Source organism: Mytilus californianus, unplaced genomic scaffold, assembly GCF_021869535.1.
Source record: "Mytilus californianus isolate M0D057914Y unplaced genomic scaffold, xbMytCali1.0.p SCAF_1, whole genome shotgun sequence".
Taxonomy (NCBI): Eukaryota; Metazoa; Mollusca; class Bivalvia; order Mytilida; family Mytilidae; genus Mytilus; species Mytilus californianus.
Genome location: NW_026262581.1, coordinates 6,876,141 through 6,991,053, shown reverse-complemented (window position 1 = coordinate 6,991,053; position 114,913 = coordinate 6,876,141). Strand labels below are relative to the sequence as shown.

The 114,913-nt window shown below is 32.2% G+C and overlaps 2 protein-coding genes and 1 long non-coding RNA gene across 8 annotated transcripts; 2 read left to right on the top strand and 1 right to left on the bottom strand.

Annotated features, from left to right (window-relative positions):
- Positions 1–10,523: 10,523 nt before the first annotated feature.
- On the top strand, positions 10,524–29,648 carry LOC127698850 (egalitarian protein homolog). Of its 6 annotated transcripts, none has more exons than XM_052202563.1 (5): positions 10,524–10,597; positions 10,984–11,268; positions 11,509–11,589; positions 12,749–13,014; positions 18,318–18,527. In XM_052202563.1, exons 1-5 carry the CDS (start codon positions 10,583–10,585, stop codon positions 18,361–18,363), a joined length of 693 nt encoding a protein of 230 aa, XP_052058523.1. In that variant the 5' UTR covers positions 10,524–10,582; the 3' UTR covers positions 18,364–18,527. The 6 variants fall into 6 exon arrangements, with proteins under 6 accessions (XP_052058523.1, XP_052058531.1, XP_052058506.1 ...); XM_052202571.1 differs by lacking the exon at positions 18,318–18,527 and adding an exon at positions 13,266–13,887; XM_052202546.1 differs by lacking the exon at positions 18,318–18,527 and adding an exon at positions 13,211–13,887.
- Positions 29,649–66,007: 36,359 nt separating this feature from the next.
- On the bottom strand, positions 66,008–102,558 carry LOC127698944 (QRFP-like peptide receptor). The gene is made up of 4 exons (XM_052202721.1): positions 102,233–102,558; positions 80,031–80,126; positions 67,119–67,843; positions 66,008–66,414 (listed from the first exon to the last, which is right to left on the bottom strand). Exons 1-4 carry the CDS (start codon positions 102,441–102,443, stop codon positions 66,289–66,291), a joined length of 1,158 nt encoding a protein of 385 aa, XP_052058681.1. The 5' UTR covers positions 102,444–102,558; the 3' UTR covers positions 66,008–66,288.
- Positions 102,559–108,971: 6,413 nt separating this feature from the next.
- On the top strand, positions 108,972–113,534 carry LOC127699098 (uncharacterized). Its single transcript, XR_007981069.1, has 2 exons — positions 108,972–109,161; positions 113,036–113,534. It is a non-coding gene; the product is annotated as an uncharacterized LOC127699098 (long non-coding RNA).
- The last annotated feature ends 1,379 nt before the right edge of the window (positions 113,535–114,913 follow it).

Here is a 114,913-nt window from a genome sequence, read left to right as displayed (position 1 = left end):
GAACAAATGTTCCCTATGATATGATCTTTCTAATTTTAATGCCAAATTAGAGTTTTGACCCCAATTTCACAGTCCACTAAACATAGAAAATGATAGTGCGAGCACTTCAGGTTAAAGTTTTTGGTCAAGGTAGTTTTTGATGAAGTTGAAGTCCAATCAACTTGAAACTTAGTATACATGATTTGCACAGCAACAGATAGTTGAGGTAAGATAGGTCTTTGAAAATAAAGTAGCATGAGTGACTTTATACTTTTTTTTAAATTATGATTTGTTTCAACGACCTCACAACCTTAACCCATTTAGGAAAAAGTATCTACTTCTTCTTTATCACAGATTCAACTCACGGTATTTTCATCCTTTGGCTATCACATTTTGCACAACTGTCTACAATCTATCTTCATTTATAAATACCGGCATTGTGTTATTGCGCTATGGTCATTTTTTGTGCTCTTATCTTTCATTTTTACTTCTGTGCTTTGTGTATAGTGTCTATATGCCAATTTGTTTTTTCTTTGTTGACATAGTTTTTTTTTATTATAGTGATTTAGATTATAACACAATGTTGACTGCTGAACCTCAATTTTTGACATTTTTACCTATTAAATCTGTTTGATTTGCTCACACATTCTTGTCAATATAAAAATCTGGCAAGAATTGTACCCGTGAGAGCGCTAACGAGACCATTTTCCATAGATTTAATATTTCCAAGGGGCATAACTCTTTTTAAAAAAGTCGATCGGCCACCATTATAGAACTTGTCCGAGATATTGCTGATATTACTAGTAACCTACAGTATAAATTTTATAAAAATCTTGCAAGAATTGTACCTGTAAAAGTGCTAACATGATCGGACGGACGGACACACGGACGTACGGACGGACGGATGCCAGGTATTTCTATTACCCCCGCAACGCGTCATGCGGGGGACAAAAAGTTAAATCCAGATTCCATTTTCAACTCATGGCTTGCATATATCAGATTACGTGTTTGAATTTACAGGTTATGCAAACAAAATGTGTATGGAGCAATAACACCTTTAAAACAACCAATAGAAAAATCTCCTTAGTGCGCGTCATCCTGTTGATAGCTGCAATTTGCAGGTTTTTCATTGTATTTTTTATACCTTGGCAACATATGGTCCAGATAAGCAAAGGTGAAGGTTTGTACGCACGTAAAATTGTTTAATTCCACAACATTCAAGTTTTCATCCAGAGAATAATCAGCTTATAGCAAAAAATGCAATAGGTTACAACATGGCTGGAAATATATATTCGATTTATATATATAATACTGAAATAACTCCTGAAAAATCTATGCTTGAGGTATTATTTGGATTACAGATAGACTTTCATAAATGGAAAATAATAGTTTTAGTGGCACAATACGTAATGTTGTATTAACTCCCCACGGGAAAGGCATAAATAAAGGCAACAGTAGTATACCGCTGTTCAAAAGTCATAAATCGATTGAGTTCCGGGTTACAAACTTAAACCGAGGGAAACACATCAGATATAAGAGGAAAACAACGGAACAACAGAAACACTGAAGTGCAACAAAAACAAACGCCAACATACATAGAAACAAACTATTTGATAACAACTGCCATATTTCTGACTTGGTACAGGACATTTTAAGAAAAAATGGTGGGTTGAACCTGAATTTACGGCTAGCCAAACCTCCCGCTTATATGGTAATGTTACACTGAAATGCAGTCAAGTTTAGCGATTGATAATTCATTGACAACATTCTAGCGTATCACAAACAAACAACTTGTAACGTCTCACTTCATTGGCCGAAAGATTTAAATACAACAACAATTGTTGTGTGCACGTGAATTGACACAGGTGACCGACAATGGAATGTACTACGTTACTACGAACGTAAAAAACAATGATTTTTGGTCGAAATAATTAAATAAGTATTTTGTGAATTTCAAATAGTGGGGTCGAAATATTATACTAATAATTTGTGTTAAGTAATATTCTTTATGCATGCAGCACTTGTACCGCACTATGAAAAATATAAGGATAAAATAAAATACATGTGCCGCTTTTATACGGATGAATGTATGAAACACTTTAATTTCTTTCATATTGACGCTATGTTATTATCCTGACAATGTCGTAGTTACTTATAATAAGGATCTCATAATACTGATCCATTTCAAATTTATGATGGGTTGCACATTCCTCTTTTATTGTTTTCATGCTATAAAACGAAAATAAAGAAGCTAAGCGTTTGGTCATTCAGAAATGACGTGTCATAAACGAGCAAATTGTCCCCGAAAGATCGTACCATGTGTGCACGTGAATATAGATGTACTATGCAATGTACTATCATGGTCACGACGAAATTCAAATGAATTCAGTGAAGGCATGTTGGTGTAAAAAGGTTTGAAATGTTTCATCGGCGAAGATTTTATTTTTGCATGTGTGGAACTAAAAAATAAATAAATACTTGTGAGAAATGTCGTAGTTTATAAGGAACTATATAAATGTACTGTTTTCGATTTTGATTGGTTGAAAATTTATCCTTTAATTTCATACCGTAAGAATAGAGCTTTGCATAACATTGTTGAACAATCCGCCAAAGTAACGTGTGGCGTGCGTGCGTATTAAAATGAAATACAAAATCATACATGTATGATAAACTTATAAACGAAATATTAAGAAATTAAGGATGACTACTGTAAAAGTATGTACAAAAATGGAGTCACCTTTTATCAATACATTTAGTGAATAACCACACTTTTTAAAACTGATTGTTTTCTATGCAACTATTTAAATATTTACAATATATAATTTTCAACCGAGGATAGCAAAACAGTTAATTATAAATTAAGAAAGTATATCGCTAGAGTTTATAAAGTACATTTCCTTCCACTGTGCCATGGTTTGCCATCTCCATTTTTTCTCTAAACAAAGCATGGCTGGTTACATGTTCTGAATTTACTTAGAATTTAGGGATTTTTTTTTCAAAATCAAGTAAACTAAATCAGAAAAAAAATCACACTATCCTAAAACTTATGAAAGAATATGAATAATGAACATGACAGTTAATAACACAAACCCATTTACTATAAAAATCGAGCAATATCTTTAGTATGTAATTTGGTTATTTTTGTAGTTAAGTACGGTTTCATTTCAAGTACAACGTTAATTCATCAAGTCCATTGAATAAAAGATAAGGCAGGGTGAGCAACTTGACAAAAAAAGGCAGGATGACGATTTATGTAAAAAATCAGGATAAACGAATAAATATAGTCAGGACCTAACAGACTGAAAAATAGAAAGACAGGACAGAGATAACAACTAAAAAAAATGCAGGACAAAATGTTTCATCCAAGTCCTTCACCCCCAATCAAAATAAAATGGTAGCTCCCTTAATCCAGGACCAATTGAGAGGAGACAGTTGAATTAAATATTTCGACGTGACTGTTAAGATTAAAGTTTAAAATTTTACATGCACATGTATAAAAGCTAGAATTGCCATGCGATAATCAAGAACACAATCATGTTCGGGAATACGACGATGGAAGTTTTTAACGACCTTGACCGGCTACGTGAATACTGATCAGTTCATTCAGCTTTATAGTACGCGTGTTCTATTTTCGCAGGTGTGAGGTCGAAGGTTTGAATTGACCAATGAAAACGATCGTTCCTTAACGAGTTAATCTAATAAAGTTTGTTTGACTGATTATGTTGCACGACCTTTCGCTAAGCTTGACCGCAGTTCAGTGTAACATATATCTCTAAAATGACAATGCTACGTGACAGAAACACAGCACAAACAAACGCAAGAACATTCAGCACAGAGAAACGCACAAATAAATAATATAATAGTCGTTACAACATTTAAACCGTAGAATAACAACGAATATATTCCACTAACAACAGCACAGGACATCACAAACAGTGACATATTTTTGTAACGAATATATAAGATTGAAATTCATACAATTATTTTCACAATACTAGTCCAAACAATTATCATGACTATGACGGTATTGAAAGGCTATTTTAAAAAAAATGCTGTGACGACGTCATATCATAATTATTTGGACTAATACAATACTTTATCCATGGAAAATGGAAATTAACTCGACTATACTGACAAATAAGACATATGTGAAATGTACAGAAAATACAGCATTCAAACCACAAACGATAAGACATAACACAATATCCAACCGAAACTACAACAGAAACAACATAAATAAATACATGAATGTTGATGTATAAATACCGAGACAAGTCGTATAGCAATGCAAATTCACACTCGGCAAAATAGTCATATTCGGAAATAGGTCACGTTCAGTACTTAGAAGGTATAGATGTTAAACCACAATCTAAGACGTGGTAAATAAAGGCAACAGTAGTATACCACTGTTCAAAAGTCATAAATCGTTTGAGAGAAAACAAATCCGGGTTACAAACTAAAACCGAGGAAAACACATCAACTATAAGAGGAAACCAACGAAATAACAGAACACAGAAGTGCAAAAAAAACAAACAACAATGCAACATTCATAGAAACGAACTATTTAATAACAACTGCCATATTCCTGACTTGATACAGGACATTTAAAGAAAAAATGGTGGGTTGAATCTGGTTTTGTGGCTAGCCAAACCTCCGCGCTTTATGGCAATGTTAAATATACCGCTAAAATGACAACATTACACGACGGGACCAGAGTACAAATAAATGCAAAAACACCAAAGACATTTCGACATGTTAACCACAGAATAACAACGAATAACTAAAAATAATTTAGGACAGTACACAAAAACAGCTTAATAGAATTACGAAGTGTGTGTCTGTAACACGAATGGATCAACGTCACAAAAAGTAATGTCAGGTAAATTTCAAAAAATTGGATATAAATCAAGATTAGGTCTCTAATTATGTTATTTGATGTATTTTATAACAATTACAAGAATACTAATAAATAATTGTGTTAGTAATAGTGCAACTAACTATGTCGGCCTTTCTTCCAAATCAAACTGTGTAAAACAAATAAATCCTGTGCACATAGTTGCTTTAAACTATAATCATACAAATGAACTGGGTGATTATCTATACTTTTACATACGAATAGAAAATAAAAGATAGAATCACAACTACAAACGATAAGACACAAAAAAATATCCAATCAAAAATTACAAATAAAACTTCGTAACTAAGTACATGAACGCTGGATAAACAAATACCGAGACACGTCTTATAGCAATGTGAATTAACACCCAGTAAAACAGTCATATTTGGGAATAGGTCACGTTCGGTACTTAAAAGACCAGACGACGTAAATGGTAAATCATAATCTAAGACGTGGAAAACATGTCCTTAGTTAGTTTAGACACAGACACATCGTATGGATCAACCAATTCGTGATGGTGTCCATAAAATTTACGGAGTGTCATTTTTAATCTTTCCTCCTCAAAACTTTGTTGGAGCAGTTTCTGCGTAAGGAGCACACTCCTGTATATGAAGTCCGTATAGTGTGAACATGCACGAGCATAACGTATCAATTGAGATATGTAAACACCATACGACGGAGTAGAGGGTATGTTACTGCTGAGAAATGGGAAATTGATAATTGGGAAGTTGAAATCATCCCGTTTGTTAGATTTTAGTGTGAAGTCGTCCATCTGTTTCAATAGTGAGGAAAAAATTTTGCAAGATGCTTTTTCTTTTTGTCTTTTAGAAGGTTCTGAATGAATTTTGCTTCATGCGAGTACAAAAACAAGTCGGCCAGAAGGGGTGGACAATAAGTACTCATTGGAATACCGACTGTCTGTTGAAATATCAATCCTCCAAACTCAACAAATATATTGTCGATTAAAAAGTCCAGCATTTTGATAATATCATCTTCAGTGTATTTTCTGATAGAATCAGTGTGGTTCTTCACAAAATTAGAATTATAATAACCCAAAACAAGAAATTTATATCTACGATTCCCATTTTTATAGAAAAAGCTCTGTTTAATGAGATGGCGAAGTCGATCTTTCAATTGAGCATGGGGAATAGTAGCGTAAAGCGTAGAAAAATCAAAGGTCTTAATATGTTGCTCCAAAATTGCAGATTGTAATTTAAGATTTAGCAGTAGATCTTTTGAATTTTTGAGAATCCACATCTGATTGACACCACTGGTTGAATATATCTCATCACAATATTTTCGAAGGCCATCTTTTATTGTAGAGAGAATAATAGTCAGCACTTTAGAAATATGTTTAGTCGAACATCTTGACGATCCAGCTATGTATCGTTCTTTATACGGAGTTTTGTGAAGTTTTGGTATCCAGTATAATGACGGTAGATTTTTCTCGTTTTCTTTGATACCAAAAGAACGTTAATGCCAAAAGAAAGGACAGATTTGTGATTTTGTAAAATTTCATCCTTTGTAAATGATGTTAAATAATATGTAGGATTACCAGTTGTGGTGTTTATTCCAAGCTCTTTTGTGAGACATTGCAAATAATGGTTTTTACATACGAAGACAATATTATTGGAGGTTTTATCTCCTGGAACAACGACATATTTGTCATGCAAAGAGGATAAATCATCCACAACCTCCGGGTTCTTGAAACCATTGTGCTCATAATACATCGTAGTTTCTGAATGCGCTTCTGAATGCATGATCGAATATCTTTGATTCATTCAGACAAAGTGTCCAGTTCTGGTTCGTCTGGTTCGCGCTTTACCTATTTTCTAGCATAGTCCCCAACTGCATCCATCAGTAACCTGAAGTTCTTTTTCCAGTTGATGGGCTTGGGAATTCTATATTTTGGTCCCTTGGCTAACAACTCTCTTAGTTGTTCATCAGTAACGATGCCAAGGTCGCCAGTAATAACATGACCAGCTGGACTATAATTGTATTTTGACGATGCACATGAGCAATCCGGAGGTTTGGATTTCACATCTTTGAGGTTAAAGGCCTCTATAACCCTCTTGTGGTTGAAAATCTTGGATGCAATAGACTTTGTGTAATTATATGAAATTACAGGTTATTTTTGAAGTAATCATGCAGGTATAGTTTTTTGTACAGATTTCTGGTGGAAAATATTGCTAATATTGATAGCATCTAAACCTTTATTGGCGAATTCTACTTTAAAAAATTACGTTTTTCCTCATTTTTGAAAGTAATTGATACGGGTTTGAATAGTCTATGGTTAGCAATGTCCATGACTATTGCAACTAATCTATACTAAACAGAATTAGAATCAATAACGGAAGTATTTTTGACCTCTTGAAATGGTAAATAAAGTTTGGATAATGGAATGGAGTATAATTTAGTTCTGATATGGTGAATTCCTAAAGGTTTTTGAACAGACGATAACAGACTATCAATTGTCACGGTTTGAACAGCAGGTGGTGTATAATTTCTGTGACCGTGACTTCTATTTCGTCGAGCAGAAGTGTTAAATTATTGTAATTTATTGACAGTACTACACCTGGGACTAGACAAAATACCTACACCATCAATTTTGTCATTGCATCAATAGGGAATGGATGTTCCCAACTCTCTTATCCAAAAGTTTTCTCTTTGTAGACGATATGGTGTACTCATTATGGGGTCATTTGTTGAATGATATATTTTCTCTATAATCCGGACTTTCATTGAAACAATAGAATGGTCAGGCTGATTAAAATGTTTATAGAGAAATTTGTTATTAGGATCATTAACATTAGACCAATGGTCTTTCATTCTAAAATTGAGTCATTGTCGAGTTTCCCCGACGTAGATCAGTCCACAAAGAGCACATTCAATACCGTACACAATATTGGAAGCAGTACAATTCAAATCCTCATGACTGTGTGTATTGTAACTTTTGGTGGTCAAGTTACTTCGAAAGTGGGTATCAGATATTAGTATATCACAGGTTTTACAATTTTTACGGTTACATTTGGAAATAGAGCAATATTGTAAGCGGTTATTGAAATCTAAAATATCTGAAAGTTGAACAGTACAGGGCCGAATATAAACAACATTGTCTGAATTTTAATAGAACAACGAGGAATCAGAAGACTGCACATGTGTCGTTTTCATTACATCCTTTAAGATTATCCTGGGGACACCTGATAAAATCGGTGTTGTTGTGTCCTTGACAACATGCGATTGACACCTTTTTATCCTGGGCGACGTGTCATCCAGTATAATATTATTTATTCTACTTGTATTCATGCTGTTAGGCTACCGGACTGGTAGAATCATCGGGGACAGACTGTCCACCAGCAGAGATTCCAATCCGGTGGTGATAAATAAAGGCAACAGTAGTATACCGCTGTTCAAAAGTCATAAATTGATTGAGAGAAAACAAATCCGGGTTACAAACTAAAACCGAGGGAAACACATCAACTATACGAAGAAAACAACGGAACAACAGAAACACTGAAGTGCAACAAAAACAAACTCCAACTTACATAGAAACGAACTATTTGATAACAACTGCCATATTCCTGACTTGGTACAGGACATTTTAAGAACAAATGGTTGGGTTGAACCTGGTTTTATGGCTAGCCAAACCTCCCGCTTATATGGTAATGTTAAAAATATCGCTAAATTGACAACACTACGTGACAGAAACACAGCACAAACAAACGCAAGAACACTCAGCACAGGGAAACGCACAAATAAATAATATAATAGTCGTTACAACATTTAAACCGCAGAATAACAACGAACATCTTCCATTAACGACAGCACAGGACATCACAAACAGTGACGTATTTTTGTAACGAATATATAATCTTTAAATTCATACAATTATTTTCACAATACTAGTCCAAACAATTATCATGACTATGACGTTATTGAAAGGCTATTTTAAATAAATGCTGTGACGACGTCATAATTATTTGGACTAACACAATACTTTATCCATGGAAAATGGAAATTAACTCGACTATACTGACAAATAAGACAGATGTGAAAGGTACAGAAAATACAGAATTCAAACCACAAACGATAAGACATAACACAATTTATGTGTATAAAACACGTGAGTGGGGTTATCTTGAAAGGAAAGGGTAAAAAGTAAAATCACAAAATTACTGAACTCCGAGAAAAATTCAAGAAGGAAAGTACCTAATCATATGGCAAAATCAAAAGCTCAAACACATCAAACGAATGGATAGCAACTGTCATATTCCTGACTTGGTACAGGCATTTTCTTATGTAGAAAATGGTGGATTGAACCTGGTTTTATAGCTAGCTAAACCTCTCACTTGTATGACAGTCGCATCAAGTTCCATTATATTGACAACGATGCGTGAACAAAAAAACAGACACAATAGGTAAAAATGTCAAAAATAGGGTAGAAGAAGCACAAAAAGGCATACATCAATTTTAACATCTTCATTTTGCTTTTTTATTATACGATTTTATTTATCTATGTAAAATCCACCCATAAAGGATGGAAGGTTTTAAGTACTGGCGTAAAATCGCGCGTTTGAAATTCGCATAGGTAGACATAAAATAATTTTGTCGTTCAAAGTATGACGGGATACATAAGTACAGAGTCACGTAAAATGGATATCACAAAAAAAAACTTAACAGTAAAAGTAATATTAATAAATAGAATAGTTTTGTGGTTCAAAGTATGACGGGATACATATAAGTACAGAGTCACTTCAAATTTATATCACAAAAAACAGACTTAACAGTTAAAGTAATATTAATAAATAAAATAATTTTATCGTTCAAAGTATGACGGGATACATAAGTACAGAGTCACGTCAAATGGATACCTAAAAAAAACAGACTTAACAGTAAAAGTAATATTAATAAAGACAAATAAATGAATACTATAACACGTTATTAAGATGATAAACAACGTCAGTACGCAAAATCTATACTTCAAGACCATCGTGTATTATTTGTGAAGTTGATACGGAATATTTAAAACCTCTATGAACGACTAACAAACCACATTCAAAGAATACACACTCATGTTTATACTAGTATACTTTTTACTTCCTGTAAACCGCTTCGTCGTTTGTTGTTCAGAGATCATGCATGCAATGTACAATAATTAAAACGAACTTTGATTTACAACTAACAAAATTGGGTATTCCCAGTCTAAAATTAGAATTCTGAAAGGTTTTTTTTTCGTTCTGAAAATAATCATACAAATCTTCAACCGCGTTTTGGCCGGAGATCGTGTCATTAAAAAATTTGCAATGAAAAGGCATTTTTCTTGTTTCTAATACACAAGACACGGAGTTAACGCTAATGAAGCTGACAACACAGGTTACTATGCAATAAACGATAGACAATATGTATTAGCACAAACACATTTACAATGAATGGTTAAGGTATGATTAAGTACAAACAATAAAACAGACAAACACAAATGTTATGCAAACTAATGACGCATTGTTGGTTATTCAAGTCTAAAATTAAAATACCGATAAAACAATATATATAACTTCGGTTATTCCACTCTAAAAATAAATACATATACCAGGAATAAAAATAGATAAGGGTTTTTCAAACAAACAATTAGTATTTGAATAAAATATTTTGAATAAATGAGCTTTTCAAATTCCTTTCTGTTAATCACTATATTAAATACAAAGTGTCATGGCTGCCAAAATTGTAAGTAATTTTATTTAATAACATTGTTTATAAATTTAGTTATCAATAAAAAATCTTTTGCTAATTTTGAATAATTCATATGAATAAGGTCTTGTTCTAAAATATAGTTACTGTAAACCTATTAACCAACTTATTTTCGACAGCGATTTATTTTCGCGACTTTCGCGAGTAGAAAAATAACGCAAATATAAATCGTCGCGAAATTCAATATGTAAAACTTGGATCTTTCTTCTTTAACTACATCAAGTATATTTGAAATTCGCGAAGTGGGCTAGAAAGGGCAAAACGCGAAATAAAGTATCCTCGAAAATAAGTTGGTTTACAGTATTTGGAAGAATGTCTAGTCATGTCTTTTATGTTAAAAATCAAATTTATCAACATTCCAGAGTGAACATGGAGAACAAACCGACCACTCTTTGAAATACACATTGATATCAACTACCGAGGAGGCAAGGGCATTATTCCAAAGAATAGAAAAGAGCAAGCAAACTGTTGCAATTGGTTTCGATATGGAGGCAGATAATATCGGAGATATTAAGAATGGAAAAATTTCAATTATACAAATAAAATTAATTGACGAACCACCATACATAATAGATATACATGGAAGCCAGATAGATCTTAAAACTACTATGTTCAATGAAATAATGAAATCGACAAACATTGAAACGGTTGGTTTTATATTTAGCTTAAAAGAATAAGTTTTTCTCTATGACCTTTACGGTTACAAAACTTGAAATAACTGATGTTTCCGGACTTTTCATTTTCACTTACAATGTTAATATTTTCAGAAACCGTATTTTAAAGAAAAGAAAACGATTAAAGTACAATTTATTTTTTTGGTAATTCATGGTACATGGTAAAAATTGAAACATAAATATTTTTAAAGTGTTACTTTCATTCTTTTGCAGATCATACAAGACCCGAGAAATGACAGTAAAATGCTATACGAAAAGTACAGAACAGAGTTGAAGAATGTGTTTGATCCACAGGTTTGTCTTTCTTTGTCCATAATTATCCCGATAAAATATTTTTTATCCTGATTTTATTTCTAAATAGATTTACGAGATTTGAACATCGGATTACTACTGTTGCCTTAATAGTTTTGCACACCAACTGGAAGTGTTGTTTGCCATTTGCTATTTCGGTAACAAACGATTTATAAAGTGTTATTTTCACTGCTTACCCTTCCGGAGCACCTGAGATCACCCCCAGTTTTTGGTGGGGTTCGTGTTGCTTAGTCTTTAGTTTTCTATGCTGTGTCATCTGTACTATTATTTGTCTGTTTGTCTTTTTATTTTTGGCCATGGCGTTGTCAGTTTGTTTTCGATCTATGAGTTTGACTGTCCCTCTGGTATCTTTCGTCCCTCTTTTACATTTGCAACCACAGTACGAATAGTGCAGTCTAAAAGCGTATTAACATCCGTGCACAGAAATTTTGTTTCTAGAATAAACTTTATCTGGTACGCTCGATATATACCAATAATTTTTTCAAAAAATATTTAAACTTTACTGTATTTTTTTAATCTAGCATTATATATATGTGTAATGGTCGTTGTTGCTTTCTTTTGTGCGTCCATTTAATATACGGGGGGATGTTTTTTTGCAGATTGACTAATTATTTTCATATGTTGCTTCGCAGCGGCTTTATGCCGGAGATCGTGTCACTAAACAATTTGCTGACTCTTGGAACTCTTTTGAGTCAGTGCATGCATCGATTTTTTTACCCAGTGCCAAAGTAATCAACGTAAATTTATCATTACCCTATGCACAACGGGATCATTATAGTTTGGTGCATGCAAATAGGCCTTTTATTTTTAAATCAACTTTCAGAATGCAGATGCAATAGTAAATAATGTGGCATTATCAATAATTCAACCTTATAATAACCCTTTCTTTTTGTTTTTACTAATAAACCATGTTATATAAGAAAACAAAATTAACATTGAAAATAGTATTTGAGAAAATGGGATTTCATGCAAAAACACCATTTAAATGTACAACTCGTTGTTAGATTTAAGACCATTTTTTCTCTTCATTAACAGTAAATAATTAAACCTCAGAGTGATGGAAAACTGTCTGACTGTTTGATAGTAAAACATAATTTTTCGTTTATGTTTGCTTTTCATGACTTGTTTATTTTTGTTTAAGTCCTTCCAAATGACAGTTGAAAATAAATCTGATCCGACCTTAGCAACAAGAAGATTACAAGGCAAAAGAAAGTCTCTGGACTTTATCTATGAGACTTACGTTGGTCCGTTTCCAAATAAAAACCTTAAGGAAGATATGAAAAAGGAGATGAAGTCAAAAGAGCAACGTCCGAAACTATGGATGAAACGACCATTGACCAGGGAGATGGCTTTGTATGCAGCAACAGATGTTGAGACACTTCTGCCAATACGTTCAGAAATGGAGAAGTAAGTACCTTATTCACAACTCATAGACGATAGTTTATCAAATTTGAAAAAAAAACAAGAAATAATTGTACTTGTTTGAAATTAGACTACGGATTAAAACCTTTTGTTGAAAGAATTTCTCAGTTTCAAATGAAAATGATCAGTAACGAGGGAATAAAATAAATAATTCGTTTCCTTACTAATACATTATTTCCAGATACCTTAGTCAAATGGAAGAAACAGAAAGATATGGTTTTGTAAAAACATTTCAGGAACTGTGCATAGAAAGTATTTATACGACAGACCATGCAACAAAACGAAAAATCATGATGCGTAAAAAGGAGCGTGAATTTGAAGAAGCAACATATTTACAGGAATCTGACATTTCCTTGTCTAAAGCAGAGCGTGAAATAATTCAAAGTTTGAAGACACAGCGTTCTTCTAATATTTCTTCACCAACAAGACGCCGGAAACAATCCCCTTATAGGCCAAGAGCGGCAAGAGGTAAGCAAAGGAAAACCATTGAACGAAAATGTCCAGATGTTAAAACGGGTCAATTTCAAGCTGAAGAAATCTCATGCAAAAAAACCTCAGAGGACAAAATGAATGAAGTATCCACTATGCAAGCAGAATCAACAAAACAAGAAACACAAAACAATGAAACATTATCAAGCAGTCCTCCGCCTTCACCTGCACGAGTAATCACAAGAAATTTATACAAAATGAATCTTGCAGATGGAAGTGGCGTTAAAACTAGTGAAACATTGTCGAAAATGGAATAAGTCGCAACCCGTTTTATATAAAAATGTATACAAAATGTTTGTATTTGTCTCAGGAATCACAGGTTACTATATGTCAATAATATTTATGAAATAAAAAGTATCTTGACAATTGTTTTTGGTTATTTATCGAATTATTTAATAAAAGTAATCGATTACACACAGAATAAACATCAGAAGAGTTGTAGAAAAAAAAAGTAAAATCACAAAAATACTGAACTCCGAGGAAAATTCAATCGAAAAGTCCATAAAAACAATGTAATATCAATATTTTCTTTACAGAGAAAATTTCAAATCACATTAATCTTTACTCTATCACTTGTAGCTATATCATTATCTTCAGTATGAAAATAAGGATATTCGGTTTGATTGCCAAAGAGACAACTATCCATCAAAGGAAATGATATAAACGACTACAGGTCACGGTACGGTCTCTAACAATGTGAGCAAAACACATACCGTATAGTAATCTACAAAGGCCAAATGATACTTAAAGTGAAACAATTAGAAGTAGAAAACTAACCACCTGAATTAAGCTTAAATCAATACTCGAAACACAATTATGGCAAACGGAAAACAATTGCTACAATTGTAATACACATTCCTGGCTCGTGAGTGGCATACAATGAACATGACCGGATGAAAAATTATTGCTAACCCTCCCCTCTGACTGAGAAAAGTGGTGCAACATCAAAATATTAGAAAAAACTGTGACATAAAAGTTGACAAGGACTTGACTCCTCAAAGTGGTACTTAACACAACTAAAAATGACAAAGTACAAAAATCTTCCTATCTATGAGTATTAAGTTAATAAAATTAGTTCATCGATCAAATTCAACTTATAAATAGACAATGTTTTCCCATACTTAAATATAGTCTGAGAAAGCATGAACTTGTGTAGTACCAAAATATAAGAAAAGACCGGATGCTGGAAAGTGTGTTAAAACCTTGATTTGCAATATAAGTTTAGTAATAAATAAAAGCAATGTAAGTACCAATAAAGGTTATATTCAAAGGTCTTGTAAGAATTGTGTATAGACGAATAATTTGTTGTTGTTGAAACCATGCGTTACATTTTAAATCAGTAGATATAATATTAAAGACAAACATATCGTTCATTTTTTAAAAGTGGATTTTTCGGGAAAAATGGGTTACCCACTACTCTAGTCTTTCCGTGCACAACTTTTCATTTCTAATCACTCTTACGGATTTGTACACGTTAAATATTTTCTGTGTTATAAGTGCCATTTTCATATGCTAGTTTTTAGATACAATCTTATCTTTAATTTCCTTGTGTTGTTGGCATCCAATATAATTATATTCTCCCAAAACAATAAAAATTGTTTAAAAAAACAAGGAAAACCAACTAGTTAGAATTCTTATATATATAGACTTTAAAAGCATCTGCCTGCTTTTAAAGCATTAGCTCGTTCCAATCTTGAAAATGATAAAAGCCCATGGAACCCGTATAGATAAAAGGATATCGAGTCTATAGAAAACTTCCAATGTGAAGCAACAAAAATGTTACCCACAATCAAAGACTTGTCGTACGAAAAACGACTGAATAATGAACATTTCAACATTAAAATTCATAACCTTAAAAAACGATATGATAGAGACATACAAGATAGTAACAGAAATATACGTTGAAAGAGTAACAGACGATTTATATGTGCGGAACATTAGTTGGACAAAAAGAGGACTTTCGTTGAAACTGGTAAAACAGGAGAGGAATCGATATCAGGAAAGTAGAGGAAATGAGGAAAAGCCTTCCAGATAGCGTCGTAGCAGCAAACAAATACAGACTTTTGAGCGACGAATAGACAAACCCTGAGCAGAGCAATCCACGATATATGAGTTTACCATTGACTATACATATACCAGCAACAACGGAAGCAGAAAAAATGTAACCAGTGATGATGAAATATAGCCAAATAAAGAGGTGTAAACTGACCTCCTGCGCTTTGAAAAAAATAGGTAGACAATCGATTCGTTGAATCAATACTTGCAAGTTTTTACAGTTGTAAAACATTGTTGGTTTCTCCAGATAACAGAACCTTAACTTTTTGCATCATTTCATATTATAAGGACTATTCAAAATGTGATCATATTATTTCTAATCTTTATTTGTAGAATATGGTCGAGCGAGTGGTATATATACTAGTAGCATGTGCTTTTCAAATTTGACTTTCTATGGCCCTTTAAAACATATTTTGATACTTCAAGTGGTATTCAAATGTATTTGTGAACACACACCTTCTTCACAACCCTTTTCCTTTCCTGAAAATGTTCACCTTAAAAAAAGTAATGACAAGAATAGTAGACGTAGACTGAGATAAAAGTCTAGATAAACCCCGCCACATTTTGTACCTGCATCAAGTCAGGCTATTTAGGCTACAGGTTGTACGTTGTTGTCTTATTTATTTGTCTATTTTGTAGAGGAGCCAGTTGTATGGGATGGTGTTGTTGTGTTGAACTGTCCAATAATTTTAAAATTCCTTTTACCCTTTTATGTTGAGTAGCATATTCGTAACTCAGAAGGAACACTTTTACTTTTTCCTCCGGTATAGCAACTCGTATACCAACTTTTTTACTATTGAAACTTTCAGAATGAATCTATAAATGAAGTACCTGATTTTATAGAATCCCTTTTACTTTTAAATACACCTGAACACCTGAATACGAAAGGACCAATATTTATCACAGTTATTTCCACTAGGTTTATTTTTAACACAACAATTTACGGATTTTCCCTTTATAAAAATACACGTCTCTGGTTCACGTTTTAATCATTCGATTTATAAATTTTATTTCAACGCAATAACGCGAGAAAGTTAAAGGATTTGCTAGTTTTGTTTTCGATACGTCAGCGAATATTTAGCAAAGTATCAAGTGAAGACAAAGTTCGATTCCTAACTGTTCAAGGCAGATTTGTATCGTCTACTACAGAAAGCAACATGTTAAACAATCTTTTCTAGAAAATAAACATTGTTATATTTTCAAAATTAATAAGGAAAATTGTGAAAAGCATGCATTTAAGTTGATTCTACATTTGGGTTTTCCAGGTACTAAATTAGATAATATTAAAGTTAGGTCAATAAGTTTATACTGAACTATAAATAGAAAGGAATTTCCAAACAAATAGTCATTCAACACTTTCGGTTTAATTATTGAATTCAGTTGCAGAATTAATTGATGGCAGCAAAATATGTAAGTTTAAATTTTATTGTTTTTGTTTCGGAAAAAGGCTTCGTAGTGTTAAAAGTGTTCCATGGATTTTTCTCAATTTGTTTTACCTGTCATTATGTTTCGTTTTGGCAATGATCTTATGCTTTCAATTTCTGTATATATATGTATGAGATTCAAATACATAATTATATAAAAGATTTTCAGTTGCAAATGTTTTGATCGGTTGCGTGGGGTTTATATCACTAGGATAGAAATCTTTTGACACAAATAGATATCTTGAGCTAGGTCATCACACTTTACGGCCTTCAATAAAAAGACAAGGGTCTATACAATATGTCTAACTTTTGAAAGCCTCAATTCCGGAATCGTTTTGAACTCTCAAAGATCTGCCCTCAATACAAACTTCCCTAAATGACAAAAGCATCAAGATATAGCCAGCAATTCTTGCAACCACTGACAAGGTTCCTTGAACATGTGGCAGGCTTAAAGCTTAAAATTGTTAAGATCTATGGGCCACAGATTCCCCCGCTTGTAGATATGCATGAGTCAATTTCCACATACAGATGCAGGATTCACGTAATTAAGACCGTTTTGAGATTATAAGCATTGTGTATAAGTTTCATAAAATTTGGTTGAGGCAAACTAAAGTTAGAGAACGGAAACGACAGATTTAGCAATGTTTCCATTTAAAAAGGGGCATAACTCAAGAACGGTAAAAGTGACGCCACCAAATTTCGAACTTGATCTGTGTTTTGTAGTAATAAGCATTGTGTATAATTTTCATAACAATTGGTTAAGGGAAACTAAAATGAGAGAACGGACACGAAAAATTCAGCAATTTTTATGTTTACAAAGGGTCATAACTCATGAAAGGTAAAAGTGACACCATCCAATTTAGAACTTGATATGTGTTTTGTGGTAATAAGCATTGTGTATAAGTTTTATAACATTTGGTTGAGGCAAACTAAAGTTAGAGAACGGAAACCAATTTAAGGGACGTACGGGACGGATGGACGGACAAGGGTAACACTTAATGTCCCCTCCGCTACGCCGGGGTATAAAATTACAAAGAATGCCCACAAGCACAAAGTACTTACTTTGCTCATATGAAATCTATTTACATCGAAGATGCACACCTCATTTTTTATACCCATTTGGATAATATTTTTTTATTTATTCAAAATTTTTCAACATAAATTGGTGTTTATGTACACTCTGACACATCAAACTTTATGCTTTAAAAAATCTGTGCAATGTGTTTGATCATGGAAGCGGTTTGATAAAACGACGATCGTCAATATTTGAATTAATTTCCGTAGTATAAATTAAATGAAAACTAGATGACATTATTTCAGGATGGAGCAGGAGAACAAAACAAGCAAACCAAAAATTACATTTTGATATCAAGCAATGAGGAGGCAAAGGAATTATTTAAAAGAATAGATACGAACAAACACAATATTGCGACACTTGGTTTGGATGTGGAAGCTGTTGAATTAGGAAGTTCCTGGAAGGGAGTTGTCTCCATTGTGCAAATAAAAATACAAGACAAACCTCCATACCTTATAGACATATATGGGAGCAAGATAGATTTGAAGGCGACCTTGTTCAACGACATAATGAAATCAGAAGAGATTGAAAAGGTTTGTTAATAAAAGCCTCAATATTAAATAGAATAAAGTTTTGGGTCAAGTCACTCTTTCAATTTTTCAAAACGAAATTTATTATCCCAGTGTTAACAAATAATAAGTCAGTCTGGTTTAAATTACACTTAAACTTATATTGATTTCTACATTTTGTTTTGAGATTTTATTATTTTGATTTATTCATCAATGAATTTTAATTTTGTTCCAGGTAATTCATGATCCGAGAAATGATAGCAGCATGTTGTATGAAACATACAAGACAGAGATGCGAAATGTGTTTGATACCCAGGTTAGTGTTTCTGTTAATTATTTGATGGAAAATCAGATGGATTTTTACGTAGCAGCTCTGAAGTTGCATTGAATTATTATTGATGATTGTTCTTACCTTTCCTCTAAACAAATAAATTTTTTGAAGTTCATAATAATTGATACATTATGAAAATATTTTCAGATCTAATAATCTATATTGCACATACCTTTTTAGCTCACCTCGCCAGATGGGTCCGTCGTCTGTCGTCGTCGTCATCTCCTTTGAAACTACTGGGCCAAGTTTAACCAAACTTAGCTACAATCATCATTGGGTATCTAGTTTTCAAAAAATGTGTCTGTTGACCCCGCCTGCCGACAAACATGGCCAAAATGGCTAAAAGTAGAACATAGGAGTAAAATGCAATTTTTGTCTATTATCTTAAAAAATACTAAAGATAGAAAAATCTGACCGAAGCATATATGTTCAGAATGATGGGATGATTTTCTTCTGTCTATCGACATCAAAACTGTTAGACGACTTCTTATTGCATTTATAGCCCTTAGTGACGATTTTTTTCCTATTTTTTCAGTTTTGCCAATTATCTTGAAATTTATAATAGATATGCAGAAACTTTAAATGGCAAAAATGATCAGAAAGACAAGATCTACAAATAAGTCAAATGAATTGAATCGTCCGTTTACTCCTTGTTGCAGTTATTGTCTTATAATTACGATTTTTCTAACATTTTTTCTCATTTTTGCCTATTATCTTGAAATTTGTAAAAGATAGCTAGAATCTTTAAAACGCAAAATTGACCCGCAAGACAAGATCTACAAATAAGCCAGCCTGACAGAAACTGTCAGTCGACTCCTTATTGCAGTTTTTGCCCTTTAATGACGATATTTCCCATTTTTTTTCATTTTTGCCTATTATTTTGAAATTTATAATATATAGATAGAAACTTTAAAAAGCAAAATTGGTTAGCAAAAGCAAAACCAGATATCTTGACTTACATCTAGAAATTGACAATGAGGGTCGGTTGAAAACGAAACTTTACGACAAAAGAGATGATTTCAACTTCCCAATTGTGAACTTTCCATTTCTATGTAGCAACATTCCTGCAGCGCCTGCATACGGAGTATATATCTCCCAATTGATACGATATTCCCGGGCATGTATTTCCTATCATGATTTCCTTGATACAGGATTGCTGCTCACAAGGAAGCTATTAAACCAAGAGTTCCAAATGGTGAAGTTGAAATCATCCCTTCGTAAATTTTACGGACGCCTTCACGAGTTGTTTGACCGTTATGGAATAACCGTTTCACAGATGATATCGGGTATGTTCCTTATGTCGTAACTACATTGCCCTTCCCTTTTCACGAATGTGACGTACCGAATTAGACTATTTACCGGATTTGTAATAACATGAGCAACACGACGGGTGCCACATGTAGAGCAGGATCTGCTTACCCTTCTGGAGCACCTGAGATCACCGCCAGTTTTTGGTGGGGTTCGTGTTGCTTAGTCTTTAGTTTTCTATGTTGTGTCATCTGTACTATTATTTGTCTGTTTGTCTTTTTGTTTTTGGCCATGGCGTTGTGAGATTGTTTTCGATCTATGAGTTTGACTGTCCCTCTGGTATCTTTCGTCCCTCTTTTACAAATACGTTAACATGACTGAAATTGTCAGTCTACTCCTTAATGAATTTATTGCCTTTAATGACGATTTTTCGCAATATTTTGCATTTTTGCCTATTATCTTGAAACTATAATTTACAGATAAAAACTTTAAATAACAAAAGTAATCAGCAAGACAAGATCTACAATTAAGCCAACATGGCCGAAATCTTCATTTGACTCTTTGAGTTCTTGCACTTCACAGGTAGACAGAAACTTTTAAAGGAAAAATGACCAGCAGGACAAGATCTACTGACACGTCAAACATGACCGAAATCGTCAGTTAACTGTTTTTAGAGTTATAGCTCTTTAATGATGATTTTTACAAAAAAGTGGCCTTTACTGTTCTCGTACTATGAACAACAAATTAATTTACTTTGTAAAAATATCTTCGTACTCCTAACAACAAAATTATCATATTCAAATTTACCTTTGTGTAAGTTATTTTATTAAACGCCATTTTGTCCCAGGTTATAGTTTTCTTTTTGACATTGTTATACATCCCCCCTTTTTTATTTAGTATTGTATTCATATTGTGCCATAGGTCAAATTTATTCGTTCAGTGTATGTTTACTTGTTTTTGTTAATATGTCTTTTTGATTGAGTTAAGCCATTTCAATTGATATTTTATAGTGTGTCTTTCTATGTTGTTATGTTTCATTACTATTTCAGGTTAGGATGAAGGTTGGCACCTGTTAAAACGTTTAAACCCGCTGCATTTGTTTGCACCTGTCCTAAGTCAGGAGCCTGTTTCAGTGGTTTTCGTTTGTTGATGTGGTTCTTAAGTGTTTCTCGTTTCTCTTTTTTTATATAGATTAGACTGTTGGTTTTCCTGTTTGAATTGTTTTACACTAGTCATTTTGGGACCCTTCATAGCTTGCTGTTCGGTGTGAGCCAAGGCTCTGTATTGGAGGTCGTACTTCGACCTATAATTGTTTACTTTTTACACATTGTGACTAGGATGGATAGTTGTCTCATTGGCACTCATACCACATCTTCTTATTTCTATTTAGTGCATATGCAGGTGAGCGACATAAGCACTTCAGACCGTCTAGTTACTAATATAAAAATCGTACGGCGGTAGATGCATACATAGCAAGAAATGCATAACTTGTCGACGCACCCGATCTCACTCCTTTTGGAGTTCCAGCGATTCTCTCAGATTTTGTTTGTTACCTTGATTTGAAATTTTTAATCTATTTTTGCTATTTGAACATCGGTAAACTACTGTTGCCTTAATGTTTTATATTCTAGTCTCGAAGACGTCATTACATGTCCACATTTTTATATCTATCCCTTCGGTTTTGATTCAAATGCACGTTTTTATTGGTTTTCTGATTAAAATATTAATGCCGGTTGATTTTATGTTTATTTTTTACGCAAAGCAATATATTTGATAGAAGCGAATTTTTAAGTTTTCTGTTTCGGACTTACAGCCTTTGATTATCTATGAAACTGATAGTAAACCTAAGCCCATATACATGTATCTGTTTATTCAAATTCAATGAACTTGTCTAAATTAACCTCAAAATCAACGTCTACAATAGGCTTACGTTTCACTTAAAAGAGAATAATGCGATCATTGTCTATCAGACCGTGTCAAAAATTAAAAAAGGTCGGTTGCCACGTTGTTTTTTTTTTCATTTCAAGCTAAAGAAAATTAAATAGAATATCACTACACCAACTTACCCACGACGTCTGGTAATGGATGTATACTTACTTTAGATTTAGATTTACATTAAAATTTATTTTAGTCCTTCCAAATGACAGTTGAAAATAAATGTAGTCCGATATTAACTACAAGAAGATTGCAAAGCCAAAGGAAATCGTTGGACTTTATTTATGAAAAGTACGTAGGACGTTTTCCAAATAAAACATTGAAGGATGATATGAAAAAGCAAATGTCAGAAGATCAGAATCTTTGGTTGAAACGACCATTGACAGGAGAAATGGCTATGTATGCAGCATTAGATGTTGATACACTTCTACCAATACGGTTTTCAATGTTAAAGTAAGTATGCTAATTAGGGCCCCGGCGACTAATCGACAAGTCCGTCCTTGCGTTCATCTGTCCGTCACAAATCGTTTGCGCCTTATAACTTCAAATCCCTTTTAGTTGGGTAATGAAGCCTCTTGTGATTATTCACCAATTGGTGAGTGTGTCTGATGAAAAACTGCACATTAACAGTTATGGTCAAAAGATTAGTTCAACTTGGTCATCCCTGTTCAAATGAACTAAACATTATTTCCGCTTTTTAACTTTCAAACTCTGGAACTGGGTAATGAAACTTGGCATAATTATTCACTGTTACTAGAAGGTTTGTGGCATATAAGGAAAAAAAACCAAATATTGAAAGTCGTGGTCAAAAACTAAGTGGATAAGAACTAAAAAATCGATTCCGCTCTATAACTTCACAACCCTTAGAGTTCGGAGACGAAACGGAGGTACATCAGTAAAATATCTGCCTTCCATTGGTAAAAGCTATGTTTTCCCCAGATTCCTACTAAGTTGCGTCAAAGTATTTTTTTTCACTTTCATTAAGTTAAATTGAGAAACATGTAATGACTTAGGCAATAGAAGTTTGCCTATGTTCAAATAGAATTTTCATTTTCCATTGAGCATTGCATATTTAGGTTGAAAGATTAATGCCTACTCTCATAACTAACAATGTTTTCTTTTAAATAGTGTTGGTACAGTTTCAATTCTATTGTCATTTTTATGATTTTGATATACAATGTATGATGTAGATCGAGATGGAATTTCTGAAAAACTATAAAATAAAACATATATTATACTTCTCAATTTCGCTTAGAATTTCTAAAAAAAAAAATTTCTGTATAGTAGCCCAATTGGGTTTATTAAAAGGCTATGGTCAACTTAGATCAGCAAAACATACACGTACAGGTCAGCATTATTCAGTTGTTGCATTTTTTAAAACTTGATTACTTGCCAAAATAAGTTAAATTTGCTGACCTTTATTGAGCAGTTTTCCAAGGTTTTTGTCATGCCATTTTTGTGATACTTACTAGGATGACACTAGTGGAGCATATCTGCGTACCCTACCGGAACATTTGATAACACCCTAAGGTTTTGGTGGGTATCGTGTTGCTTCGATTTTTTGTTTTCTATATAGTGTTTTGTATACTTGTTTGTCTTTTCCTCGTCTTTCGTTTTTTTGACATGGCGTTGTCAGTTTCTCTTTAACTTATGAGTTTTGAATGTCCCTTGGTATAAACAGCCTATTCTTAAACAAATGATATGAAAATAAGGAGATGTGGTATGATTGCCAATGAAACAACTTTCTACCAGAGTTCAAATGACGAAGGTAAAAGCAATTATAGGTCACCGTATGGCCTTCAACAATGAGTAAAACCCATACCGTATAGTTAGCTATAACGGCCCTGACATAAAAATGTGAAACGATGAAAACGAAAAAACAAACGGCCTAATTTATACAACACAACTTACGAAAAACAAATATGACAGACATGAACAAACGACGACTTCTGAATTACAGTCTCCTGACTTGGGACAGGCTCATAAAGAATGTGGCGGGTTAATAGATATAGGAAGATGTGGTATGAGTGCCAATGAGACAACTCTCCATCCAAGTTACAATATATATAAGTAAATTATAGGTCAAGGTACGGCCTTCAAAACGGAGCATTGGCTCACACCGAACAGCAAGCTATAAAGGGTCCCAAAAAAATACTAGTGTAAAACCATTCAAACGGAAAAACTAACAGTCTAATCTATATAAAAACGAGAAACGAGAAACACGTATGAACTACATAAACAGACGACAACTACTGTAATCAGATTCCTGACTTAGGACAGGTGCAAACATTTGCAGCGGGATTAAACGTTTTAATGATACCAAACCTTCTCCCTTTTCTGAAACAATAGTATAACATCACAACATAGAAAACACACTATAAAATATCAATTGGAAGGCTTAACTCAATCAAAAAACGTAAATTAACACACAATGAACGAATAAATTTGACCTGTGACACGTGGATGCAAATACACAGTTAATAAAAAATTACAAGGGATAAATAATTAAAGTCAAAAGTAAATAAACAGGTTTAAACAAAGTTAAAGTATTATATCACTGTGAAATGTCAAACATTTTTTTAGAAAATCATCACTTTTGAAGAAACCTGCGTCATATTATACACAGGTAAATGAAAATAATTTTGTTGTTAAGTTTACTTCTTCTAAACATGTTTGTGAACGCTCAACCCTCCCCTAATCTGGGACAGTGGTGTTACAGCACAACATAAGAACAAAATGTAAAATCAGTTGCAAATGACTTAAATCAATAGATCGATACAAAGCACACAAAAAAAAAAAAACAATAGACATAAAGTACCATTATAAGAGTTCTCGTAGTTACTGAAAGCAAGTTCAAATTCAATTACAACTAAAATTAAATCATGTTTTCTCAGACTAAAGTCTCAATCAGTTCACATCAAAAGAATTTAGTAAAAAGACGTCATTCACAGTCTGAGAAACGCATGGCCTTATGCAATGCAAAATATAGGTAAACAGTATCGACAGGATGTAGGATAATTCTTACCCATAACTGTACATATTTAGTTCTACTAAACTTTTGTTTACATAGCTATATATATTTTTTAGTTATGTAATATATAAAAAACAAAATCAATGTTAGTATCGGTAAAATCAACATTTTAAGATTTTACTACAATTATTAATTTATAACCTTTAACAAGTTTAAAAGGGTATTAGCAGCGATGTAAACAAAACATTCGACTACGATTTTTATGCCCCCGCAACTAAAAGTTGGGGGGCATATTGTTTTACCCCTGTCCGTCCGTCCTTCCTTCAGTTCGTCCGTCCGTCCAATTATGGGCATTATAGTTATTCCACATAACTCCTGCTACTATTTGAATGCTAGGAAGTTTTCACTTTGCTGGCTGTTTGTACATATATTTAAGGTGTGCATGTGGTCAGGGTTTTGATTTTTATTAATATTTGCTCTTTGGGAGATAGTTGAACTTTGTCATTCTGGAGTATATACTCGCATAAGAGGTGCATAGAGTTTTCGGATAACTCCTCCTACAGTGAACCATAGACCTATGTGCTCCCATGCTCAACTTTGTGTATTTTAAAATAACACTTTGCATCTGCGGGGGCATCATTTGTGTCTCCCAGACACAATAATATCTCAAAGAAAGTCCTACATTGACTTTGTTATAATACAGATACTTCAGAGTGGAGTGCGGGGACATCACTTTGTCAAGTTTTTTTTTTGTTTTAAACATTTTTGAAAGCGGAATACTGAAATAGTATTTCGCTATTAACAGTTAGCCTGTCCTAAGTCAGGAATCTGATTACAGTAGTTGTCGTCTGTTTATGTAGTTCATACGTTTTTATATAGATTAGACCGTTGGTTTTTCCGTTTGAATGGTTTAACACTAGTAATTTTTTGGGGCCCTTTATAGCTTGCTGTTCGGTGTGAGCCAAGGCTCCGTGTTGAAGGCCGTACCTTGACATATAATGGTTTACTTTTATAAATTGTAACTTGGATGGAGAGTTGTCTCATTGGCACTCGTACCACATCTTCCTATATCTAGTTTGTATTAATTTGGTCAAAATAAGGTCGAAAACATCACAAATGTATTATTGACCTGCAAGTCATTAATTAAACCTCTGTTGAACCCGTGTTCATGTAACCCTTATTTCATCTTTGGCTGAAGATGCGTTACGCATGCCCTAAGCGTGTCCGATTTTTAAAAAGAAAAAAAATGCCATCATTGAGAAGTGATCTAGGGAGCCATCATAATAAAAAAAAAACATTTCTGTGACCGATTCGGCCAACAAAAACATCATTCATATCAAGGTAAAACGATGATTGACATTTTTTAAATCTATGACATGAAATCAAACTGACCTGGAAAAATCGTAATTACAAAACTCCTCGCGCTTTTCGGTCTATTTATATTTATATATTTATTTATATCGGGTCGAACGACTATCGGCAGTCTTCGGAGGTAATCTCGATGGTTTATTAGATGGTGTTCAATCTAAAATAGGCACGTTATGCTGATACATTATAACGAGTTCATGCGTTGTTAATTGTTTCTTTTGGACTTTGTGTAATTTAGATTTTTGCTTTAGTATTTTATGAATCAAATGTGAGAATTTCAGTCCAATCGGTGATCATGAGTTTGACAGCTAATGCCTCTTTAAAAACAAGTTTATTCAAAGGATAAATGAGTTTACATGATTCGTATCTAAATTTACAGGCTTTATAAGTGATATCACTTTCAAAATTAGGATGTGCTATATAGTTTTTTAATCAAAACTCTACAAGTACAGCCAAACTTTCTGACCAAATCTCTGGATCTACGAATTAGTAAAAATTTTAATTAATTTGTGGTAACGAAATTCCTAACTTAATAATTTACCAGTTATACATAAATTACGTTCATTGAAATCTAATACGCAAATACAAACACGGGCTAAGCGAACAAGTTGTAAAGTATGCACATCGTAATAATGACCCAAAGGAACATCACCCCCCCCCCCCCCCCCAAAAAAAAAGAGAAAATTAACAATAGGGAACGAATAATTGTCTCTTTTGTAGTACATTCTTGTATCGAGCTCTCCGTGTGAAACTGAATTATCCAAATCAAGAAAAGGACATTCATTGCTGTCTGTTTTAGATTTATTTTAAGTAATTTCCCTCGCGTAAATTACCGCAATGAAATAGGAATATTATTGATTATTTAAAGCAAACATAGCGTGAAGGTTACGGCAAGTGTTTTTAAATTTATCAATAAAAATGTAGTTTATACAGATATTTACTGAGTATGGCCATAAACGGTGATTTATAACAATACAGGAACAAGACTTCTGTTAAAGGACGCAATTGGTTCCCGTAGGAATGCCTTCAACCTGCCGAAAAACTCTATTGCCAAAACGTGCACAGAGGTTGTCAAGGAGAAATGATTTGGCTTTCATTGTGAATTTTTAATTAGCTACGTAAAAGTGTTATCCTGCTAATCTTAGAGATATTTCAATTGTACTTAAAAATGAACTTACCAAATCCTTATCTCATATTTTGCTGGAAAATCACTTTCCAAATTTTGGAGAAGTCTTACGCCTTTTGACGCCAAAAATCCATTGCATCGAAATGAATACAACAATTCTTACAAAAAACAAATATTTGTCTACATTTTCCTGAAAAAAAAAGAACCCCGAAAAAAAGATTTCGCTGGTAGCTCATTCAATAAGTAATAATGCGTAATGATTTTTTAGCCTTATGAAAAGATTTTGTTATTACATCATAATCATATACAAAACTAGTTACAACGGGACATTAAAAGCTCATCCTTTCTCTAACAATTATATCCACTGAAAGTGTATCGACTCCCTAATATTGTTATTGTATTAAATATCAACGATTTTACTTTATAAATTTGTTCTTTCAGACACCTAAGTGATATGGGCGATGTTCAGAGGATAGCTTTTCTGAAAACATATAATGAATTATGCGCAGAAAGCATATACACGCCATTACCTATAGCTAATGCTGAAATTAATATACGTAAAAAGTTACGAGAACGCGATGAAGCAAAAGGTTTACAAATGCTTGGTATTGAATTATCAAAAAAAGAAAAAAAAATCATTCGGTCTTTTTGAAGGATGTTAAAATAAAAAAAGACAAAAGATACCACAGGACATTCAAATTCATAAGTCGAAAACAAACTGACAATGCCATGGCAAAAACGACATGATTTGACGATATTTTGTATATTGAAATGTTAATTTATATCTAATAGCGTGCACGTTTTACTAGAACTAAGATGTCAATAATCTTAGTTGAATGTGACCTTCGGCGTTGTTCAACTGTTCATTTACAGAAATCGAAAAACGACCAAAAGACTACAATATACAAAACACAACACAGAAAGCTAAAGACTGAGCAATATATAAACCACACCAAAAACCAGGGGTGATCTCAGGTGCTCCGTAAAAATATAGCAATATAGATTCTACCACTGCATCAAGTGTGTTACGATATTTCTCCACTCAAGACAGTTACATTTTAATATTTAAAGCACGAGGCTTGCCGAGCTTTTTAAATAATTAGAATTTAACTGTTGAGAGTGGAGAAATATCATAATACACGAGTTATAGTGGTGGAATCTGTTTCTCTAATGATTTTTAGACGATATCTAAACAAAGTTTATCCTTCCTTTTCAAAGATTTGCAGAAAGTTATATTTTTTTATGTGACGTCATCAGGCATGGTCGCCTTTTTTCATGACGTCACAATAGAAAGTTCAGAAGAAACCAAGAAAATTTGACGTCATAATTGTATTTCGACCAGTCATTGCCGAGAACAAAGTTTTCTCTAGAGATGAGTAATATTTTTCTCACACCGATCGAAAAATGTGAAAAAAACATGAAAGTTAGAGAAATTACCATTTCAAACACCATGAAGAGGTAGAAAATCTCAGAAATCTAAGACTAGTCAAGGAACAAACAAAGGAAGACCATTTAAGGAAGGTTAAAAATAACGGAAGGAAAAAATAAAAGTGGTGATGACGTAGAAAAAGAAACGAAATTAACACTGTCGTTGAAGAGGAATTGAGATTGTCAACTACAATATAAAGAAAGCTTATTCCAGAGTATGCGTTTATATTGATCAGTAATAATTCATAACAGTATTAATTTTTTCAATAAATGCCCAAAATCTAGCTTCTCTTCTTTGATCAATTACCGTCATTTTATTTTTTTCCATTCAACACATAATTTAGATTTTTGATGTATTGTTCTTCAAATAAATGATAAAGAAGACATTGCAAACAATAAATGTAAAAACACAAATCATTACATATTACTAATTTTAGAGAGGTGTTAAATATTGACAAATTTGATGCCTGTAGTGTCGTTCAAAATAAAACTGAGGTTGCAATTGTAGCATGAATCACGTGTACTCCATGTTTTATTTCAATTAGAACATGAATTCGTTTAAAAAGCAAAGGAAGAGCTTCTTTATATAATGTACATGTAAATTACCTTTTCTGTTATGGTAACAAAAGGTATGCTTTAAAATAAATGTATGAAGTCATAGTTTGAAAACGTTATTATTAAAAATAAATGTATTTGCATCAATTATGATATGCTTTCCGATATAAAAAAAGATTATGTTATGATAATAGTAAAAACATTTATCCAGGAATATTGGCTCTTGTGTATCATTAACACGCAACATACTTATGTGGCTTGCAGTTTTGAAAAATAAAACCAGACATATGAAGTGGCATCGGTAAGCCAGGTTGAAGATCTACAAGATTTTGATCGCATCGTTAGAAGATCACATCTCGACTCCATTAGATATTTCTAGCTGAAACAATTTATTCTAGAAAAATTGAAGTCATTTTTTCGTAGGTTTTATGGACGCCATCGTGACTTGGTTTGACCTTTACGACTATTTCTGTCACCTTTTGTCAAGGATATGTTCCATGTTGTTATAACCATAATTCCAGTCTGTGTTCTACGTCTATGACTTATCATTGGCATTTTACATGTCATGATCAACACGATGGATGTCACTAGTGAAACAAGAAAGTATACCCTTGCGAAACACATGAGTCGTTCACCAGTTCTTTGATTTTGATGTGGTTCTGGCTTTTCAGTCTTTATTCTCCTATGTATTGTTTTGTTGATTGGTTGTCTTTTTTTTTGCCATGGTGTTGTCTGTCCTTCGACTTATGGTGTTTGCAGAAATACAATCTATCTGTAAAGGATTATAAAGTATGTAACAAATGACCTTGTTATTTAAGAATTTTGCGGTAAACAAAATGTATTACATGAAATATGCAAAAAGCTTTTGAAGTGAGCAAATTCTTATAATTTAAAGATCGGCCACAATCAAAAGCTAGCTTACTCAGTTCTCAACCGATACTGACTTTAATATTATGTCCTTGTTACTTGCCAGACATCAATTATTTATTAATTCTATTCCAAGACAGAAATCTCGGAAATAAAACCAAATTCCCTTCCCAATCTCTGTCATCATTTATTTATTGCAGCTAAGATTAATCCTTTTCATTCCATTAAACTCCTTTGTAAAGTTTTTTTTTTTTATATTTTAAAGCAATCCATCTTCTCTTTTAGGCAAGTGCCTGCCTGCAAAATCAATATGTCAGAACCTAATTTATATTCACTTATGTTTTGATGAAAAATGTCAGGTCATAAATCATTGATACTGGACAAGCATTCACTTTTAATTTAATTATCTATTAAACTAAATTGGTAAGAAAAAGTTTCTGATTTCCCAAATTTTCTTTGAATGTACTTAGCGAAAATCTTCAGTCGTGGTTTTTTGTCGAGCCTGCGACTTTTGTCGCAGAAAGCTCGACATAGGGATAGTGATCCGGCGGCGGCGGCGTTAGCTAACTTCTTAAAAGCTTTATATTTTAGAAGGTGGAAGGTCTGGATGATTCATACTTTGTATATGGATGCTTCATGTTACGAAGTTTCCGTCAGTCACATGTCCAATGTCCTTGACCTCATTTTCATGGTTCAGTGACTACTTGAAAAAAAAAGTTAAGATTTTTTGTAATGTTAAATTCTCTCTTATTATAAGTAATAGGATAATTATATTTGGTATGTGCGTACCTTGCAAGGTCCTCATGCCCGTCAGACAGTTTTCACTTGACCTCGACCTCATTTCATGGATCAGTGAACAAGGTTAAGTTTTTGTTGTCAAGTCCATATCTCAGATACTATAAGCAATAGGTCTAGTATATTCGGTGTATGGAAGGACTGTAAGGTGTACATGTCCAACTGGCAGGTGTCATCTGACCTTGACCTCATATTCATGGTTCAGTGGTTATAGTTAAGTTTTTGTGTTTTGGTCTGTTTTTCTTATACTGCATGCAATAGGTCTACTATATTTGGTGTATGGAATGATTGTAAGGTGTACATGTCTAGCGGGCCGGTATCATCTGACCTTGACCTCATTTTCATTGTTCAGTGGTCAAATTGAAGTTTTTGAGTTTTGGTCTTTTTTTCTAATACTATATGCAATAGTTCCACTATATTTGGTGTATGGAAATATTTTATGATCTATTTGTCAGTCACGCAGGTTTTATTTGACCTTGACCTCATTTTCAAGGTTCATTGCTCAGTGTTAAGTTTTTGTGTTTTGGTCTGTTTTTCTTAAACTATAAGCAATAGGTCAACTATATTTGTTGTATGGAAGAATTGTTAGCTGTACATGCCTGCCTAGCATGGTTCATCTGACCTTGACCTCATTTTCATTGTTCATTGGTCAATGTTTAGTTTTCTTGGTTAATGTTAAGTTTATGTGACAGTTGTTATAAAGCTTTATATTTAGGACTATCAACATAATATCAATGATTAGTAAAGAAGGCGAGACATTTCAGCGTGTGCACTCTTGTATTAATATTTCTTATATCAGTTTGGAAATCACTTTTTTTTTTTAATATCTGTACAATTTAGATGTTATTTAGATGTTTAGGCAAATAACTTTGTGTTAAATGAAGTGACTGAAACATGATTATTTAAAAAGCTTTTTGAAATTTGAATAATTCATTTAATTCATTAAATTGTCGATCAGCATCAAGCTAAATCATTTTTGAAAAACCATACATTGTTTCTATAAAACATGAACATTTTTATCCACGATACGAGATTTTCTGTAATGATGAATGCATAAAAATAATTCACTGTTATCTGTTAATCTTTTGCTTATTAGATTCTTTACTTGAATGAACGAATCTAAACGATTTTGACTTTACTGTTAAAGGGGAATTAGCTAAATTTAAAATACGATTATTTTTTTCAAGTATTAATAAAAACGGGAATTTTGAAGGAATATTTCGTAAGCAGTGAGTTTGGCCCAAATTTGTCAAAATAAGCTAAAAACATCGCTGATGTATTATTGACTTGCAAGTCAATAACTCAACCTCATGTGAATCCATATTCATGTGAACTTCAATTTAACCCCTTAGCGAGAGATGGGTTACGCATGCACTAGGCGTGTTCAGCTATTGAAAGGAACGAATGTCAACATTGAAAGTGAAACAAGGGTGAACCATTTCGTTTACTGATTCGATCCACAAAAAAAAAAATCTTATACAGGAAAAAACGATGATTAACATATTGTTTAACCTATAACATGAAATAAAACAGAACTAGAAAAATCAAATTGCACGTGCTCGTATCTATTTTTATTTATGTTTATATTCGGGTTAAATGACCGTCGTCAGTCTTCGGAGGTCATCTCGATGGTTAATTAGATGGCGTCTAGACAAAAATACACACGAAATGAGGACACATATTATCGAGTCCATGCATTGTTCATTGTTTATTTTAGACCTTTTGTGATTTAGATATGCGTTTTGTTATGTTATAAATCAAATATGAGATTTTGAATCACATCGGTGAACATGAATTTGACAGATAATGCTCCTTTAAATGTTTGATGCATACGTCTTCCATAAAATTTAAAAAAAATCGGTTTACTACTTAAATCCATTGTTAACACAAGTCAAGCACGGGTACCTGATATTTGTTTTGTTTTGTATATTTGAAAACATAAGGAAATAATTACATGATTTATAAGCACCACCCAAAAACTATTAAACACATGTATATGAATACTTTGATCAATATTATCTGGAATGTGTGCTTTTAAAAGGTTAGCGTTTCACACTTTTAATAAACTTTTTAGTTTAAATAACAATTTTAGTAGTTTTTTTAGAATGCAAAACAGAAAAAACCTATCAAATGTTTTAGCTAATTTCGATAAATGATCTTCTGATCGAGTGTGAATTTGCATGGCCGGTGATGCATACATAGCATTTTGTTTATTACCTTGATTTGTTTTAATCTTAATAGATTTACGAGATTTGAACATCGGTAGACAACTGTTGCTTTCAGATATCTTTGTTAAAAACGAATAAAATACCGATAGAGAATAACTACGTGGGAAACCTTTGGTGAATTCGACTTGATATTAGACGTAATAATTCAGGTAAAAAAATATATGTAAATGATAGACGGTTTGCTACTTAAATAAGTCCCAGTACAATTTTTTATTGAACATTGCAAGATCAATTCTAATATTTTGTGGTTTTTTTTTTTTTTGCATCGTTAAATAGGTAGTAATTGATGTTAGTTAAAATATCTAAAATCATGCGGGCGTTTGATGCGGTCATACCCCTTTGAATGCGATTCTATCAGTTTTTGTGTGTTACCTTGATTTGTCTTAATCCATTCATGAGATTGGAACATCGATTAAATACTGTTGCATTGACTTATCGAATTATGTGTGAACATGTAGTTTTTCTTTTAATAATTTTCAGCTCCTATCAAACGTGACTTATCGAATTCACAATAGGAGTCATTATAGAAAGACTTAAAAGTTTCTCGATAAAAAAACTCACTTTTTTCTCTTCTAGAACCCATCTTAAAAATTGCTTGACAACAACTCAAGTTATGTTTTAGGTTTTAATAGTCCTTAATATCAAGGCAAGATATATAAATCAGTATCTCTTATATAAACTTTTTTCAAAGACATATATTGTGGAAATTTATGGTTTATTTTACAATGTCACATGCATATGGCCTGCAAGTCACAAAGCGTATCACTAGCATGGAAGTCATTGCTTTAAAACTGGAAATATATATCTTTGATGTTTTATACTTTTACATTTTCAGTTGACAAATGTAAGGCTAACTTCAACAATGCAAAGACTCTCTTGGCTGGTTTGGGCTGCTTAGCTGATATATTATGGTATTATTCCTCTTTGGCCTTTTATTTATTTAGATTTGACATATTTGTTGTCGAGAGACTTTTTTCGAGATACACATAAGGTGCATTAATTTACTTTGCTGAATTGTATTTTTTTTTTTATTTCTTATACATTCGTAATTGAATGTTATGGACATGTATATCTAGTTCATTCATTTAAAACGTGCTTGGTTAATTTCAGTTTAATTGAATATGCCAACATATAAATATATATAGATTAAAAAGTGACAATTCAAGGTAACAAACAAAAACTGATAAAATCGCATGAACTTCAAAAAGGAGCAAGACAGGTTGCGTCGACATGGTAAGCGTCTCCTGCTATGCATGAATCGCTCGTCATGCAATTTCAGATTCAGTCAAAATGTCACAATCGGAAATAGGACACAATCCACTAAATTACAGGTCAGAAGACTTAACATTTCGCTAGTAAATTAAGAAACCGATAGATCGTATCGGTCAACCAATTCGTGATGGTGATGGTAATCGTAAAACTTATATAGTTTCTATTTCAGTCGTTCTTTCTCATAGCTATGTTTTTTTTGTAAGTCTGCATAGTGTGAACATGCACGAGTGTAAAATATTAACCAAGATATATCATACCCATGCGACGGAGCAGATTGTATGTTACTGCCGAGAATTAAGAAGTTACTATTTGAAACTTGAAATCATCACGTTTGTCATAAATTCTATTTTGAAGTCGTCCATCTGTGACAATATCAAAAAAATTATATATATTTTCACGAATCAAACAACCATCAGAAATGTTTATCAAAAACATTTTCCCACCCGGCTATAATAGTTGTAAACCGGGTTAAATACAAAGGGAGGACAACACTTGTAATAAAAGTAAGCAAAAAAAAAAAAAAAAAACAGAAATCGATATAATGACGAATGAGACATCTTGAAACCATTGTTTCCCGAACTATTCATCAACTAACCCACCATGAATAATTATTAGGGAGGATAAACAACTACAGTTCGCATACTACATTTTCGGTAGAAAGCTACATTGATTGATTTAATCTGAAAGACGGAGAAACGACACAGAAAAACATTTCTTCTCATTCAGTACTATAGATGAGGCAGGTGCTACACGATGAGCACCAGAAGGTTATACATTTGATTACGAATTCTATTTTTATTGTCACAATGTATCATACTTTTCCGTAATCAGATATACAAATTTACAGAAAAATCGTACGGTCTCTTTTGGTGTAATTATAATATACACATTTGCGGAAAAGTGTACGCTCCTATATGATGTTTTACTAAAAATACCGAAAATAAACTCGGAAAGAAGTTTTATCGCACCATGTTTTTTAGTGCCATAGTATTTAGACCGACGCTTCTGATAGTAATTCTCCCTTCGGAAGGATATTTCATTTTCATGAAACGATGGCCAGCTGTAGGTTCGTCGACGGGGTAAGCATCTCATGCTATGGTGAGATAAAACAGACAGCTATTTCTTTTCTGTGAAGTAAAATAGTTTTTGTCCGTTTCTTTAACTAAATTGAAGTACACAGGGATAAGCAAACACTTTGCATTGCTGATGCATAACAGTTGATTTGACATTAATTATATTAAAACTGGTATATTTGTAATCCAAACAAATTCTCATAAATGATAAAATTATATGTATTATTCATCTTCTAACACATTTCACTGTATCGTTCTTCAAAGTTGAGATGTGAAATAAATAAATAGTGTATATTCATTTTGTCAAAGAAAAACAAATTGACATTTTGAGCTTTCATTCTGTTGTAATTTAAAAAAATGTTAAAACAACCGTTTGTTCAAGGAAACATAACGAGAATTAATAGGTACAGTGATATTACATTCTCTACATAGTGACTTTATAATTAAATTTAGTTAAACGTTTTAAAGTATTTATCAATAGACATCGACAAAGTCAGACAGCAGATAATTGGTCTCAAGTTACATCTTACGGAAGACACTAGAAATAAAACGTAGTCGGATATCTGTATTTTTTTCTTTCGATATCGCATATGTCTGTTTTATTCTTCTAAAGATTAACCTCGTAATCTGTTGAACAGCGCCGAAGTTCACATTCAACTAAGACTATTGAAAACTTGTTTCTAGTACATTTCAATATACAAGATGTCGTGAAATCATGTCGTTTTTGTCATGGCTTTCTTTTTCGAAATGATTTATCAAATAGAATGTAGTATGCTAATGTCATGTACAGAATTTAAGAAACAAACAATTATCGAAGTGTAAAAACCATCGGAATTGCATAAACTACAAGCGTTGCAAACGATGTGCGTCGACAAGGTATGTAAAAAAGACGAACAAACAAACATCAGCCGTTAATGATTATGTACCCTTTTTGTCTCAATGATAACATTTGGAAATTTTATAGAAAATCAACAGCCTTTCGTCTTGTATTTGACATTTGGGTACTTAATAGATAGGGGATAACTGCATGCAGTGCTTGCAATGATTTCCCTGAAACAAGTTTTTGAATAGATAGATTACAAGTACAAATATCGACCTATTCAAGCACACCTTCTATGATGCGCTCGACTTTAGAGACTCAGTACGAGATTTATTGGATTGTAAAGGTTGTTCTCTCACTAAATAATTCAAAATTTGGTGACTATGTTGAACGCAACTATCCCATCGAACTGGAGATAAAGGATACAACAGATACATTTAAGTCTGCCTCATACCTTGACTTACATCTAGAAATTGACAATGATGGTCGGCTGAAAACAAAACTTTACGACGAAAGAGATGATTTCAGCTTCCCAATTGTGAACTTTCCATTTCTATGTAGCAACATTCCAGCAGCGTCTGCATACGGAGTATATATCTCCCTGTTGATACGATATTTCAGGGCTTGCATTCCCTGTCTTGATTACCTTATTAGAGGGTTGCTGCTCATGAGGAAGCTATTAAAATAAGAGTTCCAAGTGGTGAAGTTGAAATCATCCCTTCGAAAATTTTATGGACGCCATCACGAGTTGGTTGACCGTTACGCAATATCTGATTCATAGATGACGACGAAAATGTTCCAATCGTCGTAACCACAATCCCGCCCTTCTTTACTTTACAGAATTAGACTTATCACCGGGTTTGTACTTACATGAGCAACACGATGGGTGGCACATGTTGAGCAGGATCTGCTTACCCTTCAAAAGCACCTGATATCACCCCCGGTTGTTTTATGGGTTCGTGTTGCTCAGTCTATAGATTTATTTTTTGTGTTTTGTATACTGTTGCTCGTCTTTTGGTCTTGTTCGTTTATTGCCATGGCGTTGTCAGTCTATTTTTGACTTACGAGTTTGAATGTCCCTTTTGGTATCTTTTGCCTGTCTTTTAATGCAATCAAATATATAATCATTGAATCATACCATGATTTCATACAGGAAGTATCAAAAATGGTTCTTGAAATGTAATTTATATGATAAAACGTCGTAAAATATCACGGCAATAAAAGTACAATTAACCGGTAGGAAAATCTGTCAATAGTAATATTCTTTAGAGGTATAGATAATTGTTCAATTACGTGTCTGACATAACGCAGACGAGGAGAAATGAATTTAATCTAGGGAATTTTACGTAATTTCCTGACATGCAAATGCAGAATTCTGTCGTAACATATAAATAATTGCTTTGCATATATGTTTCCTAATTCTACTTAATGTGCTTATCTGTTTGCTAGAGATTGAACTTTTTGATTGGCATATCATGTATTAGAATAATGGATCAAATTCGAAAATAAATACATGTTATTTTTTTACACTGAAACCAATGGGGAATACCTCATACAAAATGTAAATGTGGAATATACGTCAAACACAACATGTTTTTATATAGCAGATGCAATGCAATTTTTCGTATCATTGTAACATAAAATGTCACGAATGTTTTGCTATGAAAGCCTACAGAAAACTCCTTAACATCATTGCTATCAAAATCTTATAGAAGTAAAAAGCTATCGTATTGAATAATGTTAATGTTGATTCATCACATTTCCACAGGAGAATAATTTGGAGTTACCAAAATCCTAGAAAGTAAAACATCCGATCTCTACTCTTAATTAATTTTGACATAATAATACGGTTTTCCGTGCTTGAGGTTTGAAATTACATAATAAAATCTTCCAATAAAAGCCCTTGCTGACGGAATTGCACGCGAACAAAAAACCCATAGGCCCTATAATTGACTCTTATCTTTTTTCGACCAACCAATATTTCATGCTATGGTTCTTACTCCCGAACTGGCGAAATACGAAGTCATAAATCTATGATACAGCAAATTTGTTCCTTAGAAAAGAGAGATGTCTGAAAATTTATATACTGACGGACGATAAAAATAGCACCTGGCTGACATGAAATCATTATAAGAATTAAATAGCGTTTTGGCGAAGTGCAACTATTCCAAGAAGACACCGTGAATCTTCACTGACAAAAATTTCATTGAATATAACTTTATTTATTATGAACTGTTCATTTCCTGATGTAGTCTAGTAGTATGAGGTTGATAAGAAAACTGAGTTTGAAATATAATATCCAGTGAATGCCCCAAGTACTTTAAAAGCAAATGAATAAACAAATGACCTAATAAAAATGAAAGGAAATGGAAGAAAAGTACTCAAGTTATTAAATAGAATTGTTATCTGGGTTAAGACAAAAATTATCTTCAGAAATCAAAATTAAGATGTCTGTAATTTGATCTTAGGAAAACAATGTTCTATTTATGTAATCCAAGTAGACATCTGAATGAAGATGAGTAGTCTAACGTCATTAAATATCGCTATAATAATGGATCAAATAAGCTGACATTTGCTTTTACAATTTTAGCTAAGTAAACGTTCTAAATGCCAGTTTTTACGACAACTTTCCTTCCAAAAGGTCACATGATAAAAGAGCCACATGGATGAAAATAAAAGACCTTATTAGTATATAGACCGTTACATCATTTTTTCGTATGAGGACATTTAGATATCATTTAGAAATAAGTTCTAATATAGTTGTTCTATCATTAAGTATAATAGTGTACATCTTATTTCATGACAATAATGTGAGAGCTTCCCAAACAGAAAAATAAATGAACAAATTGCTTTCAAATCGTATTCAAATCTCTTTCAAATCGTGATTCTGCGATTTGTTAGTACCATTTGCTTGTGATTTATTAAACAAATTATAAACAAATCAGAATTTGCCAAATTCCCTAAAACTGATTTCTTTGTGATTTCTTTCAATTGTATGATTTGTTAGCAATTTGTTTCTGTTTTTGCGTGATTTCTTTATGATTTGTTTACTTAGAATATTGTATGAAGTGATTTGAAAGTGATTTGTTAACTTTGTTAGCTAAAATGATGTGATTTCGTTATGACTTGTTTACTTAGAATATCATATGAAATGATTTGAAAATGATTTCTTAACTTTGTTAGCTATCATGATGTGATTCATTGATGATTTGCTACAATGAATAAAATGTTAATGCATTCGAATTTTCTTTGTTTATCTATCTCTCTGACTTCCGGTTGAGATCAAATTCAAATTTCAAATACTGTTCTATATTAACTGAACAAAGAAGGTTGCAAGATGAGGAGTTGTACTATCAATGATGAGAGTGGTAAGGAATCTCAGTTATTTATTTATAATTTCACACATTCAATTAATACTATTTAACATGTAAAAGGTGTGAAATTTTTAAATTCAGAAACTGTGCATTTAAGTATCTTGATTTAATTTTGTACTGCCAGGATTAATTTTCAAAATAAAAATGTGTAAAAGATGTGTAAACAGATCGAGACATGCAATTAAAGACTAGCTTCCCGAGCCAGCAGACAAAATTCACTGGCAAGTTTCATGTTTTAATTTTTCATGTTTACTGGCCAGATCCCGGGCAGTAGGGGCAAAGCTACATTAGCAAATTTGGACCAAGACTAAGACTCATCACCTATATATATTCGACATGCATCCTTTTAGTATACGTGGTTGCCCAAGTTTTGTCAAATCTCGTTAGAGTCAAATTCGGAAGAGAAGTAAGAGAAACCTAAACAGAGGGAACGATTCGTCCTTCATCGCAACCAAAGATAGTATTCCTTTTTACAATTAGAGGAGTAGCTAAGGTAAAATGAAGACAAATGCACCTCAAAATTTGAGGGTAGTCGGGGGCAGAACATATTTTTGAATTGGATGTAAATGATTTAATCTGTGAATTGATGATTGATGCAAATTTATTGACGATTTGCTTGTGATTTGCTTGAGGTAGAAATATATGATTTACTTGTGATTTGTTAAAGATCTGATAACAATTTGTTTATAATTTCTTCATAATTTGAAAACAATTTGTTTGTGATTTGCTTGAGGTAGGAGTATGATTTACTTCTGATTTGTTAAAGATTTGATAACAATTTCTTTACAATTTGAAAACAATTTGCTTGTGATTTGCTTGAAGTAGGAAAGCAATGATCTCTGATTTGTTAATGATTTCAAAACAATTTCTTGACAATTTGTTTGTGATTTGCTTATGAATTGGAAGCAATTTGTTCGTGATTTGTTGTTGTGATTTGTTAGCTCATTTGCATGTGAAATTTTATCACTTTCAAATCATAAAGAAATCATACGATTTGGTTATCATTTGTTACCATGATTTGTTCCTCAATTTTTTTTGTTTGGGTTGTGTAGAAATTTTCCAATAGAGATAATATCCACTATGTATTATATATGGAAAACAAACAAGTCATTGAATAGTAATGCGCTAATCGACATTTCAAACCCTTCAAAAGTTATAGCTCAAGCATTTACATACTTCAAGTATTATTTTTGGTAAATTTATTTAACGTTATTTTTATTTTTCTAGCACTGGGTTTATATGGTGGACTGCAAGTCCCCTAGGGTACCATTAGCTTAGCAGTCATTAACAAAATATATTACACTACACTTACTCTTAGTTCTATCAAACATAATTATTCAATTTAATTAAATGGTCTTTCGAGAAATAAATTGCACTTGTATTTTGGTATTAGTCCCTTTATTGTTAGAAATCATAGGATAAACTTGCTAGAAAATTGCCAATTGCAAAGAGATGAATTAAAATCCTGGACAACATTTATATTTGTATCGGTAGGAAAGTTTATCTGCATATTTTAAGAATTCCTTTGGGTACAAATTGTTACTTTTATATCAGATTATACTTCGGAAAACTCATTTAAAGATCCCTCTGAATTTTCTTTATTAGAAAAAAATAATAAAACTTATGACCGTTTTTCCTAAAATAATCCAGACTTCTTTAATTAGATTTAAGGAACTGAATTAAGATACGGAAAATACGAATAGGAACAGTTTTCCTGATCAGGGTTAAGACATTTCTGTTTTGCCATAAAAAAAAAATACATTAAAGATAGTGATCGTTTCGGATTGAGTATTTTTTTTTTATTATCGGCGATTCTCCTTTGTCTCATTCTATATTGCGCTCGAGTCGTATGTGTGTATTTTAGATCTCATCTCTTTCTCTTTCCACGTTTCTACAGTGACTTTTTTCATTGTACGTAATTTGTGTATAACTGGGACATATTCATTCAATCACTTCATTCATACAAACTACTTAAAAAACCTCGTTGATGTATTTTCTTTCAACAAGAAAAAGTCAAAACTAAAATTTATGGCACGAGAAATTATTTCCGGATTCAGACTGAATGCGGATCAATATTTTGGCGTGCATAGAGGTATTCCCGTAACAGTGTGGACACCCGTAGTACTTTTGTGGCTAATAGTACTGAATCATTTACCTTTACATCCCAGCTCCTTTGTTCTATCAGGGGTGATCTGAGCCCTATCAGACCACCCAAGCTTGAGTTTCTTTGTTTTGCATGCTTTCCTTTGTTCTGTAACATTTTGGCGGGAATGTCAAATCCACAGGAATATTTATACGGAAAAGACTAACTATCAAAATTTGTATAGAAAAAAATCCAGTGTCTATGCTGGGAATCAACTCAAGACCTTTAGCATAGCATACCCCTACACCAGGACGACTGGATACTAACTCTCTGTTAATTTAACATATTTAAACATTGTGTTCGGGGCTCATAAAGGGTATATACTATATGTAAAATAGTTATCCCATTCGGACTTGGTGTGTCAGTGTAAGACCACCCTCTGGCCTCCGGCCATCGGGATGATCTTACACTGACACACCGCGTCCTCATTGGATAACTATTACTAGTACTTAACTAATTTGTCATCGGCTATCGATAAAAATGGTTTTATGCTCACTCAGTCAATCATAGGCCCTCCAGTGGGGATTTAAATAAACACTTGTTACACATTTCGATACATATGGTCTCGTCCACACTGTTATGAAAACGATACTATTTCTCTCCGTTCACTGTACATTGACTGCAGTCAAATTATTTTTCAATGTACGTAGTTCGTAAAGCTGAAGAAAATTTAAAAGTCTTAAAGATCTCTTTGAAAACAGACCACTAAAAATTATAAAATAATAAATCAATAAGTTCTGAAGTCTGGTGGTACTTAGAGAAACTACATACAAACGCGATATAACTTCATATTTTGATGGAAATGTTTAGAATAGTCGCAAAATTCAGTAATGAAAAATATTAAGAAAGGCTAATCATTTGAAGCTTTATCTATCAATGTTGTTTTCGTTGGTGCAAACATTACTTTTTTTTATACATAATTAAGCGTATTATGCCATCCGTTTTTTTTTTACATTTTTTGATCTGCATCATATCGAGAATTCATATTACTCAGGGTTGTAGGTATTCTGCTTTTTCGGAAGTATAGGCGTGATAACATGACACAACATCTGTGTATCATAAACAGCGGCCATTGTGTTTCTTGTTCCGCGATGCCTTTGTGTGGTTTGCTTATAAGTGCAATATCGTTTACAAATACGTTCGAACATATTAAAATCTTAAAGCGTATGCTATGTAGTAAGCGTTACGCTGGCATATTTTTCTATCAATTCAGAATAAGGCTATTTCTCGTATCATAGATACAAGAAGATGTGGTATGAGTGCCAATGAGACAACTCTCCATCCAAGTCAAAGTTTATAAAAGTAAACCATTATAGGTCAAAGTACGGTCTTCAACACGGAGCCTTGGCTCACACCGAACAGAAAGCTATAAAGGGCCCCAAAAATTACTAGTGTAAAACCATTCAAACGGGAAAATCAACGGTCTAATCTATATAAAAAAACGGGAAACGAGAAACACTTATGAACCACATCAACAAACGACAACTACTGAACATCAGATTCCTGACTTAGGACAGGTGCAAACAAATGCAGCGGGTTTAAACGTTTTAATGGTACCAAACCTTCACCCTTTTTCTGAAACAATAGTGTAACATCACAACATAGAAAGACACACTATAAAATATCAACTGAAATAGTTTAACTCAATCAAAGGACATATTAACACCAGTGAACATACACTGAACAAATAAATTTGACCTATGATACAATGTAAATATAAAATAAATAAACTAAGGGACGAATAATAAAAGTAACATGTTATACCGCTATGAAATGTTAAACAATTTAAGAAAAACAATATGCTCGAACAAAAATATCAGCCATTTGCAATTACTTTAAACACAGGTAAATGAAAACAATTTTGTTGTTAGGTATATACGTGTACAGTTCAAATAGAGAACGGAAATATTTTTACAAAATAAATAATTTTGATGTTCATAGTACGAAGTGAAAATTTATAGTAATACCAAACACTTATTAAAGCTGGTATATAGACCAGATATAACCCTGAATAACATTAAATAACAAAAAAGCATTACAATTAGTATCAACAGGTCAAATAAACAAGAAAGTACGATTTGAGAGTACTCGCAGTTACTGACAGCTATTTTTTTAAAAGCATGTCTTTCACCGGAAAATATTGTCAATTACGCACACCTTTGTGACGTCATTTACCATATATAATGGGCGCCTGTATCCCTGTTGTATTAAAGGCTCTCTATGTATCTTTATAATTCTGCAATGATTAAATCAGTAAAAGCATTCAAATGCAGCATATATTGCAAAAGTATATTTCGGCATATGTGGTTGATATTGTTCAAACAAGAATTTTGAAAAAATGTTTCATAACAATTCAATTTTATTCAAGCCGAAAAGAATTACAAAGTTCTATATCGGGATTGAATGGAAAAGATACGTCATTTATTGGCAAGAACTGTAACGTTGATTAGTTTGTTAGCTGCCGTTTAGATTTCAGCACTTTCTAAGCACCATGTAAACAACCAATATATCTAACGACGTTAAAATCACATATAAGTATCGCTAGGCGTAGACATATAGGACATTATCGTTGTAATGAACGAAATCAATAACGGTCAGACACCATCTGACCATTTGAGCTGATTTCGTTTTCCATAAATTGATCAAGTTCTATCTATCTAAATTTGATTTAAATTTATAAAAAGTTTCATAACAGTTCGCAAAGCACAATTTATAAAACTATAAATAAGAAGATGTGGTATACGTGCCAATGAGACAACTCTCCATCCAAGTCACAATGTATAAAAAGTTAACAATTATAGGTCAAAGTACGGCCTTCAACACGGAGCCTTGGCTCACACCGAACAGCAAGCTATAAAGGGCCCTAAATTAATAGTGTAAAACAATTCAAACAGGAAAACCAACGATCTAATCTATAAAAAAAAACGAGAAACGAGAAACACTTATGAACCACACCAACAAACGACGACCACTTAACAACAGACTCCTGACTTAGGACACGTGCATAAAAATGCAGCGGGTTTAAACGTTTTAACAGGCGCCAACCGTCACCCTAATCCGAGACAGTAGTGTAACATGACAACATAACAAGACACAATATAAAATATCAATTGAAATGGTTTAACTCGATCACAAAGACATTTTAACAAAAACAGGTTAACATACACTGAACGAATAAGTTTGATCTATGACACAATATAAAATGGCGTTAAATAAAACAACGTACACAGGTGATAATTTTGTTGTTAGGAGTACGGAAGTAAACATTGTTTTACAAAATTGATAGATTTGTTGTTCAGAGTACGAGTACAGTATACATTTTTGTTAAGGGGTCAGCTAAAGCCAGCCTCCGGGTACGGGATTTTCTCGCTGTGTTGAAGACCCATTGTTGGCCTTGGGCTGTTTTCTGCTCTTTGGTCGGGTTGTGGTCTCTTTGGCACATTTCCCGTTTCCATTCTTTTTGTACATTACTACGAGGCGGAAAAAGAAAAAAAGTTTATAATTGCTATCATAAATAGTAATCATAAATAAATCAAATTTAAATATAATAAAACGATCTCTATAATGTATAGAATTAAAATGAAACTTAAGATGAACGTTGTCGGCAAAGTTCGATGTATTCTTTAATTTCGAATAGCCGTCTATTTGAAAACAATTAACTTTTTCTTGAACAAAAATTTGATAGCAATAAAATTGTATAGAATATTAACATGATTCTACTTAAGGTACAGAGATAGCCATATACGATCAGCTAGTCGATACTTCTTTCATAGTTGTCCAAAATTACTCGTTTTTATCAGAAACGGTACTAATTTCATCTTAATTTAACTATTCAGCAATGTTTGGCGCTGCATAACATTTTGATTTGACGAATTTATGTAAAAATGTAAGTATATAGTAAGAATCTGTTATATTCATATTCCGGTATGTTTCAATGTCTTTCTGTTTTGAAATGAGAGTGAAACACATAGAAGGTAAATTGGTTGAAATATATATAAGTTTAAGTTTGATGCCATCTCTTGGCATTCATCATTTATTTTCATTAAAAATACAATGGAAATTGCACTTATCTTTTTGTATTTAACTGAATGGAGAAACATTACAAAATGTAGAAAAATGTTTTTTTTGAAAATTAAAAGGTAGGACTTGTAGCATAAGAATGAGACTGATAATCTTCCTTGCTTTTCAGAATTATTTTTCATAATCACATTTATTTATTTAGTATGAGCATAGATTTATAAACCTTATACATCTATGGTATGAGTCATGAAGTCGCACACTGTCCCTCAAGAATTCGTTTTAATTGTTTTAAATGAAGAAGGAATCAGTGAGCGCTAACACATTAATCTAATTGATGCAGTTTTATGTTGTGTTATTTTTTTCGAACATTTTCGACATTTCCGAAGAATATAATAACGTTTGCTCTCGTTATATTGTACTTACAACCATAAACGATTTGAATATCCGTCGACGTCTTCTATATCTCTCAGGAATGAACTATGTATTGTATTAAAATAATAAAAACGTCCAACGTTGTTATTAGTAGCCTTGGAATACTCTGATGAGATTACCGTCATTTGTATATATAAAGTTCTCAGGTCAAGAAACTAAGAAAAGCTGTTTGAAAACGAATCAATAAGCTACACAATGTCAAGAAATGATTTGTTTTCAAAAACCATCCGGAAATATACATCAAATTCGTAATAAGATACAAATCTCTTTTTTCAAAGAAGCAAACAATACAATTCCTTACTGATAGCAGTGCTGTCAAACAGAAATACTATATTTGCATATACTGGTTGTAAGATATAGATGGCCTATAAAATTAATGCATTTTTCACGTTTTGGTTATTTATTTTTATTTACTGATAGATCATCTGTGCTTATCGCGACATTTATTTGCAAATCAAGATTTTAATGGCAACTTGATTCGCGTTACTCACTCTTAAGTTATTTTTGTATAGTTTTCTATGTTGTGTTTTGTGTACTGTTGTTTGTATTTTGTCGTTTTTCGCTTTTTGTCATAACATTGTCAGTTTGTTTTCGACTTTTGACTTTTAATATCCCTGTGGTATCTTTCGCCTCTCCTTGAAGAATAGTTAAACAGCACCGCATTGTGTGTCTGTACCAAATCGCATGCCGTTCTTAACCGTTTATTTTCGTCCCAGTATTTTCTTCTTAAGTAACTTTCTTTTTGTTCATTGAACATATTTATTTTACTGGTTTCACTCCACAATATTACATTATAAAAATACGTGTTTGGTTTATGTTTAAGATAATAAACCAAGATTATAACTACATGTACATGATGTATGCATAAGACTTTGTTTTATTTGAAAATGCATGATTATTTATTTTTAACAGAAATTTAAAGGATTTATACGTGATAATGTTCAATTTTTAACTATTGAAGTAATGTATTGTATTCCTGGATTTTCTGTTCTTTTCTTGGATGTTGTTACCTGCACTTTTTACAGAAATGATCGTTGATAATTGTTCAATTAATGTTAGCATCAATATTCAATTAATGATGTTTTACTTGTGACGGTGAATTACCGAGACCATAGTCTGATATCCAAATGACTTTTCTTTGGTTAATAAACCTTGCATTCGACCGGACTATAATAGCCTTTGTGTACGATTATTCTCTTTTGACGAGTAAAATCTTTGGTGTTATCCCATATAAGTATTATTTAAGTACTCGCTAGGTTTTTCTATATTAATTAGATTATGAATAAGGTAGCGTTTGTTCATCTGAAGAAAATGTGGAAAATTGATATCCACCGCGCAATTACGTCACCTGCAATCTCAAGAAAATGCTAAAAACTTATAATTATCGCACTAACGTCACGTGCAACCACAAAAAGATTAACAATTGATATTCTCCGCGCTTTACGACATTGGCCTTTACGCGTATAGTGATATAACAATTTTTGATGTGCAATTGGTTTTGGTATACATGTGTCTTTAAAATACATTATTGTTCTCGAGTAGAGGATGGAAGAAAAACAATAAATTTCTTTAATTGGTATGCCTAAGCGAATATCATTTTTTTTTTCAAAAGTCAATAAAACCACACATTAACATCATCAGAAGACAGTAATTGTATATTATTGTTTTTAAATAAAACTGAAATCACTGAGCCCAAAGCACGAAGTAAATAACACAACCCTTTTATTGGATCAAAAGATATCACTTTTTTTTTTAAGAAGGAACAATTATCAATATATAGTTTTCTTATTTCATCCCTTATCTTTTGTTTTATTTTCTGCAGTTTCCTGTTTCGTTCCTACGATATTTTATTTCTTTAAAACAAGACCGGATCTGATCCTAGCTTCCATTGTATTAGACGAGACCTTTTCTTTTAAAACTTGTTCTTTCTTTTCATAATCTATACTTGTAAACGGTTTTCTTTATAGTCGCACCACCTGCGTCAACTTAAGCCATATTTGTTTTTGTGAATTTGAAAACGTTACAGATATTTCTCGCGAGAAAAAACATCAATGATTGAACGATTTATATAGAGGAATTTCCTTATTCCGAAAACAAGCTACATGTACTTACAAATGATTCATATTAATGAATTATATATTTCTATTCCGTTTGAAAGCTTTGACTAAGCTATGTCCACGTCCTTGTCCTTTGGTTTAGTCATGTGTCTTTTTATTGGATCTTTATATTCATCACGCATGAGGTTATATTACAAAATGGAATGAATTGTGATGAGATTGATTTGAAAAATTGTATATCAAATAGTATTATATCGTGGAAAGCCATGAATATAGCGAGGTTAAACAAATTCTCTTTGATTGATAAACGTTTTATAGATCAAATTCGCCGTTATGATTTTTGTATTGTATGGCACATATTTTCTTTTTTATGTTTTCCATTAACGCTTTAATATAGCTTAGCAAAAGATTTTTTTTATTGATTTCACGATGTACTCGGTGCTGTGTATAATAAAGTTAACTAAAAAGTTAATTTACTCAACATAAAGAGAGTTTGTTTCCGGGTGTATTTCGATTGAAAATGTTTTCTTTTTTTATAACGAATCAGTTTGGTTTTGAGCATTGTATGGAAAACATTGGGCAATAACCACACATCGGCTTCAATGGCTGTTTTGTGAAGGGCCAATTTCCCCTGAATTTATTTCAAACTAGGGTCATTTTCAAAAAGTCTTTCAACCTTTACAGATATCACAATGTGTATATGCGCCGCTTAAAGTTAATGTTTTCAAAATGTTACGTCTAATGTATCAAATCGTTAGTGCTTTTTAAAATCATTCTAAACTGTAGTGTTGATTTTCAAAATATTGAAAAAAAACTCATCTCATGTGTGGCTTTATTATATTACGATGATCGTACTTAATCATATCACGCTTTTCCATATACAGTGGACCCTTTTGGTTCATTATCATATTTGCTGCAACCAAAGTAAATAAGAAGATATGATGTCTCTTATCAGTTCTACATATTACCAAAGAGAGACGCGGGTGTTCTTTCCTCTTGAATAGACTTATTATGAGGATATAGGGGGACACAAGCAAAAAAATCTATAAGAGTTATAAATTATGTTTTAATAGTTTTTTTTGTTGTTTTATATGAGAATTTCTTTTTGATTTGAAACGATGCAACTTTTATGTTTTTGTTTTAGTTATCTAAAATTATATCACTGTCAATGTTGAAAACTTAAAGAGAGAAGAATGAAGAAAAAACACAAAAAAAAACCATTTATTATTGTAATTTCGAAATGACAGTTTTTTTATTAAACTTTTTAATATGAGCTTGCTGCCAGCATTCTTTGGTACGGTGTGATTTAGTTTGTATTCTTTGTTTTTTTCTTATATGTGTATGTTTGTTACTTATTATATCGTCATTTACGTGTTAAATACTTTTTCTATGGAACGCCACGGCTGTCTTATGTAGTACTCTGACATTATGTGATGTGGTTTTATTGTTACTTGAGGATATTTAGTCTTTTCATGAATATGGTTTTGACATTACTTAATGATGTTTTGATATTACTTAATGGTGTTTTGATATAACTTGATGATGTTTAGATATTACTCAATATGGTTAAGTCATTACACATTACTTAATGATATTTCGATATTACATTATATGGTTTCTTATTGACTAGATATGGTTGTGTCATTACTTATTATGATTTCAACATCATTTAATGTGATTGTGTCATTAGGCAATGTGGTTTTAACATTACTTGATGTGTGTGTGGGTCAACGTAATGTAATAGTTTCATAGAATCATGTGCATAACAGTGTAGCCGAGACCATTGATTGGCGCGCTAAAATATCCCATTGACTGGGTCAGATTAGGTGAACGTTCGTCTGTAACGCCCAAAACTCACGACGTATTTATTATAGACATTTAAACTGTGAGGTCACCAAAGGGTCTCAACGCCTAAATAAAATAATTCGAAAAACTAATCAGGAATAACCTTTGTGTTTTGATTTATATTGAATACTTACACTGAACTGCGGCCAAGCTTAGCGAAAGGTCGTGCAACATAATCAGTCAAACAAACTTTATTAGATTAACTCGTTAAGGAACGATCGTTTTCATTGGTCAATTCAAACCTTCGACCTCACACCTGCGAAAATAGAACATTCGTACTAAAATGCTGAATGGACTGATCAGTATTCACGTAGCCGGTCAAGGTCGTTAAAAACTTCCATCTTCGTATTCCTGAACATGATTGTGTTCTTGATTATCCCATGGCAATTCTAGCTTTTGCACATGTGCATGTAAAATTTTAAACTTTAATCTTAACAGTCACGTCGAAATATTTAATTCAACTGTCTCCTCTCAATTGGTCCTGGATTAAGGGAGCTACCATTTTATTTTGATTGGGGGTGAAGGACTTGGATGAAACATTTTGTCCTGCATTTTTTTTAGTTGTTATCTCTGTCCTGTCTTTCTATTTTTTCAGTCTGTTAGGTCCTGACTATATTTATTCGTTTATCCTGATTTTTTACATAAATCGTCATCCTGCCTTTTTTTGTCAAGTTGCTCACCCTGCCTTATCTTTTATTCAATGGACTTGATGAATTAACGTTGTACTTGAAATGAAACCGTACTTAACTACAAAAATAACCAAATTACATACTAAAGATATTGCTCGATTTTTATAGTAAATGGGTTTGTGTTATAAACTGTCATGTTCATTATTCATATTCTTTCATAAGTTTTAGGATAGTGTGATTTTTTTTCTGATTTAGTTTACTTGATTTTGAAAAAAAAATCCCGAAATTCTAAGTAAATTCAGAACATGTAACCAGCCATGCTTTGTTTAGAGAAAAAATGGAGATGGCAAACCATGGCACAGTGGAAGGAAATGTACTTCATAAACTCCAGCGATATACTTTCTTAATTTATAATTAACTGTTTTGCTATCCTCGGTTGAAAATTATATATTGTAAATATTTAAATAGTTGCATAGAAAACAATCAGTTTTAAACAGTGTGGTTATTCACTAAATGTATTGATAAAAGGTGACTCCATTTTTGTACATACTTTTACAGTAGTCATCCTTAATTTCTTAATATTTCGTTTATAGTTTATCATACATGTATGATTTTGTATTTCATTTTAATACGCACGCATGCCACACGTTACTTTGGCGGATAGTTCAACAATGTTATGCAAAGCTCTATTCTTACGGCATGAAATTAAAGGATAAATTTTCAACCAATTAAAATCGAAAACAGTACATTTATATAGTTCCTTATAAACTACGACATTTCTCACAAGTATTTATTTATTTTTTAGTTCCACACATGCAAAAATAAAATCTTCGCCGATGAAACATTTCAAACCTTTTTACACCAACATGCCTTCACTGAATTCATTTGAATTTCGTGGTGACCATGATAGTACATTGCATAGTACATCTATATTCACGTGCACACATGGTACGATCTTTCGGGGACAATTTGCTCGTTTATGACACGTCATTTCTGAATGACCAAACGCTTAGCTACTTTTATAGCATGAAAACAATAAAAGAGGAATGTGCAACCCATCATAAATTTGAAATGGATCAGTATTATGAGATCCTTATTATAAGTAACTACGACATAGTCAGGATAATAACCTAGCGTCAATATGAAAGAAATTAAAGTGGTTCATACATTCATCCGTATAAAAGCGGCACATGTATTTTATTTTATCCTTATATTTTTCAAAGTGCGGTACAAGTGCTGCATGCATAAAGAATATTACTTAACACAAATTATTAGTATAATATTTCGACCCCACTATTTGAAATTCACAAAATACTTATTTAATTATTTCGACCAAAAATCATTGTTTTTTACGTTCGTAGTAACGTAGTACATTCCATTGTCGGTCACCTGTGTCAATTCACGTGCACACAACAATTGTTGTTGTATTTAAATCTTTCGGCCAATGAAATGAGACGTTACAAGTTGTTTGTTTGTGATACGCCAGAATGTTATCAATGAATTATCAATCGCTAAACTTGACTGCATTTCAGTGTAAACGTTCTTTACTTGTGTTTTCGTTATGTTTTGATAATCAATTTTTATGATATCGCACGTTCTTTCAGCAAAAAAAAAAGGATTTAACTGGCTTTAAAAGTTACAATGCATGTGTTGATTATTATCTTTTTTTTCGGACGTCAAAGCGATTTAACAATTGCGGTTGCATGTCCAATTATGTCATCTTTTAACTTTTTTCTGGTCAAAATTTTATTTTAGAACGAATGCATGATCAACTTTAAAAAGTGTGCGTACACAAAACATATAGACAAAATATACAGAAACATTTTCAGCTTTTTTTTTAATCGACCAAATTTACATAGTAATGGACGACTTCGTACATTTTATGATCGCAAATAAAATATGTATATAATATACTGTGCACTGTAGTTCGTATATATACTGAAACCCTTTGGCAACCCCACAGTTTAAATGTTTATAATAAATACGTCGTGAGTTGTGGGCGTTACAGACGAACGTTCACCTAATCTGACCCAGTCAATGGGATATTTTAGCGCGCCATTCAATGGTCTCGCATACACTGTTTTGCACATGATTCTATGTGGTTTTGTTATCTGGTAAATAATAAATGATGATTTGTCAATTCTTTATATGGCTGTTCGTTCCAGTATTTGATGTGGTTTTGTCATTATAAGTTGTGGTTTTGTCATTCTTTGAAGTAGTTATCACATTACATGATGAGGCAAAACCACGTGATCATTGGGAAAAATTAGTTCTATCTTTAAACCGATATCCATGTCGTTTGTTTTATGTGCATTGGATGAGTGTAGCTATCCATCGAGTATGAGTTCAAATTAAAGTTCGAGTCACTGTTCAGAGTTCTCTAATATGAAAAGGGGTTGAGGGGCGTGCGTACATTATGAAAGACCGGCAGCCAAAAATGAGAAAATAAGTATATAGAATAACAATATTTTGGTCCGCTCGTTTTTCCACATAGCTCTCAAATGGAGGCAGTATTATAGTAAAACAAATCAAAAGAAACCATGTGTCTCACGTGTTGTTCCTGTTGTAAGTGTAAAAGTGTAATTTTCACTGCTAAAAGTGGGTCCATTTATCAGTAAAAAAAGCTTTCTCTCTAGATGCATTTTCGTTATTTTTGCATCTCTCCAAGTTTTATAACAACAGCCCTTGGATGGTGTAAACTTCCCAAAAATGGTGTAATGGTGTATGGCATATGGTGCAATGGTAGAAGGTGTGTGGTGCTATGGTGTAAGGGGAAAGGTGTAATGGTGTAACGTGCGATCGGGAATGGTGTGAATGAATGGTGTAAGACATTTAAAACTATGCAAAATATTGATAAGAACTGATTTTTAATTTTATACATTAATTTACAATATTGTGATCAAAATTCGTTTTTTAAAATAAATAAATAATTTTGTAGTCGCACGCTTTCTTTGAAATTAAATTGCATTATGGTGTAATGTGTAAGGTGTATGGTGCAAAGGTGTAATGTATATGGTGTAATGGCACAGGGTGTATGGTGTAATGGTGAATGGTGTAATGGTGTATGATGTTAGTGGGAAGTTTACACCATCCAAGGACTGCAACCCATGAAAGTTTACAAATTTATCATGTCATCGGACTAAAGGGACATAGCATCAATTCTACATAATACAAATTCTCCGATTTTTTTTAGAGTGTATGATCATTTGAATATATACGAATATCAATCTTTTATTTCTGATAAATTGCATTATCTGATATATATCGCACTATCTTGAAAAATGCAACTATTTGGAATATCCGTTTCACAGATGACGATGAATATGTTCCAATTGTCGTAACCACAATCCCGTCCCCTTTTCCTTGAATGTGACCTATCGAATTAGACTTATCACAGGGTTTGTACTCACATCAGCAACACGACGGGTGCTACGTGTGAAACAGGATCTACTTACCTTCCGGAGCAGCCGTGATCGCCTCCGGTTTTTGGCGGGGTTTGTGTTCTCAGCCTTTATATATTTCTATGTTGTGCCTTGTAAATATTAGAGTATCACATATGACAGCTGTGGCGTTCCATATTTGTCTTAATGATTTATATTGCCTTATGCATGTACCTTTTATGTACCTTAACCCAGGAATAGATTACCTTAGCTGTATTTGGCAAAAACGTTCGGAATTTGGGTCCTCAATGCTCTTCAACTTCGTACTTGATTTGGCTTTATAGTTATACCTTTATGATGCGAGCGTAACTGATGAATCCAAAGAAGACGAAACGCGCGTCTGGCGTACAAAATTATAAGCCTGGTATATAAGGGTTTTTTTTATTAGACCACTGATCGAGATTAAAAAGGGGAGGGTTAAGATTTATAAAAAACAAGTTAAACCCCACACATATTAGTGTGTCTGTATCTAGTCTGGAATGTTGTCAGTCGCTGTCTTATCTTAATGTTGTTTTTTTGTCATTTTGATAATTCAGTTTTGATGACAGATCATAAATAGGTTTTGTTTACTATATGAACTCCGTATGAGTTTGACATGTTATATAGACACTTGTCTATTGTTGAAGATGGTTGATTCCCATCTATATACCCAATCACCAATGCCCAATATATCGCTTGATTCATATTTTAAAATCTCCAATGATTTTCTATGATATGAATGTATCATAGTGGAAAATTAAAACAATCTATATCTATAGAAAAGTCAATATTCGACTTCAGAATTTAATAGAACTGAAAACATAAGTGACATACAGGCTTGATAAACATCAACATGATTTATTATGAGACAGTTTAATAACGATACTAACATGTCTGAGTGACATATTCGTTAAAATGCATCACTGATACTAATAAAATCTGATCCAGCCGCGTAAATTAAATTAAGTTGTTGAAGAATTACATAACATAGGAATTCATATAACTTGGTGGATTATTTGAGAACCTTTTTTGATTCCTATATTCTCTGTACTCTATATGGTTCATAATACTACTTATTAGTTTCTGTTTGCCAGTCACGCGTACTGCATGGTCATAAACTATTCTTCATTCAACAAATGAATTTAGGAAGGCAGCAATAGGTTATCGAGGTTTAAATCTCCTAAATGAATTAAGAAGGTCAAAATAATGGTTATAATGAAAATCCGAGGAAATCGCCTGATTTCCAAAATGGAGTGAGACCGGTGCATCGACAGGGTAAATGTTTCTGGCTATGCATGTTTCACCCTATGTGGTCTTTTTCTTTTTTTAAAATGGCCGCGGTTGTCAGTTTGTTTTCGACTTTTTGGTGTTTGGATGTCCCTTTGGTATCTTTCTCCTCTCTACAATGACCAAATACCAATTTTCAAAAATACACATCCTTTGGATGCAAGTGGAAAAACGCGGTCTTGTAATACACTTCATACAAATAGTCAAACTTGTCGTTTTGACATCCTATGCAGTATATACTTTTGATTCAATCGTTTTTGTAGCATTCTACTGAATAAATATAAGAACAACTTTAGAACAACTTTTATTTGATCACTCAGACACAAGGAAATTCCTTCTTTGTCCTTATGTTTGAATTTATTTGAGGTTTGACCTTTGACCTCAATTTCACAAAAATGTGACTACACTGGGTTTTTACGACCAAATTTTTCTTATTGTACACATTTTTCTCTTTCCATCGACATGCAATACAGGTGCATGTTATTCCGATACATTAAAGTTTTAAAAAATAAACTCTGGTTGCAGGACTATTAAGCTTATGTAGAGTCAATTTCAGTCGTTCTTCCTCATAAGTTTGTTTTGAGCAGTTTATGTGTAAGGAGCACACCCATGTTAACTCCGCATAGTGTGCAGATGCATGAGCGTAACGTATTAACTGATACATGTTAACACCATAGAATAATGAAGAGGATATATTATTGCTAAGAAAAAGAAAGTTGACAATTGGAAAGTTGAAGAGTACTAGCAACCCAATAGCCAATACTTCGTATATTGTGATATTAAAATTTAATGTTACTTCATTTTAATGCAAAGCTCGGTTACATTGGCCAGCTTTGGCTATACTTTTTGTCTTTTTTTTGGGGGGGTTTATAAGCTTTTCATGGGAATGCTGCAACCCTTAGTTTTAGTTCAATCCCCAATTTTATCAAATAAAACTTTGAAAAAGGCAAGTGAAAAATACATTAAACTTAAAAAAGCTTAAAACCAAAATAAAAAAAATATATTTTGCATAAATTTATTGATTAGTTTTAAAAACGAAAAAAACATGACGTGATATGACTGGACATTGTACACAAAATATAATGGAAATGAACGTTAGAAAATTTGGTCCTTTGTTTAAGAAAAACATATTTTATGCTAATTTAAAAATTGAACTCGTAAGTTACCATTCTTTAGACATATTAAACATTTTGTTCTTATCTGACATATATGTAATTTTGAATATGGAACTGTTTGTTGCTGTCTATTATACCGGCATTTTAGAGGTTAGTCCCTTTTTCTTTTGTGATTTTTGTTGTATGTGTATCTTCGTATTAATCACGTATAACACTACCGTACTAGTCCCAGCAAGGAGCATCACCAGTCGTTGGTTTTTTGGTTATATCTTGATATCATTACACTTTAAGGATGTACTAAGGCGAAATTAAAAAAATCTAGAATTTAAAATTGATACTATAAGTCAGAAGAGCATTAGTTAAGGAATAAAATAAGCTAACAATATTGATAGGTTATGGAGCTCCTTTTCGAGATATTTAATTTTCAAAAAATGGCAGGAAAAGGCTGACTCGGACTTTAACCTTACATTTGTATTGTTATTATTTGGGTCTCAAATCAAAAGAAAAGAAATCTAGAATCTGCTTAAATTTTGTTAAATGACCTTTTATGAGCTATTTAAGTCTTATATGAAAAGAAAAATGGGTGTTATGGGGCAAAATATTTCGTTTCTATGAATGTTGCATTGTTGTTTGTTTTTTGTTTCACTTCTGTGTTCTGTTATTTCGTTGTCTTCCTCTTATAGTTGATGTGTTTCCCTCGGTTTTAGTTTGTAAACCGGATTTTTTTCTCTCAATCGATTTATGACTTTTGAACAGCGGTATACTAATGTTGCCTTTATTTACCCTGTATCGTAGGAAAAAAAACCAAGGAGTATGAACATCTGACACAAATTCCTAAACCTGACCGAAGTACAAATATATCTTTACTGTTTGTAATATTTATCATAATGATATTATGAAAACCTTTATCTATTTCCATATTGTCGTGTTTTTTTTTATAGTATTCTAGAAAAAAAAAATAGAAATGTAATAAAATAACTTCGATTTCCAACCCAAAAATAAAAAAAAAATCACTGAATATTCGCAAGGTCTGCCACGTGTACTCAAATTAAAAGATTAGTCCTGAGGATGTTGGATTTCCCCGAATGTACGAGATGTCCAATTAATCAATTAACGAGGATAACGTGCATGTGCTTGTAGGTAATGTGTTAACGTTTCGTTACGTATCGTTTATAGTAACGTCATTCAAATATGTATGGCAACGTAACAATGTGAAAAAACAACGTCTCGGCGCTTAAAGGGTTAAATAATTTGCTTGATGGCAGATTTTGACAATATGTATTTCTCTTATGGTTGTGTCCTGTTATCTATTTCTTGCATGAAGATATTTCTCGTATCACATTCCACTCCAAGGAGTGTGACACGAATAAGTGATACGAAAACTGCGTTAATTTGATTGATTTATCCAGCATCATGAGACGATATTACGACATTTCCATTGGTTATTCGTCATTGATGACTTTCAAAGGTTAAGACGATGTACATTTCGTCCATGGCAACGGACATATGTGATTTCTTCGATGATATACAAAACACTCACACTTTTCACCTGAAAATCTTTTTATTGTCAAATTCTATTACATTCTGAAGCGTAAAAAGGTTTTAATATGTCGCATGTAAAAAGTTTGACTCCGGAACAGCACATATGACGTCATACAGGTATGCACAAAAGACTAGACCAACGATTCGCGGAATTTTTAATTTAACACAATGAGAATATTTGACCATAAGAGAAATAGATTTAACAACTCTTGAGAATTGGATATCGCTTGATATAAACTGTCGTTATTTAATTTGAATAGTAATAATAAACTTGCCGAGGCTCGTTTGTTATTACATTAAAATTAAATAATTCGAGTTGATATCAAGCGATATCCAATTCTCACTCGTAATGAAACCTATAATTACAACTTCTCTTCATCCAGAGCGATAAAGCTGGTCATACTTTATAGTCACTTGACTAGTGTTGAAGATAGTGCTATGTATGTGGAATATTCTTGATACTATTTGGTTTTTGTACTGTTTGATTTCTGTCTATGATGACAATACCAAATATATTTTTTTGTTTATTTGGCAGAAGTTTTTTCTTCATATAATGACATTAGTCGATACAGTTCAAGGAGAGATTACTGTCACGTGATTACTGCTACCATGATGCTAAAGGTTTACTGTCAAGTTTTTACCAGTTTTGTTTATTATGAAGGTTCAATAACGGAATCTAATCGTAGAAATTAAATTTTGAATGATGGCACAAAATTTAGCATTAGTAACAAGAGAAATGTGTTGATATTTTCAAACTAGACAGAAGAAAATTATCTATCTGCCATTGTTTGGCTCAACCAGGTAGCTGAAAACACATTAACCACAATGCGACTAAATGGTATTAAAATGGCATTAAATCAGTTATTTTAGGTGTTAAAACTAGTCAATTGATGTTTGCTTAATGATAATGATACTACCTCACGGGCAGCTTCTTAAGTAACATCATCATTGTTACCCTTGCGTTTTTCCACTTTCAAAAGTAGTATCTTGGATTTTAAGGCCCACGCATTGAAAATATAGAAATTAACTGATACGATATTCCAGAGCTTGTAATTCCTATCATGGTTTCCTTGATAGAGGGTTGCTGCTTACAAGGAAACTATTGGATCAGGAGTTCCATGTTGTAAGGTTGAAATCATCCCTTTTGAACATTTTACGGACGCCATCACGAGTTGGTTGTTCGTTATGGAATATCTGTTTCACAGATGACGACGGATATGTTCCAATAGTAGTTAACACAATCCCGTCCTCTTTTCCTCGAATGTGACCTACCGAATTAGACTTATCATCGGGGTTATACTTATTTTGCAATGCGACGGATGCCACACGTGGAGCAGAATCTGCTAACCTCCCAGAGCATCTACGATCACCCCAGTTTTTTGTGGGGTTCGTGTTGATCAGTCTTTAGTTTTCTATGTTGTGTTTTGTTTTTATGTTGTTTGTATTTTCGTCGTTTTTCGTTTTTAGTCATGGTATTGTCAGTTTGTTTTCGAATTATGAGTTTCAATATCCTTTTGGTATCTTTCGCCTCTCTTTAATTTAATATACAATTTACTTAAATTTAAATGTAGTAACTATTTGATGCCTATTGAAGTTTTTTTTATAGTATGTGGCCGATCCGAAAGAATTGGCTACTTACGTAATAATAAAAAAGTTAACTGGTGTTAAACTGATCGTGGTAACTGCAGGACTGCGGAATAGAATTATGGTCACTCTTTTGTCTTCCTCATCAAGGCAGTAAAACCCTTGCCAAAGTGGGGCGTCCGTGCGGTATGTATAAATACGCAGCCACTCGCGGTCTGAATTTAGGACGTTAAAACCGATGCTTCATGTAGAGAGAGTGTCAAGCACTCTGCATGTTAAGAACCCTTGCAACAACTCTTTGTTGGGTCTGTAGGTGACCTGTTGCAAGGAAAAAATTGTCCCTTCCTAACATATCCTCATTTTCCAGTGGCAGTCCAAATTTTGTTTACCTTCATCCCGGACGGCCCCTATTACAGTATCTACCTATTGTATTTATTGTTAATTCGTCATGAACATGCATGAAATATTTGCCACTGGACTTTAAGAAGCCAACAATCAATCAACCAATCTTAAATCTGCTGTCATCAAGGGCATCCATTTTTCGCGATCAGTATTAGTAGTCGAAAGCGCATCTGGTACTTTATGTCCTTTATGGTTTTATCAGCTCTGCAAAGTTTGTATTAGGTTTTGGATTTTCAAGATATTTGGCCTCACGCATCATCTCCCTCGTCTAAGGCTACGATTCTTTGTTCGAAAATTGGATTTCCTTCATGTCCTTCCCGGTTTTATCAGCTCTTTAACGTTTGTATTAGACTTTGATTTTCAAATATTTTGGTCTAGACCATCTCTGAAGAGACATTAGAATCATGTGCATAACAGTGTAGCCGAGACCATTGATTGGCGCGCAAAAATATCCCATTGACTGGGTCAGATTAGGTGAACGTTCGTCTGTAACGCCCAAAACTCACGACGTATTTATTATAGACATTTAAACTGTGAGGTCACCAAAGGGTCTCAACGCCTAAATAAAATAATTCGAAAAACTAATCAGGAATAACCTTTGTGTTTTGATTTATATTGAATACTTACACTGAACTGCGGTCAAGCTTAGCGAAAGGTCGTGCAACATAATCAGTCAAACATACTTTATTAGATTAACTCGTTAAGGAACGATCGTTTTCATTGGTCAATTCAAACCTTCGACCTCACACCTACGAAAATAGAACACGCGTACTATAAAGCTGAATGGACTGATCAGTATTCACGTAGCCGGTCAAGATCGTTAAAAACTTCCATCGTCGTATTCCCGAACATGATTGTGTTCTTGATTATCGCATGGCAATTCTAGCTTTTATACATGTGCATGTAAAATTTTAAACTTTAATCTTAACAGTCACGTCGAAATATTTAATTCAACTGTATCCTCTCAATTGGTCCTGGATTAAGGGAGCTACCATTTTATTTTGATTGGGGGTGAAGGACTTGGATGAAACATTTTGTCCTGCATTTTTTTTAGTTGTTATCTCTGTCCTGTCTTTCTATTTTTCAGTCTGTTAGGTCCTGACTATATTTATTCGTTTATCCTGATTTTTTACATAAATCGTCATCCTGCCTTTTTTTGTCAATTAAGTTGCTCACCCTGCCTTATCTTTTATTCAATGGACTTGATGAATTAACGTTGTACTTGAAATGAAACCGTACTTAACTACAAAAATAACCAAATTACATACTAAAGATATTGCTCGATTTTTATAGTAAATGGGTTTGTGTTATAAACTGTCATGTTCATTATTCATATTCTTTCATAAGTTTTAGGATAGTGTGATTTTTTTTCTGATTTAGTTTACTTGATTTTGAAAAAAAAATCCCGAAATTCTAAGTAAATTCTGAACATGTAACCAGCCATGCTTTGTTTAGAGAAAAAATGGAGATGGCAAACCATGGCACAGTGGAAGGAAATGTACTTTATAAACTCCAGCGATATACTTTCTTAATTTATAATTAACTGTTTTGCTATCCTAGGTTGAAAATTATATATTGTAAATATTTAAATAGTTGCAAAGAAAACAATCAGTTTTAAACAGTGTGGTTATTCACTAAATGTATTGATAAAAGGTGACTCCATTTTTGTACATACTTTTACAGTAGTCATCCTTATAATTTCTTAATATTTCGTTTATAAGTTTATCATACATGTATGATTTTGTATTTCATTTTAATACGCACGCATGCCACACGTTACTTTGGCGGATTGTTCAACAATGTTATGCAAAGCTCTATTCTTACGGTATGAAATTAAAGGATAAATTTTCAACCAATCAAAATCGAAAACAGTACATTTATATAGTTCCTTATAAACTACGACATTTCTCACAAGTATTTATTTATTTTTTAGTTCCACAAATGAAAAAATAAAATCTTCGCCGATGAAACATTTCAAACCTTTTTACACCAACATGCCTTCACTGAATTCATTTGAATTTCGTGGTGACCATGATAGTACATTGCATAGTACATCTATATTCACGTGCACACATGGTACGATCTTTCGGGGACAATTTGCTCGTTTATGACACGTCATTTCTGAATGACCAAACGCTTAGCTTCTTTATTTTCGTTTTATAGCATGAAAACAATAAAAGAGGAATGTGCAACCCATCATAAATTTGAAATGGATCAGTATTATGAGATCCGTATTATAAGTAACTACGACATTGTCAGGATAATAACCTAGCGTCAATATGAAAGAAATTAAAGTGGTTCATACATTCATCCGTATAAAAGCGGCACATGTATTTTATTTTATCCTTATATTTTTCATAGTGCGGTACAAGTGCTGCATGCATAAAGAATATTACTTAACACAAATTATTAGTATAATATTTCGACCCCACTATTTGAAATTCACAAAATACTTATTTAATTATTTCGACCAAAAATCATTGTTTTTTACGTTCGTAGTAACGTAGTACATTCCATTGTCGGTCACCTGTGTCAATTCACGTGCACACAACAATTGTTGTTGTATTTAAATCTTTCGGCCAATGAAGTGAGACGTTACAAGTTGTTTGTTTGTGATACGCCAGAATGTTATCAATGAATTATCAATCGCTAAACTTGACTGCATTTCAGTGTAAACGTTCTTTACTTGTGTTTTCGTTATGTTTTGATAATCAATTTTTATGACATCGCACGTTCTTTCAACAAAAAAAAAAAAGGATTTAACTGGCTTTAAAAGTTACAATGCATGTGTTGATTATTATCTTTTTTTTCAGACGTCAAAGCGATTTAACAATTGCGGTTGCATGTCCAATTATGTCATCTTTTAACTTTTATCTGGTCAAAATTTTATTTTAGAACGAATGCATGATCAACTTTAAAAAGTGTGCGTACACAAAACATATAGACAAAATATACTTCTGTCCTGTCTTTTTCGTACTTGCAAGTTATTAGACAATAAAAAGGCTATTTGGATCAAGCCTTGTGGAATTTGCATTTACGTTTTTGAATAGGTAAAATGTATAGTTTGGTGAACTTTTCTGCTAACTACTATACTTGTGAAAAACCCTTGGCAACAGAAACATTTTCAGCTTTTTTTTTAATCGACCCAATTTACATAGTAATGGACGACTTCGTACATTTTATGATCGCAAATAAAATATGTATATAATATACTGTGCACTGTAGTTCGTATATATACTGAAACCCTTTGGCAACCCCACAGTTTAAATGTTTATAATAAATACGTCGTGAGTTGTGGGCGTTACAGACGAACGTTCACCTAATCTGACCCAGTCAATGGGATATTTTAGCGCGCCAATCAATGGTCTCGCCTACACTGTTTTGCACATGATTCTAATTATTTCCTTGCAATTGCATACACTTTGCAAACATTTGTATCTATGTTTGTTCATGCATTAATGGTTTAATATGTTTATATTTGTAATATCATGCCTAATGTTAGGCCTTTAGTGAAATATATAATTTCAAACTTTTCAGGTTATATTTAAATATCCACTAAATGTTTGCCATGAGCCTTGTTATACCTACGCCTTTGTCAAATTAAAGCGGAATGACTGTAACAATATGTCTATTCCTCGCCGATAGTTTAATAACAATAATGTGCATTAACGCTCCCTATGAAATCTGTTTATTTCTAATAAAATGCTCTACGCATCTTAGAAAAAAAACCATCAAAGAATTGATGCAATTTTGAGACGTCGATGCAACATCATGCGTTCAATGCCTTCTGGGTGAGATTCTTATCGAAAAACATAATCGCTCAAAAGGCAATGTGTCCAATCATTAACGGATGATATGAAACGCTATTAACATTTCAATTTAATGTTTTTATTTCTTTTTACATGTCTAACAGCAGAAGCATTTTTTTTAGAGCATTTCGTTTTAGTGTACTGTATTTCATTATTTTTTATGTTACTTTTTATAAATTAATTGTTTTTTAGCCACGTTATTGTTCAAAACGATCTTTTTCGGTACGGTCTCGTCTTGAATTTTAACTTAAAATTATCATTACAGATAACCTAATGAAAGAAATATAGGAAAATATGATTCTTAAATACATCGGCAAAATATCAAACATTTCCAAATTATTATGCTATAAACGTTGTAGCCTAACATGAAGAAACCCTTGACGAGGATCTTAAGTTTTGAATTGAGTAATATTAAGGAGATCAAAACCATTAAAATGTTATTTGATTCAAAAGAGTTTTCAACTTGATTTCATTTTCGAATATTTTGAACAGTTTGAAGTATTGAAAATATGATAATAACACATACACACTGCTATTGCTACAGCGATTTTCATATTTGATATTTCAGTTATTTGCTTGTAACATCTGTTTGGAATTTCAAATTCACGATGGGTCTCTCATTGTTGTTGTCCCTCGTGCGATGCTTTGCGGGGGACATGGAAATACAGGGCGTCCGTCCGCTTTTATTAGCGCTCTCACGTGTACAATTTTTGCTACAATTTTCCGAAATTTATATCAGCAATGGATGGGATAAGCTCGAAAATCAGTGCCAATCAAGTATTTTTCAAAGAGTTATACTCCTCGAAAAAATTTATCATATAGAAAATTGCATTGCAAGCGACCTCAACCCATTTCTCATAGAAATTTATAAAAATATTAACAGAACAACAGTTTATTCTATTTTAGTTATTGCACTTGGACTGATAAAATATGTGCATTGTGGGGGACATTTCGAACTCTGTTCTTGTATTTGGTAAAATATACACACAGACACGTATACATACATTATATCATTATATTTTATACAATTATAGCCATTTGATGAGGTCATTACATTGTTTTATCAACACATGAAAGTCCATACTTTCATGATAGATAAAATCACGTGTTGGTTGATCTGTAAAACTAAACTTGTTTTAATACAACATCAGACTATCAAATCGTCTGACTTAATTTTTTAATTGATTTTGAACGCATCTACTTAGTAACCAAAGTTAAATGAAAGCTCGTTTTTGATTGGCCTTGGCTTAAACTCATAATCAACCTTCATTCAAATGCTAGCAATTAAAACTGGATTTTATAATATTTTATTTCAATTTATCAGGTTATTGCGACTTTTTTAGCATATGCTTTTAATATACCCATGCACTACGTGTTTTATAATACAAACACGAGACATGAATGGAGAAATCACAGCTTTAGAAAAATATGACATTAAAGTAATAATTAATATATTAATATATTTTGATTAAATTCCCATTGATGGAAATAAACTACAACAATATTTAGTCGAGTTAAAAAGGAGTAATTAAGACTTTCTTTATACTTTAGGAGCCAAATCATAAACCTCCGTTGCTACAATGTAACATAAAGTTGGATTTTGCTATAATGTTGGTCCTTTCTTGTTTTATCTATCAGCTCTTCAATGTGTATATTAAGGTTTGGATTTTTAAATGTTTTGAATCGAGCATCACTGAAGAGACATTAAATGTCGAAATGCACATCTGGTGCTGAAAAAAGTGTACCGTTCATGTTATGGCTTTACTTATGCCACATGTTAGATCATTAGACATTAAAACTTGTCTGAACATCTTTATGCTGAAACTCAATCGTTTTTTTAAAGCATAATGCACCTCATTTGGGTTCTCTGCAAAGATAGATTATTTACATAATAATTTATTTCAGGAAATGGACACAAGTAAACTAGTTGTACAATTGGCATAGTTAAGTGAAGTATGTTTTATTTATTAATGCTTTTTTCATGTAATATACATGTATGACCACTGCTTCAACGCTGTTTAATAATCGTGGCTTAAACAGCTTTTCCAGGATCCGACAATGTTACGACTAATCTCTTCCTTTCATCATTCGTGCCATCATTCATTTTTGAAATTCTAAGTGATTGTGTTCTGTCAGAAGAATTGAATGAATTTTTCATCTGCAAATGAAAGAAAAAAACAATTGATGTATATATTCAGGCAAGAAGAAGTATATCATCACTACATTGCTTTTGAACAAAAGTTTACATCCGATTTTTACTGGGGTTCGTGTTCCTCAATCATAGATTTTCTGTATTATGTTTTTTTCATATAAAGTGGTAGTTGTCGATTCGCCTGTTTTAATAAGGCATTGGTGTTGTATATAAAAACAACTCTTCTTCGACCTATTGATTTTTGTTTCCCTTTAAGTATCTTCGTCTTGTATTAACAAAACTCCAATATAATTTGATTTATTCAAACAATGTTTAAATAAATGATAAATTTTTAGTATCGGCATTTAGACACAGTAAAAATTATTATCATATACTTAGAGTAAATAACTTATAGTTTTTACAGTATGATAATAGCATTAAATTTACGTGAATTCCATATTTTCCGTAACGGTGCTTAGCGGGGTGATATGAAAAAATTATCAACTGCTTCCGGCTATTATCGCATGGCATTCCGCCGTTACTCGGCAAATTCCGAAAAATACACCTCAATGGTACGTTTTTAGTGAAAAAACATAACAAAGTAGGGTACAAAACAAATATTAGGCAACAGGAAAATATATTATAACCTTGGGCTGATGATACATTGATATGAAAAATGCCATGTAATAATCTGATAATATATAATTAAAAATATTATCAAAATTACCTACCTGTCGCCTATTAGTTATACTCGAAAATTGACATCGGGCTAGCTTTGTCAGAAACTCTAAAAATCCTCTGTGCATAAAACAGTATAATATAGGATTTTGTGCACTATGAGAATGTGCTAATAGCAAGGCAAATGGGTATAACTTGGCAAGAGTATGTCGAAACTCCTCATAGAAATCAGTCCCTATAATGATAATAAAATATGGTAGCCAACACAATGCAAACAGTATAGAAATTATTATCATCATTCTGGCAAGTTTTCTTCTACTTGCCATTACTTTAACATCGTTACTTATAACAGAATTAGCACGATTCAGTGCGTGATTTTGTCTGCAAAGGCTGCAGCCAATCAAAGAATATAGAGCAACAACAATAAATCCAGGAATTATATAAACTATAAACAACAAAAATACATCATAAGCAGTTTTATCCGAATGAGATGGCCATGTTTCCTGGCAGGTTTCACTATGAAATGATGTCATTTCCTGAGTTCCATTGAACAAATAATCTGTATTATTAAAAACAAATACGTGTTGATCTACGACTAATCGCTTATAAATGACCAAAGGACACATTGTGATTATTGCTAATATCCATGTTACTGCTATAGCAACTTTAACGTTGAATTCATTACATATTCTGCGTACTTTCATGGGGTGTCGAATTGCAAAATATCGTTCTGTACCCATACAAACAATGGTTAAAACACTTCCTTCTACCGATACCCCTGAAAAAGAAAAAAAAATGAAACATCCTTCTTAGTTTTATCGTAATATAAACAAACATGAAGCTTTTCTAGAAAGACTTGGAATTCAGTCATATTCGTACTTTATTTGGCCTTTTAATTTTTTTTTCTACTCGAACATCACTGATGAGTTCTATGTACACGAAATGCGCATCTGGCGTACACAATTATAAGCCTGGTATCTTGAATGAGTTTTTGTTTAAAAATCCAGAGTGTTAAAATGAGCAAAGATTATCCCTGATCACCACTGATATAATTGCAGAGTCTTGTTAAGATAAGTTGAATTTTTAATTACTGAATTAAGTGAAGACCATAAAGACTTTTTCAATATATTCTTTATACAGTTTTTCGTCAGAAAGTTTAACATTATTTATACGAGTTTTAGGAGCAGGAAGCAAAATGAGGCTCACAAAACTTTTGTCATATTTCGTGGTGTGAAAAAAATGGTTTTTTTTTATATTTGCCTCCCGTGTTCTCGTATTGTTTTACCTTCACCTAATATTTCCGATGAAACAACATGTGTTTGATATTATAATTCCTAGGAGTTGTCTCTGTAGTTTATGGAAATCTACATCACTTTTACATGGACTGCAAAGAGGACACCTATAGCTGAGATGTGCACAATAGTTTGATTATTACTTTTCGCTCATAACATAAGCAAGACACCAAATTTCTATTTGTATTACCTGAATTCTTTAAGACACCTTTATGTCTATAGTGAAATGCCAGATATCAGTTCTGAATGAAAACGAATCAAATAATGAAAAAGAAAGTGAATATAACGTATCCTTCAAAATTTCAACACTTAACATTAATGAAGCATGTACATATACAGGAAGATGCCATTGTGAATTATATTTTGTGTGAAAAAAGCAAAACAATGCATTTCTCTCTATATATGTCTTCTTTCTGTGTGTAATATGGCAATACTTATATAAAATTTTAGGGTGAAAAAAAAAACTGTATAGCAAGCATAAATGTTAAGCTAGTTTTATTTGAAGCAATATCAAAAGAAGTAGAAGTAAATACAATGTGTGATATATCTATTTTTGTTGATAGATTGAAATTTTGCAGTAAAATATTTCAATTGAATTGGTAATATTTCTGTATGATATTGAAGAGATACGGGATTGTACGAGGTCATTGTTTCGTGTATGTGCGTCAAATGGAAACAGGTGACCTAGGTACCTGATGCATTGATTTAATTCATATGATAACTTTTATAAACTAATAAACCTCTTAAAGATTAAATATACTTTAAATGAGATAAATATAATGTATTATACAAAGAAAAATACTTGTAGTGATCAGTTTTATTTAAAACATAGATTTTTAGATAAAATTTTATGTCTGGGTCCTAAGTAGGGAGATATTTTGCTTTTATTGAACATTTAATATTATAACTATTATAATTATAACGGCTTTTTAGATCATAAAGCTCCTTAAGTATTCAAGACTATTTATACATTCTTTCTTTAAATTAAAGCTTTGAGCTTTCCTGATTTAGGCCTATGATAACATCAGAAAGTCGCTTCGTACGCACCAAATGTATATAGTGTTGTTTTCGTTTTGCATGATAATATACAATTGTCAGGAAATTCTTTAATCATTTTAAAGGCATTTTCGAATTTACTATTTTTGCTCTTAATGGTTAGAAACAATTATGTAAAAACTAAAATATCAGTAAAAAGCTTAAGGTGGTACCCAACACCTTGACTAATATTAATTTTGCTCGTTTAATTTTCATAAAATTTTGACAAAATGTTTACTTTGACCCTTTGACAAAAATATAAAAATTTCAAAAAATTTGAACCAACCACTTTATCAGAAAAATTTCATTGGTTATATAGCAGTTTGATAAACACCAATTTTGATCATTGAGAAGCTTAATATTTCCTTAACAAAACAACGTAATTAAAACGTTTAGCTGATTTTTACAGAGTTATCTCCCTGTAGTGTTAGGTACCACCTTAAAGAAAAAAAACTGTACTGAAATTTTTCCCCAATGGTTAAATGGGGTATAAATTGCCCTTGAACAAACTACATCAAATATTTTTTTCACTCTGGTAATTCCGTTTGAATTTTTTTTTATATTTGACATTGTACAAACAATGATGTCTCTTGTCTGGTAAGACAATGTATGTTTATGGTGTATGATGGCCTCGAACTATAAAAAATAAATCACGTTTTTGAAGGAAAAAGATTATACTACTTTACTGAAGATTTCAGTCATAAAACATAATTAAACATAATAATCTATGATGTACTTTCTTGTAGACGAGCTCGTTCAATAATTACCTCGAGGAACTTAACATTGTTATCCGATAGGTCGTGATAAAACAAAGAAACCAAACATCTTAATGCTTTTAGTACCTTTATTGATGGGATAATTGTACAGTATTGACTTTCACCAGTCTTTTTATTCATGCTCATAGGAATCATCAAGTTCGTAATTATTCGATGAAAGATCATTTAAAAGTCAACGACTGGGTCTTCGCGTACAAAAGCTTTGGTCAATACTTATATCATTCACTAGAAACTTATGTTTGCAAGAAACAAACAATGAATTTATAGAGGACTGCAAAACTAATTTATAACCATTATTTACTGACAAGGGCAAACGATACAGAAGAGAGATATGACGTTGAGATTTCCTTGAAATATTGACAAAAATTCAATTTGGTATACAATCTCGAAATATACAAAGAAAACTATACCTTCATGATTTACTTTTTGAGATATTAATGTTTGATTTTTGCATGTTTCATGTAAATTCACACAATTTTATGTTCCAATACTTTTCCGTAGAAAAACAGAACGTTCATACGAAAACAAATTATTTTCGCTCGGGCTTTTTAACTGTCATTAGCATTTCAGTTAAAAGAGCTATAACTACTGTGAAGGCAATTTTGTGCTACAACAAATACTTTCAGAAGAAAAACTATCGTTGATTTTTTTCTTTCTTCTAATTTTGAGATAACATTTCTGATGCAGTGCACACTTAATTGCAAAAGGAAAAAAAGCGTTTATGTACTTAAAAGCGTCAAATATATTCTTAATGCAACATCGTCGTGCAGGCATTCCCGCCGTTAATCACAGAATTTACGAATCAGTGACTTTTGTTGGAATTCATTGAGGATAAAAGTGATATTTCCCGCGGTAGAACTTACGGAATTCCATAAACTGCATTTTTTTACAATTGCTGAACCGATTTGATGACGTTTTTGTATTTTTTTCGATCAGTTTGCAATACTATTATTTGCAAGTCGAGAAAACAATGCCTTAGATTTGCCACATTATCATCCCGCATGCTACGCTATCATATGCCCTTAATTAATGTGATGATATATGAAAGGAGAATAAGTTAATGATTTTAGCATGTTTTAGATAAAATCACATAATTTTAAACTTCAATACTTTTCCGTAAAATAACAGTACGTTCAAATGAAAAAAAAAGTATTTTTGCTCGGACTTAAGTTTTTCACTAGGTTTAAAGTTAAATGAGATAAATATTTTGTGAAATGTTGCAATAATTGTTGAAAGCCTGATGAAATGTTGTGCCACTACAAACAGGTGTTAGTTTTTAATCAGATTGTATTTGTTTTTATATTTTCAGAATTTTTCGTAAATTATAAGTTCATTTTTCCACAAACGTAGTTTTTGGGTAGAAATTATTTTTGTGTCATTTACGAAATTAGTGATATACTTTTGAATATTGTTTGTATTCGGGTACACTTCCAAATTCACGAGGAAATGAAATTAGATAAAAAGGCCAAATATCTTTATATTAATTTTGTGAAACTGTGGCGGAATAAAACAAAAAAAATATCCATTATAAATTAAAACTCTAACAAAATACACAAGTATAAACACTACAAACCAGTAAAAGTCTGAAATGGCCTATATCTGTACTCGACTGTACTGAATTTTACTCGACCAGTCTGAATTGGTCTGAATTTTACTCGACATTACTCGACCCCAGTCTTAACCATACTCGACCGTACTGATTTGTACTTGACCCTTATCTTTGTCATTGAAAATAGTCTGAACTATTACTCGACCAGTCTGAAACAGTTTTAACCCATTCTCGACCTGTACTCGACCTATTTTTTCAGTCTAAATCATACTCGACCAAAGGTCTGAACAATACTCGACCAGTCTGAACCATACTTGACCAAATAACCTCTACTTTTTCTTAATTTTAGCTGTTAAAATTAATTTCTTTTTTTCTGACATGATAACAGCCACAATAAAATAAAGATATATATAAAAACATTTTTTTACATCCTTACATGATTCTCAGATTTATCAAATAGAGATAGTTAAATCAAATTAATTTATATAATAATTTAATTATATTAATTTTAAGTTTTAGAGTTTTGTTAAAAAAAAAAATCTTTTACCTAAAAACCACACCTGTACTGAGGGTAATAAAACCTTAATAAGGTGCTTCTTGATTGGCATGTGTTTTTTTTTTAAACTTAATTTTCCTAAATTCCTTAAGAAAAACTACATAGGTTTTATGGTTACATACAATAGTTATATAATTATCTTTTTAATGAGTTAACAACAGCCAAAAAATCACTAAGATTGTTTAACCTTATATTAGAAATATATCTATTCTTATTATAATTTGGGATATATTATATATAATATATATCAAAAAAGGATAAAAAAGTTAAAGAAATAAATAAAAAAAAAAATCTGAATAGTGGTAAAGTATAAAGTAAAACCTCCTTCTTGGGGCAAACTCATTAAAAAGTTCACACCTGATCAGAGAGAATTAATTTCTAATTAACATTCAGTAAAAATTGCAACATCCTGTAAAACTTAAATCGCAAGGCCTTTTAAATTCACTAGATAAGTAATACACGAGTTTAAGAAAAATAGGGCTTTCTTTTTACCTGTAAAACACACATGTACTGAGGTAATAAAACCTTATTAAAGTTCTTCTTGTATGCCATGTCTTTAATTTTGACAAAGTTATTTTAATTTAATTGAAATAATTTTTTTCTGCAACTTTGGAACACATTTCCTTTTTTAAACATGTTAAAGGGTTATCAAGGATTGCTATGGAAGTTCTATTATCATGATTATATCAAATTCTTGGTTTTACAAAACAAAGGTGTGATCTTTTAAATTTATTAAGTTGCTTTATATACTATTCTAAATATATTTTAATAAAAAAAATGTTCACTGCATTATTAACTAAACTCAACTGGCACCATAAATCTATACAAGGCTTAAGTAAATGGTGAAAATTGTCCAGTAACCATAAAATATATCTGAAACATTCAAAACATTTTGAATAACATTGTAAATATTAGTCACAATTCAGTTTTGAGATTATTGGATCAGCTTGTTTTATTTTTATTTTAAAGGTGATATATATATATGTAAGTGTTGAATTTATATTATGTTTATTGTAAAATTTTGGTTTCAATGCCATATTGAATACATTTTAAATTTCAAATTGTTGTTCAAATTTCTAGCCAGGGGAAATAGCTGTTAAAAACAGTTCCTAAAGTGATGAAATACAATAGATAGATACAAAAAATATGTCTAGGTTGGTTAAGACTTGGTCAAGTATGGTTCAGACTAGGTCGAGTATGGTTCAGACTAGGTCGAGTATGGTTCAGACTAGGTCGAGCATTGTTCAGACTAGGTCGAGCAAGGCTCAGACGCAAATAAAATGGTTAAGTACTGGTCGAGTGTGGTCGAGTACAAGTTCAGACTGTTAAGTATGGTTCAGACTACAGTCGAGTATAATCAAGTAAATTTCAGACCAATTCAGACTGGTCGAGTAAAAATCAGTACAGTCGAGTACAAATATAGGCCATTTCACACTTTCAATGGTTTGTAGTGAAAGTAAAATAACAAAAATACCGAACTCCAAGGAAAATTAAAAACGGTAATATTAAAATAGTGTTTAGATGATACATTTCATCAACACTTACAGAACTATTTTCACTGAATTAAAATATACTAGTTGGTTCCATGAAACTTACTAATGAAGTATAACTTAACATTCAAAAGTAAAATTTTACGTGTGTGGAAACCCATGTTTTGATTTCACTTGGAAAGAAATAACGTGAATAGTGTTAAAAATACTATCAACAACTTTACTTCCGAATTTGCAAAAAATATTTTGAAATAATTTGTAGAAATTGTGAACTGACTGACCCTCTTATCTCAGATTTGTTCTTTTAGCACACAATTTATGACTTACTTTCTTTAAGATGAAACGAAACAACCCACAAAAGATATGTAGATACTAATGTGATTAGTTCTTTCTGAACTATCAACATTTTCTTTAATATATCAATGAATGTTATACACCTCTTAATAAGAATAATAATCAAAGATACCAGGCTTTAATTTAGTAGGACAGACGCGCATTTCGTCTACACAAGACTCATAAGTGGCACTCGAATCAAAACAGTTGTAAAACCAAATCAATTAAGAAGTTGAAGACCATTTAGGTGCAATACCACCAAATCATATTATGTCACATCCGATTGCATACGAAAAAGGATTGAATAAAGATATTCCCTTGAATTTGACAGTTGTAGGAAATTAATCCTACATTTCATTGCAGTAAAAAAAATCTGAGTCATAAAAATATATATATTGTGTGTTTCAAAGCACCATTCTTTTTTTATTTGGTGTTTCTATAGAATATTTTGGAAACTTGAGGTTACATGGTTACTAAAGCTTGTACACAGGAAAAAAAGGGGTGAAAATTTGTCTGTAGTACTGGACAGGATAAAACTTTACTCATGCCAAGTATTTCTTTATTTTTAACAAAGATAAATTCTGCACAATTTTTTGAAAAGTGCAAATTTAACAAAGACTGTTAGGGGAAAAACAATAGTGGTGTTACACCTATTAAAATCTAAACTTAAAAAAATTGCATAAAATCTGGCAAACGCCTGAGGCAGAAAAAGTTATCAATGATATGCCATGTCCCAACAGAAGTGCTGACTTATGTGCATGTGGTACCATCATGGACGATACTTTCACTGGCAGTGGCATCGACCAAGGGTTTCAAATGTCCAGGTTTGAGTGTTTCTAATGAATTTGAATACAGGAAAGTGCTCTGGACGCATGATTTTTATCAAGTGTTCATTTCTAACTTAAAAAAAACTGTGCTTAATCAGACAAAGACCATCTCTGTCTTGGTGTAGAATAGTTTCAGTGTTTTAATGATTTACAGTTTGTGGACATTTAATTTACCAACACTTATCGCATCAATAATAAGTCACGTCACAAGGAAAGTGTTAACTTCTGGGCTGGTGATGTAATTTAATATTAGGTATATCTTTAATAGTAATGTTCCTTTGGTGTCATCTCTTGATGTGCATCTTTCCCATTTTGTCCTATATGCACGCATAATAAATAGCTGATTTATCCGCAAGTTATATATAAATAGAATGTATACAGTTGAGGAATCCTTGGACAGTAACTGAGGTTGACAGAAACATACATGCATGAAATGAATTACTGCTATTCATGTCCTTCTCAAGGAGGCTGAACATTAGTCAATAATTCTGGCCAAATGTACTTCTGGCCAAATTTTCTGTTATAACATAATCATTATCGAAAATCACCAAAGTAACAAATTTATGTGTGCTTAACTTTGAAGCTATTAAAGTTGTCGGTTTTACCATAAAGAAAAACAGATCAACAAGTATGGGTGCACATCTCACAAGAAACACTTGAATTCAAGTGAAGAGTTCCCTCAATCTGAAAGCAAGTTGAAATAGTTATTTGTTTTCATAGTGATTAAGATTATAACACAATGTTGACTGCTGTACCCCAACTTTTGACAGTTTTACCTATTTTGTCTGTTTGTTTTGTTCTCAATATAATGGAATTCTATGCGACTGTCATGTGAGGGGTGTTTAGTTCATAAAACTAGATTTAATCCACCATTTTCTACATAAGAAAATGCCTGCACCAAATCAGGAGTATGAAAGTTGTTTTCCATTCGTTTGATGTTTGAGCTTTGATTTTGCCATTTGATTTTTCCTTGGCGTTTGGAATTTTTGTTATTTGACTTTTTGCTTAATTTATGTCATTGGCAACACATTTGTTTCATTTGATGGACGGTTTCTTCAACAGATAGTCGACACTCCTATGGAAGCAACCGTGTCTCCTTTCTTAAACTTGTGGAATTGTTTTTGTAAGTAAAAAATTGCATACAGAAGCTGCTCGAGGATTATAAAAAAGAACCTAACATTATCCTTGAACCTTATGTTAAACTATAAAAACGATGCCCTGTCATTGAATAAGTTAGAGTTCGCTGACTATGTTGAACACAATTATTCAATTGAACATGACAGCAAGTATATCACAGATACAGTTTTATATCTGGACACCTGGAAATACATACGAAGGGTCGGTTGGGAACTTATGCTTGTGAACGTCTAATTCTATATCCAGCAACGCTGCATTTATTTCCAAGTTGATACAATATTTCAAGGATTTCGTTTGCTATAATGGCTTGCCTAATAGAGACCATTTGGTCCCAAATTCAAAGCTTGAATAATGTTGGTGAAAATATGTTGTAGTACCACATGACAAAAATTAGGTACCATCTATAGCCTTCAATAATAAAAATGACTAAGTTCCGCATGGAAAGTCTGAGAAAAATAGAGGGTACATATTCTTCTTAAGAGTGCAGTTACTGTGAAAAGTTTTCAGAATATTGAAGGAAAATTGTAGGAGTTGCACACAGAACACGATATGTACACAGCTAGATATGTTCTATAACGTTCAATGACTTAGGTAATCGCTTTGGTAACCAGTTCACAAAAGAACACACCTATCTTGAATCTGTGTGCAATCAATAGGTAAACTTTGAGTAATATTGAATAAAACTATTGGAGTTACACATTACAAAAACTATGTACCCCCTTAAACATTCAATGACAAATGTGACTAAATTCACCTTGTGAAAGCTACGAACAAATATTGCAAACATATTCAAAAAAGGAGGTGAACATCTTCAATCCGTTTTCATTCACTGTGCACAATTATAAATAATGTTTAAGGGAAACTGTTGTAGATACGCATGACAACTAGGAATCTTTATATGTCTTGGTTTGACAGACGGAGGGAAGCGTTAATAGGTAAACATCAAATTTATTAGGACCAGAAACATCAGGAAAATATGGTTCTCGTTGCACTTCGTTAGCATAAAAAAGTATGTTTTTCCAAAAAAATACGATTTCCGATTAGTAATATAAAATTTCCTGACATTTTGACGACCAAATTATGGTAATGTTCACACGTATTATACTATATTGGTTTAATTTATACTGCTTTGTCATTATTTTTAAATTAATAATTTCAATCAATAGGATTTTAGCTGCTAAGGAGATTGATTATACTATTATTTTTTGTAGAAAGTCGTGTAATTTCAGCAATTACTGTCAAAAAAGTTCAATGATGTAATCGTAATGAGTGTAACATGTGGCTGACTAGTTTCAAGTGTTTTAATATGTTATATACATAGTGCACTTTTTTTAGTTCACTTTGTGAATTGTTGGATTTGAATTTAATTTCAGCATCAGTAGCAATAAATAATTGTTTGTCAGATCAATTACACTCGTTGAGTAAAACAATAACAGATTGAAGGAATTATTTATGCATTAGTATGGCATTGATTTCTAATTCATGTTAAAGTATAATTTGTGCGATTCTTCAGTTCACTCGATTTATTAAATGATAACAGACAGATTAAAATACCACTTATATTAGATCTATAATTCAGCTCAAACTAGTATCACATCTAACTTGAGGAATGTTATGTAGTCCTTTAAAATTACTTGAACACTGAATTGTATTTTTGACATCGTATAATACGTTTTAAATTTAAATTAAGAAATAAACTGTATCTTCCATGTTAATTTTAAATTAACGACTTCAACAAGTCTGAACGAATACCTCTTTTTGGATTTCATGCGATTCCCTCGGTTTCTGTTTGTTACCTTAATTTGTATCTTAATCGATTTTCGAGATTTGAAGATCAGTAAACTACAATCGCCCTATGTTACCCAAAAATATCCCTATACAAGTTCTACTGTCATGGAATAGAATTTCCCTTATAAAATTACTTCCAAATGGAACAAATATTCTGAAATAGTATTTCCAGTTGAAGAAATATTACATTTATGTTTCTAACGAAAAAAAGACATAAAACATTTGTTCCAACAGGAAAAGATATCATAGCATTGTTTATAACAAAGTTTCCAGAGGAACATCTGTTTGGGGGAACACAAGTTCGTTGACAAAACGCAGTCATGTGTTGGTTGATTGTTGAAATGCTTCAGTTTCTCGACACTCTAATGGGATATTGGCTCTATCATAGAAGTTCTACTTTTAAACAAAGTGTTATATTTGTAACTTTAACCACTATGTATGCAATTGTTGTGTTCTGTTGTTTATTTTATTATTTATATCTTTATTGTTTATCAATGTGTATTGGTAGAATATTGTTGAAAAATTAATTGATCCAAATGAGTTACTTTCTTTTGATAGATATATTATTATTATTATTATTATTATTATTATTATTAGGGATGTCAACTCGGTGAAGAATTACTAATCGAGTACTCTTTACATTTACAAAATGGAAACACAAAATTATACCCACTTTACGTATTGAGGGACGTTGTCTAATGGACGTAAAACCCACAAAATTATTATCTCGGACTAGATAACGTCCCAGGAATTCTATACCTTAATTAATAGCTCATGTTCTAATTATGTAAACAATAATCGCATTATAAGTTTGATAAACACCCATTGAAAAATTGGCCAGAATCAATTTGCGCCAATTACAGTTTTGAAAGGTATCAATTGCGCCACTCTCTATTCTTCTGGTGTATTAATTACGCCAAAAAATGTAATCAAATTGCGCCACATTTACCTGTAAATTTTTTTTACCCATATGATACATATAACACGTACTATAATAACCTATCGATTTTCAAATTCTAGAAGAACAAATAACGGACCTTAAGCATTCCACTCTCATTGCAACGAACAATTTTATGCTTCACATCCGTCAATGTTTGAGTTTTTAGATACTCTCACAAAGTTTCAGGCCACGAAATAAATCAAAATCCGAAGTGCTGACTCAGAAGCTGCGATAAGTCGGAACGACTCAGAAAAAGAAAATATATATAGGTAAAAATAAATAAATTGATAAAATAGGCGCAATTGTATGATTGTTTTATTTGCGAAAATGAAACGTGTGGGTTTCAAAATGAAGTGGCGCAGAAATAGCATTGACGCAAATAAGTTGTGGCGCAAATGGTTTCATTTTTGGCACAAATACATATCGACCGAAAAATGATAACAAAGTCATATCACGTACAGTATTTGATAATTGTAAAGAAAACACATGCAAATATTAACAAAGGTGTGATTATTACAACATACTAATGCGTTTAACCATTGACCGAGGATCACCAAAGGGTGCAATGAATTTGTTCTTAATTAGAAATACAATCTTGTCAATTTTTTCTGGGCATAGTCGGCTTCTAAACTTTGTTACGTAACTAACAGTCCTGCAGACGACAATATTTGCTCTGACGGTACAGATGTGGTGGAATGGCTCAGACGCGTTTAGCCAAAAGTGTAAGCCTAGGAAAGCTGCTCTCATGCATATCCCACCTCTTTTCGGCGGAATTTTAAAGGACAATTAGGCGCAAACATTCGTAACGTTTTATTAATTTTGATTAATCAAAGATTACTATTTAATTTTCCGAATAGCATTCTCAATAAAAATTAATTTTATTTAAAAAAAAGGGCGACAACATTCCAACAGGAAACCGATTATTTGAGTTTCATTTTGGTATTCGGTACTCAGTACTGCCGAGCAATACTCGAGTAATCGTTGACGGGATGTACTTATTATTTTTATTACTTTTATAGAAATCCCTCTTTCTCTGCCAATCGAGCATTACTTCCGGTTATTTTGTTCACCTAAATGTCTTTGAAACTTACTACTGAATATGACTTCGGAATCGTGGTGCACGCATAGGCACCTGGTGTCCTTCCGTTGAAAGATCCCGCTATTCCGATTATTTTCATCTCCCTTACACCTACTAAATATCGATTTACTACCTTTTTGTAATAATAATAATTCAAGTTTTACCTTGCATAAAGTCTAAAGTACGGCACATGAAATCTCCGTATATCCACACCGGGTAGATCATCACTGTCACTGTCATTGGTATACAAACTATGGTCACTGAAATAAAGAAACATGCAAGGTCAATTATATACATCTTGTAGCAATTTAGAGTCAATGTTTGTGCTGTATAGTCACTAAAATAAATAGACGAGAGAGAGAGAGAGAGAGAGAGAGAGAGAGAGAGAGAGAGAGAGAGAGAGGGGGGGGGGGCATGTTTGTACTTATTTCTCATATTTTGACATCAAGCATCACTGCAGAGACATAAATGAAATGATTAATTGTCGAAATCAGCGTCTAGTGCAGTCAAATTGCTAACGAGTGTGTTATTGCAATAAAACAATTACCATCCTTCCTAAATATGAATTCCCACTTATCATTCAATTAGATTTATTTATAGTTAGTTATAACGCATCCAATATTCTTTCCTGACATATCTAAATAAAAAGGATAAAAAGAAATCAAATGTTATGAATAAATTATCAACTATTTGTGGTATATTGATTTTGTCTGATTAGTTTGGAGATCTGATATGTAGATGTCAAATTGTGCTGATTGGTTATCTCTTTAGACACAAACTTGACTGGACATTGACCGTTTTCCTTTTTTTGGAAAAGATGTTAATTATTTCAATGTATAATTAAACTTGAGACAGACAACAACAGTAAATAAAAAGGCAGAAAGGTTAACAAAAATGTATACAGCAAAATAATTACTGAGAAACATGATTATATCGAAACAGTCAGAAGTCAGACAAATTAAAGCAAAAATGCCCGTTAACAGTTGAAATAGGTTCTGTTACTCTTCTTACAGTGCGATGAAAACCACAAACGGTTCATGGTATGTGCACCTATTCAGATACATAATCAAATTTCAACTTGTGGTTGAAGAGGGTAGAAATAACAAAGTTACCAAACGTTACAGTTTATTAAAATATATATACATGTCCATAAACACTGGCCAATCATGAAGTGAAAGTTTCAGACATTCATCTTTGAGCTATTGTTGATTGACTTTCACATCATATAAGGTTAATTGCGCTCTGGAAAAGTTGGCAGTTTTAATAAATTTCGCTCATAGCCAACTATTTCTCTGCTTTATATGAGTCTATGGATTAAAGGTTTTTAAATAGCAACCGTATTGTTTTGTAATAAGCGTTGCCTTTGGTGTGTATACCACTCTGATGTCTTACAGGTGGCAAATGAAACATACTTCTTATATGAAATACTTTCGTAATGAGTAACGAATTTATCTTACCGACTATCTTAACGTGGCATTTAGACTAGTGGTCTATCAAAGTGTTCAAGTCTTCAATATAAAGAACCTATTTCCATTGGTCTATACAAAAACAAATGCCAACAATAACAACTTGTTAGCTTTTAATGTGTTTTCTGCATTTATTACAATCGTTCATCATTTCGTTTCAAATTTTTCCTCAATGTCGTGTTGTTTTTATAAAGGGACGTAAAATCACTACTAACCGTGTATTAAAATAAACCACGCCTACTAACCCCATATGAAATATACACACTCTCCACGCGGTCGCTTTTAACCAATGACAGTCCTAGAAGTGTATATGAGGTAAGATAAATATATATATGTTTCTTAACTAGTCTTGCGAACGATCTATAAGATACTGTATATGTGAATGCATGAGTTTTTCTTTAAAGAACAGTTAATTAATAATCTTCATTTTATATTTTGATTTTGAAATTATTACCATTTCTATACATTTTAGTAAAAAAGTAAACGATACAAAGGAAGCGTCTTCCATAAATAAGAAGTATCAAGCTAAATTATCCGATTGTTCTAATGGTTACACAAATTTTTGTCTTCATGAAAAGCAAACATTGATTTAAAGCAATATAGCTAAATATTTTATTGGCAGCTTTATTGATCTGAAAAATCTTTTTTTTCAACCAACATTTAAAAACTTATATTTGAACCTAAAATTTGAAAAATAAACATGTTCTGATTAAAATTTTGATATTTCAATACTTTATTCCCATCTTCGAAATAGTGTGCTGATTGTGTCATCAGTTTCCACAAAAGAAATGTGATCCATTTGTTCGATAACACGTATTTGTTTACTTTTCGACTTTGTAAGATTTTCTCAATCAAACGTACTTTAAAAATAATTGTTCATTGGATAATTTTACAGTTTTTTTCAATTATAATTAATAAACTCGAGTTCAAACATGTGTATTATTACTTTTGTTGAACGATATATGTCTATTGTGTTTAACAACTGAATTCCTCATGCCGAGGTATTTTCCATAATCAACACAAACAACGCAACGCTTATTATACGGTATGGGTTTTGCTAATTGTTGAAGGCTGTACGGTGACCTGTGATTGTTCACGTCTTTGTCCTTTATTCATTACGGATAGTTGTATCATTGGTAATCATTCCACATGTCCTTATTTCTATATTGACACACCATTCAATACCCTGTATTGTCAGATATTTGACAAGAAGGCATGGTATAATAGGGGAAAAAATCTCGAATAGTATTACAAGCTGCATGACATGTTTTACGTGAAAACAAAGTAAAATAGTAATGTACTACATTGTACTGTAGTAATTACAACACTATAATTATAATAAGCAAACATAATTTTCTGTCTTCTTTTCGATTGTTTTAATTGTAAATACGTTATTTTGGTCGTTGAAAAATATAATCAAAAGAAAGAATACGGCATTGAATTATCCGATGATTTTCTTTATTCATGCAGAAAAGTTATTTTCCTGAATGATATTGTTTCTGTTTTCTATATCATTGGTTAGAACAACAATGTAGGCAATAATAGATTTCTACAAAAGCAGGTTTTCTGAGTTGCGTGCGTTATCTTATCTCTACAAATTATTACATGGATTATTATATGTTTTCAGCTTCATTACCAACAATATAATCACAATCTATACAACACATGCAGCTTATACTGGAATGAACAAAAACGCTTACAAATCTGATTAAGGTGATTCGATTCTAAATTTTAATTATCTTTGTTATAAAATAAAACAGGGACGACATTTCCCGTTATTTGAACCAACACGATGTAGTAATGCTGACCTTTTCAGTACCTTTATCTAAAACATTTGCATAAATATAAAAGTTTATAGATATATTGGCAAAGAGTATAATGCAATTAATCTAGTATATCTGACAGGCGAAATCAGGAAGCATACACCACAAGACAAAATAACATAATCGAAGCTGCAAATAAAAGAGATATGAAGTAAACTCAGCAGACAGTAACCAAACCTCAAGGTCATAAGTAAAATCGATAGATATTTTAATAATTTACCAAAATTTAGTATTCGTCATGCTTTTCAAAAAATATAATAAACAGTATGGCTCACGGAGCATTTTTCATGCAGCAGGTTTTGCAAAACTGTCAGATGTTGTATAGATTATACATAAAAAAATAAACAATTGTTATGATACTTATTGGAAAAAAAGCTAAACGATAGAATTTTAAGATCACACATGAGAAGATAATGTTCTTTCAAAAATAAATATATAAATTGGGGTCACGGGACTCGTTTTCTTGCCTCAAAATAAAATGTTTAAGTTTACAACATATTCCTTTATAAAGGTTAGATTATCTGAGTAACCTTTCTCTTGAATACAACTTAATAAAAAAAAACCCATCTGTATTTTTAAAAACAGTAATAGTAATAAGATAAAAGAAATGAGTTGTCAAATTGAAGGCATTTTCAGGCTTGTTGACATGCCACGTTCTGTGCCTATTTTCCAATCTATCAAAAACCTTAACTCCTGAATGTCAAAAGTGAAAATCTTCAATTTTGACTTTGACATTCATTATGTCATCAGTAACAACATATTAGAACTTAAAGGTTGAATGGTTCAAAGGTATTGCACGGAAACTACATAAAGTGCCTTTCAAGTTCACATATATCATGGACCATTACCTGCTCCTGAACGGTAAAAGTTAAAATCTTCAATGTCAACCTTGAACTCCATTTTGTCACCCGTAACAACATATAAAAATTGGAAAGGCATTGGTTGAACGATTCATAAGTTATTGCATGGAAACTTTTGACAGTCGCCCGCCGTACTTCACTATTTTGATACCCGGTTTTTTCCTTCGGAAAACCAGTTAAAAATACATAGTTGTCTGCATTTAGTTGAAAAGTCTTACAATTGAATTACAGTCCTCTCTCAAAGTTTGCATATTTCATTAAAAGTCTAGACCAATTGATTATTTCTATATTACAATCCATTGCAAGATGACAGAAGATACCCGGTCTACCTTAACTGTATTAATACAGTAATTCATTCGTAGAGGTCAATGTAATGACTTTAATTTTTTCTATATTAGGAAAAAATAATAGAAATATATGGACATCCTTCTCCATCTATATCACTTTAATTAAAAAAAATCAATCAATTAATAAAGAAAACGGCATTATGATTTTGTTTATTTCTCATCACTATGGTTCAAAAGTTCAAACTGAAGCTTGGATGGACATGAACAATCAACAGTGAATGTTTAATTGACATGTTTTGACAGTTAATTATAAGCTAAATTTCTGAATCATGCCGCATCTCTACGATAAAATCGAACAATTATGGAATAAAAAGTTAACATTATTCTGCTTAATATCTAGAAAACCATATAAAAGCTGCTGCGTATGTTTTTCTATTAGAAATAGACAATCGGTAGTGAACCTGTGGCGCAATAATTGATGAATTGTTTTCATTTCAGTAATCTCCGTGTTTCGCAGTTTCGTATAAAAGATGACCACCGTAAATAATTAATACGATAGGGAATGAATCTGATGTCATCAATGATTCTATTATTCAAGTGTATTCAAATAATGTCAAACTATTGTAAATATGGATAATTCTAGGCAAAATAGATAAAAATATGAAGGGTAATTAATCAAGGGAATATACAATTAAAGAGATATTGACCTTAATGAAAAACAGTAGAGCAGGACCAAAAAACCACAATAAAAGTAAATATAATAGAATAAATATAAAACAAATATAATGATAAAATGAAATTAAGAGTTGAAAAATTAAGAAAAGTGGGCTCATATGAAACATTTTCAACTTGTTTTTCTAGAAAAAAAATTGAGGTTACTCAAATAAGGACTAATCCTGCGAAATCTTAATTCTGTGGCCATTCAATGATTTTCATATAGTATTTTAAATTATTGGCATACTATTAGCTGTTAATGGTAAATTAATGCAACAGATTATCGTTATGAAGTCTACTTACAAGGAACAAAATCTATGTTATCATAAATCTCAATTCTAAATTCATTTTCCCCACTTTACCCAGTGTCGTTTTTTCATCATAATGATCATTTAAGTGTTGTTAATACGGACTTCATGTTGCCCTAATGAACATATTGCGTTTTGTACAATGTCTTGCTTTCGTTATCATTTTTATTAAAAACACGACATAGTACTGAAATCTGGTTTTTAGTTATTTTGAGTCCCCTTTCCAATACTGTTTTATACACTAACGAGACAAACCTCGTAATATTTGATATAAAGAATAATTGTGGTCTTATTAGTATTCTACATAGGAAGAAGCCATTTATTCACACAAACGTATTATAGTAGTAGAAAAGACAACGGAATGACTGGACCCAAATACTTGGTATTTGCAGTGCATTTCATTATCGGTTATCATTCAGGCAACGTAGATCAGTTTTAATGTGTTGACCTCAATTCCTTTGTAAAACCAATAAATTAAAAGTGAAAACCCATTAAAAGGTAAATTTTGTTAAATATAGGTGTGAAGTTTTGCAATGTAGATATGTGAAAATATGATAAAAATAGGAATTGACTAGATGAAGATATTGGAAATTTTGTAGACATGCAATACATAAACAAGAGGCTCTCAAGAGCCTGAATCGCTCACCTGCATTTCAAAGGAGAAGATTTTTAAATGTTAGCAAACTTGATGAACAAATTGTTTAAAATTGTCTTTAAAGGGCAATAACTCCTTAAGGGGTCAATTGACAATTTTGGTCACTTAACTTTTTTGTAGATCTTTCTTTGCTGAACATTATTGCTGCTTACAGTTTATATATATCTATAATAATATTCAAAATAATAACAAAAAACTGCAAAATTTTGTTAACACTACCAATTCGGAGGCAGCAACCCAACAATGGGTTGTTCGATTCGTCTGATAATTTCAGTGCCAATAGATCTTGACCAATTAATCAATTTTATCCCATGTCACATTTGCTCTAAAAGATATAGTTTTTGAGATATAATCCAAATACTGCATTTGACCCCTATATTCTATATTTAGCCATGGCAGCCATGTTTGTCGATGGATACAAACTTCGGATACAATTTATAAACAAGATACCCTAAGGAACATTTAGTTAAAGTTTGAAGGTAATTGGCCCAGTAGTTTCAGAGGAGAAGATATTTGAATGTAAGCAAACTTGATGAACAAATTGTGTAAAATTATCTTTAAAGGGCAATAACTCCTTAAGGGGTCAATTGATAATTATGGTCATATTAACTTTTTTGTAGATCTTACTTTGCTGAACATTATTGCTGCTTACAGTTTATATATATCTATAATAATATTCAAAATAATAACAAAAAACTGCAAAATTTTTGATAAAACTATCAATTCGGTGGCAACAACCCAACAATGGGTTGTTCGATTCGTCTGAAAATTTCAGAGCTGATAGATCTTGACCAATTGAACAATTTTACCCCCATGTCAGATTTGCTCTAAAAGCTTTAGTTTTTGAGATATAAGCCAAAAACTGCATTTGACCCCTATGTTCTATTTTTAGCCATGGCGGCCATGTTTGTCGATGGATCAAAACTTCGGATACAATTTATAAACTAGATACCCTAAGGAATATTTAGTTAAAGTTTGAAGGTATTTGGCCCAGTAGTTTCAGAGGAGAAGATTTTTGAAATAGTTTACGACGACAGACGACGACGACAGACGACGATAGACGACGACGACGGACGACGACGGACGCCAAGTGATGGCATAAGCTCACATGGGGCCCTTCGGGCCCCGGTGAGCTAAAAATCCACAACACTTTTCAATCGGCCATGGAGTAGTCAAATGACCAAGGAGGCGAATATAAACTATGCAAATGTTTAATCAGATAAAAAAAACAACATTAGATGTTCTAACGATCAACGCAATGTCGTTAAGCGCATCATTAGCTGCGTTTAATTCATGACGGTAATTTTGATTCACGTGATTCATATCTTACTTATTTGTTCCCCAAAGGTTTATTTGGGTGTAAAAATAAAACCTGGACTTTACTCAAGTGACAGTTAGTCCTATGGTAAAGAGGACCGTTTAGCTGTGTGAGATGCATAAATACGCAGCAACGTCCAGAGCAGAAACTACCTATTGGACATTTTTTCTCCCGTGAATTATTGTATGATTGCTTAGTAATTGTCGCAAATTATAAGGTCAACCAAGAATAAATTTTAAATGATGTCATTTGCATAATTGCAGTCTACGTTATATAGATTTATTTGGTAGGTTGCTGTCTAATTTACATTAAACTTATTTCTTTCATTTCTCGTGTTTTATAGGAAAGACTTATGGTAAGAATGCTGCATGTATCCATCAAAAGTGTATCTGAAAATGGAATAAAAATGTAGATTTACTTTCTGATTATCATGGGATAAACTTGATCGAAAAAAGCGAAGAAAAGGGAACCTGTGAAGAAGGTGCGTAAAAATAGCATAAACATTTGAATAGTTACATTTGAATAAGGAATTTTCAAAAACTCTACCTACGAATTCTCTTTTAAAGTAGTATACAAGTATTTATATAGTTACAAATTTTGGTATGACAAATTTCGAATGAATTTGTTTCACTCATGAGATCAAATCCGAAAGTTAATGAACCTAGTTAAATTTGAAATAAAAGATTCTAGAAAATTAACTTTAAAGATCTTTCAAAACTTTATTCAGCACTATGTTTTTGTTGACAATTTAATTGCGATATTAAAAATTATATGTTTGGCATCGAAAAACAACCTTAATAAAATTGAACTAATTTATATATCCTACAGAACTAAAAATTAAAGAAACAACAGTCACTGCTTCCTCCGCCTCATTTTTAGACTTATACCTCGAATATGACATAAGCGGTCATCTCAGTACCAGAATCTATGACAAACGATACGATTTCAATTTTGAAATTATCTATTTCCCCCACCTTAGTAGCAATATACCAACTTCACCTACATATGGGATATACATTTCCCAACTCATTCGGTATTCAAGAGCTTGCAGCTGTTACTCAGATTTTATAAAACGTCACCAGTGTCTGAGCAGCAGGTTGACGAGCCAAGGGTTATGTCAAAGAACGTCTCGTCCTTTTTCTAAAAAAAAGTTCATCGAAAGATATCAAGACCTTGTTGATAAATATTCCGTATCAACTTCACAAATAATACATGATGGTCTTGAAGTATAGATTCTAGGTACTGATGTTGTTTATCATCTTAATAACGTGTTATAGTGTTCTTTTATTTGTCTTTGTAAATTATTAACCTTTACTGTTTAGTACATTTTTGGTAATAACCAATGTGTTTTGGTGCTGTGGTCATTTTTTGTATTCTTGTCTTTCATTTTTGCTTCTGTGCTTTGTCTATATGCCATTTTGTTTTTCTTTGTTGACATATTTGTTGGTTTTTATAGTGATTAAGATAATCACACAATGTTGACTGCTGTTCCCCTTTTTTTGACATTTTTACCTATTATGTCTGTTTGTTTTGTTCACACATTGTTGTCAATATAATGGAATTTTATGCGACTGTCATACAAGTGAGATGTTTAGCTAGCTATAAAGCCAGGTTTAATCCGCGATTTTCTACATAAGGAAATGCCTGTACCAAGTCAGGAATATGACAGGTGTTTTCCATTCGTTTGATGTGTTTGAGCTTTTGATTTTGCCATTTGATAAGGGACTTTCCGATTTGAATTTTCCTTGGAGTTTGGTATTTTTGTTATTTTACTTTTTTTGTATCTGAAAGACAATACATAGCTTGACTTATGATAGAATTTTGGTTTCTGTTAAGAATTTTTTTCTTATCACTTTTTGGATAAAAATCAAAAAGTTGCAATAAAATCTTTAAAATCGCAGTTTTGTGCTATCTTTACACTCATTGATAATTAATTACATATAAATAAGAAGATGTGGTATGAGTGCCAATGAGACGACTATCCATCCAAGTCAAAAAACAATTATAGGTCAAAGTACGGACTTCAACACGGAGCCTTGGCTCACACCGAACAGCATGCTATAAAGGGCCCCCAAAAGACTAGTGTAAACACAATTCAAACAGGAAAACCAACAGTCTAATCTATATAAAAAACGAGAAACGAGAAACACTTATGAACCACACCAACAATCGACAACCACTGAACAACAGGCTAGCTCCTGACAGGTGCACACAAATGCAGCGGGTTTAAACGTTTTAACAGGCGCCAACCTTCACCATAACCTGAAACAGTGGTATAACATTACAACATAAAAAGACACACAATAAAATATCAATTGAAATGGCTTAACTCGATCAAAAAGACAATACACAAAAACAAGTAAATATACACTGAACGAATAAGTTTGATCTATGCCACAATATAAATAAAAACGATGTTTCAATGTCAAAAAGACAACTTTAACCTAGGACAAAAAGTCGTTAAATAAAGTAACGTACACAGGTAAATTTAAATAAAATAATTTTGTTGTTAGGAGTATAGAAACATTTTTTTACAAAATAAATTTGTTATTCATAGTACGAGTACAGAAGTGAAATTTTTTTTCGTCATACTAAATACTTATTAAAAATAGTAAGACGAGATATTACACAAAATAAGTAAACACTGAATAACAGAAATGCATTAAAAATTGTGTCAACAGGTCAAATTAACACGAAAGTACGATTTGAGAGTACTCGCAGTTACTGAAAGCTAGTTAAAAGCCAAAAACAATTAATAATGAAAAATCATGCATCAGAGACTAAAATCAACTTAAACACATCTCAGTCAGGGATTTAGTGTTTTAACGCCATGGACAGTCAAAGAATACATGACGTGTGCAATGCCAAAATAAAAGTAACGACAGGCAGTAGGATAGTTAGGATTTAACCTTATAATGAATATATATGATGTTATGTATAGATAAAACAATTTCTAAATAGAAAAAAAAACGTGGATGTGGATATTTTATATACATCCCAAAACAAGCATTTGAAAAGAATAAATATTTAGTTATGTTTTAATTTGTTGATGACAAAATCGATGTCAGTGCCAATGAAAACAATATTCAAAGATCACATAGTGATTTCCGCGCTTTTAGTACAATATTACCGTCAAATTTAGGATGTGAAATACCATTTTTCAATAATTTCTACAGATACATCCAAATTTACTAATCAAATATTTGTATCTATGAAAGAATTTAGTAAATGTTTTAAGTAATTTATGGTAACGAAATCCCTGACTTAATAATTTATCAGTGATATATTGATTACGTTCGTCAAAATCTATGACATCACTACACACACGGGCATAACGAACGAGTTGGGATATATAAACACCGTATGATGGAGCCAAAGGAACATCGCCGTGTAAAAAAGGAAAATTACTAGAGAACAATAAGGAATGAAAAATCGTCTCTTTTGTCGTAAATTTTTGTATGGAATAAATAGAAATTGAAATGTCTAAATCTAGAAAAGGACATGTTTAAAAATACGTCATTATATAATAAAGATATAATCTAAAAGTAAACAACTGAAGCTGTGTTTCTGTAAATTTGACATAAAGATTAAAATACTTTTTAAATCAACTCAATTGGGTTAAAAATTCAAGGAAATTGATCCTAATTATATATTAGGGGTTATAGACTTATTTTTTGCTGTATAAACAATTAAGGGTTTTTACTTTTACATAAACAATAAGACTTTGCTAAACGACGTTACACTTTGACCCTTCATACTGTATATAAAAATCTACATACTTATATACTGAAGGGTTCTAATACAGCTGGTGGAAGGACAAAAATTGCCGCCGCTAATTCTCAGAGTAACATTGCAACGCTAAATTTCAGACGATGCTTATGTTATTTGTGGTGTAACATACCTTGCTTTGTAAGTTCTGATTTATGCAAGTCAGGAATATGACAGGTGTTTTCCTTTCGTTTGATGTGTTAGAGCTTTTGATTTGGCATTCGATAAGGGACTTTTCGTTTTGAATTTTCCTTGGAGTTCGGTATTTTTGTTATTTTACTTTTTACCAGGATAGCTTATTTCTTCCTCGATTGCATGTTGTTAGATACTTAGTTTTGTGTGTGATATTTTATAGGCTATTGCTGATCTCCCGTCCTTTTCTTCTGACGATGGTGTATGTTCTGCTCCGACTATAATTTTCTTTTGCCCTTGGTACCTGTTTATTCTCTCTGTAATTTCTGAATTCGATGACCTACCGTAAAGACCTATGCCATCCTTTGACAAGATGTGTTGATGTGCTGATTGTCAGTAAAATAGTTGTTAATACCAATTTAATGTAAATGTTTATCAAAATAGTATCCACATTTTCTTTGTAAAATTTCATTTAGGTTAAAACATAATAAACGATTCTACAACATCTACTGCACAATATAAAAGAGATTATTGAAAACAATCATAAAATGGGAAAATGGTAAATCAAAACGAAAAGAAGAATAAACACAATCAATAATTTTAATTTCAAAGTTTTATTTTCCCTTGACAACAAAGCAAGGTATTGCCTTTAAAGTTCTTTTTTGATCTATTTGAATATCTTGTTACATTGTTCATGATCGTATATTTGTCTTTCTCTGCGTTTGAAAAGAAATAGATTTTTATGTGTGTTTGTCTTAAAGTATTCATTGCAAGAAACAAACATGAAATTATTTTAAATTAAGTCGTCTGTTAAAAACTTTGATAAGAGGTAAACAGTTGTTAGTAAATATTTGAATTAATAAAAATTAAAATAAACGTATAAATCTGATCCTAATTATTCAGAAGTACTTGGGAAATATAAGCGATTTTGTAAAATTTGGTTAATCAAAATTTGAATAGTACAAAACATGTATTTATCGCATTTAATACGCCAAAGGCCATGCGAAATATAATGTATAATCATATTTGAAGACTAACTGGTTAACGAAAATCTGATAATGGAAAAAGTAAATCCTTCACTTTCTGAACGTTTTGAACTGTGAATCTCAAATACTAAAATATATTATATGATGCAAATCATAGTAATCTTCGATTCAACGTTTTTGAAATGAAACAAAAAAAATAATGAAAAATGACAGATTTTGAATTATAAAATTGTGCTTGATGCTGTGCAGCAAAACAACTATTCTAAACCACTTACAGTTGACATCGATTTAAGTAAAACACAGCTCTATTTTTGATACATTTATATAACAAAAAAAATTGCAAAAATCATGAAAAATGCGTCATGTTTATGTTATAAATAGTATTATTCTTCTACTTTCAGTTATAGTTCAACGACCCAAAGTTGTATGCCAAATTTTAGCAAATTCTGTGATATAGCCCATTTACTATAACTTTACCTTAACTCAAACAGGCCCCAGAAAGACCGATTTTTTATAATAACAGTCAATGGTACAAATTGTACTGTACCAAATTTGCATTTCGACAATTTATATCTCTCCTTTGATTCTCGAAGTCAAATGTTTAACAACCCTATACTTTCTATAAACGTTGAAGAGCAGATATAACCGAAAATGATTAAGATAGCAAACCATTGACAAGGAATCAGAGCTATACATGAGTAAATAAAAAGAAATATAAGCACTAGACGACAGAATTTGCATAATAAAACGCAGAATGTTATTTATTAGATGCTGTTGTACAAGTATTCATGTCAGGGAAGTGTGTATATATCCAAACTTGTTTGACGGGGGAAAATTCACATCGTGCATATTCCAAATAAAAAACCTGTTCATAGTCCTATAGAGTACATCGTGTTATTTGTCTTCATTCGTTTTTTCTCTTCAGTTCTCATCCGTCATTTGCATAATTTCTTTCAATGTCTCCATTTTTCTACTCTATTTACATGGAAGGTATATATATATATATATATCGAATATCAATACCATTATCTCTTTTTTGTCTCGGAGATGGTACTCTTTCCTGATGTTGAGTTTGAAGATATTTTTTGATGGAAAACATTTAATCAATTCGCGCCAAAAAAGTAGTTTGTCACCAGGTACATTTCGCACTAACGTAATGCATCGGCTATACATGATCGTAACAATACTGAAAACTGCATTTTGCCCTTTCAAATTTATAATGTTCATTCGGAGTGGTTCGAACTGTAAGACACCAACGACAATACTGTATCCCCCATGTCGAGCGCCTTAGAACACTCTGTACTTCTTTTTCATCTCCACATTAAGATGCTAACTTTAAAATTGTATTGGCATGCATTGATATCCACTAAGAAGATAAGAATATTTAGTGAATATGCTAACAAAAAATGTCCCAGAGCACGGATCCTACATAACATGTCATTCAATAAACATATGTGAATCAGTTTAATTTAATGAAAAGCTCATAAAAGAGAGAAACTAAAAGGAGAAAGACTATGACAACATTTGAACTACGTTGGTTTGTTAGCAACACCTGTCCTAGAATTAATGGTAACTGGGAATATTTAAGTTCATATAAATACCCATCGTTGGCTATCCTGGTTTTCAGTTCTAATAATCGGTCATTATGAGGTAAAGAGTCAAACTAAGTTCGAGCACCCAATGGGAATACCAATCATGAATATGTGTTTGTTGTAGACTATGAAATAACCCCCGAGGATACAAGAAAGCATCTTACTATAAATCATTAATGATTGTCACAGCTGTCATACAATCAAAGTTTCATTACAAATTGACTACAATACATCATTCTGTTCATGCTGATGTGCAGACAAATAGTATTTTATACTAAAAATAATAGATCAACTGTTCTTATTATGAATAGGTCGAGAAATATAACAAGCTCAGTTTATGAAGTGTAGTGCAAATATTCCCATCATTTGAGATATTTGGTTTATTTTTATCCTTTTAAATAAACTTTTGGCAGTAAAAAGCATAAGGAGATATCATTATTCATCTTATCTTTCCAACTTTCTTGACTGTAAAGGCGTTAAAATTTTGAGAGTTGAAGTATCATAATTGATTCCACAAAGATGGTTTCAGTATTTTTTTAAGCGCCAGTTGTTTTTTTTTCAACACCTGAGTGTGTAACTCTCTTGAAATATAAATCGATGACATTTTGTATATCTTACTTCATCTGTTCTTGAAATTGTATTAGAAATGCAATTTTCCATCGTGTTTTAATGACAAACTTGTTCGCGGCACATGATTAACACAACTTGTTAAGGACCTTCTAAGGAACATCCCTGTCAAGTTTGAATATCTTTAAAACTTTGACCAACTCGACTGGAGCCACACTTGACAACAAAAATCTTCGAAAAACATTCCTGTTTGATTCAATTTCAATTCACATTCGTTCTTGAAAATCATATCAAACTCTTGATATCCCATAAGTTTCATTGTAAACCTTGACATCCGCCGTCGGCTCTTTTTGATAACTGACAATCTTCAGAAGCAACAAAACTTGGTAAAGACCACCAGAAGAACGCATCTGGATAGTTTTCAGCTATTCAAAAACTTGAATAAGCCGAGGTGGGTATGCTTGTCGACGAATCCAACCAAAGTACAAAACGCCTGGAGAGAGCATTGTCACACTCCCAAGTTTTGTGCTAATGTATCGTGAAGATCAAACACGTGATATGCTTACGGAATTACAATTTGTCTGATTTGACATTAAAAAATGTTGCTTTACCAATTCAGTTTCTTTATGACTTTATTCTTAGCTATATAATTTACACTATTTCTGTGTATTTGTGTTCTTGTGTGAACATTAGTCAATACCATGCATTAAAAATCTTAAATCATATGCCTTCTATGACCTTTAAATATGACTCTTTTACCTTCAATGGTAGAGAACTCCAATTCTACTTATGATATCAACTGGACGTGAATTTTCAATGTGAAATGAAGTACTGCCATCCATCGTTTGCAAGTAACAACGGTCGTCTGCAAGTCATCATTTAAAAAAAAAAAAAAAAAAAAAAAAAAAAAAAAAAAAAAAACGCCAACTCTTATTCAAAATTTAAAATTTACAACTGAAATGTTGAATGAGTATCTCAAATATGGTCGTAAACATACAGATTCACTTATCTTTAATCCGTCTGTATCATTCTGATTTAAAGAGCACATTAGTTTCAGTTACTTTCATATTAATTTCCTGCAACTTCGGTAAGTCTCTCGACGTTAAGTGTCAAAGAAGCATTAAAGAACATATAAGATGTGAAGATATTACTAAGACTACTTTTATACTAAATTTCCTAACTAAGCCGATCACTTGGGACGAGTTTCCGATATCAAATCCATTATAACATACTCGGTAGTTTCCCGACACTGACAGACAATGGACAGCACTAAATGAACTGTTAGACTACTGCATATCGATTGATTCATCAAAATCAAACGGTCTCATCCATGACCGAGCTTACACAGCAACGTCGTTGGCAAAAAGGGGGAATTACTTTTAGAATCGTATGTACAAAGTATGTGTTTTACACCTTTATAGAAATTCAGTGGATCAACCTTGATCAAGAACTACTAGTATAGATTATCTAGTTAATTATTTTTCTTACCAATTGAATTTTTTATTGTGCATTTTTACTGCATCTTTAGTTTCGTCACTGATCGAATTATAAATGCGGGTAAATCACTTTAAACTTGTTTGTAAAGGAGTAGGTCCGGTAAGGGCCGTTTTTGGCCCCAAATTTCAGGTTCATCTAATGAGAGATTTTGGACACTTTTTAAACATTTAAGTGTCTACTTTAGTAGAATCAATTTATTTATGTGAAAGATTTGAACTGATTTAGTCATTAAAAACGCTCATATTCAAGCTTAAATGTTATAAATCTATCAAATATGCCATAATATGTCACTTTTCAGATGGTTTTTGTCAAAAATGAAAGTGGCCGCATCCGTGTTCATCCTCAACCTTTATATATGTTATGTATTATCATCAAATACAACTTACATTTAAATATTAAGAATGAACACAAATGCGGCCACGTCCATTTAAGACGGAAGCCATCTAAAAATTAACTCAAATGCTAAAATTATGAAGATTTCAGTAATTTAGCATGACTTAATGATGCTAGTACCCGATAAATATGCATTGTATTATCAAAAACAGCCCATATGTATGTAACAGAAGTATTCTACTTTCAAATGAATAGCTAAAAGTTTACATTTTAACAATTTTGTAAAACTGCTATATTTTGGGGCCAAAAAGGGGTCTTACTGAACCTACTCCTTTGTTAGTGGTTTTCCTCTTATAGTTGATGTGTTTCCCTCGGTTTTAGTTTGTTACCCTGATTTGTTTATGCTTAATCGAATTATGACTATTGAACAGCGGTATACTACTGTTGCCTTTATTTAGTTGGTCAATGCTCCAGACTCCGTCGTGGAAGCTCGTACAGGGAATTTCTAGTTCTATATTCAGTTACTTATTATAGTGTTGATTTGAATTTACTTTTACTTAAGATTTCAATTCTTTCATATTATTATAAAAATATATTAAAAAAAAATCGTTCGACTCTAATGCGCACTTATATTTTGATTCTAAATTATAGGTTTATCGACAAAACATGGTATTTTAGACATATTGATTGCTGAGTTCTCTGGTAGTAGTAGACTTAACATTAAAACTACCGGAAATGAAATTTTAAATAATGTTCTACAATATTATCGTTTATAGGGTTTAACGCTTAGATGACATATAATATTAAGTTATAACTTTCTTGGAATCTTTCGATATATTTGAAAGAATTTCGCATGTTTTTAAAAGAAAATAAGTCTCCTTATTAGTACATACTGATGATGATGATACTTGTTTGTAAAAAAAAAAGAAGTTTACGATTTTGAAATGCAATATCAAAAAATATTTTAAAGTGAGATGGCTGTTTTAAAGTTTACTGTTTAGCAGGTAAATTGTGAACGTCTATATATATATACCGTAATTAACCCTTAATACTTAAAACATGCTATAGTAACATCAATATTTATATTCTATCGAAACCATTCCAAAACTTATCTAACAAAACGTTAATATCATTCGGAATATCCGATGTTTCTATACTTATCCGCAGTGATTGTCATTCTCATAGGAATACACATTTTGGTTATCGAATTAATAAATGCTTTGATATGAGTCTTCTGTGATTTATAATTTGTTTCCGACCAAGCTAGTATGTTGTTTCTGTAAGTCTACGGTAATTACACCATTATCGATAATGTCTGATTCACTTCCATTCTTTGCGTTGTTTTACTCGAGAAAAAAACATTTACAGTTTTACTATAGGGACAGTTTGAATATACCAAATTAGTTATCCGAAATTGCAAATTCAAGACAGTAAATTGTGATCAGCAGTTATAGTGATTTATCAAAAATAACTCAATTATGTAATCCTAACATTCATGAGACTCTCTCGAGTATAATTCTTTTTTTACAATATGCAATGCATGCGAAGTTTTTTCTTCTGGCTTCAAAATTGTTTCCTTATTTATTGTTTGTGTAATGTCAAAGGTCGCAATGTTATATAAAAGAAAAAAAAATGTTGCATGATTGTTAACGTTATTATCATTCACCAAAAACCAAAAACCAAATGACAAATATGTGACCAATAACAGGTCACCTTACAACCTATGACAAATATGTGACCAGTAACAGGTCACCTTACAACCTTCGACAATATTATGAATATATTTAGAAAGGTCATCATACTGACTTTTTTAACTATTTTGCGTTACGATACAATAAAGATGAATAGAAACAATGCATATTGATTAATTGATTGGTGTTTTACACCACTTTCAGCACTATTGGTTAAACCGTCCTCTACACAGTCCTTGCGCCTGTAAAGCTTTGTTTCATCTTAACCGTGAGTTCCTTTAGAAATTTAGTAAATAATCTATTGGAAAATAATTAATCTCGCACTAATTTTATGGGGTTAGAAATTTTAAGTATCATGTCAAAGTTTAGCACTAGAAACTTTTTTATGAGACATTTTATTGGATTTGGGGCAAATTATGTGGTTTTTATTTGTTAGGCTATGCTGCAAGTTCAATATGTCCAATTTCGCAATGATAAAACAAACAACAACATCATTTTTTTCTCAACTGAACAAATTAAGTTTAACTCTAAAAAAGTAAATGTAAACATTAAAGCCCCCTTCTCCTTAATGATTAAAATAACATTTCATGTGCATTTAAAATTAACATCTTTGAAACAAACTTTCTACAATTTGTACTTTCCTTTTCAATTTTGAGTATAAGAAGTCATGTCATGTTACAGTACCAATAAATCAAGAAGAAGAAAACATGCCTTTATATCCTTAACATCACCCTATATTAAATAGAACAAACCATGCCTTGAAACATCTAAAATCACCCTATCAAATAGAAATAAAACATGCTTTTATATACCTGAAATCACCCTATTTAATGAAACAAATTGAATAAAAAGAAAAGTAGGATATACATCAACCCAACAACACAAAAGCCCCACAAAAAGTCATTAAAATACCGCTTAAATTTACATTAAGAAATCCTGCTGTTCTACTCCAGCTGTTATAGCGGCGGTTGTATTTGGATTAGATTTCTTACAGCACCGTCATTAAAAAAGTACGCGAAGGCACGATCTCGTAACAACCCAATTATTTTTTACAGAAAAAAGCCACAAATATTTTAAACTATAAATCAGTTTTAATAATTTCTAAACTAGTTTGTTTGCTTTACTTGTATATATCCATGAAAAACTGGGTATGAAATACCACATTTTTATATAAAATCCCTGTATATAGAATGATACTTCCTCAATAAATATCTACATTTGTGACGGATACAAGTTTGTAGCAAGTTATGATTCCTTTATCCATGTGGTAAAAGTTTTTCAGTAATGAAAATACTGAGTTAAGTAAAATATCAGAAGTAGGAAAAACGAAAATCCAAATAGAAATAGTCAACTAAATATCATCGTCAAGAAATGGGAACATTGCCATTAGCAAAGGAAAGGCGTTTATCATAAAGTTAGATATGAAATATACCGTGAGATTTATATCAATTCTCTTATTTCATGTACACTTACTAACACGAATACAACTAAAACAACGGATGAAGTCTGGTGCCCATGAAGTGTAGCACATGGTCAAATCCACTAATAATTGATGAATAAATATTTATCAATCTTATTTTTAACACAAAATCGATCCATTAAAACATTTGCGAGTCTATGAGCTAAGTAGACTGTAGGTCCCCACTGAGTGGAATTTATAATTTCTCATTAATAGTTTTTTAGTTTCTCGTATAAATAATCTACTTCTAGAATTAGAATAGTTTTCTCTATGGAATAACATTAAAAAGTAAAAATAGTTCAAAAGGATAGTAAACAATCATCTAAGGTCGACAACTCTCCATCCAAGTTACAATTTGTAAAAGTAAACCATTATAGGTCAAAGTACGGCCTTCAACACGGAGCCTTGGCCCACACCGAACAGCAATCTATAAAGGGCCCCAAAATGACTAGTGTACAGACTATATACTTGTTTTGTTTCCCCTTCTGTCATATCGTTTCACATTTTTTGATTCCCTTCATATATATTAAGGCCTTCCCAGCACGTATACTAGAAAGTGTAATAGTAGTCATATTGTCTATAAGGACTCCGAGAGAGAAAACATATATAACGGGATAGCACATCCTAATTTTTACGGAGATGTTGTTAACCGAGCCCGGAAATTTAGATACGATCCTTAAAATAAACTTATTCTAAAAGGTTACCATTTCACCACTATAATCAAATCTTTGAATATTGTTTTTATTGGTATTAATATTGATTTTGTTATCAGTAAATTAAAATCAAACTAAATATTATTTTTATATACATATGCACATGGTGTCTTTTTGTTTTGGGGATGTAAAAGTACCCTGCCACGTCCACTCTGTGATTTTGATAGATGTATTTCTGCTTTGTATCGATTTGATGAGTTAAGCCCATTTCAATTGATTTTTATAGTTTGTTCTTATGTTGTACTGTTACACCACTGTCCCAGGTTAGGGGAGGGTTGGCGCGCCTTCAAACTAGTTTAACCCCAACACGTTCTGTATGTGCCTGTACCAAGTCAGGAGCCTGTAATTCAGTGGTTGTCGTTTGTTGCTGTATATCATATTTGTTTTTCGTTTCATTATTTTGTACATAAATCAGGCCGTTAGAATTTTCGTTTGAATTGTTTTACATTTGTCATTTCGGGGCCTTTTATAGCTGACAGAAAAGAGACATAGTACTCATAGTTCTCTTAGTGCATTTTTAAAGTGTCCGCTTGACGTGCATTATTATTTCAATATTAAATAAATTTGAGTTTCACAATCTATATACAATATATGGACATTGTGGGAAAATATAAAATTTATTTTTATAAGTTTTAGAAACAGGAAGAAAAAGCATTCTTGCAGAGATTTTCTCTTGTTTCATAGCGTGTACTAATAAATTTGATATTTTCCGACGATACACGTATATTGTTTTTATCTTGCAATTCAAGATTGACGCTTTTACGTTTAGTTTTTTTATTTCCAAGTAGTTTTCTTTGAATTTTAAAGAAATCGACATGTATTAAGCGCAGGTCGCGAAGGGGACCACAAAAATGAACTGTTACGTAGATAGCAATTTTAACATTACCGTTTACTCAACATAGTAACAGGATACTAGAAGACTTTATTTGTACAATAGTTTGCTGATTGCAGAATAAAATATTTCAATACTATCTTACGGTTATTTACTGTCTTTACTAAAAACTCGTATGACATAAAAAAAAGAGCTAGGCAGAATATACCAAAGGAGATTCAAAACTCATACGTCGAGGAGAGACCTATACATTCTGGGCGTGGGGAAGAGCTACGATGGAAAGACAAACAACTGTCTACAAAACACTAAATAGAAACTGAAGTCTTAGACTAAAGAACCCTACCAAAACACCGGGATTGAGTAAGCATATCCTGCTCCACATTTGTCACCGTCTTGTTGCTCGTGGTCTGTATAAATTCAGAGTTACGTTTCCTTCGGTGATGTCACAATTGAGGAAAAAGAGGACAGTAAAATGGCTACAACATTTGAAAACATATTTGTGGTCATCGGTCGACACAGATATTCCATAACGGTCAACTAACTCAAGATGGCGCCCGTAACAGTTAAAATTTTCCCAACATTTAGTTACCATTGATAGTCAAAATAAAACGTCAATCTTTTCCAAAAGAAAAAAAAATACATCATTGATTATCTCCTTTTCAAGTTTTTAATTTTATTGGAATTTAAAAAAAAAATTAGATTAAATAAAAATTGAAAACAACGCGTAATAAATTTTATGCGTCCGAAGCGCTTTTCTGGATTTACCTTCACCAGGAACGCTCAAAGCCGAATATTTGAAAGCCAAGAATGTATAAAAACCGAAACAGTTGGAGAGCTATATAACCAAAAAGGACCTAATAAAAAAACCAATCCTTGTACTATGGCTTGGAAATAAATCTTTAATGGTATTGCTTCATACATTGACAATGATATACACAACTACAGCCGCGCGAAAATATATTTCCACTTTTATACACAATTGTTTCCTGCATTTTTGTTGCAACATATTCATTTTCATCCCGTCTTGTTATTTATTTTTCAGATCATCCTCCTGGTCCTTCCCCTCCCAGAAAAATCAAATGGTCGTCCCTAATCATTTCAATCCGATAAAATGTGAGTTGATGAATTTCCCTTTCTTACTAATTATAATGCATGTTACTTTGCTTATAAACCCGTACATTAATTTCCTCTTTCGTAACTTTATCGCAAAGCTAATTATTAAGTTAAAACTACTTTGCCCTCGACAAAATATAATAGCATATTATAAACGATCATTCATATAGTTTTCCTAAGATAGCCTTGCGTCTGGAAAAATCCAACAAAGTTCAAATGATATCATATGTAATTGTCATGTATTTTACTTACCTAAAAGATCTGCTATGGCTAAATTTACCAGGAAATAATTAGCGACATTTCTCCGAACGCTTTTGTTCATACACACCATTACAAGCACAAGAATATTTCCAACTAAGGCAACAAAGAATACCGGAATATATATACATAATAAAATTATTTTGTCAGTGTTGAATTCATCAAAAGTATTTTCTTGCACACCTGTCCAATTCGTATCATTCATTTTTCAATCTTTAAACTTCCCCTACAAATTTCCCAAAATACTTTGGTAAGCTGCTATCAATATGAAAATAGAATCTGTACAACTCTCTCTTACAACACCGCATCAGCTTTTTCTGTTGTTCTCTGATAGTATTGAAAATACATATGTATTGATCCTGCAGGATATGTTTTGATTGACATTACGTGGAATCTTATGGGCGTGGAATTTACGATGGCTATTTAATGAGCAAAAGAAGATTTGAAATTGTTATGTGTTTTATGCGTCTTCTATTACTATTAGCACAGGATGAAATGTTCTTTATGTTAATATATTGATATTAAGGTTAAATACCCTAAGCTTTCTCATAAGTTTTATCTTATTTCTTTTCAACACACTCTCTATTATGACGGCATCTAGCTTTCATTTGTTTTCGTTACTTTGATCGTGACTGCAATTTTAAATTAACAGTTTGATAATACTTCTGATCTATTTTCCGAAATTACGATCTTTTTTACAACCTGACGTAATAGTTTGCATACAGATATAATTCTAATATTTCATAATTATATTTACTCTTTGTGCTTTAAAACGTTATTAATATAAAAAATAGGAATTGTTGTATGATTGCCAATAAGAACAACTATCCTCCCGAGACCAAAGGACGAAGATGTAAGCAACAATAATAGGTCACCATTCGACATGAAAAATGAGCAAAACCCATACCTTACAGTCAGTTATAAACGGTCCCTACATGACAAAATGTGAAACATGTCAAACTAGAAAAACCAAAGGTCTGATTTATGCTTATACGATAAACGAAAAACAAATATTGCACACAACATTCAAAAGCTCTTGACTCGGGAATGTGGCGGTTTAAAACAAGTTTGTTATCGATCAACCACTTTCATTATCCTAACTTTCTAACTTTAAATAAAAAAGTATGACTAACAAATATATCATTTACTATATACTTAGAGATTTGTTTTGTTTTGATATATACACATTTCGATTATCATATATCAAACTTTAATTGTGTTACAGTTAATATATTTTGATCGTTCAATTTTCCAACACATTAAATAATTTGATAACTCCCTATGTCTATTTTTTCATCTATGTAAAGTCACTGAACAGTATGTCAATTCAATTTAAAATCAATTTGAGCGTAAAAAGCCCAGAATAATTTTCCAATTAAAGAAATTTCCCGTAGCATGAAGATCCAGGGAAGCTATTGATAACAGGAATTTCATTCAAACATGGAACTGCATAGATATTTCATGATCTGAAGATAAAAATACTATAAATATTATTAAAAAAAGATTAATACGTCTTCAAATAGTAACATCACGTTCAAAAATATTGCATGGCGTGTTAAGACGGTCGTCCATCCGTGCACTTCCTTTTCAAAAACTGATAATATTCTAAAATAAGAAAAACAACTGCGTAGTTTATTAAACACTAAAACAGTTAGACCTATTTGGAATCCTTTGTTATAAAATAGACACTGAGAAAAAGAAAAGAAATGACCGACATCAGTACTCTGAAAATGGGGATAACTCTCAGTAATTTGTACTACTTAAATATTGATGCACACACACACACACAGATTATTACAAAAATAATGTAATATGATTGCCAACGAGACAACTATCCTCCAAAGTTCATATGAAGTGGATGTAAGCAATTATAGGCAACCGTACGGCATTCAAAAAGGAGAAACCCTCATACCGTATAGTCGGCTATAAAAGGCTCCACCATGAAAAATATGAAACAATTCAATTTAGAAAACTAACAGCCTAATGTATAACAAAACAATTTACGAAAATCAAATATGACAAACACGAACCAACGACAACTACTGAACTAAAGGCTTCTGACTTTGGACAGGCACATATAGAATGTGGCGGGGTGAAACTAGTTTTCTGGCGCCAAATATGTCCATTTTCAAATTAACACAAATTAAATAGATCGCATAAAACAAGTCACTACAGGATACTACCGAATATCGACTTCATAATGTACCGTATATATATGTTTTTTACTTTCATTCATTTGAATTTATTAGCCTCCAGCACCACGTAACTACAAGGATCTCTACAAACCAACAGTTAAATCCTTGCTAAAGAAAGGCGTCTGTTTGGATGTATGAATACGCAGTCACGGTTGGGATGGAACTGACCATTAAGTTTGAGGCATCTTGCAGGATAATGACACGCCTCCTGCACGTTCAAGAACCCATGAAACTACTCTTTTATGCTTTTTTTAAGGCTTGCTGCTGCATAGCAAAATTTCTGCTACTATCCAACACATCCTTATTTTCCAGTAACAGTCGAAATTCCCCTTTTTCAAACTGGTCAACCCATTTTGCAGAACCTTATTGGAATTATTGTTGATTTGTTCTCGTCCTGAATATGAATGAAATATTTGCGGTTAGACGTCAAGCAAACGACAATAAAAATCCAGCAAGCATCGTGGAATAGACATTATTATCATCATACGTATTTAGCTCATAAAAGTAGTTGCCTATCTTATATTGTTCATATATGTATGAAAAAAATAGAATTAGATACAAACCCAAAATAAATGTCTGCATTAGTTTGATTCTAAATGAGGGCTGTCGAAGACCCGCTGGGGGGAAGACAAGTAAAGTTTCTCAATAGACAATGGTTAATGGTAAAAGTCAATTTTGTCTCTCTTATGTCGTTGACGAAAGTCAGCAGTAATTATGAGGTTATTTTTATATCTGCAATAGTTCAAAAAAAGGTAAAATGTAAACAATCTGAAGTTGAAAAGCATAGATCGAGAATTTCTGAGTAAAAAAAAAGTTAATTTTGTAGCTCCGAGAACATCACTAGCGTGAAATCGAGTGTATACCTATCAGTATAAAGGCCAAGTGACGATTAACCCGTCGTTACAATGTACAAAATTCACTTTCATCAAACAAATTTAATCTATGGTCAATGGTTATTTTAATAATAACAATTGCTAACACAACTTGCATTAAGATTCAGCAAACACTATTCTGCAATGTAACGTTGTAGATCAAAAGATTTTTTTATCCGCATCAAGCACAGATAATGAAGTGAAGATAAAAAATTAACTTAAAAGTAACCTTTTTGTGTGTTCTGATAACAGACACGAGATAAATGAGTTAAACAAATGTAAATATTTCCTTGGCACGACATCATAACATGCTAATCATTACAGACTGCTCAAACATAAATCTCATGATGTCAGCAGAACGTTGTAGGACATGATAATGGAATACATGTAGCCTCATGGACTCAAATAGAAAATATCTGTTACTTATTTTAATCACCTTATTTCGTAGAGTTTTACTTGTTGCCTCCAAAATCTTAAGCTGTGTACCTATTAAAAATACATTCAACTGTAATTATGTTTCCAAAAGAATATTTTCAAATTCCTGAGATCATACTGATGAAAGTGTCGTCGTTTTTCGACTTCATTTTTACTGTTTAACTACACCTCAAATGTACTGGACATAAAAAATCAATATGGTACGATCAAGATTTGTGCTTATTTTAGTGTGCTAAATACACTAATGTGTACATTTTTGTACGATAAAGAACCGTGTTTCTGTCAGTGCAATTAAGACGTATGTTTATTTCAGTGCCCTCAACGCGTGTTTATTTTAGTAAGATAAAGACCCGTGTTTATGCCAGGGCAATCATGACGTATGTTTATTTTAGTGCGATCAACGCGTGTTTATTTAAGTACGATGAAGACCCGTGTTTATGCCAGTGCAATCATGACGTATGTTTATTTCAGTGCGATCAACGCGTGTTTATTTTAGTAAGATACAGACACGTGTTTATGCCAGTGCAATCATGACGTATGTTTATTTCAGTGCGATCAACGCGTGTTTATTTAAGTACGATGAAGATCCGTGTTTATGCCAGTGCAATCATGACGTATGTTTGTTTCAGTCCGATCAACGCGTGTTTATTTTAGTAAGATGCAGACCCGTGTTTATGCCAGTGCAATCATGATGTATGTTTATTTCAGTGCGATCAACGTGACTGTGTTTATTTAAGTACAATGAAGACCCGTGTTTATGTCAGTACAATCATGACGTATGTTTATTTCAGTGCGATCAACGCGTGTTTATTTTAGTAAGATGCAGACCCGTGTTTATGCAAGTGCAATCATGATGTATGTTTATTTCAGTGCGATCAACGCGTGTTTATTTTAGTAAGATACAGACCCGTGTTTATGCCAGTGCAATCATGAAGTATGTTATTTTAGTGCGATCAAGGCGTGTTTATTTAAGTAAGATGCAGACAGGTGTTTATGCCAGTGCAATCATGACGTATGTTTATTTCAGTGCACTCAACACGTGTTTATTTTAGTAAGATGCATACCCGTGTTTATGCCAGTGCAATCATGAAGTATGTTTATTTCAGTGCACTCAACGCGCGTTTCTGGAATGACCATCATTAGGTACGGACAAAAGTTAGTAATCTGATAAAAAATGAAATACTTCATTTTTTAGTGCACAATGAATTCATTTTATTTGTAAATTGATATTCACTATTTTATTACAATTTTTTCATTTTCCAATATTCCACAACAAATTTCATGCTTTTAGAATTATTTTTTCTGCTTTCGAAAACAGCAGATACATTTGTTCATAACACATCTAAATGAAACAAAACATTTTCAACTTAAGTGAAAACACGCTTTTATAAAAAGGCAATGACTTGAATCAATCATGTAAAATATATATGTTACGTATTATTGATATGTTTACACTTGTATGATAGTGTTTTTATTTTCAGCAAACGCTGCATGATTTGACAATGAAACCAAACAAAATAAATTATTAAATAAGAGGCGATTCTTCCATATAGTCAATAGTGATGTGATATCAGTTGTAACGACAATTAAATTACAACTTAGAAGATTTTCCCCAAGATGACCACGGATAAGTTCCAATTGTCGTTTCCGCAATCATGTTCTCTTTTCCTCGATTGTGACATCACCAAAATGAGACTTTTCATCCGATTTGTACTTACATGAGCAACACGACGCTGCACCTGAGTTCTACCTGGTTTTTTGGTGGAGTTAATGTTGCTCAGTCTTTGGTTTTCTATATGGTATTTTGTGGACTTTTCATATTTTCGTCGTATTTGTTTTTAGCCATGGCGTTGTCGTGTTTTTCTTCTACTTTTTAACGTTGAACTTCCCTTGGTGTCTTCCGCCTCTTCTTTCTACATAGATGCAAACTTCGAAAATTAATGTTTCTAAAGCGATGCTCGAGGCCAAAATATTTGAAAATCCTAAACCTTATACACATTTGTTTCCCTAATATAAACACTGAAGAGATGGTAACATCAAGAAAAAGGACAAAAAGTAAAGCAAAACCCGGAAAAAGGAATCGAACCTTTACTACATTCCTTAATTGAAAAAAAAAATTATAACAGCAGATTTCAATAAAAAAAATGATATTAAATTTTCACTCAGTACTAGACTACTGTCTTCTCAGTTGCTGATACCCCAGTTGACTAACAGTTCACCAGCAAAGGTATCGAATACTTAGTGGTAGTAATAACATTAATGGTACTAAATACGCAGTTCGACAATTAAGGTCTGTTCAGTGATGCAAACCAAAATATTTGAAAATTCTAAACCTTATTTAAATGTTGGAGAGCTAATAAAGCAAAGAAAGGTACAAAAGCAAAGCCCATCAAGAGCACCAGAGCTTTGCATGAGGAGATACATCCCATAATTTAAATTGATTTCAAAATTTATGACAACCAATTTCAATAAAGGATATATGTATTTTCATGCTTGTGCCGAAAAACTGACTATACCGGGCATGTGATACCCTCGGGGACAAACAGTCTACCAGCAGAGATATCCAACCACTTGTAGCAATAACATTTCAGGTAAAGTAACAGTGAACTGGCTATTTCACAGATTTTGTTTAAGTTTTGCATATAACTTTTACACGTTGAACTTAAAACCGAAAACAACAATTCACGTAACTGTTATACAATGTTCTTGTTGAAACGTATAATGATTAAAATCCTCAAAATAATACAACATGCGTGATTGTCTAATGTACATAAAATCTAACAAAGACGCTGTCAAAATAATTTTTGAATACTCTTTTCTCTAAATCCATTACATATATTTTTCTAATTGTAACTTGACCTTAACATAGATAATTATACGTTTTGCGATCCCAGTGACGTAGGTTGAATTATTTTCAGGAGAAAAACTAGGAGGAACTCATTTGTTGGATTTAATCATATGTTTCTATTCTCCTGGATTAATCTCTCCAGTAAAGAAAAGAAACAACCAACACATTCCAGTGCTATACTTGCATTTGTTTTAGTATGGAAGAATTTGTTATGAGATTATGCAACCACACTCAAATTATATAGAAATGCCAATGTCAAAGGATACAAAAGATATTACCAAGACTAAATAAAATGTCACACAAAAATCAACTACATGTATTTAACCGTTAATGTTAAAAGTCAAGGTCAGAGATCATTTCAAAATAGGACGTGACACATTGTCTTGAGATGATGTACAAACATACTACACATCAAAATCCTCACATTTTTGTTTAGCAAGCTTACATGTAATTTGTCTTTTTTTTAAACAAAAAGTGCCTAGTCAGGACACAAACTGCATTACAGTTACGTGGATTGTCATGGTAGTTCAATCGAAGGATAATAATAGAGTTTTCACCCCACTACACACACAGGTATGAACAAAATTATATAGATTCTATCACAGCATCTAGTGTGATTCGATATTTCTATAGTCGAGACAGTTAAATTTTAAAATTTTAAACGCGAGACTTGCCAAGCTTCGGTTGAGGAATCTGTTTCTCATAAGATTTTAAGACGATACGTAGTCAAATTTTATTTATCTTTTTCAACTATCTGCAAAAAAGATGTGTTTTTTTCTATTTGACTTCATTAGACATGGTCGCATTTTATCGTGGACGTCAGAGGAAAGCAAGGACAATTGACGTCATCTTTTGAATTTTGACCAACGGAGAACTGAGATCAAACAAATCACACGTTGATTATAAAAAAATAATTAACCGGTCGGGGGAAAGGTTAAATCTACAAAGAATTATATATTACATATCATATGTATATAGCATTGCATGACTATATATCAAATATCAATTAAGGTTAAAAAAATCTTGATGTACTTTGAATTCTTTTCATACATACATTAAACGAACACCCGTGGAGATGAAAAGTTTTTGTCAGCATCAGTTAAAAGCTTGGATAAGTCGCGTTTGTAGTTTTTAACGAGTTTGACTTTTTGACTTCAATGTATTTTTTTTGTTTGGGATCCTCATACAACCGGATCGGTATCCAATATTGAGATGGTCAAACAACATCAAAATAGCTGCAACAGATACCACAATACCAGTAGTGTATCCAATATGCTTTCGCACAAGATTGGTAATATAGTGATGAACAAGGTAATATACCATCTTGTTGCTATTTCATATACATCATATACTAGCAGACTTGGGAACCAGGAATACCCACACAATCACATATAAGCACGTACATACATCCAAAGACTCAGACTGACACTCATATTTTCCATACACAATATCACAGTAAAACCAGCTTCCTGCATTACTTATTTAGTCAAAACAGTTGATAGTTTCAGAAAACAGCTCACTTTTGTTGTTCTCTACTTTATTGTTTAAAAGCTTAAAGTATATATTTCTAATCATTGCACTAAAATGTAATTTTCTGTTTAATTTGGGATAAAATTTACTAATTAGTACATGTATGCAACATTATGTAATAATCGAAGTCGATGGTATATTGTATAAATAAAGAAGGAGAAGAAAAAGATTGACATGTTGATACGACCTTCAACAATGAGCAACACCCTGACCGTATAGTAAGCTATTAAAGGCAACAATACATTAAACAAAATACCGTTCTTTAAATCATAAGATGATTTTTTTACAAAAAATATACTAATTTTGATAGTCACTTCGAGAGTATTATAGGAAATCTAAACTTGAAAGGGTAATGTTGACAATATTTGAGTATAATAATGTTGAATGCCACATACTGCTTCTAGCTGTGTGAGAATTCAATCATTTTATATATGTATAACTTAATCAAAAGTGTATTGGTTTTATTGTAACAGAAAAATTCAATTGGACAAGTCATGTTTTATTAACATGTTAATTTAAACAAAATGGCAGATTGTTGTGCAGCTTTTTGATGATGATTTCGTGGAATTCTATGTACAAACACGGCCTATGACAAACGATCAAAACAACGTTGGTATAAAGCTTTTAGTCGCCATAAATTGGTCGAAGTTTAATAATTATAGTTTTCCATTAGTTCGGTAGTACTAATAATGTTAAGTGATAAGTTCGATTAGTACGATGTTGTTTAAAATCAATTTTTGATATGAGTAGATGAGGATTATTTAACCTAATGTATAGTTTCGAAAACTTTAGCTTTTCGACTTTCCCTCGTGTTCAAATTCTTACAATATCCAAACATAATAAAAATCCCCATGCAAATTGCTCTGAGAGATAGTTTGGACTTTGGTGCTTTTATGACCCGACAATTGTTCGTTCAAAGTTCACTTTTAGGATTTTGTATATTTTTGTAGTTCGTGCTTTTTATTATCATTCCGAGTCGTCATTGGTTTTTAATAATTCAACAGTTTATTGTATAGTACACTATTCAAAAGTAACTTGTATTTTACACTTAACTATAATCCATTCATTTAAATTAATTATCAAAGATTTATATCCGTCTTTATGATAAAAGATCGTGTAACAAAGAATATAGATAAATTGACATTAAGTGATAACTGCCGAAAGCCATTCTTCACAAACTTATACGAAACATGTTTTCAATCCGTACTCCCCGCTTTCGGCAAAACGCGATTTATAATATTTGATAAAAAGATATTTTGATTGGTTCATATTACGCATGTCAATCAGTCTTTTGAAATGGTATTTTATATATGTTTTTATGTTGTTATCCAGTTATGTTTTAATGATTGAAATATATGGATGCGAAATAAATATGTAAACTAATATATATGACAGAGGTGACCAATAACCTGTTCATATGTGGTGGAGGACCCGGGCACCATATGACCAGGTTATTGGTCACCTCTGTCATATAAATTAGTTTCGGGGGGAAACTAACTGTATCTTAAATAAAGTCTAAGTCGCTGGAAAGTGTACACATTTATTTCGCATCCATATATTTCAATCATTAAAACATAACTGGATAACAACATAAAAACATATATAAAATACAATTTCAAAAGACTGATTGACATGCGTAAAATGAACCAATCAAAATATCTTTTTATCAAATACTATAAATCGCGTTTTGCCGAAAGAGGGGATAACGGATTGAAAACATGTTTCGTATAAGTTTGTGAAGAATGGCTTTCGGCAGTTATCACTTAATGTCAATTTATCTATATTCTTTGTTACACGATCTTTTATCATAAAGACGGATATAAATCTTTGATAATTAATTTAAATGAATGGATTATAGTTAAGTGTAAAATACAAGTTACTTTTGAATAGTGTACTATACAATAAACTATTGAATTATTAAAAACCAATGACGACTCGGAATGAAAATAAAAAGCACGAACTACAAAAATATACAAAATCGTAAAAGTGAACTTTGAACGAACAATTGTCGGGTCATACTTTCCCTAAAGCAAAGGAGAAGGTTGACGAAAGGTCAATATTGGTCCTATTAATTCCATTAAATTTAACTCTAGTTATTATATAATTCATTCGAAGACAGAGTCTGATACAAAAACAACTTGGACGAACGGCAAAAGCAATGATGTTATTATGACTTCACAATTGTGCGCTCTTGTGATGAAAATCATTCTTTTTGACTTAGTTTAGGCTAATTTTTTTATTTCATTTTTTTTTCTTTCTAAGACACTGACCACATGAATGGACCACCAAAATTGTCTGTTATGATATGTATCTTACGGTTCAGGGGTCGAAATTAGCGCTGGTCCAGTGGTCCGAGACCAGTAGAATTTGCGTCGGACCAGTAGATTTTGTCAGCTGGTGGTCCGGCGGACCAGTAGAAATTTGTCGATAAAAATCACTGATTGCATCGCAATCTCGGTTTGTTTACAAAAAAAATTACCTTCGAAATCAACTACACGGTACTGGGGGGTACTAAGTATTACAATTGATCAAGTTAATTAATATCTCGGGTGAGCGTCCTTCACAACAACACAAAATGTGGAAATTTTTGGAAGGCGTTAAACCGCCGGACAAAAAAATTAAAATATTAAAGTGACATTCAAAACGAAGATCGGAATAAAGTTTATGAAATTGACAAAAGGAAACGTTAATATAAAAAATCCTGGGAAAAAGATCGCGAATGGTTATATTATATAGTCGATCACAATGTAATGAATTGTATAACATGTGAAAAATTTGCAGTGACAGACCTAGATAGTTATGAATTTTTGTAACGGGATCTTCAAATTTTAAGTTAGATTCTGTACTTGCTCATGAACAATCAGAACAGCACAAAAAATCAACGGGAATCTCGTTGACTTATTTTTTATTTTACCAGGTTCAAAGATGTGTCGTCCCTTAAATGGAGTGATGTTAACCAAGGTGGTGCCACTGACTTTTTGAACATTCTAGGACTTATGGATATAATTCTTTCCCTTCCTGCTCATTCTGCTGATGCAGAAAGGGGGTTTTCTGACAAAAACTTGTTAAGAATGATTGGCGATCAAAATTGCGTCCAACTGTTTTGTCAGATCTATTATTCATAATGATTCACACTGAAGATATAGCATCATTTGATCCGGTCCCGGCTATTGAAATGTGGAACATTTCTGGACAGCGCTCCAGACGACCCAGTCAGGCACCCTATGGTCGTCGTGAGGATTGTGATGACGTGGAAGACAATGCTGACATTTTTTCTGTCCTTGGTCCTGATTTTGATAAAGAAAATTATTGAGATTATCAAAGCCTTTATCAAAATCAGAATCAACACTCTCTCTTTTTCTTGTCTAACATATGTAAAAGAAAGCATGAAAATAAAAGTAAACATCTATCATTTATATTAGTGTTTGTTAAATGAATGTCATTTTTGCAGGACCAGTAGATTTGGAGCCGCACCAGTAGATTTTTCAGTCCACTGGTCCGGCTGGCCAGTGCACAAAAAGCTTAAATTCTACCCCTGAACTTACCCAATGCATATACATCTTTTGATAGCAAATTTAATTTGTTAGAAGGGCGTGGCCAAGCGTGGCCAATGATTTTTTTTTAGTAGAAATAGTCTTTAAGACCTTAAAATGCAAAATGAGAAGAGACAAAAAGTGCAAATTCACTTTATTCAAAGGGTATGGCCAATGATCTTCAAAAGGAAATATACCATAAAACTGATACAATACCATACTTTTAAAGCTGTCAACATTGTCTTAAAGAAACTGTATACAGAATAATGTTTAGTTTTATCTAAGTTTGAATATTTAGATCAAAAATATTGGTTTTTGATATGATATGATAAATTTAGAGCCAGATGTTGACCTGTGTGGTCCCAGTACTTTGATCATTTAGGTACCGTGATATTTACTTCCAAACAAAAAGTGGTAGAAGTTACATAGTTTGTAGAGATATGGTTTATATATTATTTCCCTATCTGAAATAAAAACGTATTACCGATATAAATAAAAGGAGATGTTGGTCATATGTCAACACCATATTGGAGCGACGCCGGATATTGGTAGTAGCTGAAGCGGAGAGAAGTTGTAAAATTTTGTTATCACAGATAAGAAGTTTTTATGCATTTGTAATCATTTCCCGTGTCGAAAGATTTGAATAATGATATGTTGGAAATTGTCCTGGTCTCCAAATCATTGAGGAATGTTAGACATAATCGGAAATTAAATCTGGAGATAAAGATAAAAACTACCATCTAGTACCCGAAAAAAGAGGCACCGATTACTTCAGATCAAGAAAAGTAACCGGTTTAATGCTTCAAAAGATTGGATATTTCTTCGTATTATTCAATTATGTAGAAAGAAATAAGAAGATGTGGTATTATTGCCAATGAGACAACTCTCCACCCAAGTCACAATGTGTAAAACGTAAACGTAGGTCAAAGTACGGCCTTCAACACGGAACCTCGGCTCATACCGAATAGCAAGCTAATAGGCCCCAAAATGACACGTGTAAAACAATTCAAACAGGAAAACCAACTATCTAATCTATATAAAAAACGAGAAACGAGAAACACTTATGAACCACATCAACAAACGACAACCACTGAACAACAGGCTCCTGACTTAGGACAGGTGCAAACAAATGCAGCGGGTTAAAACGTTTTAACAAGCGCCAACCTTACCCTAACCCGAAACAGTAGTGTAACATTACAACATAGAAAGACACACTATAAAATATCAATTGAAGTGACTTAACTTGATCAAAAAGACATATT

What these genes read in the sequence shown, in the direction of transcription:
- LOC127698850 (XM_052202546.1), top strand. An exon ending in AGAATGTGTTTGATCCACAG is followed by an intron (nt 11,590 to 12,748) that starts GTTTGTCTTTCT and finishes TTTTTGTTTAAG; the next exon opens with TCCTTCCAAATGACAGTTGA. An exon ending in ATACGTTCAGAAATGGAGAA is followed by an intron (nt 13,015 to 13,210) that starts GTAAGTACCTTA and finishes CATTATTTCCAG; the next exon opens with ATACCTTAGTCAAATGGAAG.
- LOC127698944 (XM_052202721.1), bottom strand. Translation starts at nt 102,443, where the DNA reads ATGAATGATACGAATTGGACAGGTGTGCAAGAAAATACTTTTGATGAA. An exon ending in AGCCATAGCAGATCTTTTAG is followed by an intron (nt 80,127 to 102,232) that starts GTAAGTAAAATA and finishes TCTTTATTTCAG; the next exon opens with TGACCATAGTTTGTATACCA. An exon ending in TACTTTAGACTTTATGCAAG is followed by an intron (nt 67,844 to 80,030) that starts GTAAAACTTGAA and finishes TTTCTTTTTCAG; the next exon opens with GGGTATCGGTAGAAGGAAGT.